The sequence below is a fragment of the Euleptes europaea genome, chromosome 16 (genome assembly GCF_029931775.1).
Source record: "Euleptes europaea isolate rEulEur1 chromosome 16, rEulEur1.hap1, whole genome shotgun sequence".
NCBI classification, from domain to species: Eukaryota; Metazoa; Chordata; class Lepidosauria; order Squamata; family Sphaerodactylidae; genus Euleptes; species Euleptes europaea.
In genome coordinates, this window is record NC_079327.1 from 2,038,870 (window position 1) to 2,181,192 (window position 142,323).

General features: G+C 48.7%; 3 protein-coding genes across 3 annotated transcripts; 1 reads left to right on the top strand and 2 right to left on the bottom strand.

The window, feature by feature from the left end:
• The first annotated feature begins 948 nt into the window (after window positions 1-948).
• On the top strand, window positions 949-30,108 carry SUGT1 (SGT1 homolog, MIS12 kinetochore complex assembly cochaperone). Its single transcript, XM_056862122.1, has 13 exons — window positions 949-974; window positions 1,085-1,130; window positions 5,395-5,485; window positions 6,172-6,241; window positions 7,089-7,159; window positions 9,142-9,195; window positions 12,279-12,298; window positions 12,917-12,939; window positions 14,250-14,346; window positions 15,988-16,095; window positions 25,502-25,592; window positions 27,032-27,210; window positions 29,992-30,108. The coding sequence occupies exons 1-13, from the start codon at window positions 949-951 to the stop codon at window positions 30,091-30,093; spliced, it is 978 nt and encodes a 325-aa protein (XP_056718100.1). The 3' UTR covers window positions 30,094-30,108.
• A 9,132-nt stretch (window positions 30,109-39,240) lies between these two features.
• Window positions 39,241-55,238, bottom strand: CNMD (chondromodulin). Its single transcript, XM_056861984.1, has 7 exons — window positions 55,164-55,238; window positions 52,970-53,110; window positions 50,631-50,771; window positions 49,680-49,793; window positions 43,674-43,827; window positions 41,851-42,059; window positions 39,241-39,462 (listed from the first exon to the last, which is right to left on the bottom strand). The coding sequence occupies exons 1-7, from the start codon at window positions 55,236-55,238 to the stop codon at window positions 39,244-39,246; spliced, it is 1,053 nt and encodes a 350-aa protein (XP_056717962.1). The 3' UTR covers window positions 39,241-39,243.
• A 21,423-nt stretch (window positions 55,239-76,661) lies between these two features.
• Window positions 76,662-85,175, bottom strand: PCDH8 (protocadherin 8). The gene is made up of 3 exons (XM_056861993.1): window positions 82,665-85,175; window positions 81,482-81,689; window positions 76,662-77,035 (listed from the first exon to the last, which is right to left on the bottom strand). Exons 1-3 carry the CDS (start codon window positions 85,173-85,175, stop codon window positions 76,662-76,664), a joined length of 3,093 nt encoding a protein of 1,030 aa, XP_056717971.1.
• Window positions 85,176-142,323: the final 57,148 nt, after the last annotated feature.

Here is a 142,323-nt window from a genome sequence, read left to right on the forward strand (position 1 = left end):
GAGATCAGCTCCGTTCCTGGAGATATCCAGGCCCCACCTGGAGGTTGGGGCAAGAACAAAACAGTGCAGGCAATAATATCAAAAAACATATATTCATGAAATAGTGCAAACATGAACAAACCACAAGCGTAGACACGAATAACTATATATACAGAGCTATTCACAATGTGACAGCAGTATTCAATAAAGCACAATGGCTGTCTCCAATGAATTTAGGACAGTCCAGTGCCTGTAGTTGCAAAAGACGACTGCTGAGATGAGAATGACTAGCTATACATACTTACCTTAAATCTTGTACAATAAGTCGGCATGGTAATTTACACGAATCTTTTTCACGCATGTTAACTTTTTAGGCTGATGAAGCCAAATATATGGTGAAAGTGCTACAAATATCCGGGATAGCGTTCCCTCTTGTCACCTTTTTGGAGCAGCAAGAGGTGTTCCAGCAGACGTTGACTTTTGCAACTATGGGCACTGGACTGTCCTAAATTCGTTGGAGACAGCCATTGTGCTTTATTGAATACTGCTGTCACATTATGAATAGCTCTGTATATATAGTTATTGGTGTCTACACTTGTGGTTTGTTCATGTTTGCACAGTTTCATGAATATATGCTTTTTGATGATATTATTGCCTGCACTGTTTTGTTCTTGCCACTACTAATTAACAGTGATATTGAGTTTTTCTGTGGTTGGCCCACCTGGAGGCTGGCAACCCCAGGGGGAAAAAATCTCAAGGTCTTCCCAGGGGCGGGGCCACAGATGTGACGAGGCCTAGAGCGGCGCCCTAGGGCGGAAGGAGAGCCTTCCGCGCGTGTGACGCTCTAGGCGGCGGGGAGGAGTTCCTCTCCGTGGCTTTGACTTCCGTCGCGGGGTCCGACGTCACGGAGCCGCGACGAAGGGCGCCCGGCGGCTCTCTGGAAGCTTCTGGCGCGGGGCCTGCGGGGCCATGGCGGAGGGAGCGCCGCTGCTGCGGTGAGAGACCCCCCCCTCCTCTGCCCGCCGCGATCCCTCCCCTGCCGACCCCCCCTCAGCCTCCCGGCCTCACTCTGCCCCTCTTTCTCTCTCTCTCCCCCCCCCCGCAGGCTGTCTGAAGGCGACGTCGACCGGGACCCCGCGGCGGCCTTGCAGGTGAGGGGACGGGGCGCGCCAACTGCTGGGGGGGGCTAGGGATGCCAACCTCCAGGCGGGACCTGGAGAGCGCCTGGAACGCCGTTTGATTTTGAGAGCGGTTCCCCTGGTGACGGGGTTACTAGCCGGTGGGGGGGGGAGCGGAGGGGGGATGCCAACCTCCAGGTGGGGCCTGGAGAGCCCTTGGAACCACAACCCATCTCCAGGCTGCAGAGGTCAGCTCCCCTGGAGAAGATGGATGCTTAGTGAGTGAGTTGTAGAAACAAGTTTATTAACTTTTCTATTATTACTATCGATAACTTTCAAAACTGTTTAGGCACTTCTGCGGAAGTCAGGTGATGGGTCACTTTTTAAGGTGGGTGGAAGGTCAAAAGAGTATGTTTGCTTTGTTGAAGTTTATAACTTTGTATAATTATAATGTTTTTTTGTTATTACTGTATTTGTTTGTTTTGTTTCATATTATAAAAAAATTATATATAAAAAAGAGAAGATGGATGCTTTGGAGGGCGGACTCTGTGGCATGGTACCCCGCTGAGGTCCCTGTCCTCCCCAGGCTCCCTCCCCAAATCTCCAGGGGTTTCCCAGCCTGCATCTGGCAACCCTACTGCCCCCCCTTCCCTGCCAGTGGCCGCAGAGGGGGGGACCCGGCAAACTTAAATAATCAGTTCCCCTGGAGAAAATGGCCACTTTGGCATTTGGACTCTTTGGCATTGAAGTCCCTCCCCAGATCCCTGCCTTCTTTGGGCTCCGCCACCCAAAATCTCCAGGTATTTCTCAACCCGGAGCTGGCAGCCCTATGGCGAGGGGGGACCTGGCAGCCCTTTCTCCAGACAACAGAGATCAGTTCCCCTGGAGAAAATGGCTGCTCTCAAGGGTGGAGCATTGTACCCCACTGAGGTCCCTGTCCTCCCCAGACTCCACCCCCAACTCTCCAGAAGTTGGCCAACATCTGCCCACCATACCCCCCATTCCCTGCCAGTGGCCAGGGGGACATGACAACCCTAACTGATCTCCCGTATTACAGAGATCAGTTCCCCTGGAGAAGATGGATGCTTTGGAGGGTGGACTCTGGCATGGGACCCCAGACTCCACCCCCAAATTTCCAGAAGTTTCTCAGCCTTAATCTGGCAAATCTACACCCCCCCAATTCCCTGCCACTGGCCAGGGGGGACCTGGTAATCCTAGGCCTGGAGACCGCCTGGAATTACACCTGATCTCTGGACAACAGAGATCAGTTCCCCTGGAGAAAATGACTACTTTGGAAGGTGGACTGTATGGCATTGGAGCCCATTGAAGCCCCTCCTCAGGCTCCACCCCCCCCCCAGGGCTCCAGGAATTTCACAACACAGAGTTTGCACCCCTACCTGGAGAAAATGATACCCTTGGAGCATGGACTGTATGGTATGCCGTAGATTCTGGGTGCAATCCCTCCACGTTTTCCCCCTTGCCCGGGGAACTGATCCCTGTTGATTCTCTCCATGGTTTCTCCCCAAGCTTCCAGGAATTTCCAGGCTGGAGTTAGTAACCTGGAGAGGGAGGACTCAGCGGCTCTTTCCATTCCAGTTTCTACAGATCTGAAATTCAAGTAGTCTTCTTTAGGGGAAATGTAAAACAAGCCATGTCTGGGTCAAGTGTTCAAGCCACTGCTTGAAGACTGCCGGAAAGGGAGCTCACCACCTCCTTAGGCAGCTGATCCCATGGCTGCACTACTCTCACTGTAAAAATTTTTTTCCTAATATCCAGCCGGTACCTTTCTGGCCATATTTATACCCATTATTGCAAGTCTTACCTTCTGCTGCCAACAGGAACACCTCCCTGCCCTCCTCTAAGTGACACCCCTTCAAATACTCAAAGAGAGCAGTCATGCCCCTTCCCCCCACCCCAACTTCCTCTTCTCCACAGTAAACATTTCCAGGTCCCTCAGCCTTTCCTCGCAGGGCTTGGTCTCCAGACCCTTGATCCTCCTCGTCGCTCTCCTCTACACCTGCTCCATTCTGTCCACACCCTTTTTGAATTGAGGCCTCCAGAACTGCACACAATACTCCAGGTGCAGCCCAACCAATGCAGTGTACAGTGGAACTATGACATCTTGCGATTTGGATGTTAAGCCTCTGTTGATGCACCACAAGATTGCATTAGCTTTTTTGTCGCTGCACCACACAGGCTGCTCATATTTAACTTATGGTCCACCCGTACCCCAAGTTCTTGTTCACACACACACACTGCTACTCAGAAGTGTATCCCCCATCCAATATACGTGTTCCTTATTTTTGCTACCCAGATGTAGAACTCTGCACTTACCCTTGTTGAATTGCCTCTTGTTCATGTCCGCCGACTTTTCCAGTGTGTTCAGATCTCGTTGAAATCTCTTTATCTTCTGGTGTGTTCACTGCTCCTCCCAGTTTGTTGCCATCTTCAGATTTAATGAGTTGTTCCTTCACCCCCTCATCCAGATAATTTATAAATATATAGAAAAGTACTGGGCCCAGAACCGAGCCCTGTGGCACCCCACTGGCCACCTACCTCCAATCAGATGAAATTCCACTGACAACTACTCTTCTGTATAAGGTAGCTTCTTAGGCTCAGCTGGAGCATCCCTTGTAGAGAAATAGGAGGGTTTGCCTTGGGCACAGCAACCTGTCTGCATTGGTTAGAGCTAGGGTAAGACATGCTAAGGAGCTGGATTTTTAGTGGCGTATTAGCTTGGTATCTCACAGTCTTTCTTGTGAGTACTCAGGTGAATGTTTTCTAGCCTTAGTAAAATAGTTCTTTCAAGCACAATGGCAGAATATTGAAGGGGGGGGGGGGGTCCCAAGCAGGTGGGTGTGGTAGGGCATTTCTATGTCAGTTTTCTCTCTTGAGCTGGTGGAAATTGTTTATTGCACTAGTGAAATTTATTTAGCCATTTCTACTGCTCCCTAAACTTTTATCTTTCCATCGGTCTGAATTCTTCCTCTTGCTGACTTCTTAATTCTGACATTTTTAAAAGGAAGTGTGTGAATTTCTGTAGCTCTAATTTGCTGTTGGTTTTCAGTAATACCGTAGTGATGATTCGGTGTATATTTTCATGGGTTAAAATACTTATCCAATGTCTTAAACAGGCTGAGAAGGCCTATTAGGGCATAAATCTTGCTCTGTTTACATTATGTACCATGTGTTTCTTCTCGCTGTTTTTGATTTGTTGGTGTTGGTTGTTCCGCGGCTAAATTGATGTGATTTCCTGCCTTTGCACACTTATGTGTACTCTCTTTGATAGTGTTTTGCACCAAGGAGTCTGGGGCAGTGGAGATATGAGTCCCTCGGGTGTCAGTACGTCACATTGATTTGTCTGTCGAGGCTTGGTGTAGATGGGGTGTGTGTGTTTCTGTAGCCGCTGCTGTGTATATCAGTGTTGTTACGTTAGCTGTGCAGAAACTGACCTTGGATATTGTAGCCCAGGGGTCCCCAGCCTTTTCGATGCAGGGAAGAAGTGGAGTGATTTTTTAAAAATACATTGGGAAAAGAGGAGTGAGGGAGAATAAAACCAATACTGCGGTGGCAGCTGCCATTGAAACTGTATTATTTTAATCTGCACAACCAGTTAGAGCTCTGGTGGTCAGTCGGGGGCACCTGCTGGGCGACAGCACCATCCACTTTCTAAAAAAGGCTTGGTGGGCACCAGGAAAGGTGTTGGTGAGTGCCACGGTGCCCATGGTTGCCACGTTGGGGAGCCCCTGTTGTTGCCTTATCATGGTTACTTCGATGAGTTATTTTCTTTCCCGCTATAGCAGGAAGTGTTTATTGACTATGACATACCTATGAAGGATGGGATAACAGCCTACCTCACAGGGTTGTTGGGAGGATGAATTGGAGAAGCCACTTTGGGGAGAAAAGTGGGGGTATGGATGAAATGAAGAAATACATTTTGAGTTCAGTAGAAATTTTCTCTGTGTATTTGAAGCTAACATTGTGAGAAATCAGAATGGCTGTTTGGGCAGTAATACATACTCCATGACAACTGGCAAATGAGTTATTTCCTCAGAACAGCACTTCCACTTCTTTCTGACTAGAGCTTCTAGACGCTAAATCTTTGTTAGCTGTGAGGCTTTTTTATCTTTGTTATAAGCAGCAATTCTCTGAGCCAAAGAGTTTTGCTGCTGGCGTAATTCATCTCAAAGCGGAATTGTGGTAATTGATTCAGTTTGATGTGTCAAGCAAGACTTTTCACTGTGGGCTATAGATGAATTTGTAGAAAATGTCAAGTTAATTTTTTTTTCACTTGCAGAAGTTGACGGAGGCCCTAGAAGAGCAGCCAGATAACGCGGGGTATTACTGTCAGCGAGCTTATGCTCACATTCTTCTTCAGAATTACCATGGTAACATTTATTCTAAAAACGCTAAAATACCTTTGGTGGCTTTTTAAAAACGCCGATAACCTGGGCATCCCTCGTCTGTTATTGCTTTTCTGTCACATGCGGGCTTTGAATTGTGTCAACCTTTATGTTGAGATAAACTATCCATTTGGCCAATTAAATAATTTGAACGCGAAGACAAAACAAATAGTTGTGCATAAAAGTACACTTGACTATATCAAGGAGCAGTATTTCAGTTTTACAATAGCAGTCAAGAACACTACAGTGTGGTGTAGTGGTTAAGAGTGGTGGTTTGGAGTGGTGGACTCTGATCTGGAGAACCGGGTTTGATTCCCCACTCCTCCACATGAGCGGCGGTGGCTAATCTGGTGAACTGGATTTGTTTCCCTGCTCCTACACATGAAGCCAGTTGGGTGAACTTGAGCTAGTCACACTCTCTCAGCCTCACCTACCTCTTGTGCGGAAGGGAAGGTGATTGTAGGTCAGTTTGATTCTCCCTTAAGTGGTAGAGAAAGTCAGCATATAAAACCAACTCTTTCTCCTCCCCCCCCCCCCCCGTGCTTGTGGGCCTTTAAAGACAAATGGTGCAAAAGAGTCAGCCAAGACAGAGTTCATGTTTCTGTTGAAATAGTGGGAAATGGGCAACAGAATGGAGTTCTGGAAAGATTAATGTTCGTTTTTTCTTGCAGATGCCATTACGGATGCAAAGAAGTCCCTGGCGCTCGACCCCAGGAATGCCACAGCCTTTCTCAGACAAGGGTAGGTGTCTGTTGGAATATCAGCAAATGCAGTTGGTTTCAGAGGTTTTCTGGATATAGTGAATACTAGCCTGCACCTTATTCTCACAACACATAGTTAAATTGTGGAACTCCCTGCCCCAGGATGTGGTGATGGCTGCCAACTTGGAAGGCTTTAAGAGAAGAGTGGACATGTTCATGGAGGAGCAATCCATGGCTACTAGTAAAAATGGATAGTAGTCATGATGCATACCTATTCTCTCCAGGATTAGAGGAGCATGCCTATTATATCAGGTGCTGTAGAACACAGGCAGGATGCTGCTGCTGCAGTGGTCTTGCTTGTGGGCTTCCTAGAGGCATCTGGTTGAGCACTGTGTGAACAGACTGCTGGACTCAATGGGCCTTGGTCTGATCCAGCAGGGCTTTTCTTATGTTCACCTGTGAATGATTTGGGTTTTAGTGCAGCACAATTTGTGTGTGTATGTGTCTATATATATATTTGTTCTTCCTACTATAAGTCTGAAATTAAGTAGAATTGCACTTTTTTCACTATCAAAGGTTTTGGTGCTAATAGGAACAAACTGTAGATTAGTTGCTGCGTAGTGTTGTTGAACTGGTATTCGATACACCTAACTTAGCAAGGTGTGTGGATTCTTTCGAAGGGGTCCTATGTAAATGCCGCAGATGGGATGGAACACCGTTTAACAGGTGTTTGCATGCTTTTGGGGGAGGGGATGTCATTTCCTTCCTGTAATGACCCCTTGTTTGTGAAGACCACCCGTGGTGATTTGGGTGCCACATGATTGTCATGGATAGCCTGGGTGTGGCAGGATGCGGAATGGTCACGCTGTCCTTCGTGTACCCATTAGGATAGGTGAATACCACTTGAAGAGCTATGGTGCTGCGATGAACACTTTCAGTGAAGGACAGAATCTGGATAGTAAGTATGATTTTGCATGCTGAGTTTAAAATGTAAATGAGCCGTATGTTCGACACTGGAAAGGGCCTTAATCCCAACTGCTGAGTGGCTGGACGGCTGAAATTGTACTCATAGCATTGTAGAGTTGGAAGGAGCCGTACAGGCAACCTCCCTGCTCAATGCAGGATGACCCCAAAGCATCTCTGACAAGTGTTTGTCCAGACACTGCTTGAAGACTGCCAGTGAGGGGGAGCTCACCACCTCTCTAGGGAGTCTAGAAATATGTAATAGTCAGTGAACAACTCTCACTGTAAATGAATTTTTCCTAACATCTAGCCCACAGTTTAAACCCATTATTGCAAGTCCCATCCTCTGCTGCCAACAGGAACAGCTCCCTGCCTTCCTCTAAGTGACAGCCCTTCAAATACTTTAGGAGAGCTATCATGTCCCCCCTCAACCTCCTCCAGACTAAACATTCCCAACAGCATTTCCTCGTAGGGCTTGGTCTCCAGTCCCCTGATTGCTCCCCCCATCCCTGGTTGGCCACTGTGTGAACAGGCTGCTGTACTTGATGGGCCTGGGTCTGATCCAGCAGGGCTTTTCTTATTTTCTTATACCTATTCTCTCCAGTCTCAGAGGAGCATGCCTATTATCTTAGGTGCTATGGAACGCAGGCAGGACAATGCTGCGGCAGTCGTCTTGTGTGTGGGCTTCCTAGAGGCACCTGGTTGGCCACTGGGTGAACAGACTGCTGGACTTGAGGGGACTGGGTCTGATCTAACAGGGCCTTTCTTCTGTTCTTATGTCCCCTGCATGGTCTGTTGGCAGAAGGGCTTGCAGCTGCGTTTCATGCCAGTCCTGAGGGTCTCCTGCAGGGTTGTTACGGGGAAGGGAAGGAAGAGGGGAAGTGTTTGTGCCTTTCTGAGCTTCTTGGAGGGAGGCGGGTGTTTGGAGCTGGCTTCAGAGGATGGCTTGGCGGCCCCCTCCTGTGCTCTGGGGCACCACCAGCCAGCAAAAGCCTCCAGCCGTAGACGTGGAGCAGGCCAGAGGCTGGAGCAAGTCAGTCCTTGTTGGCCTAGCAGCTGGCTCCCTTTGGCAGGGAAGCGCCTCAGTGGTCCTGCCTCGAGAAGCGGCGCAGTTGTGCTGTTGCTGAGGGTGCGAAGGAATCCCACGTGAGGGCTGGATGTGTTAAGAACTCTACGCTGATTCATTAATGCAAAACGTATTGTTCAAGGAATGTTACTGATTAACTCAAATGAGTCTAGAAATATGTAATAGTCAGTGAACAGAAAAACTGCGTATGGTTGAAGTAATGTTGCTGAATAACTCAAATGAGTTTAGAAGTATATAATAGTCAGTGAACAGATAAAACTAAGAATTTATGCATGGTGGATATTTCATTTAAAAATATAAACAAGTATGGTCACATGAACTAAGAAGATGATCTAATTGTACAACCATGTTAGAAATAGTAAGGGCGAATAACTAATTTATCTTCTCTGTTCTTTAAAGCTATATTTTTGTGATTAAATACTGATAAAGCAAGAAGGTAGAATAGAGTAGCTACATTTTGAGTAAGATTTGATAAGATTACGTAAGATTAAGACTTAAGATGTAATAGTCAGTGTTGTCCTGTGTTTGTATGGTGTTTATGATGTGTAATGTTTGGGAAATTTTAAAAAATTACCAAAAAAGGGGGGGGGCTGGATGTGCTACAGCAGGTTGGTGCGGTTGGTGGAGCCTGTACAGGAAGAGTTTAGACCCCCAGCCAAGGCTTAGTCTAGAGCAGGGGTGTTAAACATACGGCTCGCAGGCCAGTTCCGGCCCCTTGAGAGCTCTTCTGTGTCCCTCGAGCCAACCAAAGCCACCGCCCCTCCAGTCACGATCTGGGCTGGCGAGGCATGGCCCGACCGAGTGACATTTATGTCATATTCGACCCTCGTAACAAATGGAAATCTTTCTGGGTGTCCTGATGCTACTTGCATTTTGTATTTATCTTCTAGATGCAGGCGAGATGTTTACTGTCTGGATTAAAAGATGCGAAGAAGCCCTTAACAGTAAGCAGTGCTTTGTTGCGTTTGCTGTTCCGTTTAAGAGTGGGGTTGTGAGTGGCTCTTTAAGAAACTGTAATTTTCCTAGCAGTGCAAAGAGAAACTTAAGAAAAAGTGGTGATATTTGAGGCAATGTATCTAGGAAGATCCCCAAGGTTCCGAAGCCAATTGAAACCCATCGTTAAAACAAAAGAAACATGTTTGGCAGAATATAGGATTATGGTCCTTTAAAATGGCTGTACTGTTTTGCCTCTTTTCTCTTCTCAGTGGTGCCTGTTGACTTGTTCTCCCTCCCTCTACTCGTTTACAACTTTATGTATTATCCTTGCTTGGGATGCATTAATCGAACACATCTGCTTTTTTATTATGGTTATTTAGTTTACTGTCGTTATGTTTACTGGCTTTAATATATATTATGGCTTTTATTATGGTTTTAATGTTGTCGCCCGTCCTAGCCCAGCTTCGGCTGTGGAGGGCCAAATAGTAATTTGAAGTATAAAATAAAAAATAAATATTATTGGGAATTAATTTTCTGCATTCCATTACTACTTAATAATTTAGGGCTTGGCACCAAATTTAGACGCTTACCGTGTGATGCAAGAATTTTTTCCTTTTACCCTCTCCCTCGGTCCTTGATGTAAATGGAAAATCTCTGCTAGCCTACTCACCAAAGCTCAGCTTAGAGATGGGATAAGCAGAACAGACCATTCATTCCTACACCACCCTCAAACATCACATTGAACATGTACCAGTAAAACATGCAGGTTTATTAAGCTTACAAGAGCTATATAAGGTAAGAGAACAAAAACCACAACAACAATACTTTGGTAAATATACAAGACAGAAAATAATAGACCCACATAAAATTGACACACTAGCAGACAGACATCAGAGCTCTCTGGGTCATCCCAAGGAGAGAATGGCAAGAACTGAGAAGCCTGATCTCTTTCCCTAGAATGACAAAATACAGGGATTTTGAGAGGCTTTTTTATAGGTTAAACCATGGGAGAAAGAGTTTTACAACAGCCCTCCTTTCAAGCTTTCCCGGAGATGGGCTTGCCATATTTTTGCTTTGAAGCTTTCTGTTCCCAGAATTTCTGACAAATGTTTGCCTGTGAAGTCTTGTGTATTTTAACACTTTCCCCCAATCTAGCAGATAGATTGCTGCCGGACCAAATGTCTGTTCTCTCCTTAAACAATTACAAGCATCCTGGTGTTCTTTCTTTTAGGTAAACTAGCTCCTAGCCTGCAATTTCCTCTAAGATCAGAGGCCCTAATTGGAAACTGGGGTCAGCTAAAAAGTCAGGTCTTCTAAGCTAGAGATTACTAAAATTGGTTCTTATTAACCCAAACTAAATAATATAAAAGAATTCAAAGAGTTCCTGCCACACCGTGATAGGTTATCTTCCTTGTTGCTTAAGTGACTGCGCAGAATTTGGGGGGTTGTATACCTTTTCTTAAAAGTAGTGTAATGTTGGGCATAGTCATTCTGTGAAGTGGCTAGTTGGATGGGATGCCAAATATTTTAATAGTGTATGAATAATTCAAAGTCCGTGGTTTGCTACTACCACTGTTTCACTCCACGTTTAGGTTGAAAGAGTCTTTTTGCAGAGCAGTGGAAAGAGCAGGCTCTTAGCAGAAATTGGACTCTTTATCTTTTGCCATATTTCAGATTTTGCAAAAACACTTAACACTTGAGTATTTTGGGACAAAATAATTTACTTTTGCACCTGAGTGTAATTTTGAAACCGTTGAAGGTATTCTTGTAATAAAAAAAAACATGGGATTTAATTTTCAGGTATTAATACTTGACTGGGGGGAGGGGTCATCCTACCACCTAGATCAGTGGTTCCCAAACATTTCGGGCCACTGCCCCCTTGGTTCAACCCCAGTACCCCCTACCCTATAAAAAGCATTGTTCAAAATAGGGGCTTTGTATGACTCACTAAAAAAGATAATAAACAATGAAATTTCAAAACAGTAATAATTAATTGCACATCTATTCAAAATCAAATTAAAACTTTTTAGTTGAAATTTGTTCAGCAAAACTGATGAACTTGATCCAGTGGTACCAGCTTTTCAAAGTCTGGGGGTGAAATCCTGATGGTTTCCCCCAAATTTGCCAGCATGGTGCCATAGCTTGATCTATTGTAAATTAATGAACAACACAGTTGAAGGGGCCCACCTCTAGCGCCCCCACTGCTGCCCCCTTGCCTGTTAGTGCCCCCCTAGGTAATCCCCTAGGGGGTGGTACTGCCCACTTTGGGAACCACTGACCTAGAGCATGTGATGATTTCAGTGAAGTTTTCTTCTGACTCCATAGAATCGTAGAGTTGGGACAGGGTCATTGAGTCCAACCCCCTGCACAATGCAGGAAATTCACAACTACCTCCCCCCACCCCAGTGACCCCTACTCCATGCCCAGAAGATAGCAAAAACAAACAAACAAAAAAAACCCCTTTCCAGGATCTGTGATTACTTAGATCAGAGGTTCCCCAACTGTGCTCCAAGGACCACTTGGTGCTCCGCGAAGCATCTCCTAGTGCTCCATGAAGAGATTGGAAAGAAAAGTACTACTGTCATTCGGTTTAGTAAATAGGTGCTAGGTGAAAATTAGTGCTCCGTGATGAAATTTCTCTCCTGAAACGTGCTCCATGACTCAAAAAATTTGGGAACCTCTAACTTAGATCTTTATGTTTTCTTCTGTGTGACCCAGGTAAATGTGTTGCCCGGGGCTTTCAGGCGGAGAATATCTGTAAAAATTGGCTCTTAGCACACACAAAACACAAGTGTCCCTATTCCCATGTTGTTTTTGGCTTGGATCCCCCAGAACCTGTTTGCCCGCCTAAAATCCTGTTCTTGGGGGGACAGCCCCCCCCCCCGGGAACAGGGTTTGGGGGAATTATGTTAAACTGCTGCAGGAGGGGGCTGATGAGAAAGTCGTGATCTGCAGGTGGAGATCCTCGTGCCCAAGGAAAAACTTGCAGCAAATCCAAACCTTTGTGAGGATCATTAAGAAGTTTTAAGAAGTGTTTTGATTCTTTTCGATGTGCTGTTTTCTGAAAATGCCATTTCCTTTTGCTTTACAGCGAACTCCCAGGCTGAAGTGGTAAGGTTCTTCCTAATTCACATACTCTCACTTTCTGAAGCATAACACTTTCTCTGAAGTGGATGACAGCTTTTTCTTCCATCTACATAAGAGTGACATTTTAGTCTAAAGTACAGTGAATCTCTTTTTCCTCTGGGGAATCTGTTGTCTTTTGTGTTAGCCATCCTGGGCAGAGCTCTTCCGGTCTCAGCCTACTGATTTCGCGGAGCTTAAAGCAGAGTAACTCTGCAAAAGATTGCACTGTTAAATTTACTATGTCAATCTGGAAAGGGTTTGTAGCCCAAGGACAAGTGTTTCAAAATAATTGTGGCCACAGGATAAGTAGGGTGCTGTTGGATGCACCAGCCGGTCTGTCCTGCGGCAGCTGAGGAATTCGGACTGTGCCTGAAATGAATTCCTGTTGCGTTGCAGTTGCCCCCCCAGTTCACTTTTTAAAATGTGACACATTTGGGGTTTTCATTTGTTTCATTGACATGAATAGTCAGAGATAACCACCAATATGTCCTCCACAGTTCTTTTGTGCAGTCAAAATGACACTTGGTTTGAAAACACTGTTGAATTAATCTAACTCCTGAATCTCTTTCCATTCCATCGGAGGACTCTCAGGTTTTGCAGCAGCCATCACAGCCTCCTAAGATCAAGTAAGAGGTTTCTTTTGCTTATTCTCTGTCGTATTTGTATAGTATAGAGAGCCAGCGTGGTGTAGTGGTTAAGAGTGGTGTTTTGGAATGGTGGACTCTAATCTGGAGAACCGGGTTTGATTGCCACTCCTCCACATGAGCAGCAGACGCTAATCTGGTGAAGTGGCCTAGTAACAGCTCTCTCAGCCCCACCTACCTCACAGGATGTCTGTTGTGGGGAAGGGAAGGTGATTGTAAGCCGGTTTGATTCTTCCTTAAGTGGTAGAGAAAGTCGGCATATAAAAACCAACTCTTCTTTTTCTTCTTCTAGTCTTCCTAAGAGTGCAAAGTGCTCCACATATTGTTCTGGTTATGTTTGTAATAAACCTGCAAGGTGGTCAGTGCAGTTCTCCAGATTACAAATTAGGGGTTGAGGCTGTGTGTGTGTGTGTGTGTGTGTGTGTGTCCCGAACTTTGGTTTTATTTATGTTGTTTTTGTTTGTTCCCATTGTGTGCGCATTTAAAAGGTACAACACACAATAAAATAAACTACTTGGTTCATTTTACTTGCTGAGTTACTGAGACGTGTAAAAATATTGAGCTGCTCCCAGATGAATGTTTAAATGGCGCCAGGACTTGTGCTCTTGGGTTGCCATTTTCCTACCTCTCCTCTCCCATAGTAGCCCATGGGCTGCCCTGGGGGGTGGGGGTGGGGCAGGAAAGCCCTGCTCCCCAGGTTGAAGTCCTTGCACCTGTGGAAATGTTAGTGTGGCTACACGCCATTTTACACACATGATCACATTCTGTGTGAGCAGAGTGCTGGACTTGATGGACCTTGGTCTGACCCAGCAGGGCCTTTCTTATCTTCTTATGTTCATAAAGGCGCTGGGAGGGAGGCTTGTCTTTGTGTAGCTTCCCTCCTCCCCCAGTTTAAGGCCGCGATCCAGCTTGCTTTTCCCCTGGAGAGCTGGCTGGGTCCCTGGTGCTTCCCCATTTCTCTGCCCAAACTGTGCTTCTGGAGACAACCCCCCCCCCAGCTGTTTGTGGCAGGGTGAGATCCCAAGTGATGGGCAAACATCTGCTGTCGTCTCACCGATAAACTCACCTCAGCATTCCTTGGGCACCCTGGTTGGGTCCAATCTGCACTTAATGTTTCCGTGTTTGCAAATCCACATCTTTAAAAGTAAAGACCATTAAAATTTGCAAATCGCGGTCAGGATTCTGGTTCCCTTGGGGAGAGAGGAACTATTAGGAAACGTCTCATGAAGCAACTCAAGGCTGTAAAGCTGAAATAAATCAAATGCTTAATGTAAGGCTTGTATTCTTTTCAGGCACGACTGGTACCAAACAGAATCTCACGTAATAGTTACGATTATGGTCAAGAATGCAAAGGAGGATGGTGTAAATATACAGTTTTCAGAGAAGGAGGTAAGAGTTGGATCAGGCTGATTGAGAGCCAGCACCCTGGATTCTAAGCCTGCTTTCCTGGGAATAAATCCTTTATTGAATCAAAAATATGCTTAGGATTGCTGCCCAAGAACAAAAGAGCAGCAACTTCCTTGATGTGGGCAGTAGTGGAGCAAGGAGGGGGAAAATGAGGGTTTACTGGATGGTAGTACAAATATTTTCTGATATGTGTGTGTGTGTGTGTGTGTGTGTGTGTGTGTTTTGTCTGTGCCAGAGTGATTGCTGAATCTTTTGAAAGATGTCCTAGCTCTAATTATTAGCATCTGTCACTGTTTGATAGTTACCTTGGGTTGGATCCAAAGAGCCGCCAGTAGAGCTCTGTTGGCACAGGGAGCCCTTCCTGCATCACGCCATCTTCAACCCATCCAGAAAGCTTCTCCTGGCAGTCAGAGGCCCTTTGGGAATGCTTGGGTGGCGGCTCTTCTGGGAATTTGCCAGTCCCTCCTTGCTTGAGGAGAAGCGGGCCTCGGGACCCAGCCCCATTTGAATAAATTTGTTTGAGAACTTGGAATCTGATTTTTCATTTACCTGACTTCCTGTTTATATCCACTCATCTTTCTGGGTAGAATCATAGAGTTGGAAGGGGCCGTAAAGGCCATCTAATCCAACCCCCTGCTCAATGCAGGATCAGCCTAGAGCATCCCTGACAAGTGCTTGTCCAGCCTCTGTTTAAAGACTGCCAGTGTAGGGGAGCTCACCACCTCCCTCGGAAGCTGATTACACTGTTGAACAACTGTTACTGTAAAAAACGTTTTCCTAATATCCAACCGGTACTTTTCCGCCTGCAATTTAAACCCATTATTGCGAGTCCCATCCTCTGCTGCCAACAGGAACAGCTCCCTGCCCTCCTCCAAGTGACAGCCCTTCAAATACTTCAAGAGAGCAATCCTGTTCCCCCTCAGCCTCCTCCAGACTGAACATTCCCAACTCCCTCAGCCTTTCCTCCTAGGGCTTGGTCTCCAGGCCCCTGATCATCCTTGTCGCTCTCCTCTGCACCTGCTCCATTCTGTCCACATGTGATGCATAAAGCAAGAAAATGAAGCCTACGAGTAGGATTTCAGAAATAAATGTACAGCTTGATTCAGGTCCAGGAGCACCTTAGAGACCTACAAGGTATTCGGGGTATATGTGTTTGCGAGTCAAAACTCACGGGTATCTGACCAAGGGAGTTTTGACTCTCGAAAGCTCATAACCCCAGAAACCTTAGTGGTCCTTAAGATGCTACCGGACTCGAATCCAGCTCTGCAGACCAATGTAGCTACCCTCTGAAACTATAAATAAATGCAATTACATGTGGGAATGGGGGGTCACTCTGTAGTTACGCAATTCTTTACTTAAAGAATGAACATCGGGCTGACTTAGCAATGCTTTTCTTGGTGGCTAAGAGCATTCACCCTGTGCTTATTTTTTTTAGCACATCTTGAATTAGCTGTTGAATAATGCAGCATAAGAGGTGTCATTTGAAATCCATGTCTTGGGCTAACATTGCATTAGGAGTTCCCAGTGAAGTTCTGTGGACTTCGTTTTCCCTGTGAGACAAAGCTGAAAACACGCACAAAGCTTTTGTTTTTTTGACTTCCGGTATATTTTATCTCCCAACAGCTAAACGCCTTGGTGAGGGTTTCCTCAGAGGAAGATTACAGATTCAAGCTTCATCTTCTACACCCCATAGTTCCAGAGCAAAGTACATTCAGAGTGCTTTCGACAAAGGTGAATTTTTAAAGAGCAAATTCAAGAGTTTGTGTTTTTTAATTCAAGGTGGCTAACAAAAGTAATATTTAAAAAAAACAACAACATAGCATGAAGTATGCAAGGCCAGTAGAGAGGGCTGGGGCTATGTTGCCTTCTTCTGCCCGTGGTTTCTCTTCTGCAGCCGGAAGGGCAGAGTGTCACCTGGTCCCAGAATGCCTTGCGGTTTGGGGTGGGTGGCTCAGTGGAAGAGGCTGTGGCTCAGTGTAAGAGCCTCTACGTACAGGAAGTTCCAGGTTCAATCCCCGGCATCCCCAGTTAAACGGACCAGGCAGTAGGTGATGTGAACGATCTTGGCCTGAGTGGCACCTGGAGAGCCGCTGCCAGTCTGAGTAGACAACACTGATCGTGTTGGATTAATGGTCTGATTCAGGATAAGGCAGCCTCATGTGCGTTCTTGGGCTTCTTCTGCTTCTTTCTGGTGCTAGATCATGCCTTATAACAAGGAATAATGACCAGCTTGTTATAAACTCAGAACTGCTTTTATCCTCCACCCACGGTGCCTTTCTTTCATTCCCTAGTTGTGTTTTGTTTTTATCATGCTTGCTAATACCAGAAAGCTATGTCTCAGCTGGTGCTTGGCTGGAGCACATGTTATTCCAGACCTCTTTGAACAAAACCAATTTTTTCCCGATTAAAACTTAGCAAATGCAGTGTGTTGCTTTTTGTTCTTGTGGGGAAGAAAGGACTGGCTGTTTGCAACGGATTCTCACTAGGGAGATTAGTAGTTCTCTGTGCTCAGATGCCTCCGGACGTCTCTTGCCTGGAAAACCCTACGGGGTTGCCATAAGTTAGCTGTGATTTGACAGCCCTTTACGCACACACAATACGAACTGATACAGAAGAGGGAATATGAGGGGGAGAACAGTGGCAGATACGCTCTTACAGGGCAAGGAGTAGAAAGGTAACATTTTGGGTGGTTTCTGTGACAGAATCACATGAACACATGAAGTTGCCTTCTACTGAATCAGACCCTGGGTCCATCAAAGTCAGTATTGTCTACTCTGACCGGCAGCAGCTTTCCAGGGTCTCAGGTTAGAGGTCTTTCCCAACACCTACCTGCCCAGTCCCTTTAACTGGAGATGCCAGGGATTGAACCTGGGACCTTCTGCATGCCAAGCAGATGCTCTACCACTGAGCCACAGCCCCTCTCCTCTTCTGACACTAGAAGTCTTGTATCTACTGAAAAATACAAGTCTCATTTATATCGCCATTGAATAAGTATCAGTGGAATGATCTCGCCCCAAAGGTGTAACGTTCTGCCAGATGCAATACAAATTCACTCAGTGGCGAACGTCACACAGATGAGCCCCTTTTGCCCGATGAAGCTGGCCATAGATCCTGGCATGGTAGAAGTCTTGGCTTTGCTGCCTTTTAGAAACCACGTCCAAATTAAGGTATTCCCCCCCCCCAGGGTCTTGCGGTGATCCAAGTTCCGCCTTACTTCCACCAGAGGGCGCTGTAATACAATCTCTGCGACCGACATTCAATTTGATACGGACCGGCCTCAAAATAGAAATGCATTCGGTTTGGTCTGTAGTTTAAGCTTTGAACTGTTACCGCTGTGCTGGCGCGATTGTTCTTCATTTACAAGCTGCTTGTTTTAAGATTATTACAATTTATGAAACAAATTCAATGGTCTGTAATTATATCATTATCGTAATGTATGCATGAATGTTAACAAAGGAACAAAAGTAGGGCTCGACAAGCCTTAGAGGCAGTGGAAATTGAGGTCGCTTTGTAAATTATGCGTCCTCAAAAAGTAACATGGTTGTTGGGGGTTTTTTTTTCACCCCCTGCCGCTTTGACTTTAGACAAAAGTGCTGATAAGCTGTGAAATGTAGGTCAGAATTTAATACTCTTGACTTTGCAAAGGGCATTTAGTGAAGTCGCAAAAGCGACACTTTCTGGAGCGATCGAGTCCCATAAGCCACTGTGGTGTAGTGGTTAAGAGCGGTGGTTTGGAGCAGTGGACTCTGATCTGGAGAATTGGGTTTGATTCCCCCACTCCTCCTCATGAACGGCACTCTAATCTGGTGAACTGGGTTGGTTTCCCCACTCCTACACATAAGGCCAGCTTGGGCTAGTCACAGTTCTTTCAGCCCCACCTACCTCACAGGGTGTCTTGTGGGGAGGGGAAGGGAAAGTGATTGTAAGCCAGTTTGAGTCTCCCTTAAGTGGTAGAGAAAGTCGGCATATAAAAACCAACTCTTCTTCTAATTGAGAAACTTTAAGATGACCTACTTTCCATTTTTGATAACTGAACAAGTACTTCAATGTAAATTGTTGCGAGCCAGTGTGATATAGTGGAAACAGTGACTCTGGGTGACCTGGGTACGAAGCTCGCTGGCTGCCCTTGGGCCTGTCACAAACTCTCAGCCTGGCCTACCTCACAGGGCTGCTGTTGTGGGAAAATGGAGCAGGGGAGAACGAACTGGGGAGAAAAGTGGGATATAAATAAATGTGAATGTATGCATTGGTCTACGAAAGAGAGGTCAAATTATATTTTGAGGTTTGGATAGGGCAGGGGTCTCAAAACTGCGGCTCCAGAGCCGCATGCGGCTCTTTGGCTCGTTGAGTGCGGCTCTCCGAACTTGGTTCGGAGCCCCTGCTCTTGCACCCGCTCACACCGGCAGCCGGGCTGCGGAGCCGGCGCGCCTGAGAGAGAGAGCGGGTGAGCGGGCGCGCTGTCTTCCCCCACACACACACACACCATGGAGAATTGGTGGGTCCCCCTTTCCCTTGCCCTCAATGGTTGGGAGGCTAAAGCCTCCCCTCTAGCCGCGCAATTGCTGGGCGGGCGGCTCGGCGGTTCCTGGGCCACCCCCCCGCCTATCAGCTGTTGGGCGGGGCGGGCTTCCTTTGGTAGACCTGGCCTCCAGCTGAGTCCCATTGGGAGTCCATGTCTACCCACTGGCTTTCTTGGCAGTAGACCTGGACTCCGAGGGGAAAAAGTCCCCCATCAGAAGCCATAGAATTGGCTTCTATGGGCCTCCGGAGGCCAGGTCTACTGCCAAGAAAGCCAATGGGTAGACCTGGCCTCCCAATGGGACTCAGCCGGAGGCCAGGTCTACCAATAGGCTTTTATGGCGGTAGACCAGGCCTCCAGACGAGGGCTCCGGACGGGGAGGGGGAAATGGCAGGGAATTACAATTTAATTTTTATCAATAAATAAGATCACTATTAAGTATGATATCAAGTTTTATTCAGTGTACCTATAGTTTAATTAAGACTTAAAACTTCAATTTATTAAGTTTTATTAAGTTTATTAAGTTAATAAACAGTGTACCTACCTATATAGTTTAAGTTTAAGAAATTTGGCTCTCAAAAGAAATCTCAATCGTTGTAGTGTTGATATTTGGCTCTTTTGACAAATGAGTTTGCCGACCCCTGGATAGAGAAAAAATCTTGGTTTTCTGCAGAAGTGTTTAGTTTTTGAGTTCCAGAGGGAGGGGTGTTTACAGTTAAGGCTTCTCATTGGAAGTAATGGTTGCCTATTAGAGCGAAATGTAATGAAACCGATAAATGGTGTATGTTGCATAGGCCATGGTAGTCAGGACCATAGCTGTTTCCTTCATGAAGTCTTGTTTGTGGGCTTCCTGGAGGGACCTGATTGGCCACTGTGTGAACAGACTGCTGGACTCGATGGGCCTGGGTCTGATCCGGCAGGCCCTTTCTCAGGTTCTTATGGATACTAGTCATGATGCATAGCTGTTCTCTCCAGGATCAGAAGAGCTTGCCTATTATCATAGGTGCTGTGGAACACAGGCAGGATAATACTGCTGCAGTTGTCTTGTTTGTGGGCTTCCTGGAGGCACCTGGTTGGCCACTGTGTGAACAGACCTCTGGACTTGAGGGGCCTGAGTCTGATCCAGCAGGGCTTTTCTGATGTTCTTATGAAGTTAAAGCAGATGAGCTGCTGATGGAATTCCTTTTGGATCTCGCAGGCTGCTTACATAGTTTCTGGCTGCTCCTTGGTCTTTTCCGGGGAAGGAGGGAGGGGTCACTTGCCGAAGCATTTTGCTAGGAGCCATCTAGGAGTATCTGTTGTTTGTTCCGGGACGAGCAGCTCAGTTCCGGCATCGCTCCAAACTATGGCTTGTGCTTAGCAAGGGGCCAGTGTGGTATACTGTCAGGCTAGGACCTGGGAGACCCAGGTTCGAATCTCCACTCTACTGGCTGCCCTTGAGCAAATCACACCCTTGCCCAACCCTACTTCGCAAGGTTGTTGTTAGGGTAAAACGGAGGAGAGGAGAATGATTTAAGCTGCTTTGGGTACCTATTGGGGGGGTGAAAGGTGGGATATAAATGAAGTAAATAAATATATATAATCATAGTTGAGAGCTAGGCCATAGTTGGAGCGTGAACAGGTCGACTACGGCGCAGAACTGGCTGCCAAAATGGATTTGTTTCCTTCCTGTTCCGTCCTGTCTTTTCCAGAACGCAGCGGCTTTCCTGAGGCAGCGCGGCATCTAGAAGTGGTTCAATCCAGCTGTACAGTTAAGATTCCTTAAACAGGTTTGACACAATATCTGGCAGGGCCAGCCCAGGGTGTTTTGGTGCCCCCCCCCCCATCTAACACATACATCCAAACAAAATTAAACATCAGCAGCTCACTCCAAGGGTTGCAATGCCTGGCATGCTTGTGTGTGTGTGTGTGTGTGTTTTAGAAGTGCCGTCAAGTCGCAGCCGACTTATGGCGACCCCTTTTTGGGGTTTTCATGGCAAGAGACTAACAGAGGTGGTTTGCCAGTGCCTTCCTCTGCACAGCAACCCTGGTATTCCTTGGTGATCTCCCATCCAGATACTAACCAGGGCTGACCCTGCCTAGCTTCTGAGATCTGACGAGATCAGGCGAGCCTGGGCCATCCAGGTCAGGGCCCTGGCATGCTTACCTGGGAGTAAATGCCATTGAGCCAGCATGGTGAAGTGGTTAAGAGGGGCCGACTAATCTGGAGAACCAGGTTTGATTCCTCACTCCTCCACCTGAGCGGCGGACTCTAATCTGGTGAACCAGGTTGGTTTCCCCAACCCTCCACATGAAGCCTGCTGGGTGACCTTGAGCTAGTCACAGTTCTCTCCGAACTCTCTCAGCCCCATCCACCTCACAAGGTGTCTGTTGTGGGGAGAGGAAGGGAAGGCAATTGTACGCTGGTTTGATTCTCCTTAAAAGGTAGAGAAAGTCGGCATATGAAAACCAACTCTTCTTCGTCTTCATTGAACACAGTGGGACTTTAGCGTAGGCACAGTGGACGTGCATAGGAAGGCTGCTGGCTCAGCTTCCCCTTTGCCCTGGATCCCTGGGGCTGCCTGTGCCCCTCTAACTCCCCCCTCTGGCACCCTAGAACCCCACGGTTCAATAATTTAGTTTACAACAATTGTAATTAACAATTAACAATTGCAATTAAACCAATTGTTGTTTACAACAATTTAGCTTCTTACGCACACCCCAGGTTCCCAAAACCTCAGCATTCACTATGGGCCAGGTTTCTGCTATAGTTGGTCCATCCCTCTCATATAATCATAGATTTGGAAGGGACCACCAGGGTCATCTAGTCCAACTCCCTGCAAAAGGCAGGAATTTCACTACTACTTCCCCCCAAAAAACCCCAGTGACCCCTACTCCATGCCCAGAAGATGGGCAAAAATAATCCTCCCAGATCCCTAGCCAGTCTTGCCTGAAGGAAATTGCTTCCTGACCCCAGAGTGGCCATTGGCATTTCCCTGGGCATGCAAGAAAGGGCCACGAGAGCCAAGCACTGGCGCAACCTTTCCTGCCCTCCCTCTCATGATCTGCCCAAGTTCACAGAATCAGCCTTGCTGACAGGTGGCCATCTAGCCTTTGCTTAGAAACCTCCAAAGGAGGAGAGCCCGCCTCCTCCCGAGGAAGCCTGTTCTCTGAGGAACCTCTCTGTCAGAAGGTTCTTCCTAATGTTTAGCTGGAAACTCTTTTAATTTAATTTCTACCCGTTGGTCCTGCTCCGACCTTCTGGGGCGACAGAATACTCTGCTCCATCCTCTATACTTGAAGATGGTTATCATATCACCTCTCAGTCGTCTCCTCTCCAGGCTCCATCTCCATCTTGGAACATACAACCTCCCAACCCCCACCATTTTGTAACTGATTAAAGGACAAGCAATACCATTATCTGCTGATCTGTTCATTCCCCCAGGCTGGAGTTTAAGGGTGTGTGTGTGTGTGGGGGGGGGGAAACTATTAGTTTTTGCTTCGCTTGGGAAACTGGAACAGATGTTAATTCCAGCAGTGCAGCCGTGTGCCGCATGTATGTCTGTGGCAATGAAAATAAAGAGGAGCGTAGTTGTCCTTTGCAGAGTAGCACGTTTTTATTCTGTCCTCTGCTTCCTTGGACCTAAGAGCCCTCTCTGTCACTGCATCTGACAAAACGGGCCATGGCCCACAGAAGCTGGAATAAATTTTGCCTCTCTTTAAAGCGTCACCAGACTCTCAAACAGATGCACCCTCGGCCGCTCCCTGGTTTTGCTCGCTAAGCAGAAACTGGCCTGTCAATGCCCGGCCAGGCAAGAACAGGCTTAAATCTTGAACTGAACCGGCTGGCCTGACAAAAGGCGAAAGTAAAACACCATTTGGTGTTTGACTTCAAAGCTCAAAGCTGAGCGTCTTACGTTCACCCTGCTTAGTTGAATTTCCAGAGCAGGCGTCCTGATCGAGGTCAGCGTGGTATTTGAGCAACTCGCTATAAGACATTCCTAGACTGGCATTCACAGAGGTGCCCTTGTTCTCGGGGCCGCTGGGTTCCCCAGGTTCCCCTGGCTTTGAGCAACACCGTGCATTCACTCTTGTCAGAATGCATTAATCTGAGCACAATATCGAGCAGGCTGCATTTCACAGCGGCACAGCACTCTGTCATTCCTCATCTCGGACACGAATGTTTCACTCTTCGTTTTGCTTCAGCTTGAAGCGCAGATATAGATTTGCTCTTTGGGCCATTTAGCGAAAAGATGGTTCTCGCTGGATGCTCTTCTCTGGCTGATTACAAAACCACAAAAATAAAATTAAACCAAGATGGTAGAAGAAGAAGAAGAGTTGGTTTTTATATGCTGACTTTCTCCACCACTTAAGGAAGAATCAAACCGGCTTACAATCACCTTCCCTTCCCCTCCCCACAACAGACACCCTGTGGGATAGGTAGGGCTGAGAGAGCTCTAAGAGAGCTGTGACTAGTCCAAGGTCACCCAGCTGGCTTCGTGTGTAGGAGTGGGGAAACCAACCCGGTTCTCCAGATTAGCCTCCGCTGCTCATGTGGAGGAGTGGGGGAATCAAACTTGGCTCTCCAGATCAGAGTCCACTGCTCTAAACCAACACTCTTAAACACTACACCACAATGCCCTTTCTGTAGGCAGAGAAACAAACGGGTAGGTGACTCTGTGCTATGTAAGCGTGATGGCCCTTAGTCACTTTGCCAAGGAAATTCTTCTGCTGGAGAGATATCAGATCAGGAGAGTTTGGTTCCTAAGTTTTCTCACTTAATAACAGGCTGAATAAGGGCATCAAACGACTGTTTTGACTCTTAACTAGTTTAGCATTTAAAAAAAAAGCAATTTATTATATTTCCATAGAACAAACAAAAGTTTGAACTGAAAGGACACTTTCTTTTTAGATCTCTGTGCAAATCTATATGACAGCCCTTCAAGTACTTGAAGATGGTTACCTGAATATGGTTACTCGGCTGTCTTGTAGAGGATGGGTGCTGAGTTGTTTTCTGTTGCCCCAGAAGGTCGGACCAGAACCAACGGGTTGAAATTAAATCAAAAGAGTTTCCGTCTAGACATTAGGAAGAATTTTCTAACAGTTACAGCGGTTCCTCAGTGGAACAGGCTTCCTCTGGAGGTGGTGAGCTCTCCTTCCCTGGAGGTTTTTAAGCAGAGGCTAGATGGCCATCTGTCAGCCATGCTGACTCTGTGCCCTTATGCAGATGATGAGAGGGAGGGTACCTTGGCCATCTGGGCATGGAGTAGGGGTCACTGGGGGTGTGCGGGGGGGGGGAGGTAGTTGTGAATGTCCTGCATTGTGCAGGGGATTGGACTAGATGGTGGTCCCTTCCAACTCTATGATTCTATGAAGTCCCTTCAGGCTCCCTATTGGAGGGCCCCCACACACACACCCCGGTGGGTGGGTGTATGTGGGAAAGAAAGGCTGCCTCTTTGGAGCTGCCAGCCATTCTCTGTGTATAGACAACCTTTTGTGCAAAATTTACTTGGAGTGTGTGTGTGTGTGTGTGTGTGTGTGTTGCTTGATGAATTGAAGTGTGCCTCATAATCTTGCCCAAAGGACTGTGGAGCTGAATCTTCAAGTGAGCCGCATGGTCCTAATCCCAGCTGTTTCGGCTTACACGTCGGCCTGGCCCAAGTCCTCTCGTTGCTGCATGCCTTGTGCCATGTGGAGCCTCAGTCCAAAGTTGGCTCTCCCCCCGCTTAGGATGGCTCATCGGGCATCAGCTGCAGCCCCAGGGTCTTTTTCATCATGGCTCTGGCTGCTTGTTTGCCAGGACTTTTGAGGGGGATTGAATGACAGGCATCTTGTAAGGGGAGGAGGCAGGGAAAGACCTGGGGTTTGCTCTTTTGTTAAGTCGCTTCTGACTCATGGCAACCCTGTGAGTCAATGTCCTCCAAAACGTCCTCCCTTTGACAGCCTTGCTCAGGTCTTGCAAATTGAGGGCTGTGACTTCCTTTATTGAGTCCATCCATCTCTTGTTGGGTCTTCCTCTTTTCCTGCTGCCTTCATCTTTTCCTAGCTTGGTTGTCTTTTCTAGTGACTCTTCTCTTCTCATCATGTGACCAAAGTACGATAGCCTCTGTTTAGTCATTTTAGCTTCTAGGGTCAGTTCAGGCTTGATTTGATCTATAACCCACTGTTTTTTTTTTTTTTTTTTGGCAGTCCATGGTATCCGTAACACTCTCTTCCAACACCACATTTCAAAGGAAACTATTTTCTTCCTATCAGCTTTCTTCAATTTTCTTCAATTGCTATTTTACCTTTGGTTTTAACAGTATTTTTTTTTTAAAAAAACTGTGATTGTAAGCTGTGTTGAACCATGAGGAAAGGCAAGATGTGAATGTTTTAATAAATAAATCAAGTGCAGCTGCTTCTTAGTCATGAGGCAAACCTCTTGGGCACAGGCACTGTATAAATATTGTGGGCAGTCCCTGAAGTAGCTGCTGCGTTCCAGAGATCATCCATCGAAACTGCAGCAGCCAGTTCAAAGGCAGACGAAGACACTTCGTGCCAGGTGTCCAATGAGCATGCAATTCCTTTTTATTTTCCCTCACAAACTAAGCCTAAAGGTGTGGCATCTTGCACTAAAACCGTGTCATTCTGTGTTCGCAGATTGAGATAAAGCTGAAGAAGCCGGAGGCTCTGCGATGGGAGAAACTGGAGGGAAGCGGAGGTTCTCCAAAGCTAAAACATTTCCCCCCAGGTCTGTGTATTTGTGCTTGATCATCCACATTGTGTTGCTAGCCCTTGTTTAGCATGGTTGCTCCTGGGATCATAATTATGAAGGCTCGCGTGGCTTCATTGTCCATTAACATATTCAGCTGCTCATATGTCCCTTGCTTGGTGCGGTAGGGGTTCGACTCAGTGGCAGAAGAGAATTAGAATAATAGAATCATAGAGTTGGAAGGGACCACAGGGTCATCTAGTCCAACCCCCGGCACAATGCAGGAAATTCACAACTACCTCCTCCACCACACACCCCCAGTGATCCCTACTCCATGCCCAGAAGATGGCCAAGATACCCTCTCTCTCATGAGCTGCCTAAGGTCATAGAATCAGCATTGCTGACAGATGGCCATCTAGCCTCTGCTTAAAAGCCTCCAGGGAAGGAGAGCTCACCACCTCCCGAGGAAGCCTGTTCCACTGAAGAACCGCTCTAACTGTTAGAAAAACTGGACTCTTTCGGGTTGTACAGAATGCATTTTGCATTCTGCGTTGCATTTTATGCTGTTTGCTGCTCCCTCCCCCTTTCTCTCACATAAAGAATCTTGAGAATCTCAGGATGATAACAGGTAAAAGGAAAGAAAATGCAGACCTTGAGTAGCATGTACTCTTTTGGGTGTTGTTCTCAGAGAACATCTCTGAACCGTTTGAGGCATATTACGGTCTCCGGCTTTGGCACTAGCACTTTGGCACTGTAAGCCTAAAATGGGGTGTCAACTGTAATCTCAATCAGTGTCTTCCACCTCTCATGCTTCAGATGTATATTACAACACAATTCTTCTTTCTGCTTCTGGGTTCAGCTTCTCTAGATCCAATTTTTTTTCATGGGTGTGTCTTGGTTCCTGCGATGTAGTGCTGTATAGAATCATAGAGTTGTAAGGGACCCCCTGGATCATCTAGTCCAACCCCCTGCACAATGCAGGAAATACACAACTATCTCCCACACACACACATACCAGTGACCCCTGGTCCATGCCCAGAAGATGGCCAAGATGCCCTCCCTCTCATCATCTGCCCAAGGTCATAGAATCAGCGTTCCTTACAGATGGCCATCTAGCCTCTGCTTAAAAACCTCCAGGGAAGGAGAGCTCACCACCTCCCAAGGAAGGCTGTTCCACTGAGGAACCGCACAAACTGAAAATTCTTCCTAATGGAGAATTTCTTCCTAATGGAGAATTTCTTCCTAATGGAGAATTCTTCCTAACGGAGGCATAAAGAATGTTGTCATTGTCTGGCTAGTTAAACTGTGCTCTTCACCTACTTAACCCCTTTCCTATTTTCTTCTTAATACCACAGTGTGTCTGTTCTGTCTTGTGACGCCTGAGACGTTTGGCAAAAGTCGCTGCACAAAGAACCGATTGCTCGTCTCCTTGGTTTGGGGTGGGGTGTTTCATATAGCCTTTTATTTTACAATTCCAGATTCCATGGTCTATCCGTCATCCTCCCATTATACGAAAAATTGGGACAAACTGGTGGGTGAGATCAAAGAAGAGGAGAAGAACGAGAAGCTGGAGGGCGACGCGGCTTTAAACAAACTTTTCCAGCAGATCTACTCCGACGGTACCGATGAAGTCAGGCGCGCCATGAATAAATCTTTTGTAAGATATCAGCCTTGTTTCGACCACTGTTGACTGCACCTAATACTTTTGACCCCAAATCTGTTTAAGCTCCATTCATGGTTCTTTGGGTCCAACCGTATACCTTGCTTCAGAGTATCTGTTTCTAAATGCCATTTCAACATCCATTCCCTTCTTGCAGGCAGCGTAGGGAGAAGGAATGAGTGGAGTTCAGTGGTGGCTACTTAAGAGAACAGCAGAACATGTGTTTCCCAGCCCTCTCCTCTTACTCATTTTTGTTCAAAGAGAAGGTTTACTTTAAAGTCTGCTGCGCACAACTCAGTGGGTTGGATTCAGTGATCTGTTAGCGGATGCAGAAGTTTGCTGTGTTCCCCTCCTTCCAGTAATCCCTTCTGCCCATGGGAGAGTCGGTTTTTGTTCTACTAGCAGCTTTTGACACCCTAGACCAGGGGTCCTCAAACTTTTTAAACAGGGGGCCAGTTCACTGTCCCTCAAACACTGTTGGGGGCCGCCCGCCCCCCACCCACCCAAACGGGAAGGCAGCCAGGCGCCCAGGCAAAGAAAAGTTAACTTGCAGCAGGAGGACGTGCTGCCCCTCCCCCAGGTGCCTCTCCATGGCTGACACTCCCCCCTTCGCTGGGCTGAGAGACACCCCCCGCCGCCGCCACCGTGCGCCCTCCTTTCCCGCCTCCTGGAGTGGGAGGCGGACTGGGCTGGCCCCCTGCTTGGCAAAGAGCGCCGGAGGGGGAAGGGCACGGGAGGAGGCTGGAGGGAGATGGGGGTCTCTCAGCCCTCCCCTCCCTGGAGGCGCTGCCACCCAAGCCCCCCGGTGGGGGCCCCGGCACTCGCTCGCCTCGCTCTGCTTGCAGGCAGACGGGGATGTTCTTCTTCCAGCCCGGCATGGCTCCTTCAGGGATGCAGCGGCTGCTGCGGCAGGAGGAGCAGCGGCGGCGAGGGGCACATTGCAGTCCGAGGCGGCGCCTCCCGTCCCCCGAGCCACGCGCGCGCCTGGGGAAAGGAAGGCGGCGGCAGCTCTTCAGGGCAACTGCGGTGGGGAAGGCGCAGAGGCGGCGGCGGCTCCCGGGTCAGCGCAGGTGTCGCCGCTCCGCTGCTGCCACCAACGCTTTATATGGCCAACAGCCACCTTAGTTTGGGGAAGGGACGGGCGCAGCGGCGGCGGCTCCAGAGGGAGGAGGGGGCCGGGTTCAGGACCCTGACGGGCCGGATCCGGCCCGCGGGCCGTAGTTTGAGGACCCCTGCCCTAGACCATCAGTGGCTAGGAACCTTTTTGGCAGAACATATGCAAACGGTCTTCACTGGAGAGGCAGAATTTTCAGTATGGAATCAGAAACATATTTTTTTCTTCAGAGCTCTGCCCTCTCTCCCGCGCTCTTGTTTTAATGCGAACTCCCTGCATGGATAACATAAGAAAGGCCATGCTGGATAGACCCAGGCCCATCAAGTCCAGCAGTCTGTTCACACCGTGGCCAACCAGGTGCCTCTAGGAAGCCCACAAGCAAAACCACTGCAGCAGCAGCATCCTGCCTGTGTTCCATAGCACCTGATATGATAGGCATGCTCTTCTGATCCTGGAGAGAATAGGTATTCATCATGACTAGTATCCATTTTGACTAGTAGCCATGGATAGCCCTCTCCTCTATGAACATATCCACTCCCGTCTTAAAGGCTTCCAAGTTGGCAGCCATCACCACATCCTGGGGCAGGGAGTTCCACCGTTTATGCGTTGTGTGCAGAAATGCCATCAGTATGCTGAGGACACCAAACTTTTATCTGAGCCTCTGGAAGCAGCCAGTCTTGCTCCTGAGTCTGTGCCTTACGAGGGTAAACAAGCTGAAACTGAATCCACACACAGTGGTGATGCAGGAGCTGTTATTTTATCCAGAAATTGTCTTCCCTGCTAGATCTCTAGCCATACCAATCCACGCTTCTGTCGCATCTAGACTGTATGTGTGTTTAAACTGCCGTCAAGTGGCAACCAACTTATGGCGACCCCAACCTCTGACTCCCGGTGCTGGGAAGCAGCATAAGGGGAAGGCCTCTCGGCCTTTGTGCCCTGTTGTTGGCCCTCCAGACGAACTGGTCGGTCATTGTGTGAGGCAGGATGCTGGACTAGATGGACCCTCACTGGTCTGATCCAGCCTGGCTCTTCTTATGTTTTATGAAGGCCTTGGCCTCTAGGCCCCGTTCTTGGCCCTCCAAAGGAACTGGTTGGCCACTGTGTGAAACAGGATGCCAGCGTGGTGTAGTGGTTAAGAGTGGTGGACTCGAATCTGGAGAACTGGGTTTGATTCCCCACTCCTACACATGAAGCCAGCTGGGTGACCTTGGGCTAGTCACAGTTCTCTTTGAGCTCTCTCGGCCTAACCTACCTCACAAGGTGTCTGTTGTGGGGAGGGGAAGGGGAGGAGATTGTAAGCCGGTTTGATTCTTCTTAAAAGGTAGAGAAAATCGGCATACAAAAACCAACTCTTCTTCTGGACTAGACGGACCACTGGTCTGATCCAGCGGAGCTCTTTTGATGTCTTATGAAGGCCTTGGCCTCTGTGCCCTGTTGTTGGACCTCCAGAGGAACTGGTTGGCCACTGTGTGAGACAGGATGCAGGACGAGATGGACCACTGGTCAGATCCAGCAGAACTCTTCTGATGTTCCTTTTTGTTCGTTGATGGGTTGGATTGTCTTCTATGCACTCTTGGTTTGGGTGTTGTAAGGCTCCTTGAGCTGTTGGGAGGGTCAGGTTGAATTTTAATAAATAGATCTCTTTCTTTTCTCAATGTTTGCAGATGGAGTCAGGTGGGACCGTTTTGAGCACAAACTGGTCAGATGTGGGCAAGAGGAAAGTGGAGGTCAACCCACCGGAGGACATGGAGTGGAAGAAATTCTGACCTGCTCCTGTGCCACGTATCCGTTGAGTGTGAACTGAACTTCCTTGGAGCTGAAGCACTGAATGTTTTTGGGTGGGAAGGGGAGAGGATTATTGCCGTCTTCACATACTTTACATGCTTTAGTAATTGCTTAATCTGCAGGTTTAAAAAGGGGTGATCAGGAAGCTGAAGAGCTGAAGAGCTGTCCACAACCGGGGTTTTTTGTGTGTGATGTTCCAAACCCCAGGTCCTAACACACTATTTTTTTCCCTACTGGGCTGGTTAGTTCTTATTCGAGGGGCTCAACAAACCCTTCAGTGAACTAATTAGGATCCTTGCCTTATTAATCGCACACAGTGTCTGTTAAATTATTCGCTCTGGTTGTGGGGCTCAATGCACTTCTGAGCTGCAGTGTGGAGATTTGTTTTAATTCTGTGTACAAATAAAACTGTAAAGAGAGAGCTTTGGTCCTAAACGTCAGCCTCATTCTGCTCCTGTCAAAAAAAAGACAGTTTTGGGAAGCGCGCAGCCGTTTCCAGAATTGCCCTTCCTGTGGGTGTGGCTTTTGCATGGTGAAAAAGAGAGCACGTTTTTATTCTCGGTATAACTTTCAGCTTCTGTGAAAGTATTTTCTGTCAAAACACAAAACGGATTGAGAATGCGGCATGAGAAAAGAAGGCCGCTCAAAATAAATACAGCGGAATCTTTGCAGACGTACCTTGGTTTTTCCTAAATTGCGCCAACTTGATCCAGCATCTCTCAGAGGACCCTCACATTGAATAAAAGTTATTTTCTTTAACAGGTTTTGTCTATTTTTGGAAATAATTAGCAGACTTCTACTAACTTGGCTGCATTTTTCTAATGGTCTGCACGTACGTGGCTGATCTAAAGCGGAGTTATATCCTTTGCAGACGATGGGTGTCACTCCGTTTCAGAGGGCACTGTCAGTTTTAGGGGTAACCAACAAATTCGTAGAAATCAACCTATCTGATTTTATGTATTTATTTTGTTTTGTACCCCTGCCTCACTTCGAGGCTGGGCTCAGGGAGGCTCACAACAATGTGATCAATATAATAAATACTATAAAATTACAATAAAAGAATAATTCTGGTCTCAGTAGAAAGGGAGTTCCGCCAGGGCCGAAAAAGCCATTGAAGGGCTGTCACATAGAGCAGGGTGCCGAGTTGTTTTCTGTTGCCCCAGAAGGTTGGACCAGAACCAACGGGTTGAAATTAAATCCAAAGAGTTTCCGTCTAGACATTAGGAAGAATCTTATAACAGAGCGGTTCCTCAGTGGAACAGGCTTCCTCGGGAGGAGGTAAGCTCTCCTTCCCTGGAGGTTTTTAAGAAGAGGCTAGATGGCCATCTGTCAGCAGTGCTGATCCTATGACTTTAGACAGTTCATGAGAGGGAAAGTACTCTGCCCCCTTTATTGTAGGAACAAGATGAGTGCCTGCCATGCAGACCATGTATCTATTCTAGGGGTCCCCATACTTTTTAAGCCTGTGGGCACCTTTGGGATTCTGACACGGGGTGGTGGATGCAACCACAAAATGGCTGCCACAAGAGGAGGAGGCGCACACATAGAGAAAGCCTAAGCACAAGGAAGAAGAGGGATCCAGGGCAATATCAGAGCGAACCTTGGATTCAGGAGCGGCTTCTTCTCAGCCTCTGGAACCGGAGAAGGAGGGCATCATCGTGAGACTGCAGCTGCTGCCATAGTTGTTGTAGGCCTATGAGACACATGTCAACTTTGACCTGGAACCTACCTGGCTGCAGATCCATAATCGTCTCTCCATTCTGCAAGGTATGCGGGTGACATAAAAATGGATACGGGAGCTGCGGCATGGAGTGTGGTAGCGGTGACTGGGGCTTGAGAGGCCGTCTCGGAACCAATCGGTCCTGGGACCGGCAAGGTCCCCCATTCCAGGTTGAGTTCGCCCTCAGAGGATAGTGGCAGAGACCGTGGCTGAGGGGGTGGTGTCTTAAGGTGGAGGAATGATCTTCTGCAACTCCGGTGATGGTTGCGGTTCTGGATCCAGTGTCCAATGCTGTTTTGGATCTGCAGTGTGCTTCTTACGTTTAGCCAAAGGCCTTTTATGCATGGGTTGGATCTCCCTGGTTGGACCTGGGTTCATTGCACATTAATGTAACCTGATTTGGGGGACACTATGCATTGGCTTGAATGATCAGGGACTATGTGTGCTATTCGAGCCATGTGTACAGAAAAGCAGTCTCCCAAGCTCAAATCAAGTCCCACCTCTTTAAATGCTGCTCTGTAATTGGCTTACCGTGAGAGAAGATTTCCTTCCCCCCACCCAAACCCAACTGCGGCATAAAAAAGCATTTTAAGAACAAAAAACGGAGCAATCTGAAGGGGGGAAGAGCTCCGAGGAAGCAAAAAGCACTTGAATCCCCTCCTCTTTACACTCTGCTTCGTGATTGGCTGTGAGAGAAGCCAATCTTCTGTGTTTCCCCCTAATGCAGCATGCACGTTCTGTGACTCCGGAATGAGCCAGGACGAACGGTTGAATTCGGGCCAGAAGAGGAATGGGAAAAGCCGGATTCATTTTGCGTCGAAATAGCGTTGAGCTTCCAAGGAACGAGATAGCGTGCATACTGAAAAATTTGATCCTGGCTGAAAGAGGGAATAAAGGAGGTTAAAGCGACCGTGCATGAATGACCTTAGTCTTTGAGCTCTTGGAAGGCAGCTCCGACGAACAGCCGTGAACCAAGAGTGATCGTGACCGGCGCACTGATGGGGCTGGGATCTTTGGACTGATGGAACCAACCATATTGAAGCCAATGGGAAGGACTTAGAAGGGTGTTCGGCAACCAATACTGATTTTGACAAGAGCATTGGACAAGAGGAGAGCCTTCTCCCAAAGCTGTGATGCCCCCCAAGCCTTTTTAGTGAGTGTGTGGAACTGAGGGGCCGTGGCTCAGTGGCGGAGCCTCTGCTTGGCATGCAGAAGGTCCCAGGTTCAATCCCTGGCATCTCCAGCTAAAGGGACTAAGCATGTAGGTGATGTGACGGACCTCTCTGCCTGAGACCCTGGAGAGCCGCTGCTGGTCTGAGTAGACAATACTGACTCTGATGGACCCTCAAGGGTCTGATTCTGTAGAAGGCAACTTCATGTGAGTGGGGCTCTGGCCTAGCAAAGCTTTTGATCGGCTGTGCAGATTTTTTAAAAAATTGCTACGGGAGCCGCTGCCCCCACAGCACAAGGACCTTGTATCATGCTGGCCTTGGTGACTTCAAGCAAAAAATAATAATGCTTAAAGGCAGAAAATAGTTTATTTTAGGAAATAACTCTGGGCAGAGGAAAAAGCTCTGTGTACTATCAGCGCTGAACATATGGGGCAGAGTTACAAAGACTCAGACTCACCATGTCTGGTTTTTCATCATACTGATAGCAAGGGAAAAAATCCCATTGACTGGCCCATGGAAACTGCGAAGACAGCCATGACAGGCGAGGATAAGGAAGTGACAGGAAATAATCAGATCAGATCACAACTAGTGTGTCGCTAGCGTGGTTTCCATCTTTTCAATTAAGGCACAAAAATAGCAGCTTAATAAGTAAGATTGACATTATCCGCCCTAACAACTACGTGAGAAGAAATAAAAAATATATATAAAGAGACAGCAGTGGATAACAGCTTTAAAAGAAAACTGGGATGGCCTTTGGGGAAAACTGTTGCCAGAGGGGTGGGGGAATAGAAAAATATTTCCGTCGTTGCAGTTCCTTCATGTCCCAATCATATGTTAAGGACATTCTTTATCAAAGTTATTAAATGCTTTTTGGAAAGGCTCCAGATGGGTGCCCGTGGAAGCCCCCAGCAGACATTAATGAACACTTCCAGCACCCTGGAGACCTGCAAATTTGTGGCCGCGTCGTCTTTTGGGCTCTTTGTTGCATTGGAAATGTGGTGAGGATAAAGGTGATTCTGCACCTCTATGATCGAGCTGCTGAAGAAACTCATGCGTACTGGACAGAGATTTCCAAGGTAACCAGAATTTGGATGAATTATTTGAACGAATTATCGCTTTACTCTGCACTGGTTAGACCTCACCTAGAGTATTGTGTTCAGTCTTGGGCACCACAATTTAAGAAGGATGTAGACAAGCTGGAACGTGTCCAGAGGAGAGCAACAAAGATGGTGAGGGGTCTGAGACCAAGTCCTATGAGGAAAGGCTGGAGGAGCTGGGCATGTTTAGCTTGCAGAGGAGAAGACTGAGAGGTGATATGATAACCATCTTCAAGTACTTGAAGGACTGTCATGTGGAGGAGGGTGCCGAGTTGTTTTCTGTTACCCCAGAAGGTCAGACCAGAACCAACAGGTTGAAATTAAATCAGAAGTGGAATTAAATCAGGCATGAAGGGCTACAACCCCAAAGGGAGAAGGACACAGAAACCCTGCCCCGAAGGATGCTAGTGGGAGCTTAAGCTAAGCATACGATCCCATCAAGGTGCTGGTTTTGACCTTTAAAGCATTACATGGTCTGGGACCTTTGTACCTGCAGGACCGCCTCTTCCGCCCCCAGAGAACACTATGCTCTGTAAATAACAACCTCCTGGCTGTCCCCAACCCAAAGAGTTGTTTTCTGTTGCCCCATAAAGTTGGACCAGAACCAACTTGTTGAAATTAAATCAAAAGAGTTTCTGTCTTGACATTAGGAAGAATTTTCTAACAGAGTGGTTCCTCAGTGGAACAGGCTTCCTCGAGAGGTGATGAGCTCTCCTTCCCTGGAGGTTTTTAAGCAGAGGCTAGATTGCCATCTGTCAGCAATGCTGAATCTATGATCTCGGGCAGTTCATGGGAGGGGGGGCATCTTGGCCACCTTCTGGGCATGGAGTAGGGGTCACTGGGGGAAGGTAGTTGTGGGTTTCCTTCATTGTGCCGGGGGTTGGACTTGATGACCCTGGTGGTCCCTTCCAATTCTATGATTCTATGAACACAAGTTTAACCTTGGTGGAAATCACATACTATTGTTCCCTTTAAAAGTTAAACTGCTGCAGCTGGAAGCGAGCATGCGTTGTAGGTTTCACGATTGTGGAAAAATTAATGAAGTAAAGGTTTACTATAATGCTCATGTACTCTTTAGCATCTGGTGGTCTTCCAGATCAAATTAAGTTAGGGGTGTATTAGCAACTTGTCAGGTTTTCTACAGCAAGCTGCAACAGCTTCTGTTTTTGTCTCGGAAAACAACCCCATAGAGAAAAAACAAACCCAAGCCTGTAACGAGTTCCCGGCTTCAATTAAATGTGTTTTCACCATTTAGCTTAAGGCAAAGAATTGCCTTGATGCACACACAACCCTCCTGGAGACACTGCGTGTTGCTTATATGATGGTTCTGCCACAAGGGGAAACTTGTTCTCATTCTGCTCTGCCTTCTATTTTTCTACAAACTCGATCTGATATTTCGGACAAGCAGTCAATTGTAGGTGTCTTGCTCAATGGCACTATGATTAGGGTTGCCAGCTCTGGGTTGGGAAATACCTGGTGATTTTGGGGATGGAGCCTAAGGAGGGTGTGAATTTGGGAGGGGAGGGACTCCAATGGAGTAGAGGCAACCTTCCAAAGCGGCCATTTTCTCCAGGAGAACTGATCATGGTTACCTAGAGCTCAGTTGTAATAGCGGGCGATCTCCAGACCCCACCTGGAGGTTGGCAACCCTAAGTATGAACTATCCATGTCACATCTCAATCAGTCTTTTTTAAAATCCAGAGGAGGGCAACCAAGATGGTGAGGGGTCTTGGAGACCCAAGTTCTATGAGGAAAGGTTGAAGGAGCTGGGTATGTTTAGCCTGCAGAGAAGAAGACTGAGAGGGGATATGGTAACCATCTTCAAGTACTTGAAGGGCTGTCATATAGAGGAGGGTGCCGAGTTGTTTTCTATTGCCCCAGAAGGTCGGACCAGAACCAACGGGTTAAAATTAAATCAAAAGAGTTTCCATCTAGACATTAGGAAGAATTTTCTAACAGAGTGGTTCCTCAGTGGAAAAGGCTTCCTCGGGAGGTGGTGAGCTCTCCTTCCCTGGAGGTTTTTAAGCAGAGGCTAGATGGCCATCTGTCAGCAATGCTGATTCTGTGATTTTAGGTAGAAGTTGGCCGAGAGAGGGAGGGCATCTTGGCCATCTTCTGGGCATGGAGTAGGGGGTCACTGGGGTGTGTGTGCGGGAGGTAGTTGTGAATTTCCTGCATTGTGCAGGGGGTTGGACTAGATGACCCTGTTGGTCCCTTCCAACTCTATGATTCTATGAAAATGTTTTTTTTCCCCCCATTAGAACTAACAAGGCATTTAATCCTGGGGACTTGCTGTCTTTATCCGTTCTTGGAAGCATCTGCATTCGGTGCTAGTGAAAATGATCATGCTATTGAAATCTGAAAGCTGTTCAAATAGGACTTGGCTGGCCTCTCTTGGCAGAGGAAGTGGCAAAGAGAAAATGATTTGATTTCTGTGCTGGCACTGCTTGTATTATTCAGATGAACTTTCCCCAAGTAAGGGATTTTTCTGTTGTGGCCTACTAACACAAAACTGTTTAGCGTGAGTTGCTCATTGTTTAGTGCTAAGAATTACCTCCGTAACAGCATATCAAAATGAACAAATGTGGAATTAGGACATACAATTTTTCTCTGTCCATGAGATGTATATGTGCATAGATGAAACTTATGAATTTCAGGAACCAGAAAAAAAGCAGCAATGTTATATTGTGAGAAGCTACTTCACAGAGCATTTTTCGAGCATTGTACATAGTGTAGGTGGCTCCCCAATTTAACATATTAAAAAAAAGAGTATGAAGCAGAGATGCTGGAGCAAACCCAAATATCTGGCAACTAGTTGTCTTTCAGGATTGTTACCCTGACCTAGGTAGCCCAGGCCAGCCCTATCTCGTCACATCTCAGAAGGTAGCAGGGTCGGCCCTGGTTAGTACTTCAATGAGAAACCACCCAGGGTTTTCTGTACAAAGGCAGGCAATGGCCAACCACCTCTGAATGTCTCTTGCCTTGAAAACTCTATGGGGCCGCCGTAAGTGGTCTGCGACTTGATAGTACTTTCCACCACCATCTGTGTTGTTATACATGATGGGAGAGCCAAGGTGGTATAGTGGTTAAGAGCAGCGGATTCTAATCTGGAGAAACGGGTTTGATTCCCCACTCTTCCACATGAGCAGCGTACTCTAATCTGGTGAACCAGGTTGGTTTGATTCTCCTTAAAAGATAAAGTCGGCATATAAAATCCAACTCTTCTCCTTCTACAACCAGCATAGAATTCCTTACACATGAATACGTGAAGCTGCCTTATACTGAATTGGACTATCGGTCCATCAAGGTCAGTAGCATCTACTCAGAGGGGCAGCGGCTCTCTGGGGTCTCAGGCAGAGAGGCCTTTTACATCACCTACTACTTGATCCTTTTAACTGGAGATGCCGGGGATTGAACCCGGGACCTTTGGCACACAAAGCAGATGCTCTACTGTTAAGCCACAGCCCCTGACTGGTTGAATTCAGTGGTGCATCCATCCAATGAATCATAGATTAGAATCATAGCATTGGAAGGGATCATCAGAATCATCTAGTCCAACCCCCTGCACAATGCGGGAAATTCACAACTACCTCCCCCCCACACACACACCCAGTGACCCCTACTCCATGCCCAGAAGATGGCCAAGGTGCCCTCCCTCTCGTGAACTGCCTAAGGTCATCGAATCAGCATTGCAGAGATGACTTCCCACGATGATAAAACACCCATTTTTAAAACTGACCTTTGTATACTGTCTTTTTGCAAGGAAAAATATCCTTCAGTCTAGTAGTTTATCAGAGTTTGAAGAAGAATTCCTTCCAGAAAATATGATTAGAATTTCATGACTTTTAAGATTATGGTAAAGTCTTATTTCTATTGTGCTGTTTTGTTTTGTTTTTTAAAATGGTCTATTGGTAACCTTTAGCATTGGGAAAGGACAATGCAGGAATCTAAATAGTTCAACCTCTGATGCAGAAACTGTTGGGCTTTTGTGGTCCCTCTGCCTCGTGATTGAATTTTTTCCATGCTGTGAATCCGAACAAGCATGACAACCCCTGCTATTCTTTTTGTAAAAAAATAATTGGAATAAATTATTCCCTACAACTCTTGCCTGACGTCCCAGTTGTGTCTCTTTCCCCACTACCTGCTTGAACAAAACACTAATCTCACCAAAAGGCTTTTGCTATCGAGACAAAGTTTGCGCATTTGCACCGGTGTTTGAAGTGTACCGCTTGCAAAATGTATTCAAAAAGCAGGAATCTTTTTTAGTTATCTGCTTGAAACGTCTTAGCGAGTTCTGAACGCCTTACTGCCCTCTTCCCGTAATTGATCGGGATCTTTTCAAACCACAACAGTTATCCGTCCTAAAGCTTAACGTGAGAGCATGGGTACAGGATTATAATGTACAATTATAATGTACTCTGAGGCTATTCAACTGTTAAGTTACTACTCTCTGCTTAGCAATCTTGTAGGACTGGCGCTTGCTGGCAACGACCTAGAACCAGGGGCGTGGGTTACACTAATGTACTGATTCTCCTGAAGAGCTCTCCAGCTGCGTCATTGAACGGCCGCTGGTTGTCTTCTGTCTTCAGTCCACCTCTGCCCCTCTTGGGGCAACTGCATGGCAAAAATGAGCCCTAATTGGTTCCTAACGGCTTCATGGTGACTGGGGGGGGGGGCGGCGTTCGTCGTGAATAACAACAGAGAGCCGCTTCGCATGGGATTTTATTCATCAAGCGCTCCGTGATTGACAGGCACTGCCAAAAGCAGAGGTCTCTAATTGGACATCTCCCCACGACCATTTCGAAAGGGAAGGTTTTCTAAGGAGAGGCTGCATTTCAATTTCTCGGCAAGCTTTTATCTTGCGAGACTTAATTCCTAAACAAAAGGAAGGAAACCTGTCGGAGACATTTGCGTTTTGTTTTCCTCTTCCAGCAGGGTTGAAGAGGGTACGGCTTGCTCTAAGGGAAATTTCCAAGCTGCACTCTGCTTGTTTGTGTGAAACGAATGAAATATTACCTCGAGGGCTTTCATTTATTTACATCTACAAGGGCTGACATTCCGTTTTTGATACATTAACACACACACACACAAGGAGAGCTATGCAATGATCCTTTGGTGGTGGCCCCAGGCACGAGGGCTCCTTCATACCACCCCCAAGATGCGGGCCACCCACCAGCTGCAGGGCATGATGAGGCGGCATGCGGAGCGGCACCCTTGGTAATTGTAAGGCCAGGGGTAGTAGCCCAGGAGGGGTTCGCAGATCCGCTGGCAGTGAGTGTAGCTCCGCCTGCACTCGATACAGCAGATGCCTTCGTGGTCCAGACGAGGGTCGAAGGTCATCCCTTCCCGTCCTTCTAGCTGCTGAAATTTGAAATACAACAGGTGCCGTTTCAGATGACCCAATATTCACTCTCCCGCTGTTTTTGCAAAAAACCAAAATAATTTTTTTTTTTGCCATCTTCTGGGCATGGACTAGATGGCCCTGGTGGTCCCTTCCAACTCTATGATTCTATGATAATTACATACAACCTTGCTTCCTGACATTTTGTGGTTGGCTCCTCCTCCTGGGGCAGCCATTCTGTTATTGTGCACAAAGCCCTGTGTCAGAATTCCAAAGATGCCCACAGGCTCAAAAAGGTTGGGGACCTCTGCACTAAAGGCACTGTTTGGGATCTAGCGTTGGCTTTCCCCAGTTGACCTGCACAGAGGACTAGAAGAAGAAGAGTTGGTTTTTACATGCCGACTTTCTCTATCACTTAGAATCATAGAGTTTGGAGGGACCACCAGGGTCATCAAGTCCAACCCCCTGCACAATGCAGGAAATGCACAACTACCTCCCCTCCACAGCCCCAGTGACCAGAAGATGGCCAAGATCTCTCATCATCTGCCTAAGGTCACAGAATCAGCATTGCTGACAGATGGCCATCTAACCTCTTCTTAAAAACCTCCAGGGAAGGAGAGCCCACCACCTCCCGAGGAAGCCTGTTCCACTGAGGAACCGCTCTAATTGTTAGAAAATTCTTCCTTATGTCTAGACGGAATCTCTTTTGATTTAATTTCAGCCCGTTGGTTCTGCTCCGACCTTCTTGGGCGACTCAAACCGGCTTAAAATCACCTTCCCTTCCCCATAATAGACACCCTGTGAGGTAGGTGGGGCTGAGAGAATGTGACTTGCCCAAGGTGACCCAACTGGCTTCATGTGGAGGAGTGGGGAAACCAACCCTGTTCACCAGATTAGCATCTGCTGCTCATGTGGAGCAGTGGGGAAGCAAACCCGGTTCTCCAGATCAGACTCCACCGCTCCAAACCACCGCTCTTAACCACTACACCATGCTCGCTCTCTACGCAAAGATCCTCAACTATGTTTAAGTGTGACCCTGCTTTTCTGTTCGGATAGACCAGCATTGCATTGCCCTCTGTGGAGAGAGAAAACCGCCGGGCGTCGTATCGTGCCATCACAAACAGATCGGATTTTCACTTGCTGACTTCCTATTTCTTCATCAATCTTTAGTTATCTGACTGGGATAAATTGCATCTGCTTTCATTAAATTATTATAATGCACCGGCTTTAATCAGATGTATCTTTCTATTAAATTGGAATCGCTTGCATGTCGTTTCATGTGGTGGTAAGGATTGGCGGAGCTCTCTTTTTGACAGCTTCCTGCTGTGGGGGAGGCGGGGAGCCGAGCTAACATTCAACTTCGAAGTCAGTCTGCGACCTGTGAGAATTCACCCTGAGCTCCTGTTGGGCTGAGCACTGGAAGCTTTTCTCCCTCTCCCATAATACTAGAACGTGGGGTCATCTGCTGAAGCTGGAGGGTGAGAGATTAATGCAGGGCCCTGGTCTCACTCGAGAGGCTATTCCACCAGGCGGGGCCTGGGGCCGAAAAAGGAGGCAAATTGGACCACAAACACCCCTTTACTGGGATGGGGTGGGGTAAGCCGCACACCTTCCGCCTGTGTCCTGCGATGTCTTGGCCTTGTTTGAGCTCCTGGGTATCAATCTGTTTCCCGCAGGCACCGACGGACTTTTGCAGCTGCAGCAAAGGGGCTCTGGCCGCTTCTGTTCTCGCTCCCACCCCGTTTATAGCACGAAGGTGCAAGGAAAGAAATCACGAGGCGATGAAAAACCCTCCCCATTATTCACCCGCTGCTGCAAACTCATTTTGTGCCGTGTGTTTAACAGATGCTTTTAAGCCATAGCCCTCTCTCTAGTAAAAGTCTTTGTCCATTATCAGCAGAGGTTCATTCAACAGAAATATGCACGTCCCGCACGTGGGCATAATTTTCTCTGCAAGCTCTTTCAAACGTTGCTCAGTGGAAGAATCTCCCTTCTATCAGGTCTCTGAAGGGCCAGTAGGGTTGGCAGGCCCCTCTTGGCCACCGGCAGGAGGTTTTTGGGGTGGAGCCTGAGGAGGGCGGGGTTGGGGAGGGCCTCAATGACATAGAGTCCAATGGCCAAAGCGGCCGTTTCCTCCAGGCTGGAGATCAGTTGTAATAGCGAGAGATCTCCAGCTAGTACATGGAGGTTGGCAACCCTAAGGGCCAGTTACCTGCATGGCCTTGGCACCGTTCTCCAGAGACGGGCCTGCTTCTTCCCTCTGGGCACCACCATTTTCCCCATGCCAGGAAATGTGGGAACAGCATCGAGAAATGGGGGGAGGAGGGGACACATCCTGGGGGTGGGGTGGACAGCTGACCAGTGACCAGTGGCTGCAGCGACAGGGTCCACTGCTGCCCAGTACTCACGTGGTAAGGGTTGTCCGGATTGAAGGTGGGCCTGACGTCTCTCCCAGAAGGTCTGGTATCGTTCGAGGGGCGTTCCTGCTCCCGAGCCCTCTGCGGTGCCCGGGGCCTGAGGTTGGCTTCCTCGGCAGCCGCTTCAAACTGGTCCAGGTCGAAATTCGACTGAGCCTGGCGTCTCCCCCGGGTGGCTCCTCTCTTTCTTCTCTGCCCAACTGTACAAGCAGACATTGGAATATATAGTTTGGGGATGGGGGTTCTCGCGGAGGGGGTCTAACCTCAACCTCGTAGGCACGTCGGGCTAAGTAAGACATTCCAAGTGAATTCCTTCCTGCGATGCACAGAGGAGCTCATTATGCACAAGTGCATCACGTGCAAGGGGCCCACCCAGCGGGTCAGAGAACCCAGGCCATGTCCCTGTGACTCAGCCACATCCACAAAAAGAAAAGCCAGACAAGAAATCTTCCATGCCTTATGGCCCATCTTGTGAGCTGCAGCACAGAAGAACTGCGGCTTTAGATGGGGGTGGTGTCCTCAGGAGATGTCCGCAGTGACGGGAGGCTCAAGTCATGGAGCGGCCCAAGCTCATAAACAGGTCCCACCTTCCTCATCGCCTCCCCATAAAAGGAAGATGGAGCAAGATCTGGGACAGTGACGGCCAACTCTTCAAGCGTTTCAGATCCAGAACCCATCATTAATTGGGGGTGGGACCTGTATTCTGGTGGGCTGTATTCTGTTGTTTACCCTAAGCGGGGTCGACTCGGCCCTGATTAGGACTTGGATGGGAGACCACCAAAGAAGTCCAGGGTCTCTACACAGAGGTAGGCAATGAATAAAACCACCACTGAATGTCCCTTGCCTTGAAAACTCTACAGGATCTCCATAAGTCGGCTGCGACTTGACAGCACTTTCCTCCACCATTTCCCCTGATCTGGGTGGCCCTGGCTAGCCCAATCTCATCAGATCTTAGAAGCTAAGCGGGGTTGGCCCTGGTTAGTACTTGGGTGGGAGACCACTGAGGAAGTCCAGGGTTGCTACAGAGAGGCAGGCAATGGCAAACCACCTCTGAATGTCTCTTGCCTTGAAAACGCTGCTGGGTCACCACAAGTCGACTGTGACTAGATGGTACTTTCCACCACTAGTATTTTTATGTCCATTCCAAACTGTAAGCTGCTTCGAGTCCTCAGTGTGGGAGAAAAGATGAGTAAAAAATTTTTTTTTTCAAAGTTGGGGGTGACGCTGCTAATTTGGTCACCTTAGGTCCAGGTACGACCTCCCCAGTTGAAGACCGGTGGAGAGAACGGCCTGATTCAAAATAAGGAAATGCATCTCAGTGGCAGAAGGTCCCAGGTTCATTCCCTGGCATCTCCAGTGAAAGGACCGGGTGATATGAAAGACCTCAATTAAGTCTCTGGAGAGCTGCTGCCAGTCAGAGTAGACCATCCTTACCTTGATGGACCAAGGGTCTGATTCAGTATATGGCAGCTTCATGTGTTCATGTGTTCAAGGGTAAAAGGGCCTAGACTTGAGCCCCATTCCAATCACAAACTAAACCAGCTCAGTGCAGTGGTTAAAATGTCAGATTAGGATTTGGGAGACTTGGGTTCAAATCCTTACTCAGCCACGCACCTCAATAGGCGACCCTGGGTCGGTCACTCTCTCTTAACCTACCATGCTTCCTAGGGTTGTTCTGATGGCCACTCTGAACGGCTTGGATGAAGAAAGAGATAAAAACATGTACTAAATGGGAAGGATCCAGCTGTTCCCTACAGTTGCGTTGATATTACAAGAAAGGCATAAAATGAGACACTCTACGGGAGAAAATTTACCTTTGGGGTAGGACGGTCGAAGCCAGAAAATCTGAAGATCCCCACAAAGCTCTAAGATTTTGGGACTCAGGAAATTGTTGTTCTTTATAGGCTGGTCTGCAGCCACCCAAACAAGGGAGTTTTCATCGAATTTAGCCGGCAAAATCTCATCTTCCTGTAGGCAGAGAGTCAAAAAAGCAGGGCTTTGTGTCAGACCTTACATAATCTGCAGCAAGCGACAATGTTATGTGTGAAACGAGGCACTAAAAATAGCCACAGGTTAGGAGGCAGAGAGAAAAAAAAGGATTCCACCTATTCTTCACACAGGGCGATTTTCCATTTCAAGCAACTTTCGATCTTTCCAATTTCAATCCCATGTGGGATTAGCTGGAATTTGGATCTATGAAGCTTAAGGGAACGGTTGTTCCTGATTCCATTAAGAAAAAGGATGCTGCGAGAAAAAGTGTGTGTTTGTGTGTGTGTCTTTAAATGTGCTTGTTGTCTTTGCAAGGGGCTGTAACTATTAACCATTAATGCAGACGTATTTGCACACAAGACACTTGGGTGATGAGATGCACTTTTAAAATTGGGCTGTGCTGCTGTGCTGCAGCTGGAACACTTTGAAGTTGCTTGAGATCGCAGAAGGGATGTGGTGTTGGATCATGGAAAGGGAGGGTGCCATCCTGTAAGGGGCAGGGTTCGGGTGCCGTCAGAACATCCAATTCCGTGGTAAGTCCCAGGGGCGGCAAACACATTAAACCCAACCAAGTATCCTGCACATAGGAACATAAAAAAAACCCTGCTGGATCAGACCCAGGCCCATCAAGTCCAACAGTCTGTTCACATGGTGGCCAACCTGGTGCCTCTAGGAAGCCCACAAACAAGACGACTGCAGAGCATTGTCCTGCCTGTGTTCCACGGCACCTAATATAATAGGCATGCTCTTCGGATCCTGGAGAGAATAGCTATGCATCATGACTTGTGACCATTTTTACTAGAAGCCATGGATAGCTCTATCCTCATAAGAACATATGAAAGGCTCCTCTGATCCTGGAGGAAACAGGTATGCATCAGGACCAGTATCCATAAGAACATAAGAAAGGTCATGCTGGATCAGACCAAGGCCTCTCAAGTCCAGCAGTTTGTTCATCCAGTGGCCAACCAGGTGCCTCTAGGAAGCCTACAAAGAAGATGACTGCAGCAGCATTGTCCTGCCTGTGTTCCACAGCACCTCATACAATAGGCATGCTCCTCCGATCCTGGAGAGAATATGTCTGCATCATGACTAGTATCCATTTTGACTAGTAGCCATGAATAGCCCTTTCCTCCATGAACATGTCCACTCCCCTCTTAAAGACTTCCAAGTTGGCAGCCATCACCACATCCTGTGGCAGGGAGTTTCACCATTTAACTATGTGAAAGTGCAGACCGTAGGGTTAACAGAGTACATCCGTTTTGCTCCTGTCTCCATAAGCTTGGTACTGGAACCTGTTCCCCTATTTCCTTTTGCTTCTAAGTGAGCCATGGCTCACTAGTAAAAATGGATACTAGTCATAATGCATACCTATTTTCTCCAGTCTCAGAGGAGCAGGCCCTATTCTATTAGGTGGTTTAGAACACAAGCAGGATGCTGCTGCTGCAGTCGTCTTGCTTGTGGGCTTCCTAGAGGCACCTGGTTGGCCGCTGTGGGAACAGACTGCTGTACTTGATGGGCCTTGGTCTGATCCAGCAGGGCCTTTCTTATATTGTTATGAGCCAAGAGATCTCCAGCCAACAAAGGCAAAGAGAGAAGGCAGCACCCAATTCTGACATGCAACCTGAAACAGAAAAGGTTATCCAAGGGATTGCCCTAGAAAAAGCCACCCCACCCCCAGTGCCTGGCCTTCTGTAACTGATCATTGTTCCTACAGCCATAGCAGAACCTCTTGCTATGATAAGCATTTCCATCCTGTAAATACAGGAGCCGTGCCCAGATTTGGGCCAGGTCTGCTTACATTTAGGGTTGCCAACTGCCTGGTTGTGGCAGGCAATTGCCCGCCAATCAACTGGGCTGCCCCCTGATCAGCTGATGGTCAGTGGGCGGAAGAAGAAAGGGGGGAGCGACCCCCCGCGTGCTCCCAGGAACACTCCAGCCTCTTGTTCCAAACTGCAAGCCCGATCAGTCCCAATCTGACTCATAGCGTGGAAAGGGAGGCTGGAGCCTTCCTCCTAGCCCTGCTATGCGCACAACCAGAAGTGGAATCGGGAGCGCACAGGAATCCCTCCACCCAGCCCCGCCCATAAGAAACCCCCGCCCAAGGTAAGGTTGAAGGAGCTAGGTATGTTTATCCTGCAGAGAAGACTGAGAGGGGATATGATAACCATCTTCAAGTACTTGAAGGGCTGTCATATAGAGGAGGGTGCCGAGTTGTGTTCTGTTGCCCCTGATGATCGGACCAGAACCAACGGGTTGAAATTAAATCAAAAGAGTTTCGTCTAGACATTAGGAAGAATTTTCTAACAGAGCGGTTCCTCAATGGAACAGGCTTCCTTGGGAGGTGGTGGGCTCTCCTTCCCTGGAGGCTTTTAGGCAGAGGCTGGATGGCCATCTGTCAGCAATGCTGATTCTATGACCTTAAGCAGATGATGAGAGGGAGGGCATCTTGGCCATCTTCTGGGCATGGAGTAGGGGGTCACTGGGGTGTGTGTGTGGGGAGGTAGTTGTGAATTTCCTGCATTGTGCAGGGGGTTGGACTAGATGACTCTGGTGGTCCCTTCCAACTCTATGATTCTATGATCTGGCAGTGGCAACCCCAGCTTACATTCCCAGCTTTGGATCAGTTATCCAGCATTTCCCATTTGTGACGCTTCAGTGGCCTGGCCAAATGCCACCCTTTGCTCCAACCACAACTGCTGCTGAAGACCTGTCTGTCCACCTGCAACCCTCCCCTCTGGGACCTTATATGGAATTATTCCTGGACCATCCCGCTCAGGATGCACACCTGAGCCCCACCTGTGCCTCCCTCCTTTCCAAACCTGTAAAGACATGAATCCTTTGTTTCCTGGGCTGTGCCACGCGGCCAGCCAGAACCACGGATGGACAACTCAGACAATCGAATGCCGCTGCTCAAAACATTACACGTTCCTCATTTCAAAACTTTTCTGGCTAACTAGGCAACTTTTAATGCTGCATTATGGTAATTTTTGCACTTATAGTAAAAAAGAAAAAGCAAGATTATATTGTAAATGTCCTGGTTCACATTTTATCATTGCAAACACTGAATATAAAATGGCCAATTAAACTAGTGTTTGCAGTGAGAAGGAGGGAATTTATCTTGAGCTTGGAAGCAATTCAATGTTTTTGTTTTTCCACTACTAGGCTATTTTTATTCCCAAAAAGCTTTCATGAGTTTTATAATATATATATATATAAAGCAAAGGCCATAGAAACAGAATATAAATGAAGCATTTTTCCACACTATCTAGTGGAGAGCAGAGGAGCCAGTTACAAAAATCAATAACTATACCGTGCGAACAGTCTGGCAAAATAAAATTGATCTATGGCGGTATCAAAATCAATCTCAAAGATTTTACTACAGAGGCCATTCAGAATTTTACCCTCTGAATTTTACCCCAATTTACCAATTCTGCCTCCCTCCTCCAAAGGAACCTCAACCCCCTTGTGTAGAAATAATATTTGGCTTCTTTAAAGTCTCTAGTTCAATCACTACCCTTTTCCAGCAACGCTTTGAAGCTGAGAATGAAAAACCTTTAGGGTACACTTCAAAACGAAGGCTCTTTTTAACTTACACTTCAAACTTTTGGTCAATATAATTGCTTTTACCGAGCAAGACTTTTAATCAGAGATACCGTATTAACTCAACACTGGCAGTGGAAGCTGTTCCCAAACCAAATCTTTTGCAACATCCTAAAATGCATCTCCAGAGTAATAAAGCCAAACCCCATATTCTGGGGAAGGAGTCCCTGAAATTTAAACCACCTCTAATGGATGTTTATTCAGCGTATTCTGAAGCAACCCCTAATGAAGACTCCCTGCATTTCCCTCGCAGGCAGTAAACAACAATTGCTTTTCCATCATCTGCACGGCAGCTTTCAAGACATTTCCTATTTTCCATCAGGCAAACGCAGTCAATTCCATCACTCTCACACACCTAATGTTTAAAAAGCTTTCTCATTTCCGCAGGTTTCCACCCCGCCCCCGCCCCCATAGCTTCCTGAAAGCTTGATGTCCTGGATTGGTCATAACGCTGCCATGTAAAACCAGTTCAGAATAGCTGATAGTTTGGAATTCAAAATGCCAACTTCTTTTTCCATCCTCTCACACAATTATAGAACTTGCGCGCTGCCGATTCCAGATGGTTAAAGGAAGGCACTTCCTTTACATAATGCATGACTGGTTGAAGCAGCGATATATGGTTATGGATCCTAGCGTAGATGCTTTCTAAAAAGGATGAGATAAATTTGAGGAAGGTAGTGAATGTCCCTTGGTAGAGGCCGGATCCAGGAGAGAGTTTGTGGGAAGAGGTGAGTGTAATGGACTCTTCCCTTACTCTTACACAATCAGCCTGCATCTTCTCCTGAAAAACCTCTTTGAGGGTAAGGAAAGCCTCATCAGCAAAATGTGCCACAGGAATGGAGATGAATTGACTACAGGGAATCAGGGCAAATCTTGTCCTTCCTCCTCTGATGGGACAAGCGGCCAGTGGGAGGAGGAGTTGGCCCAGTACTTCTCATCTTGGAGGTGCGTCCTGCCCCTCAGAGAGCACTTTGGAGACAAACGGTAGGCTGCTGGAGGAACGGAGAGGCAGGGAAAGACCTCCTCTGGTAACTCCATCCACAAGTCTCTTGCCTAGAGCATTGTGTTAAGTTTTGGGTGCCACAATTTAAGAAGGATGTAGACAAGCTGGAACATGTGTCCAGAGGAGGGCAACAAAGATGGTGAGGGGTCTGGAGACCAAGTCCTATGAGGAAAGGTTGAGGGAGCTGGGTATGTTTAGCCTGGAGAGGAGATGACTGAGAGGTGATATGATAACCATCTTCAAGTACTTGAAGGACTGTCATAGAGAGGAGGGTGTTGAGTTGTTTTCTGTTGCCCCAGAAGGTCGGACCGGAACCAACAGGTTGAAATTGAATCAAAAGAGTTTCTGGCTAAAATTAGGAATAACTTCCTGACTGTTAGAGCGGTTCCTCAGTAGAACAGACTTCCTCGGGAGGTGGTGGGCTCTCCTTCTCTGAAGGTTTTTAAGCAGAGGCTAGATGGCTATCTGACAGCAAGGCTGATTCTGTGAACTTAGGCAGATCATGAGAGGGAGGGCGGGAAGGGTTGCATCAATATTTTGGCTCTCGTGGCCCTTTCTTACATGCCCAGGGAAACGCCACTTTGGGGTCAGAAAGCAATTTTCCTCCAGGCCAATTTGGTCAGGGATCCTGGAGAGTATTTTTTGCCATCTTCTGGGCATAGAGCAGGAATCACTGGGGGTGTGATGGAGTGAGGAAGTTGTGAATTTCCAGCACTGTGCAGGGGGTCCCTTCCAACCCCATGATTCTATGATTCTTCTATGACTCTATGTGTATCTGAAGAAGTGAGAGATGACTCACGGAAGCCACTTCCCACTAGGATTAACAGGAGTGTCTATATAGTTCACAGAGATTTGGGTGAAACAAATGTATATGTAAAATACAGAGTTTTAAATGAAACAAAATATAACATAACCCCTCCCCCAGACTAAACACCCCTACAATGTCTAAAATTTAAAAAATTAACAAATAACCCAAAAAAGCAGAAAAAATTATAAGCATCATAAGCCACGCAGGAGGCCAGGGTTCCCACAGAAGAATCAGCCCGAGGCTAGATCCAAGCTTTCCCATTGGACTCAGTCCCAGAGCTCTGCATCAAATGGAGCTTCCAAAATTAGAGGCAGTGTACCTTAGACTGTGGGATCTTCTTACACCCTTTCTTTCCCTTGTTAACCTACCAAGCTTTTCATATTTTAAAAACACCTAAGCATCATTTCATTGACTACCTACCAGGTCAAAGGAGAGGGTCTCTTTGGCCATGGCGTTGACTTCAGGGACCCGAGTTTTAGCTTGAGCTTTAATGAAGCATTTCTCTCCACCAGCAAAACGGATCCCGGTGATGCCCTGGGAAGACACAGCTCGGTTAGATCGAGGGCTCTGCGGTGTCACCCGCCCGCTGGAAAACAAACCGCCTCTGCACAGAAGTACTTTGTAGGTGGGCTTCAAACACAGGCCGGGTTCTGTCGTGGAAACCAGCGCTTGCAAACGTGCCAAAATAAAACTACGGTGTCATGGGTGCGTTTTGAAATCAACAGTCTGGTGAAATACCCGTTGCCATTTTTCTCCCATTCAAGGTCTACCTATGAAGCAGTACAGCCTGTATCACCCGTTTCATTTTACTTTGTGTTAAGGAAAGTGGTAGGGTTGCCGACCTGCAGGTGGTGACTGGAGATCTCCCAGAATTACAGCTGATCTCCAGATGGCAGAGATCAGTTCCCCTGGAGAAAATGGCTGCTTTGGAGGGTGGACTCCACGGCAATATACCCCACTGAGGTCCCACCCCTCCCCAAAACCTGCCCTCCCCATGGTCTACCCCCAAATTTCCAGGATTTTTCCAACCTGGAGCTGGCAATTCTAGAAAAAGGCTTTTTTTTGTACACGCAAGGTATGGCATCCAGCAAAAGAGAAGAGGGAAATGCAACACCTGAAACACAATCCTGACCTTCAGTAGTGGCAAACAATAGGGTTACTAACCCCAAGTTGGGGCCTGGAGTTCTCCTTGAACTAGATAGCCAAGACCTTGACACCAGGGCATACCTGCAAGGTGAGGTGTGTGTGTGTTAAGTGCCGTCAAGTCGCTTCCGACTCATGGCGACCCTATGAATCAATGTCCTCCAAAATGTCCTATCTTTGACACAAGGTGAGGTGGGGGGGGGGAAGAGCTTAAGCCCCCTTACTTACTATCTGAAAATCATGGACTTCAATCGCCTCTTCACTTCCACTTCCGGTTTTAAAAATCTCCAGATTGTTCCCAGCGTCAATTTCCATCGATGCCTCTTGCACTTTCCCGTTAATACTCATTGTGTAGTGAACGTTGTAGAGCTGGAGTCAGAAGCGACATCTTTTAGATAATAATTGCGGAGGTGAATTCTGTCATCAAAGTGGCACGGGCTGGCTTAACATTTTACTGGGAAGCAATCCTCAGGGGAGCTGTGGGAAAGCCCTCTGTACATGGAACGGCTCCATTCCATCCTCACAATAACCTCGTGAGGTTAGTTAGGGTAAGAAATTGTGATTAACCATCCGGGAAACGTCACAGCTAGGAAGGGGCCTGTGCTCTCATCTCTGTGCCCCAGATCTCAGACCTGGTCTTCAACGTGGTAACAACCCCGCAACTATTAAAAAAGGAAACGAACGCCAGGAGGGCACGAAAGACCGCAATTCTGAGGGAGGTTCCAGAGGGCAGCTGTGTCAGTCTGCAGTGGAAGAACCGGATTCAAGTCCAGTAGCATCTTAGAGACCAACAAGATTTTTGGAGTACGAGCTTTTAAGAGTCAAAGCTAAAACCTTGCTGTTCTCTGAGGTGCTACTGGACTTGAATCAAGCAATTCTGAGGGAAAGCGTGTTTGCAGAAGTCCTCCTTCTGGGATCTAGGACCAGTTTTAGAGTATTGTGCTTTGAATGCAATAATTAATCAATCAGTCATAGCAGCAGAATTAAAATATGGATGGTTCTGTTTACAACCACCTTAAAAGTAAAGGTAGTCCCCTGTGCAAGCATCGGGTCATTCCTGAATCATGGGGTGACGTCACATCCCGACGTTTACTAGGCAGACTTTTTTTTTGCAGGGTGGTTTGCCATTGCCTTCCCCCAGTCGTCTACGCTTTACCTCCAGCAAGCTGGGTACTCCTTTTACCGACCTCAGAAGGATGGAAGGCTGAGTCGACCTTGAGCCGGCTACCTGAAACCGACTTCCGTTGGGATCGAACTCAGGTTGCGAGCAGAGCTTGGACTGCAGTACTACAGTTTACCACTCTGCACCATGGGGCTCTATAACCACCTTATGTGTGTAAAGTGCCGTCAAGTCGCAGACGACTTATGGCAACCCCCTTTTGGGGTTTTCATGGCAAGAGACTAACAGAGGTGGTTTGCCAGTGCCTTCCTCTGCACAGCAACCCTGGACTTCCTTGGTGGTCTCCCATCCAAATACTAACCAGGGCCGACCCTGCTTAGCTTCTGAGATCTGACAAGATCAGGCTAGCCTGGGCCATCCAGGTCACCTTACTAGGTTAAATATGTCACTGAGTATTTCTGCATTATAAACAATCTCAAGCTATGGGGCTTACAATGGTTGCAGTATTATCCAAATTCCTCCAGATATCCCGCTCTCTGGAGGGAGGACGGGCCAGGGAGGGTTGTGGGCACACTTGCAGGGTTTATGAAATTCTCCGCTCAATGACTAGAAGTACCTACAGTGCTCTTGAGCTCTGGCTCCGAAAGCACAGGAGAGGAGAAACGTCCGTGTTGGAACGAGAGGAAAATAAAATGCCTGAAGAACTTGGCAAAAGCCCCAAGAAGAAATCTGAAGCGTGCTTGTGTTCCTTGTCGAAGGTTTTCTGGCTCAAGTAGAAATGAAACCCGACAGGGAAAGAAGCAGCTCTGTCTTCACAGTGGAAACATTTCAGCTGGCAGTTATTGGGACTGCAACTTAAGGCCTCAACGGCTCGGTTTTAGAGTAGTCCTTCAAATGTGAACAGAAAATAATTAAGACGATGCCTAATATTTGGTACACCTAGGCGGTGGGTTCAGAGTATGCAAGCTCTCAAGTTAACAATGAATGTTTTGCCAAGCGGATTGAATGAGACCTGGCAGATGCTCAATGCCGGGGCAACAAAACCCTCTTGACTAGGGTTGCCAACCTCCAGGTACTAGCTGGAGATCTCCTGCTATTACAACTGATCTCCAGCCGATAGAGATCAGTTCACCTGGAGAAAATGGCCGCTTTGGCCATTGGACTCCATGGCATTGGAGTCCCTCCCCAAACCCTCCCCTCCTCAGGCTCCGCCCCAAAAACCTCCCACCGGTGGCAAAGAGGGACCTGGCAACCCTAAACGCATCTTTTGCTACTCCAGGCATTTCCAGACCTGGAGTTGGCAACCCTGACTCTAGTCTGGGCAACTGGAGAAGGCTTTTTGGGACTCCGCTGGGGGGTTTCATAGATTGTAGTGTCACCTGAAGGGCTGGGGCGGCCTTGGGCCCACCCAAATGAAACCCCGACTCAGCCCCCCCCCAACATTTACCTCTTTGTCATTCGCCTTCCAGTAGTAAAAGGCTCCTATGGCCCCGAGGAGGAGCAGGAGAGCTCCGCTGATGAGCGCCATGGCCCCGATCCTCAGCAGCCGCCCTGTGCTAGAGGGTTTCGCCATCACAGCCGAATAAGCCTGGAACAGGAGAGACCAGAGGTGCTGGAAACGAGGGGTCAAGGGCCACGGCCACCAGTTTGGGGGGGAGATCCCCATACTTTCCATGGGACAGACTTTCTTGCCTCACATCACACAGCTTGGCACTAAAGTCTCGATCCAGAAGAGATCCCAACGCCCTGCCCCACATTCACATCCCAACGCCCCCTCTTCTGTGGGTACACAAGCGGGCAGGAGCAACATGAAAGGGGGCTTATCCTTGGACCCATAAGGACAAAAAGAGGTCAACCTTCCCCCAACCCAGATTTCTTACAAGGGGGATTCTTCGCTTCTTGGCACCCTCCAGGTCAGGGGTCCCCCAACCTTTTTGAGCCTATGACCACTGTTGGAGTTCTGACGTGGGGTGGGGGGTGTCGGCGCAACCGCAAAATGGCTGCTGCGGGAGGCAGAGCGAACCACATCGAGGAGTTCGCATCCAGCCTTGGGTTCAAATCCAGCACTAAAGCTCCAAGGCCTTTTGGAGCATAGGTCTGGAGGCTTCTCCAGGGAAGGCGGACAGTGTATCGGTGACAGCTGGGAGACCTTGGGCCAGTCATACACTGTCAGCCCGTCCTACCTCACAGAGCTGTTGTGAGGATAAAATGGAGGAGGAGGAGGAGGAGGAGGAGGAGGTAAGCCACTTAGAGTCTCCATAGGGGGGAAAAGGCAGGGTATAAATGTGAAATAAATAAATAAGACTACTTAAGCCTACAGTTTCTTTCTGCATGACATCTCCGTGGCCCCACAGCAGCACACACCTGTCCTCTTTATGTTGGATGGAGTTCACATTTTTTTCTAACTACTCAGCCAGGGTTGCCAACTCTGGCTTTGGAAATTCCTGGAGCTTTGGGAGGCGGGGCCTGGGGAGGGCGGGTTTGGGGAAAGGAGGGACCTCATCAGGGTGTGACGCCGCAGAGCCCCACCCTCCAAAGCAGCCGTCTCCTCCAGGGGAGGCTCATCATCTCGGTTGTCTGGAGATCAGCTGCAAGAGCAGGAGAGTGCCAGCTGCCAACTGGAGATGAGCAGTTCTCGCCCAGACATCAATTATTGGGGGCTAACAGAAAAGCAACTTTAGGGGAGGGGGTCCTGAAAGGGAAAGTGGAGAGGGAGGGAGGGAGGAAGAACCCCCCCCCACTCTAGTGACCGAAGAGGGGGTCTTTGGTCCCCTCCCCCACTGCTGCCCTACTCCAAATGGCCCCCTTCAACCTCTCCTTTCCGGCAGGTTTCAGGCATGTGGGGAGGTGGGACGCTGCCCCCACCCCAGACAGGGCCGATGCTGTTCAGTGAGTAGCCAGGGCTGATCCTCCAGCCACGCTGGCTTGGACGGCTGAGGAGGAGGGCCCTGATGACCCAGCAGAGGCTCAGCTGGCACTCTGCACGTGCCTGGAGGAACTCTTTTAAAGGCCATTTATGCCCGGGAGGTTTTGCCTTGGATTTGCTGCTCTCTAGAGGCCCATTTTCCCCGTCCTAATTCTCAAAACTCAACAATAAGCCCCCAGGCAGAGTTTTGAGAAACCGAGTGGAGGGAAATGGGCATGTAGAGAACAGCAAATCCAAGGCAAAACCTCCCGGGCATAAACGGCAGGAGCCTTTTGGAACAACAGCTCCTCCTGTCAAAAGCGAAACGCGCTCTGCACATGCTTGGAGCCACCGGGTTTCCTTTTTGTTTTCCCAGACAGAAGTTGCTGCGTGGGGTGGAAGCAAAACCTGTTAATTCAGGGCAGATTATTCCCAATCCCTCCGCTTCAAAGCAGGAGCTGCGACTTAAAGGGACAGATAAATGGAGGGGGGGAGCAGCCCCTCTTCTCCCCCAGCGGTGTGTGTTGGAGGAGGGAGGGAAGGAGGGGGCGATCTCCGACGGAGAGGGCCGGGGCTGAAGGTCTGCCCCCCTCCCCTCGACCCCTGGGACGGACCCTCGGGGAAAGGCGTCGCGGGGCTTCGTGCACCGCGGGGCTGCTGCTTGCGGGGCGTCCTCGGGGGGGACAGGCGAGCCGGGCGGCCGGGGGAGGGCGGGGGCTGCCGGGCGGGTACTCACGGGGGGCGTCGGGCACCGCTCCGGCTCCTCCGGCCCCGCCGCGGCCAGGGGCGCCTTCTCCAGCCCGCCGGACATCGCCGCTGCCCGCCCGGCCGCCCTGCGGCCCCGACGGGGCGGGAGGCGCAGGAGGCAGCGGCAGGGGCGGGCGGAGAGGGGGCGGCCCTCCGGCGGGGGGGGGGGACACAAGGAGCCCTTTCACAGCGGCAGGGGGGGGGGCTTTGCGGCTCTTTTGGGGAGCCAGGACGCGGCGGAGCCGGGGAGGGGTCTCGCCTCGGGTATAGGCCGGCCACCACGTCCCCCCCGAAGTAGGGGGCTTGACAAAAAGAAGGGAGGGGTCGTGGCTCAGCGGTAGAGCATCTGCTTGGCAAGCAGAAGGTCCCCGGTACGATCCCCGGCATCGCCAGTCAAGTAGGTGGTGTGAAAGACCCGAGACCCTGGAGAGCCGCTGCCGGTCCGGGTAGACAAGGCTGACTCTGATGGACCCGGGGTCTCATTCGGTAGAAGGCAGCTCCGTGTGTTCAATGTGCTCTTCACACTTTTATACGGAACTGTGGCTCAGTGGTGGAGCATCTGCTTGGCAGGCAGAAGGTCCCCGGTTCCATCCCCGGCATCTCCAGTTAAAGGGACCGGGCAGGTAGGTGATGTGAAAGACCTTTCTCTGCCTGAGACCCTGGAGAGCCGCTGCCGGTCTGAGTAGACAAGACTGACTCTGATGGACCCGGGGTCTGATTCAGTAGAAGGCAGCTCCATGTGTGTTTCACAAGTTCACAAGGTTGGAAGAGAGCACAAGCGCCATCCAGTCCAACCCCCTGCCATGCAGGATCCCACAATCAAAGCGCTCCCGACAGATGGCCATCCAGGCTCTGCTTGAAGACCTCCAAAGAGGGGGACTCCACCACCCTCCGAGGCAGCGCATTCCACCATCAAACAGCCTTCACCATGTTCCTGTGTGGGCTGTGGCTCAGTGGTAGAGCATCTGCTTGGCATGCAGAAGGCCCCAGGTTCAATCCCTGGCATCTCCAGTTAAAGGGACCAGGCAAGTAGGTGATGTGAAAGACCTCTGCCTGAGACCCTAGAGCAGTGATGGCGAACCTTTTAGAGACCGAGTGCCCAAACTGCAACCAAAAACCCACTTATTTATCGCCGAGTGCCAATGCGGCAATTTAACCTGAATACCACCCCCAGAGGGGGCCCAGAGGGAGAGGCTAGGGTTGCCAAGTTCCTCTTCGCCATGAGTGGGAGGTTTTTGGGGTGGCGCCTGAGGAGGGCGGGGTTTGGGGAAGGACTTCAGTGCCATAGAGTCCAATTGCCAAAGTGGCAATTTTTTCCAGGGGAACTGATCTCTATTGGTTGGGGATCACCTGTAATAGCAGATCTCCAGCTAGTACCTGGAGATCGGCAACTAGTTCCTTAGTGTTTTCTCTCTACATATCAAGACACATGGAAAGGTGTTTGGAGGATGGCTTGTGGGCACTTCAAAGGTGGAATAGGACTGCACACCCCTCCACCCGCACAGACCCAGAGGGCACCAGAGAAGCTGTTGGAGGGAAAGAAGGAAGGAAGGAAGGAAAGAAGGGAAGGGAGGGGGAAAGGGAAGGGAGGGAGGGAGGGAGGGAGAGAAAGAAAGAGAGAGAGAAAGAGAGAAAGAGAGAAAGAAAGAAAGAAAGAAAGAAAGAGAGAAAGAAAGAAAGAAAGAAAGAAAGAAAGAAAGAAAGAAAGGGAGAAAGAAATGGAGAAAGAAATGGAGCAAGGGAGAGAAAGAAAAGGACAGAGGGAGACAGAAAAAGAAAGAGGCCATTTATGCATGGGAGGTTTTGACTTGGATTTGCCACTCGGTGGGGCGCTGCGACAGGCTTGTGAGAGGCGAGCAGGGTGGGGCAGAGGGCGCCTCCTTCGCACCCACCGACCAGCCATGCCCCTCCGCCCGCACAGGTCCAGAGGGCCCCGGAGAAGCCGCCGGCCATGCCGAGTGTGGGCGCTCGGCTTCTGTCCCACGCTCTCCCATTCGCCTGGCTGGCCGTGCACGCTCCAGCGGCGGCAATGGCGGCAGCTTCTGGGGGAGAGTCCGGGGGCCACCGCCAATGATGTCGGAGGTTCCCCACCCCTGGGCTACAGCCTCTCCCATCCGGGGCGGAGAAGAGCCGGAAAGGCCAGCGGCTTGGAGGAACCGCGCGTGCCGGCAGAAAGGGCTACGCGTGCCGGAAGTGGCACGCGTGCCATAGGTTCGCCAACACGGCCCTAGAGAGCCTCCTTCTCCTTATCATCATCTTCTTCTTCCTCTTCCTCCTCCTTCTCTTCCTCTTCCTCCTTGTAATTCCCACATTTAAAAATATGTTTACTGCAGTTGAAAAAAAACCAACAGCCGCAGCTCAGCCAGGAGGTTTGCAAAGACCTTTTCTTCTTATTTAGCTGACTGGTCGTTTTCTCCGTACACATTCAAGCGTTTGTCTTTTCTACTATCTTCAGGGCCAGCAGTTTAGATCGAAAATCAACTCCCCCCCGCCCAACGAGACTAACTGCGGGCCTCAACGTCTTGTGAACGCAGCCGTTTCCTCTTTGCTCTTTTTTCGTCTAAAGGCCGGCTGGCTCGGCTGTCCATTTCTGTCACCGGCAATCAAATCCCCCCCCCCACAAATCTTAACAAGCACAGATGTTGAGGGAAACAAAGGCAATCACAGTTCATTAGATCAAAACCAGGCGCTCCCTGGACACACAGAGAGAGACAGACTTTGGCTGCCCTTCCCTAATGATAAGTCTTCTGCAATTCTTCATTAGCCAGCAATTTACTGTTTCCAGAATGTGACGGGTTCTGACAAGTGTGGGAGGGCACTGGAGGCCTTTGATTCGGCCTTTGTGTGTGCGTGAGTGCTCTGTTGACTCTACAACAATGTAGGCAGCAGTGCAAAATGTGGCCCTCAGCACAGACACCAGCTTCCGGGGCTGTTTAGCTTGGAAAGAAGGCGGCTAAGGGGAGATATGATAGAGGTCTATAAAATTATGCCTGGTTTGGAGAGAGTGGACAGGGAGAAGATTTTCTCCCTCTCTCATAACACCAGAACGCGAGGTCATCTGCTGAAGCTGGAGGGTGAGAGATTCAAAACAGATAAAAGGAAGTATTTCTTCACGCAACTAATAGTTCAGTTGTGGAACTCCCTGCCCCAGGACGTGGTGATGGCTGCCAACTTGGAAGGCTTTGAGAGGGGAGTGGACATGTTCATGGAGGATAAAGTTATCCATAGCTACTAGTCCAAATGGATACTAGTCATGATGCATCCCTATTCTCTCCATAATCAGAGGTGCATGCTGAATATATTAGGTGCGGTGGAACACAGGCAGGATGGAGCTGCTGCAGGTGTCTTGCTTATGGGCTTCCTGGAGGCACCTGGTTGGCCCCTGTGTGAACAGACTGCTGGACTTGATGGACCGTGGTCTGATCCGGCATGGCTTGGCTTAGGTTCTTATGTTCTTACGAGGGTCACCGTTTCCCTTTTACCTCCCTTCCCTATTAAGGCTCTAATATTGTTTTAGATTGTAAACTACTACTACCTATTAAGGTTCCAGCTCAGACGGCTGCAGGGATAAGCCTGGAAATGTGACTTCCACATAAGGTGGCCAACCTCCAGGTGGTGGCTGGAGCTCTCCCACTATTACAACTGATCTCCAGGCAGCAGAGATCAGTTCCCCTGGAGAAAATGGCCGCTTTGGCAATTGGACTCTATGGTGTTGAAGCCCCTCCCCTCCCCAAACCCCACCCTCCTCAGGCTCCATCCCCCAAATCTCCAGGTATTTCCCAGTCCAGAGCTGGCAACCCCCACCTGGGGAATTGCAGAAGTGACATGGCGTTGGAATAAGATCAGGGCCCTGCTGGTCCTCTGGGTTACTGTTTTATACAAGAAATCAGAAGGAGATTGAGACTCCTTCTGCTGGAGTCGCTTCCGACTCATGGCGACCCTATGAATCAAAATCCACCAAAACGTCCTATCTTTGACAGCCTTGCTCAGGTCTTGCAGGCTGAGGGCTGTGGCTTCCTTGATTGAGTCCATCCATCTCTTGTTGGGTCTGCCTCTTTTCCTGCTGCCTTCCACTTTTCCTAGCATGATTGTCTTTTCCGGTGACTCTTGTCTTCCCATATTGTGACCAAAGTACGACAGCCTCAGTTTAGTCATTTTAGCATCTAGGGTCAGTTCAGGCTTGATTTGATCTAGAAACCACTGATTTGTCTTTTTGGGGGTCCATGGTATATGTAAAACTCTCCTCCAACACCACATTTCAAAGGAATTCCCCACTCTGCTACATGAGTGGCAGAGGGTAATCTGGTGAACTGCTTTTGTTTCCCCACTCCTACACATGAAGCCAGCTGGGTGACCTTGGGCCAGTCATACTCTCTCAGCCCCACCTACTGTACCTCACAGGGTGTCTTTTGTGGGGAGGGGAAGGGAAGGTGGTTGTAATCCAGTTTGAGTCTCCCTTAAGTGGTAGAGAAAGTTGGCATATAAAAACCAACTCCTCCTCCTCCTCCTCCTCCTCCTCCTCCTCCTCCTCCTCCTCCTCCTCCTCCTCCTCTTCTTCTTCTTCTTCTTCTTCTTCTTCTTCTTCTTCTTCTTCTTCTTCTTCTTCCCCATTTTTCATCCTATATCTCAATCACATCCCTCTTCGGTATCTTGCTATTGTTTACCTTTTCAAAGCCTTTATATCTTCATAGTGATGTATTGCCGTGTTTCCAAGATAAGGGGGGATCTCAAAAAGATTAATGGCTTCAATCAAAGGCATGACCGGGGTCTGTCTTTGATAGATTATAAATCCAGCCCCTCATATATTCAAGGATGAAGACTTTTCCGCCCCAAGAGCTCTTAAAACTCACTTGCACCTGGCTGGCAGTGTTGCGTAGGGTGGAGCCTACTGGCTGTTTGGCATGCAGGAAAGGCTGGAGTAAATTTTAAGGGGGAGGGGCTGTGGCTCAGTGGTAGAGCCTTTGCTTTGCATGCAGAAGGTCCCAGGTTCAATCCTCGGCAGCTCCAGTTAAAGGGACTAGACAAGTAAGTGACGTGAAAGACCCCTGCCTGAGACCCTGGAGAGCCGCTGCTGGTCTGAGTAGACAATGCCAACTTTGATGGACTGAGGGTCTGATCTAGTATAAGGCAGCTTCATGTGTGTTCATGTGTTCCTTCCATTCGCAGAATTCCAAAGCTGGGTTTGGTAGGGCAATGGCAGAGCAATCCCGTTCGGAGACTAGGGTTACCAACCTCCAGGGCATGGGTGGCGATCTCCTGGGATTACAACTGATCTCCAGGCAATAGAGATCAGTTCGCCTGGAGAAAATGGCCACTTTGGAAGGTGGACTCTATGGCATTGTACCCCATTGAAACCCCTCCCCAAACACCACCCTCCTCAGGCTCTAAACCCAAAATTTCCAGGTATTTTTCAACCCAGAGCTGGCAACCCTTCAGTCCAGTCTGAGCTCCTTGATTTACACCCTGACCTGGATTGTCCAGGCTGGCATGATCCTGCCAGATCTCAGAAGCTAAGCAGAGTCAAACCTGGCAAGTATTTGGATGGGAGACCACCAAGGAAATCCAGGGTCTCTTTGCAGAGGCAGACAATGGCAAACCACCTCTGAACATCTCTTGCCTCGAAAACACCACCAGGGGTTGCCATAAGCCAGCTGTGACTTGATGGCAAAAAGAAAAAGAAAGACTGGTGTAAGAAGGAGAAGAAGAGTTGGTTTCTATATGCCGACTTTCTCTACCACTTAAGAGAGACTCAGACCGGCTTACAATCACCTTCCCCTCCCCTCCCCACAACAGACACCCTGTGAGGTAGGTGAGGCTGAGAGAGCTCTTTAATAGAACTGTGACTAGCCCAAGGTCACCCAGCTGGCTTTGTGTGTAGGAGTGGGGAAACCAACCCAGTTCACCAGATTAGCCTCCACCATTCATGTGGAGGAGTGGGGAATCAAACCTGGTTCTCCAGATCAGAGTCCACCGCTCCAAACTACCGCTTTTAATCACTACACCACCGTGGCTCTAAGGCCTTTTATGCATTCTCAGTTTCCTTGTGTCGAACTTCCTGTTTCTTCTGTGCTCCCCCCACACCCCAGTTATGCATGCATTTTGGTCTCCCTGATAGTTGATTTGACATCACACAGGTTTAAATGAAATGCTTCTCCTCGGCCTTTTATGCACAGGTTGTTTCTGTTGGATATGCTGCTCTCTTGATGCACAGTATTTGTAGTCAAATTCTCAAATCACTCTGCACAGGGGCTCCCCCCCACCCGCAAATGACTCTGCATAGGATTGCACTCTACGAATGTAGGGTCAGTGGTCACTTTCAGGTGAAAAGGGTTGGAGGTGGGCAGCTTGCAACCCTGCCCACTACTTCGTTTTCCCGGAAACCTTACTTCAAGATTCAGAGTCAGACCAGGGGAAGAAATCTTGGGAAATGATGTATGTATGTGTGTGTGGGTGGGTGGGTTGGTGGGGGAGATTTGTCGGGGAGAATGCCCCCTATGCAAGTCACCCAGCAAGCTACCACAAGCAGAGTGGGAATTTGAACCTGGTTCTCCCAGATCCTAGTCTCACACTCGTAGCTGCTACACTACACTGTTTCTCCTGAGATGTTTCTCAATAAACATCAACATTAAACGATTGCAAAACGTTTCCAGTATCAATCGGAGGCAAAACAGTGCAGACAAGAGAAAACGTTTCATGAAGCGTTGCAAACAATTGGTGCGGAAACAGCCATTGTTTGGTTTTTCCTTACAGCACCTCTTTCAACATGCTACAGTGCAGGTCCGGAGGTTATTAACAATGAGAAAGGAGCTTCCTTCCAAGCAAAGAGCTTAATCTTCTGTATCTAAACTTTATTTTCAGACCCCCCAACCCAATGAATGTGGCCATCATCTCCGGAAGACAGCGATGTCTCAGCAGAAGGCCCCAGAGTGGTTTCCACTCCCCCTGAGTTCACGCAGACAAAGGCTGGATCCGGGCTGTCATAGTGACTGAGCGCCTGATCCCACACCAATCTGTTTGCATTCCTCAGCAAATAAGAAAACAGCTTTATCTCCTCGAGCTGCAGCTAATTTGGAGGTTTTGTGAGCTGACATGCGGCTTGATTAAAATGACCCCGGGCGAACAATTCCTTTTTTGACAACTCGATGATCAAAGCGGTCTGGTCCTTCTGGAGCTCAGTCTCCTCCCCACGTCTGTTGGAGAAAGGGAAGAAGCCCCGTCCTTTCTGTCCCTTCATGACATAGTTGAAATATTTTTTTCCATGTTTCTCCCCTCCACGTTCTGAGGCTGTGCAGAGAAGCCCAGGTTTTATGCCCGCTGGAAAGAGGCAGAGGAAATAATGGATGTCTCTACTCGAGGCCTGTAACAAGACCCACGGCTGCCCGCTCTTTCTGCCGGTGCCCTAGATAATTGTGCCCTTTTCCTACTCTTGGCAAACAAACTGTTCTCTCTTCCTCCTCCCCCTTAACTCTAGTTGTTGTTGTTTTTAAAAAATGGTCTGAATAATATCAGTCTTCTCTCTGATGCTCAGCTCGGCTTGGCCTGTACCCCCAGCAGGAGGCAACAGAAGGCTGGCGCAGGGTTGCCAACCCCCAGGTGGTGCCTTGAGATCTCCTGGGATTATAGCTGACCTCCAGATGATGGAAATTGGTTCCTCTGGAGAAAATGGCTGCGTTGAAGGGTGGACTCTGCTATTATGGTTGCCAACTCCCAGGTGGTGGCTGGAGATATCTTGCTATTACAACCAATCTCCAGGCGACAGAGATCAGCTCCCCTGGAGAAAATGGCTGCTTTGGAAGGTGGACTCTATGGCATGATGCCCCACTGAAGCCCCTCCCCAACCCCACCGTCCTCAGGCTCCACTCCAAAATCCCCCCAAAAGGTGGACTCTATGTAGGGTTGCCAACCTCCAAGTGGTGACTGGAGATCTCCTGCTATTACAACTGATCTCCAGCCGATAGAGACCAGTTCACCTGGAGAAAATGGCCGCTTTGGCAATTGGACAGTGTCCCTCCCCTCCCCAAACCCTGCTCTCCTCAGGCTCCGCCCCAAAAACCTCCTGTTGGTGTCAAAGAGGGACCTGGCAACCCTAACTCTATGGCATTATACCCCATTGAAGTCCTTCCCCTCCCCAAACTCCTCCCTCCTTAGGCTCTACCCCCAAAATATCAAGGTATTTCCCAACCTGGAGCTGCTAACTCTACTCTCGAAAGCTTATACCCCCTAAATCTTATTGGTCTCTACGGTGCTCCAGGACTTGAATCCAGCTGTTCTACTGCAGATTGACATAGCTGCCCTCAGAAATCTTCTCTGTACCATAAGGTTCCACTCTGTGTCACTTTAGAGACGTTGTTGTCCTTGGCAAACCAAGCTCATACTGCCATGTTGGTTCCAATGAATAAGCTACACTGAGTAGGGACCGTTACAGGCCCCAGTCCAGTCAATGATAGGTTTAATCAATAACACACCACAGGGCATTCCTAGGGAATGTCTTTTTCTCTCCTTCATGTGAACTTGCCGTCTGCACTGGCTGATTCCTGGCTCAATGTCATTTGACTACACAGATCAGGAACGTGCGTTTTGAATTTGATAGAGCTCTTTACAACATAATTACTTTCCCTAGAGGGCTTACTTATTAATTTTAATTATGTATCTTTTAATTATGTACTGGAGTCACTACGCAGGCAAATTCTGCAGCTTCCATGCATCGCAAAACAACCTGTGGCGTCTTAATGGTTTTGCGAGAAGGCCCCGTCTCGTCCCGCCACGCTTCCTGTCATTGAAGCCAACTCATCTATCGTTTTATAGCGAGCCGGATGAAAAGGCTGAGGATAAATCACAGTGCAAGAATGACCCTCTTCCAAGCCTATTGACTTCAATTGACTTAGAAGGGGTAACTCTGGTTAGAACTACACCATCTGTTACACCAGACAAAGATTGTGTGTGTGTGTGTTAAGTGACTTCAAGTTGCTTCCAACTCATGGCGACCCTATGAATCAATGTCCTCCAAAATGTCCTATCTTTAACAGCCTTGCTCAGGTCTTGCAAATGGAGAACCATGGCTTTCTTGATTGAGTCAATCCATCTCTTGTTGGGTCTGCCTCTTCTCCTGCTGCCTTTCACTTTTCCTAGCATGATTGTCTTTTCCAGTGACTCTTGTCTTCTCATGATGTCACCAAAGTATGACAGCCTCAGTTTAGTCATTTTAGCTTCTAGGGTCAGTTCAGGCTTGATGTGATCTATAACCCACTGATTTGTTTTTTGGCAGTCCACGGTATCCGTAACACTCTCCTCCAACACCACATTTCAAAGGAATCTACTTTCTTCCTACCAGCTTTCTTCATTCAGCTTTCACACCCATACATAGTAATAGGGAATATGATGGCATAAGGATTATGCCCCTTAAAAAAGATTCTCAAATTGCTTAATAGAACTAAGCATTTTGAACTAATAATAATAGAACTAAGCATTTTGAACAAGTCCTCTTATGGATTGAGAGCTGGCTGAAAAATAGGAAGCGGAGAGTAGGAATCAATGGTCAGCTCTCACAGTGGGCCGGGGTCCCTCAGGGATCTGTGTTGGGACCAGTGCTTTTCAACCTGTTCATCAATGACCTGGAGTTGGGGTTAAACAGTGAAGTAGCCAAGTTTGCAGATGACACCAAATTATTTAGGGTGGTTAAAACAAAATCGGACTGTGAAGAGCTTCAGAAGGATCTCTACATACTGGAAGAATGGGCATTAAAATGGGAAATGAGATTCAATGTGAGTGTAAAGTGATGCATGTTGGAGCAAAAAAATCCCAACTTTACATATACACTAATGGGATTTGTGCTGGCAGCAACAGACCAAGAAAGGGATCTTGGGGTGGTAGTGGATAGCTCAATGAAGATGTCAACCCAGTGTGCGGCTGCAGTAAAAAAGGCAAATTCCATGCTGGCCATAATTAGACGAGGAATAGAGAATAAAACTGCTGATATCATACTGCCCTTGTACAAATCTGTGGTGAGACCACACTTGGAATACTGTGTACAGTTCTGGTCACCACACCTAAAAAAGGATATTACAGAGCTTGAGAAGTTGCAGAAATGAGCAACCAAAATGATTAGGGGACTAGAGAAACTGTTCTATGGGGAGCGGTTAAGACGCTTAGGGCTGTTTAGCTTGGAAAGAAGGCGGCTAAGGGGAGACATGATAGAGGTCTATAAAATTATGCATGGTTTGGAGAGTTTTTCTCCCTGTCCCATAATCAGTGCAGGATTTATGTATAAGCTAAACAAGCTATAGCTTAAGTCCCCACTCTCTTGGGCCCCCCAATTTTTTTTAAAGAAAAACAACAACTGGATGTACATTTCCAAAATATACGATAAAAAACAAATAAAATAAAACCTACATACAGCAATAGTGTTTGCATTATTAAGTTTGTTATGAATAAAAAATCATTTTAAGTTAGAGCTTAATAATTATGTCACTATTAATATACTTCTTAATTGTATTTCAGTTCAACAATTACTTTGATTAAATACATATGTTGTTATGTGCAAATGGCTTTAGATACCTATTAGGTCCATAAATTACCATATAGCATATATTCAACACAAAAAACAGCGACAATTTGTCGTTGACAAAGGACAGCTGGACATATAAAGGGACCCATTACCTTCAATAGCTTAGGGCCTCATCAAACCTAAATCCGGTCCTGCCCATACTGTAATACTAGAAAACGGGGTCATCTGCTGAAGCTGGAGGGTGAGAGATTCAAAACAGATAAAAGGAAGTATTTTTTCACACAATGCATAGTTAAATTGTGGAACTCCCTGCCCCAGGATGTGGTGATGGCTGCCAACTTGGAGGGCTTTAAGAGGGGAGTGGACATATTCATGGAGGAGAGAGGTATTCATGGCTATTAGTTTGGATACTAGTCATGCTGCATACCTGTTCTCTCTAGTATCAGAGGAGCACGCCTATTGTTTTGGGTGCTGTGGAACACAGGCAGGATGGTGCTGCTGCAGTCATCTTGTTTGGGGGCTTCCTAGAGGCACCTGGTTGGCCAGTGTGTGATCAGACTGCTGGACTTGATGGGCCTGGGTCTGATCCAGCAGGGCCTTTCTTATGTTCTTATCTCATCACGCTGCCTTCAACTGAGTCAGACCATTGGTCAAGTTCAGTCCAGTCTACTCTGACTGACAGAGGCTCTCAGGTAGAGATCTTTCACATCACCTCCAGCCTTGTCCTTTTAACCAGAGAGGCTGAGGACTGAACCTAAGACCTTCTGCATGTCAAGGAGACGCTCTGCCACTGAGCCCCAACCCAACCCAATGAAGCATGCAAAATGCTTCAGATACGTTGTAATCCTTACCTGCAAGGTAAGTAAGCATCACTATGGGGGAGGCAGCTAGAAGATCATATTACCTGAGGCCCTAAGTTCATTGCAGAAATGGAGTGGAAACTGAGCCAGGTCAAACCATAGCTCAGTGCTAAGCTACACCACCATTACTTCCTTGCTTTAAAATTTTATTGGACTTAACGCCAAGACAAATAAAATGGATATTTATTATAAGCCAAACAATAATTGTACTAAGAGTACTATAGATGCATCCATATATCCTGTACAGAGTTATTGTGAAACTCTGTAGTAGCAGAAAGTTTCGTTAAGTCACAGAGGACGTATGGCAATCCCTCATGGGGTTTTCAAGGCAAGAGACTAACAGAGGTGGTTTGCCATTGCTTGCCTCTGCATAGCAACTATGGACTTCCTTGTTGGTCTCCCATCCAAGTACTAACCTGAGCTAACCCTGCTTAGCGTCTGAGATCTGACGAAACTGGGCTAGCCTAGGCCATCCAGGTCAGGGCTTGTCAAACTGTGCAGATAGTTTTGGGACCGGCTGATTTGCCTCACAGCACGCTTTTGTTTGCTGATGCAGTAGGTTTGGGGGGAGAGCCGTGAGCTTATTGGCCATGTAGTAATACTTATTTTCCTTATTTAGGTATTTTGATCCAGCCAGCATGGTGTAGTAGTGAAGAGTGGTGGACTCTAATCTGGAGAACCGGATTTGATCTCCTCCACATAAGCTGCAGACTCTAACCTGGTGAACTGGGTTGATTTCCCCACTTCTCCACATGAAGCCTGCTGGATGACCTTGGGCCAGTCACAGTTCTCTCTGAGCTCTCTCAGCCCCACCTACCTCACAAGGTGCCTGTTGTGGGGAAGGGAAGATGATTGTAAGCCGGTTTGATTCTCTTTAAAAGGTAGAGAAAATTGGGGTATAAAAACCAACTCTTCTCCTCCTCCTCCTCCTCCTCCACTGGGAACTCAAGATGGCTTACAAGGAAATACAACTGGTTTCAAGTCCAGTAGCACATTAGGACCAATCTGATTCAGCTGGTGAAGAGATGCTCCAAGCTCCCGCTCCAGCCTGCAATTTAGTTGTGTTTTAAGTGTTGTGCCCCACCTCAGTGAACTCAGTAGTAAAAAAAGTGATTTAAGATAGGTGAGGCTGAGGAAGAATTGCCTCATGAAGTTGCCTCATGAATTCACGGCTGTTGGTGTAAAAATTGGGACAAGGGATGTTTTGGCTTGCTGCTCATAGTTTTAGTGAAGGGGGCAGGGCGGAAGGGGTGGTCAGAAAGGGGGAATGGGTACAAAAAAGGAAACAAAACGTGGCATCTTGGGTCTCTTGGGCATCACGAGGTACTTCTGCTTGTGCTGCTCTCCTCAGCCATCTATTTGTTGTTAAATCAATTCATCTATTAAATTACATTTTGTAAAAACTCAGTGGATGAACCCTTTACATTCTAGAGGGTATATTCGGTTGAGAATCAGCAGGGTGTAGTAGTCAGAATGCTGGAGTGGTGTGGGGAAGAGACCTGGATTCAAATCCCTGCCTGGTCTAACCTACCTCATAGGGTTTTGTGAGGCTTAAAAGGAAAAAGGGATGACCACGTATGCTGCGCTGAGCTCTTTGGGGAAAGAGTAAGACAAAAATGTAATAAATGAAATATAATTTCTGAGGTCCCTAAAGAAAGAGGTCAGTGTGAGACAGGGTTGCCCAGCCTTCAGGAGGTAGCTAGAGATCTCCTTGGATTATAACTGATCTCCAGGAGACAGAGATCTGTTCACCTGCAGAAGGTGGCTGCTTTGGAAGGTGGACTCTGTAGCATTATACTCCATTGAAGTCCCTCCCCTCCCCAAACCCCACCCTCCTCAGACTCCACCCCCAAAATCTCCAGGTATTTCCCAACCCAGACCTGAGAACCCTAGTGTGAGATAAGTTGATAATGAAATAACACACATACAGAGAACATTCTTAGAAACATAGAAAAACAGTGAAGCGGGTTGTGCTGTTCAGATGACAGGCTCTTAGAATGTATCACTTACTGAGAAGTGAAGTTATCTTATTCAGCCAGTCATCAAGTAAGCAGGACTCAACAACTTTACCTACTTTTAAAAAGCAAGTCTTTTTATTGATATACTTCTAGTAAAATATGTGTAAATGCAGATTATCAAGTCTTTAACACTTCTATAAAAACTCTTGTCAAAGTACAATGTATGTATTTATAATGTCTGAAGTAAAAGCAAGCAAGTCTTACATACTATTAAGTTTCAAAATCCAACTTCTAAAATATAACAGTCAAATTATTCTGATTCAGTTCAAAGTATCTAATTCATAAAGTCTAGAGTAATATATTTAAGCCATATATACCAGTCAGCCTTTTCTTGAGAGCCTTTGGCAGGTTCTGATTCTCTAGGCTTACTGTGGCTGTATTTATACTGCTTCAGACTCATTAAGGGTGTTAATGTTACCATCAGGAGAGATACCTTTCTCCCCACTTTCAGATAACATGAGCAGTGCAATAATGTTTTAGTTGCAGCTGTTCAGGTTATTATATTCTCCCCATGACCAAATATGGGCTTCCTTTCCTTTCAATCATTTCTGAGCTCCATGATCACACCATATACTCAATTTTCATACCATTCTCATCGTCAGTACAATACGCATTAAATGAGACTATTTAGAAATCTAGAATACAATATATAACTATATAAATCATAAAACACAATTATTGCTTACATTGTAACATTTAACCATCTGGTCAGTAGGAAACATAGACCTCAGCAAGATTTTAGAAAGCAAGAATCTTACTGCACTTTTAGCCTTGAGGTTTTTTAGTAGACCTTCTCAAGGACAGCAGGACTTTTCTGCTCTTGAGATATGAGCAGCTGAATCAGAAAGGGTAATTTTAGATACACCTTTCTGGCAGATAGTGAAGAATAACTTTGTTCTTCTCCCTTCAAGGACAAGACCAGGGCAAGATAGCTAGCTCTTGAAAGAATTCAGACCTTGAGAGAATTCAGTCACCCTGTTCTAAGGACATTTGCATTTTGCAAGCTGTTGCCAGGCTTTTCATTACACAAACCTCTACAGTTTGTGGTTCAGTTTTATATGTTGTGTTCAAGTTCTACATGGAATTAATTCTGCACATGTACACAAAATACCATAATTATGTCAGAGACCATGACAACTGAGTTGGAAGTAGAGTTGCCAGGTCCCTCTTTGCCACAGGCAGGAGATTTCTGGGCGGAGCCTGAGGAGGGCGGGATTTGGAGAGGGGAGGGACTCCAATGCCATAGAGTCCAATTGCCAATGCAGCCATCTTCTCCAGGGGAACTGATCTCTATCAGCTGGAGATCAGTTGTAATAGCAGGACATCTCCAGCCCTCACCTGGAGGTTGGCAACCCTAGTTGGAAGGGACCTCCAAGATCATCTGGTCCAACCCCCTGAACAATGCAGGAAATTAACACCTACCTCTCCCCCCCCTCCCCCGCAGTGACTTCTGGTCTGTGCCCAGAGGAAGGCAAAAAAACCTCCAGGACACCTGGCCAATCTGGCCCAGAGGAAATTTCCTTCTTGGTTTGGATGGTCCACGTTTCATTTGTTCCTTTCTCCCAGCATTTGGAAAATGGGTTCCTGAATGACACACCAGAGCCTAAAGCCATTAAAAAAGAGAAAGACGTCCACCTGTGTTGTGGCCGACCTCACTTTCCTAGCCAGATGGTCTCCGCTTTCTGCTTCAGCTGCCTGGAGCTCTTATTGTTAGGGAGAAAGCCATCAGCTAATAGCGCTAATATATCGACTCGGCTTCATCAACACAAAAGAACAAACAGAAATCGCGCTAGTTAAAGGAACAGCATATTTCAAATCTTCATGGATTTTTAAAAGAACATTTTGCTTGCAAGATAAACTACAGCTTTTGGCTCTAACTGCAGAATGACTGTCAGGTTTTGGCATTGACACTGAAGTCTCTGTGTGCGTTCACACGCACGGACACACCCCAGGGAGGGAAAAGGGGCACCTTCTCTGTTTGCCCTTGAAGACTTTGGCCAAGGTTAGACAGGGTCACAAACTGCAAGCGCTTCACTGCCATCTGCTGGGCGACTTTCTTTAAACACTTTGAGGGGAGAACGTGTCCTCTTGGGATGAGGGCTCCATCCTCTCGGTCCCCGGACCCCCTTCCAATAGGGCTGTCGTTCTTTTCTGATTGGTTCACAAAACAATTTTATCCATTTGCTTGTAGGAGCAGGTCTGTTTGGGTGCTTCGGAAACCAGGCCAAGAACTCTTTTGCTACAGCTCCAAGAGTGACCCATAAACCGGGCAGATGTATTAACAGTCATAGGTAGGGTTGCCAGCTCCAGGTTGGGAAATACCTGGAGATTTTTGGGGTGGAGACTGGAAAGGGCGGGGTTTGGGGAGGGGAGGGACTCCAATGCCCTAGAGTCCAATGGCCAAAGCGGCCATTTTCTCCAGGGGAATTGATCTCTATCAGCTGGAGATCAGTTGTAATAGCAGGAGATCTCCAGCCACTGTCTGGAGGTTTGGTAAACAAAGGTTAGCGTGCTGTAGGATACTCAGCAAACTAGAAACAGCACTTCACAAAGCTAGACACAATGATTATAAAGTAGTGGTATTTAATAACATATCCACTGCTGATAGTATGGAGGCAAAAACATGTGTTGTTTTTAATTATTGGTAATCGTTTCGCATACATTACCAATCTAGAGGTATCGTCTTGCTTTTGTCAACGTTTGGACTGCTATTATCTGGCTTTTGTCAACGTTTGGACTGCTATAATCTCCACTTGAATTTTTGTTCCTTGCATGTTTGGGTGACGCAACCTGATTTACGTTTGCTTTTTGGAAACCGAAAGGAGCTCGGACTTCCTCACTACGGTTTCTTCACTACGGCTTTCTTGTATCTTGGACTGTTCGATTACTCCCGGTGGGGACTTATTAAGTTTTGGCTGTAAAACCTTTATTTTACTTTGTTGTATTCTTGCTGATGAGATTATAATTACTTGTGAAAATTTCCTGTAGCAGTACAATCTCTTTGTGTACGAGCCTGCGTGCTGTTGTTGTTGCAACTACGTTATTTCAGCATAGGTTTTTCTGTTATTCTAGAACCTCCAGGTACTAGCTGGAGATCTCCTACTATTACAACTGATCTCCAGCTGACAGATGAGTTCACTTGGAGAAAATGGCCGCTTTGGCAATTGGACTCTACGCCCTCCTCAGGCTCAGCCCCAAAAACCTCCCATTGATGGCGAAGAGGGACCTGGAAACCCTACCTGGAGATCATTTGCAATTCCAGGAGATTTCTAGGTCCCACTGGGAGACTGACAACCCTAGCCATAGGATGCATGCCTTCTCCGGCCTAACGTAACCTTTTTGATTAATATGCGTGTTATCTTTTAATGGCAGCCCAGCCGGTCAGGATTCGGCTTAGCCGCAGAATATGCATCTGTTTCAGGGTCTCTCTGAACGAGCGGTTAACAAAAAGAGAGAGAAAGAGGAAGATTCCTTGACGCTCCTGTTTATTATCGCCGCTTCCAGTCCGGCTTCATTCACGCCTCCCATTTTGCTTTTCGGGGATTAAACATTACTAGAGGAACTGCTGCTAATAGCCTTTTTCTGTGCACCCAGGGCATTTGTGAGGGAAAGGATTATAATAAATTAAATGCTTAAACCAGCCCTGTGCAAGTATTATTATTTTTTTGGTGTGTGCCTTGCATCAAAATGTTTGCGCTAGCTGTTTAAACATTCAATTTATTATAATGGGGAAATATCATTGTAAAATAAGCATGTTAATTAAACTCGGGCTTAGCATCCGGGAGACAGCCAACATGGACACAGTATAATGAATAGAGACAGGTACAGTCTGCCGCCTCCCCCTTTTTCTCATTAAGAAAATGAACATTTACATCTCGAAACCCTGCAGCTATTAGTTATTTTTAATGAACAATGTTGCTGTTTCAAAGCCGAAGCCCTTGGTACGATACAGCTGAGATATTGCTAGGTCAGGGAAGAACTTCTGCTAATTAAATTGCGAAGAAGTTCCTCGCCGCAGATAATTGATTAAAGTCGTTATGTAGATAATCAGCTTTGCAGCTAAGTAAATAACATAAAAAAGTAACCTCCGATATCAAAGGGTCATGTGGAGGTGATAAAGAGTAAGCAAAGGATGAAAGAAGAGAGGTATCTGGTGTGTGTGTGTGTTAGAAATAGAGAAAGAAGGATGTTCCTTACACACACACATGCCCAAGCTAGGGTTGCCAACCTCCAGGTAGTTAGTGCAAGAATATGCTGAGATATCTGCAAAAACAGTTTGTATTGGAAAACCAAACAAACAATAACAGCAAAGTGCTCTATACAGAAGTGACAAATCACTTCATGTGCTATGTACATAAATTGCCATAAGCATCTACAGCAATCTAGGCATATATTTTTCGTATCCTAAATGCAGGTAGATGTTCAACGGATGTTCATATTACTGAAGAACAAGATGGAATGCTGGGATACGATCGTTTCGGAGTCTTCTTCAGTCCCACATATTTCACCATAAGTGTATGTGTTCACTTCAATGAAGATTAAGAAGTTCCTCATATGGATACATGGCCTTGCTATATTCAATTTTCATAAAGATCTGTAATACAGTAGTCTTAAGAATTTAAAAGCAGACCAGGTGCACAGCTTCTTACAAAGACTGTAACAGGTTCCTCAAGGGAGGAAGGCAGCTGCTACACTTTGTATCCCTTGAGGAACCTGTTACAGTCTTTGTAAGAAGCTGTGCACCTGGTCTGCTTTAAAATTCTTAAGACTACTGTATTACAGATCTTTATTTCACTTATGGTGAAATATGTGGGACTGAAGAAGACTCCGAAACGATCGTATCCCAGCATTCCATCTTGTTCTTCAGTAATATGAACATCCGTTGAACATCTACCTGCATTTAGGATACGAAAAATATATGCCTAGATTGCTGTATATGCTTATGGCAATTTATGTACATAGCACTTCACTGATGTGAATTGTCACTTCTGTATAGAGCACCCTGCTGTTATTGTTTGTTTGGTTTTCCAATACAAACTGTTTTTGCAGATATCTCAGCATATTCTTGTACTAATTTCCTAACCTATTGGTAACAGAGATGTTTGTTTTTGTTGGTAACCTCCAGGTAGTAGCTAAAGATCTCCTGCTATTACAACTGATCTCCATCTGATAGAGATCAGTTCCCCTGGAGAAAATGGCCGCTTTGGCAATTAGACTCTATGGCATTAAAGTCCCTCCCCTCCTCAAACCCCACGCTCCTCAGGCTCTGCCCTAAAAACCTCCTGCCGGTAGCGAAGAGGTATCTGGCAACCCTATCCATGCAGCCCACAAAACGACCTCCCTCCGTAAACTGATAAGTCTTTGAGATGCCCCATGATTCCCTTTTGGCTTCCCCATGCCAGGGGCCCTGGCTGCAATGTTTGCCCTACACACAGGGGGGAAAACAAAGTGACCACCACTCTGACTCCTGCAAGCCAAAGCATGGCTTCCCAGGGCTGAATGCTGTCTAAAAATTAAGTTGCTCCTGGCAGGCAGCGTGCAAATAAAAGTTTCCCCATGGCCAGCGCGGATCTTCGCTCTCTTTCTTCTATGTGGCCATCTGCTCTGTTCCTAGTTTGGCTCCTAGGGCAATAAGGCGTCTCAGCCCCCTCCCTCTCCCAGTGCCGTTTCCTTCTTTTTCCTGGTAACCAACAGCAGGAAGAGCCAATTTCATTTCCCTTATGGCTAGGGTTGCCAACCTCCAGGTGGTGGCTGGAGATCTCATGCTATTACAACTGATCTCCAGGCGGCAGAGATCAGCTCACCCAGAGAAAACGGCCACTTTAGAAGTTGGGCTCTATGGCGTTATACACCACTGAAGTCCCTCCCCTCCCTAAATCCCATCCTCCTTGGGCTACACCCCCAAAATCTCCAGGTATTTCCCAACCTGGAGCTGGCAACCCTACCTAAGAGTGGATATTACACCCTTTCTTGCAGGCTCTCATGACTCTGGATCTCATCCGAACTCCAGATGGGATTTGGACCACGGACAAGCAACTGGTGGCCAAGGGGCAACGCGAGGCGCTCGGGTGGGTTTTGTCCGTCCCCATGCAACCTGTTCCCATAGAGATTCTTGAATGCCCTGCCAAGCTGAGTACCAAAGAAGAAGGCCCAAGGGATGGAGGGGGACATTCTTTGACCACCTACCTGTGCTGATCAGATTCAGAAAGACCAAGCCTGCCTCAGTTTCTCTTCTGCTGTAGGGTTTCCAACCTCCAGATGGGGCCTGGAGATCACCTGGAATTACAACTGATCCCCAGATGACAGAGAAGAAGGTTTTCATATGCTGATTTTCTCCACGTTTTTAAAGGAGACTCAGACCGTCTTACAATCTTCTTCTCTTCCTCTCCACGCAACAGACATGCCTGTGAGGTAGGTGAGGCTGAGAGAGTTCTGACAGAACTGTGACCTGCCCAAGGTCACCCAGCTGGCTTCCTGTGGAGGAGTGGGGAATCAAACCCAGTTCTCCAGATTACAGTCCACCGCTCTTAACCACCACACCACGCTGGCTCTCAGTTCCCATGGAGAAAATGGCTGCCTTGAAAGGTGGACATGTTCATGGAGGAGAGGGGTATTCATGGCTACTAGTCAAAATGGATACTAGTCATGATGCATACCTATTCTCTCCAGTCTCAGAGGAGCATGCCTATTATATCAGGTATTGTGGAATGTAAACAGGACAATGCTGCTGCAGTCGTCTTGTTTGTGGGCTTCCTAGAGGCACGTGGTGGTTGGCCACTGTGTGAACAGACTGCTGGACTTGAGGGGCCTGGGTCCGATCCAGCAGGGCCTTTCTGATGTTCTTATGACTGTGGACCCAGCCTGCATTAACTGCAACTGCGTAAATAGGTCTAAGATTTGCCTTGCACAATGTACCAAATGGCCGGGAGAAGCGTTTGGAAGCAGAGCAGTTGCATCAAAACACTGCCAAACCTCGGTATTTGCTGGGTTTTGCAACCGGTCGTCTGTCGCTTTACCTTCTAAACAAACATGTCTCGAGAGCCCCTCCAAACACACAAGACGTCCTTTATTAGGGTGTATATAAGTGACACAGAATCATTAAATCACGTTGCGTTTGAAACGGATCATGGACTCTAAAAACACAAGCTGCACTTGGCCAGGCAGGCCTTCCAATATGCTAACCTGTCATTAAACAAACTTGCCATTCAACTGTGAAAAAGAAAGTTCCTTTATTTATAGTCCGCCTTTCTCCTCTCTTGCTTGTGGGATCCCAAAAGAATTAAGAGTTCTTTTTCCTTTTGTGTGAGTTCTTTTTCCAGACTGTTGCTTTGGTAGGAATGACTGGTTTTGTTCCCCAGGTTTTCTCATATAAAAATAGAATGAAATTTCCCTTATGTACAAACTTTACATTACACGATATACAGATTTTTTTAAAAAACAAAACCTACATAAGAAGGTGGCTCATGAGTGAAACGAAAGAGCAACACTGGGGAAAAAAATTTAAATACTGCACATTTCATAAAAATTACATTAACTACAAAGAGGTTTTTTTTGTTTTGTTTGCAAATACCAAACAGTACCAACTTAATTGGAAATCTTTCCCAATGCACGCATTTATATGCACACACACACATCACATACATGTATACACACACACACAAATAAATGTGTGCATGCATATGTATATTAAGGCACATTTTTTAAAATCCCTCTGTACAGTACTGGACCTGCTCAATAATTTAAGAACTCTTGGGAACGGCCCAGTGAGCCGTGCGCGTTGTGAAGGGGGGCCATGCTGGAGTGGGAAGTGGAGGAGGCAGAAACAGAGTTTCACTTTTATAAAGAGCGGTGACAGGCTACCACTTCCCCCAGACCCTTGGAAACTCGAAGGAGATGGCTGTGGCCACTGAGCTCCCGAGGAGGTACTTTGCACATGCCCAGAAGTCTTGTCCTGACCAACCAGCCTGCAATGCAGAAAAGAACAGCCCAGGCAGATGTGTGACTTTGGAAAATCTGAGTCCTGGGGCCCGATGCCATCTTCCGAAACGACGGCAGCGGTCTGATGCTTGCGAGCGTCAGCTTGAGATAAACGCCCGAGCGGCTGTTTAAACTTTCTGAGTGGCGTCAGACGCAGGGCCTAAATAGCGCACCGGAGAAGCCTGGAACAAGGGCACGGAGATCTCCTGGAGGTCGGGCAGCCGCCCCGGGTGAGGAGGGGACCGCAGGGTGATTGTCCTCTCAAAGTCCCTGTGCAGGACTTTCTCGTAGACGCTCTGCAGCCCCATGGTCTTGGGCAGCTGCGCCTGGTAGAAGTGGTCCCGGCGGAGGGAGTCCCTGGGCAGAGAGGTGCTCTTGCTGAAGGTGGAGAGCTGGGCCTTGGGGTGAGGCGAGGCGTGGGGGTTGGAGCGGCCGCAGGAGGGGCTCCAGCAGCGGTCCGAATGGCCCAGGATCTTGCACTCGGCGGTGCACGCCCACAGCCCTGGAAAGAGGCAAGCGACAAAACGGAGGGAGAATTACGGCTCTGCTGAGCAGGTTTACAAAGGAGAGCGGCAAAACAGGGGCGTGTCTGGGGAAGGGAGTGTTCATACTGCTAAGGGACAAACTCCATGGTGTGTTGGGGAGCCGTGACTTTAAAGCTCTCTATGACGCACCCCCCCTTCCAAACACTTCAATATCCCACTCGCTCAGCCCAGCCGTATATGCTGAGGGAAAAGTGTTGGCCTGAGTGTATTTGGGAGGAGATTATTTTCCTTCTCCTCCAGTCCCACACCAGTATTGACCTCCGAGAGAAATAGGACACAAGAGGCTTTTTAACTTATACAGACAAAACAGGGAAGTTTATTGAACAGAACTCACAGAGATTGGTTTTCAAGGGAAAGGCAGAAATTGGAGGGGAAACTCAAAGTCATTTATCTACAGTAGTAGAAAAGGGCAAGAGTCCAGTAGCACCTTAAAGACTAACAAAAATATTTTCTGATAGGGTATGAGCTTTCGTGTGCCACAGCTCACTTCTTCAGGTAGCTCATACCCTGCCAGAAATTTTGTTAGTCTTTAAGGTGCTACTGGACTCCTGCTCTTTTCTACTGCTAGTTCACAGCAGGTAGCCGTGTTAGTCTGTAGCCGTGAGCCACAGGCTCACGAAAGCTCACACCCTACTAGAAAATATTTTTGTAAGTCTTTAAGGTGCTACTGGACTCTGGCCCTTTTCTACTACTGCAGACAGACTAACACGGCGACCCACTGTGAGATTTATCTACATAAGATTACTTCAGAGAGATAGCTTAGATGTTTTCTTCACTCAAGTTCCTTCAGTTCTTAGTTTCATGCTTACTCAGATTCAGACTCTCAGACTCTGTCCCCAGCTGAGCTCACAGGAGCGAAGGAAGTCTGAGTCCCTTTCCCTCCTCAGAGAACTTGCAGAAGTTTGGGGAAATATCCAAAATCCCTCTTCCAGTTCTCTCTCTGATTGCCCCCCTCAGTGGCTGTCATCCTCCACACCTCCCTGCTACCGGATTAGCTCTACCCCAGAGACTAATTCCCCTTTGTGACCTAAGAATGGGCCCTGTCTCTAACCCCATTCTCATTCCTGTCACTACCACAGGTTGTGTGTTTCAATAGCTTTGGCTTTCACAGAACCCCTCAGGTTCACAGAGTACAGTCTGGCTTCCGCTCAGTCTCGCTACCATCACAGCCTCTTCTCAGGCTGGGTCCCCAAGCTTCGACTACTTTCACAGCCTTCTATCCAGGCTGGGTCCCCAAGCTTCGAATGCTTTCTGTCTTTTAGAGCTCAGGGTGTCATCAGCTCTCTCTGGCTCTGCCCACTCTTGCTCTGTCAGCTCTTGCTGCAGATTGAACCCCTTATCCGTCACACTCTCCCCCTCCGATTTGGATTAAACGGCCATTGAGCTTGCAGTCTTTGGAGCAGACCGGTGACATTTACTCCTGGTCAGAACTTAGGGTTGCTGACCTCCAGGTAGTAGCTGGAGATCTCCTGCTATTACAACTGATCTCCAGCCGATAGAGATCAGTTCACCTGGAGAAAATGGCCGCTTTGGCCATTGGACTCTATGGCATTGAAGTCCCTCCCCAAACCCCGCCCTCCTCAAGCTCCACCCCAAAAAACCTCCCACCGGTAGTGAAGAGGGACCTGGCAATCTTATCAGAACTGCATCTGGAATGGGAATGGGCAGCCAGAGCAGGGCCGCTCTTTCTTGCATCTCAGAGCTTTTCAGTGCTTTTCCACATGAACACATGGAGCTGCCTTCTACTGAATCAGACGCCCCTTGGTCCATCAAAGTCAGTATAGTCTACTCAGACTGGCAGTGGCTCTCCAGGGTCTCAGGCAGAGGTCTTTCGCATCACCTACTTGCCTGGTCGTTTTATCTGGAGATGCCGGAGATTGAACCTGGGACCTTCTGCATGCCAAGCAGGTGCTCTACCACTGAGCCACGGCCCCTCCCAAGCAGAACCCTTCTACACCCTTTGAAGCCTACAGACAGAAGGCTGAAACTCCTCTTAGGATAGCTGTGCTGCCGCATAACGCCATCCCCTAATTTTGCACAGAAGATATTTGCGAAGATCCTGAAAATCCAGGCCAAACTCCATTGCCCGGTCAGCCCTCAACTGCCATCTGGTGGGGAGTCTGGCGAATGCCCACGGCACAGCAATCCTTCTTAAGCATCCAATCACACTTAAATGCTCCCAGGATCTACGCAGACCTCCCAAAGAACACGCACGGGTCAGTTGGGGAACCCAGGTCAGCCCCACTAGCTGTTCCTTTTTGCTGGGCTCTACTTCCTTCCTGTATTGTGTTAGCTTAGACAGAAGAAGGAGAGTTGGTTTTTTATGTGCCGACTTTCTCTACCACTTTAGGAAGAATCAAAGTGGCTTACAATCACCTTCCCTTCCCCTCCCCACAACAGACACCCTGTGAGGTAGGTGGGGCTGAGACAGTGTGACTCGCCCAAGGTCACCCAGCTGGCTTTGTGTGTAGGACTGGGGAAACAAATCCAGTTCACCAGATTAGTCTCTGCTAATGGAGGAGTGAGGAGTGAGGAATCAAACCTAGTTCTCCAGATCAGAGTCCACCGCTCCAAACCACCGCTCTTAACCACCACACCAGAGATACATCCACGTGAACCACTGCTTTTCCATTTTGCAAGATCCTAAAATAATACTGTATACAAAGAGGGGGCACGCAGCCTGGAATTCTATCTGCACAAATCCAAAAAGGTGTTTACTATAAAGATGCACGAAAGAGCTTGAAAAGATTTTTAAGTGGAAGGATGTATCCCTGGCAAGCGACCGAGATCAAGTTAATTCATGCAGCAGTATTCCCCATTACTAAATAGGAGTGCAAAAATTGAGCAACGAAGAAAGCTGACAGGAAGAGAGTAGATTCCTTTGAAATGTGATGTTGGAGGAGGATGTTGATTGATGAGTCGGAAGCGACTTGACAACGCTTAACACACAAACATGAATATGCCGTTGTACTCTGACTTCTTCCAAAGACAAAGGGATCGAGGTTGGGCTTCATTGAACACATGAAGCTGCCTTATACTGAATCAGACCCTTGGTCCATCAACGTCAGTATTGTCTACTCAGACCGGCAGCGGCTCTCCAGGGTCTCAGGCAGAGGTCTTTCACATCACCTACTTGCCTGGTCCCTTTAACTGGAGATGCCAGGGATTGAACCTGGGACCTTCAGCATGCAAAGCAGAGGCTCTACCGCTGAGCCCCTCCCCTCCCCATTGTACAGGTATGCAGGGGCAGAGAATGGGATCAAAGAGACGTACAGGAGGTGGTAAGCTCTCCTTCCCTGGAGGTTTTTAAGAAGAGGTTACATGGCCATCTGTCAGCAATGCTGATTTTGTGACCTTAGGCAGATGATGAGAGGGAGGGCATCTTGGCCATCTTCTGGTCACTAGGGGTGTGGAGGGGGAGGTAGTTGTGAATTTCCTGCATTGTGCAGGGGGTTGGACTTGATGGCCCTGGTGGTCCCTTCCAACTCTATGAGTCTATGATTCTAGGGGACTCTGCAGAGGTGATCTGCCCACTTTAGCATAAACCTACCCTTGTACCACAGGTTGCATCACTCTGGCTTTTAAGGCAGATCATGAGAGGGAGGGCACCTTGGCCATCTTCTGGGCATGGAGTAGGGGTCACTGGGTGTGTGTGTGTGTGGGGGGAGGTAGTCTGGAATTTCCTGCATTGTGCAAGGGGTTGGACTAGAGGACCCTGGTGGTACCTTCCAACTCTATGATTCTATGAGGAGTGTTATCAATATCAACAACCACTTTTGTGTTCCACCCATCCTCTAAGGAGCTTAGGATGGCATACATATATTCCCCACCACCACCACCCATGTATCCTCACAACATCCCTGCAAGGTGGCATCTAGCCTAAGGTCACCTATTTTGTCTCGTAGCTTTGAAACCCAGACTCTCTGGCCCAAGCCTAGACTGTCCAATCCACTGGAGTGGCTCAAGAGGGTGGAGTTTCAGAGGGTGGCCATCGTTTGTCTGCAGGAGAAGAGCCAGGTTCAATCCCAGGAGCACCCGAGAGACCAACAAAACATTGGTCCATCCAAGTCAGTATTGTCTACTCAGACCGGACAACTTGCCTAGTTCCTTTAACTGGAGATGCCGGGGGATTGAACCTGGGGCCTCTTGCATGTCAAGCAGATGCTCTGTCACTGAGCCACAGCCCTTTCCCATAACACATGAAGCTGACTTCTACTGAATCAGGCTGTTGGTCCATCAAAGTCAGTATTGTCTACTCCAACCAGGAGCAGCTCTCCAAGGTCTCAGGCTGAGGTCTTTCACATCACCTACTTGCCTAGTCCCTTTAACTGGAGATGCTGGGGATTGGACCTGGGACCTTCTGCATGCCAAGCAGATGCTCTACCACTGAGCCACGGCCTTACCATTCTGCATGTGAGAGATGAGGTCCTTCTTTAGGGCGTCTCCGCTGATATCTGAGTCGCTGTCATTGAAGTCGCTGTCCCCTTTCCCACTGTCCTTTCCACTGAACTCTGCCTCTCGGCCCGAGATGGTGTTGAAAGAATGACCCTTCCAGATGGGGGCTGGGGGGGCTCCTGGCTCTTTACTGTAACTGGGAGTAGAGGCATAGGACTGAAGGCAGAAAGAGGGGGGCAGGGTGTGGATTCCCAGGGTTCAGGATGTGGGGGGGGGGAGAGAGAAAGAAAGAAAGAAGCAATGTTAATTAAAGCGGTGTCCAGTTCAGCCGAAAGGCTGCGATTTTAAAAAGCAGGTTCATCCCCCAAATACCAGCCCTTCAAAGCAAAGCTCCTCGTAGTAAAATTGATTGATTGAGATTTAAATTAACGAGGCTATGACTTCTTTATCGTGTGTATAAATTTTCTTTTACGTGCCGGTGACTACTTTTTCTGGCTGGCTGATCTGGAATCGTAATAAAATTGATCGATGGAGCGGAAGCAAAGATTTCCAACCTGCCAAGTAGTTTGGTTTCACTGGACTGGGCCACCCTAACCACAACAAACTTTAAAGCCAAGCATGGCAGCATAATTTTTAACAGGGCCTTTGTAATAAAAATACCCCTCGATAAAGGAAAAGGCACGGTTGCCCTCTTCCCGGGTCTCTGGAGACGCAGGGAGAAGAAAAAGAGTTGGTTTTTATATGCCGACTTTCTCTACCTTTTAAGGAGAATGAAACCAGCTTACAATTGCCTTCCCTTCCTCTCTACCCAATAGGCACCTTGTGGGGTAGGTAGGGCTGAGTTTGGAGAGAACTGTGACTAGCCCAAGGTCACCCAGCAGGTGGAGTGGGGAATCAAACCCGGTTCTCCAGATTAGAGTCCATCACTCCTAAAATAAAGAAGAAAAGTTGTTTTTTCTACCCTGCTTTTCTCTACTGAAAGGAGTCCTGAAGTAGCTTACAATCACCTCCCCCCCATAACAAGTCCCTTAGAGGCAGATGGGGCTGAGAGAGTTCAGAAGGAACTGTGACTAGCCTAAGGTCAGCCAGCTGGCTTCATGTGGAGGAGGGGGGAATGGAACCCGGTTCTCCAGACTAGAGTCCACCACTCCTAACCACAATGCCACGCAGGCCCCAGGGGGGAAACGGTACCTCTGTGTTGGGCTCCCGGAGCCTGCTCTGGCTGTAGTAGAGGCTGGTGGCGCTCTCTCGGCTGTTCTCGGAGGCCGGGGTGTCTTCGCTGGCTGGGGAGCGCTGGGGGCTCTCAAAGGAAGCCTTGCTGGGGAAGGAGGAGTGCACCTGGAAGGCGCTGGCCGGGGGGCTGGCGGGGGGCAGGCCCCCCTGGCCTTCGGGCGGGCCCTTCTGCAGGGGGAAGCTGTCCAGGGGCTCCTGCAGGGCCCCCTCCTTCTCCTTCCTTCGCCGGTTGCAGGTGGTGGCGATGGTGACAATGGCCGCCAGCAGCAGGGTGCAGCTGCCGGCCAGGACGACGATGACGATCAGGGGGACGTCCCACTGCACCGCCTTGCCCCCTGCCCAGGGGCCGGCCCGGGAGGCCGCGTCCCGCTGGCCGGAGGGGGGCGCCTCGGCCGTCACCACGAAGCTGACGGTGGCGGTGGCGGCCAGGGGCGGCTGCCCGCCGTCGGTCACCACCACCAGCGCCCGGTAGACGTGGCCCAGCTGCTCCTCGGAGAGGCGGCCGGCCAGGAAGACCTCGCCCGTTTTCTGGTCGACGGCGAAGAGGTCCAGGGTCCGTGGCTGCGGCAGGCGGGGGTCGTCCAGGAGGGCGAAGCTCAGCTGGGCGTTGACCCCCTCGTCGGCGTCCTTGGCTTTGAGCTGCACCACCAGGGAGTCGCGGGGGGCCTTGCTGGACACCCCCACCTCCAGGGAGCCGTTGGCGAGCGGCGGCTGGGTGATGGCGGGGGCGTTGTCGTTCTGGTCCACCAGGCGCACGGTGAGCACGGCGGTGGCGGAGAGGGGCGGGGAGCCGCCGTCGGTGGCCTGGACGGTGAGCTCCAGCTGCCGCAGGCTCTCGTAGTCGAAGGCGCGGGCGGCGTAGACGGCCCCGGTGGCGGGGTCCACGGAGACGTAGGTGGCCAGGGGGGCGTCGAGGAGGCGCCCGTCGAGCAGGCGGTAGGTGAGGCGCGCGTTGGCGCCCAGGTCCGGGTCGTGGGCGCTGAGGGCGGCCAGGTAGGCGCCGGGGGGGTTGTTCTCGGGCAGGGCCACCTGGGCGCGGGGGCGGGCGAAGCGGGGGGCGTTGTCGTTCTCGTCGAGGAGGCGGACGGTGAGGGGGCGTCGGGTGCGGGCGGGGGGCGCGCCCAGGTCCTCGGCCAGCAGGGTGAGGTTGTACTCGGGGACGCGCTCGCGGTCCAGGGGCCCGGCGGTGAGCAGGGCGTAGCTGGCCCCGTAGGCGCGCTGCAGGGCGAAGGGGGGCGGCGCGGCGCCGTCGGGGGGCAGCAGGGCCACGCGCACCTGCCCGTTGGCGCCGGCGTCGGCGTCGGAGGCGCGCACCAGGGCCACCAGGCTGCCGGGCGGCGCGGCCTCGCTGACGGCGGCCGGCCCGTCGGGGCCCTGCGGGGCGGCCAGGGCGCTGACGGCCAGGGCGGGCGCGTTGTCGTTCACGTCGAGCAGGCGGACGAGCACCTTGCAGCTGGCGGCCAGCGGGCTGGCGCCGCCGTCGCGGGCCGTCACGTCCAGCTCCCAGGCGCGCTGCGCCTCGTAGTCGAGGGGGGCGCGCAGGCTGAGGCGGCCGCTGCGCGCGTCCAGGGCGAAGCGGGCGCGCGCCTCGGCCGGCACCTGCCCGCCCCACGAGTAGAGCAGCTGCCCGTTGGCGCCCTCGTCGGGGTCGGCGGCGTCGAGGGTGAGCAGCGGCCAGCCGGGCGGCGCGTCCTCGGGCAGCTCGACGGTGCGCAGCGCGCCGCCGGGGAAGGCGGGCGCGTGGTCGTTGGCGTCCAGCACGCGCACGCGCAGGGCGGCCGTGCCCGAGCGCGCCGGGCTGCCGCCGTCCTTGGCCACCAGCTGGAGGCGGAAGGCGGCCTGCGCCTCGCGGTCCAGCGCGGCCAGCAGCACCAGCTCGGCGCCCTTGCGCCCGTCGGCGCGCCGCTGCGCCTCCAGGCCGAAGTGCGCGTTGGGCGAGAGGGCGAAGCTCTGCACGCCGTGCGCGCCGGCGTCCGGGTCGTGGGGCAGCGGCAGCGGCAGGCGCGTGCCCGGCGCCGCCGCCTCCGACACCTCCAGCGCCAGCAGCGCCGACGGGAAGGCGGGCGCGTGGTCGTTCACGTCGCGCACCTCCAGCTCCACGCGCACCAGCGCCGCCGCCCCGCCGCCGCCGCCGCCGCCCAGGCTCACCACGTCGAAGGCCAGCACGCACGCCTCCTCCGACGGCGCGCACAGCGCCTCCCGGTCCAGCCGCGCCGCGCCCACGCTCAGCTGCCCGTCCCGCGCCCGCACCGACACCCGCGAGCCGTTGCCCGACGCCTGCTCCAGCAGCCGGAAGCGCCGCGCCTCGCCCGCCGCCGCCGTCGGGGGCAGGTCGTCGGCCAGCGTGCCGATCACCGTGCCCGGCGGCTCCTCCTCGTCGGTGGCGTAGCGCAGGGTCGTGCCCGCCGCGGCGCCCAGCAGCAGCCAGGCCGCCCACGGCAGGCGCAGCCCGCCCCGCCGAGGGGCCATCGCCCCGACGCCGCCGACGCCGCTCTCTCCCGCTCCCCTGCCCGGACGCGCTCCGGGGCGGAGGCCAGGGGCCGGCGAGCGCTGCCCGGGCGGGCGGGCGGGCGGGCGGGCGGAGGGGCTGGCCCTGGGCGCGCGGCGGGACCCTCCGCCGCTCGGCTCGGTGCAGTCGCGAAGCCGGACCCGCTCCTCCGGAGGAGCTTTAAGAGGGGCGGGGATGCAGATCCGCCCCCGCCCATCAGCCAATGGCAGGGCCGCGGCCCCCCCACCCCCCGACGCCTTGGGGTGCCAAAAGAGAGGCCGGCTTGACAGGCGGCGCGCGAGGGGAGGGGGCGCGGGAGGCGCTCGTGGGATGGACCCGCCGACCGACGGAGCCCCCGCGCCGCCCCGGCTGGCTCAGGCTTCTCCCTGCTTCCTCGCCGGTAGCGGAGAGGCGGGTCAGAAGCGGGGGTCGGGTCAACCCGGGAGACCCCCGTGCTGCGGTGCCAATGCTATCCTTTAGGCTCCCGAGGCACGGAAGAGATCCACAGTCCGGATTGCGCGCCGCGTCTCTCAGATCTCGGGAAGGGGGTGTCGCTGCCCCCCCCGCAGCCCCCCGCTCTTCCTCTTGGCCGAGGGGAGGGCTGGAGACCCTTCGCCCTCTCCGGCTGCCCTCCCCGACGTGACTTTGGCGCCTGCCGGAGGGCGGCTGGCTCGGCTTTTGGACAGCTCCCGAGCCCAGGGGGGCAATTCTCCCCCCACCCCCAGAAGCTCCGGGAGGGACCGACGGCCGCCTGCTTGGTCCAGGCTGACCAGCCCAAAGGGGGGGGGGTGCGGCTTCGGTCCCCGGGAACGGACTGAACCTCCAGCGACAGTGGACGGTCCGGTGGCGAAGCCCCCCCCCCCCCAGGGAGACGCTCCCGCCGCGCTCCCGCCTGCCCGAATCACAGCGGGGGGCTGAAACCTGGCACGGACCGGCGGGGGTCGGATGAGGGGGGGGGCGAGCCATCTGTCTTCGGGAAGGCAGGAGAGCCCCCCCATCGCCCTCCCGAAGCGCAGCGACCGGGCTGTCGGACAGATTGGAGCGGCCAGGGGGGAGCTGGGGAGAGCCCCCTGCCCCAACCTGAGCTGCACCGCAAGGGGGGGGGCTAAGCCAGAGAAAAGGAAGGTCGTGGCCAAGGGAAGGGTGCCGGGAGACAGGCAGGCAAGCTGGAGGGGCTGCAGCATTGGGGATGGGCAGGGGGGGATTTGTGCATGCACACCCCCCACTCAGGGAGTGCTAGCTAACCCAGGATTTCCATCTTTTTGTTTTTCGAAAGGCTGGTCCGCTGTCATTTTGTGGAGATGGGGTGGGTGGGGGCTAGAATAAAAAGCACCCCCTCTCCTCCTGGAGCTGCATGCCTGGGGTTGGAAAGAACAGGGAAGCATGAAAGCTCTCCCCCAGACTCCAGAAGAGTTGGAAGCAAGAATGGAGAAGCCCCCAGGGCAAGGAGCCTCCCCTTGTGCCCCCATCTATTGGCAATTCCCTGACTGGTATTAAATTGTCTATTGGGACTTTAGAGTATCTCTTTGTGTTTTGAATCTGGCCAGCCACCTGGACCACAGGCCTCCTCAGAAGTAAGCCTCTCTCCTCCTTCTTCCCAGGTAAGGGAGGATTCCTTAGTCGCCTTGTGAGATGGTCAAGCTCCCCCTGTCAGGTGGGAGGGCATTCACTGGGCAGAAACCCCACACTGCCCTGGCATGCCCTGGACGGGAATGCCCACCTCATTTATTTATTTCCTTCATTTATAGAAGAAGAAGAAGAGTTGGTTTTTATATGCTGACTTTCTCTACCACTTAAGAAAGAATCAAACCTGCTTACGTACAATCACCTTCCCTTCCTCTCCCACAACAGACATCCTGTGAGGTGGGTGGGGTGGAGAGAATGTGACTAGCCCAAGGTGACCCAGCTGGCTTCATGTGTAGGAGTGGAGAATCAAACCCAGTTCTCCAGATTAGAGTCCACCGCTCCTAACCACTACTCTTAACCACTACACTGTCCTTCCTTTCCCCCAATGGGGGCCATAGCAGCTCACGTAGTTCTCCTCACCTTCATTTTATCCCCACAACGACCCTGTGAGATAGGCTTGGCTGAGAGGTGACCTGCCCAAGGTCACCCCCCCAAGCTTCCTAGTTTGGATGCTATGGTCTACCAAAGTTTGCATTTTCTGTGAGTGGCAGCAGCTCTCCAGGGTATCAGGCATTGGTCTTTCACAGCCCTTCAAGTACTTGAAGATGGTTATTATATCCCCTCTCAGTCTTCTCCTTTTCAGGCTAATTGATCCTGTCCACTCAAGGTGTCCAGGACTGAACCTGGGACGTCCTGCATGCAAGTAGATGCTCTTCCTCTGAGCCCTGGATTGCATTCCACTCCTCCTTTCAAAGAATCATGGGAAAGGATTTTTAAAAATTATCTGACTATAGATGAGCAAAATCTGGGAAGGCCTACCTGTTACCAGCATTCACTAGTCTGCATAGCTAGTGAATGGCCTCCATACTTTTCTTGGTGACATGGGAGGGGCTCAGTGGTAGAGAATCTGCTTGGCATGCAGAAGGTCCCAGGTTCATAGAATCATAGAGTTGGAAGGGATCACCAGGGTCATCTAGTCCAACCCCCTGCACAATGCAGGAAATTCACAACGACCTCCCCCCCCACACACCCTGTGACCAGAAGATGGCCAAGATGCCCTCCCTCTCATTATCAGTCCCAAGCATCTCCAGTTAGAAGGACCAGGCAGTAGGTGATGTGAAAGACCTCTACCTGAGACCCTGGAGATCCTCCACCAGTCTGAGTAGACCATACTGACTTTGATGGACCAAGGGTCTGATTCAGTATGAGGCAGCTTCATGAGTTCAATGTAACAATACATAGAATCATAGAATCAGAGTTGGAAGGGACTACCAGGGTCATTTAGTCCAACCCCCTGCACAAAGCAGGAAATTCACTACTACCTCCCCACCCAATGACCCCCTATACCATACCCAGAAGATGGGGGTGGGGGAGAACCCTCCAGGATCCCTGGGCAATCTGGACTGGCGGGAAATTGCTTCCAACCCAAACATGCTTAATCAGCCTGATTTGTAAATGTTATTTAAAAAGCCAAGAGGCAACAAGGCACAGAGGAGAAACCAGCCAGTTGGGGCAGAGCATCAGGTCTGGAAGTACTTGGTCCCAACACATGAATATATGAAGCTGCCTTCTACTGAATCAGACCCTCGGTTCATCAAAGTCAGTACTGTCTAGTCCGACCGGCGGTGGCTCTCCAGGGTCTCAGGCAGAGGTCTTTCACATCACCTACTTGCCTGGTCCCTTTAACTGGAGATGCCAGGGATTGAACCTGGGACCTTCTTCATGCCAAGCAGATGCTTTACCAATGAGCCATGGCCCCTCTCCAAGGCTCTCCGGGGTCTCAGACTGAGGACTTTCACATCACCTCCTTGCCTAGTCCCTTTAACTGGAGATGCCAGGGATTGAACCTGGGACCTTCTGCATGGCAAGTAGATGCTCTACCACTGAGCCCCGGCCCCTCCCAACCCTGTTGTAGCCTGTGGGTTGTGCAGTTGCCGGCTTTGTCACGGATGTGTATCGGCACTGACCGGCGTCACCCACAGAGGCGTTTGTCAAGAAGGCCTGGAGATCTTTGCTGTGAAGATTCTCATCAGCTGCACAACAGCCGATCTTCCTCGCTGGGCAGATTGGCAGCCAGTCTCGAGGCGTCTTTACTTCCCAATTAAGTCCCGGAGTTTGACGGGGATTTAGTTCCCAGGAAGTGAGCAGCCGTCTATTTTTTGCAGAGTTGGTATGCAGGACTAGATAAGACTGAATAAGCAAGGGCAATCAATCAATTTAAATGCAGCGGAACCCCCCTGAGAGGCTGGCAAATTAAACCTGAACAGATTGGAATGTCCTTAGTCATGTTGGGAGTTCTTGGGGGTGCGCGCGCATGAGTGGAAGACAGGGCTAAATTGGCTCAATTCTGGTAAAGCCTGCTTTAGAAAAATTGCAGTCCACACATTCTTTCCTCCAGAGCATTTTGGTTAAAAAAAGGACTAATGGTGCTAAGAAGATTTCCCCATCTTCTAAGGAGATTCCCCCACCCCCAGCCAACTGTCTTCAGTGGACAAAGGGCTGTAGCTCAGTTGAGGAGTCTCAAATACAGTCTCTCTGGTTTAACCGTTTCGTGGATTGGATGGTGTGTCTTGTTAATGGGGGGGGGGAGGGTTTGGTGGGTGTCCAGCTAGAAAGAAGGTTCAAGGGTGCCTGTACCCGCAGAGCCTGGTTTTAGGGTGGCCAACCTCCAGGAGATTGAGACTGGGAAGGGCAGCCATGAAGGAGCTGGAAAATATTCTGAAGTGTAAGGATGTGTCACTGGCCACCAAGGTCAAGTTAATTCAGGCCATTGTATCCCCTATTACTATGTATGGGTGTGAAAGCCGGACAATGAAGAAAGCTGACAGGAAGAAAGTGAAATGTGGTGTTGGAGGAGAGTGTTACGGATACCCTGGACCGCCAAAAAAAAAAAACAAATCAGTGGGTTATAGATCAAATCAAGCCTGAACTGACCCTAAACGCTAAAATGACTAAACGGAGGCTGTCGTACTTTGGTCACATTATGAGAAGACAAGAGTCACTGGAAAAGACAATAATGCTGGGAAATGTTGAAGACCGCAGGAAAAGAGGAAGACCCAGCAAGAGATAGATTGACTCTATAAAGGAAGCCACAGCCCTCAGTTTGCAAGACCTGAGCAAGGCTGTTAAGGATAGGATGTTTTGGAGGACGTTGATTCAGAGGGTCACCATGAGTCAGAAGCGTCTTGACAGCACTTAACACACACAAACCCACACCCACAACCTCCAGGTGGAACCTGGAGATCTCCCAGTATTGCAACTTATCTCCTGGCTACAGATCTCAGTCCCCCTGGAAAAAAGGGCATCTTTGGCAGGTGGCTTCTATGGCACTAGGCCCTGGGGAGGTTCTTCCCCTCCCCAACCTCCCCTCCCCTGGCTCCACCCTCAAGTCTCCTGGAATCCCCCAACCTGGAGGCACCAATCCTATTTATCTCACGGTGGGGCTTACACCCAAGTAAGGGTACACAGCATCATGCTCTAGACTGGGGCCCCCCAACCGATTTCAGCCTGTGGGCACCTTTGGAATTCAGACACAGGCTGGGGTGGGGGGTGGGGGGGTTCCCTCGCCCCCCTGCACCAGCCCGTCGGGGGCCCCGGAGAGCCTCCGCGGCCGCACGCGAGGGAGAGGCGTCGGTTCCCGCGACGGCACGCGAGTGGAGCGCGCTGGCGGGGCTGCCGCAGCCCGGCCTCTGCCCCGCCGAGGGAGGGACGGTGGGGAGGGGGAGAGGGAGGCTCTGGCCCCCACAAAGGCCTTTGTGCGCCCCCGACGGGACGGGCCGAGCCGGGCGGCTTAGCGGCCCCCGGAGGCGCTCCAATGGGCGGCCCTGAATGGCGCCTTTGTGCTCCCTCGCGTGCAGCCCCCCCCCCGGCCGTCACGTGAGGGATTAGGGACCCCCCCCCGGCGTCGGGGGCCGAGGGGCGGACAATGGGGCCGCCGCAGCTGGAGCGGAGCCGTCGGCGTTCTCAGGCCGCTTAATGGGATTAGCCCCGCCGCGGCCGCCCGGCCCCGGGGTGTAATGGCGCTTTAATGAGGATTAGATGGAGGGGCGAGGGGGACGCCCCCCGACGCCCCCCGCTCACCTCGGGCGAGGGAACAGGCACTGCGGGCGGGCGGGGTGGCGCCGACGGTTGCCAGCCTCCCGGGAGCAGTTGGATAGGCAGATCCAAGCCCGGCTCCCCTTCCAGACCTGCCACGCTTTCGGGGTCTGAGCACCCGGGAGTAGGGGTGCCAGCCTCCAGGTGGGACCTGGTGACCACCCCCCCTCACAGGAATTACAGCTCATCTCCAGACTACAGAGATCAGTTTCCCCCCCGGAGAAAATGGATGCTTTGGAGGGTGGACTCAACACCATTGTACCCCGCTGAGGTCCCTGTCCTCCCCAGGCCCCATCCCCAAATCTCCATGAGTTTCCCAGCCTGCATCTGGCAACCTTACTGCCCCCCCCCCCCCATTCCCAGTCAGTGGCGGGGTGGTGGTGGAAGACGTGGCAACCCTGAGCGATCTCCAGGAAACCATGATCAGTTCCCCAGAGAAGATGGCTGCTTTAGGGTGGTCTCTGTGGCATTATACCCCGCTGAGGTCCCTGTCCTCCCTAGGCCCCATCCCCAAACCTCCAGGAGTTTCCCAGCCTGCATCTGGCAACCCTACCCACCCCATCCCTCGCCAGTGGCCAAGGACGACCTGGTAACCCTAGGCCTGGGGTCTGCTTGGAATTACACCTGAACTCCAGACTATAAAGATCAGTTTCTCTGGAGAAGATGGATGTTTTGGAGGGTGGATTCTGTGGCATTGTATATATATATTGGGTACCCAGCTTCTGTTTTTAGGTTGGGTCTTATCCCCCTCTTTTTTCTTTCACACAGTGGCCAGCCAGTTCCTCTGGAGGGCCCAACAACAGAGCACAGAGGCCGAGGCCTTCATAAGAACGTAGGAAGAGCCCTTCTGGATCAGAGCAGCTGACCATCTAGTCCAGCATCCTGTCTGACATAGTGGCCAACCAGTTCCTCTGGAGGGCCGACAATAGGGCATAATGGCTGAGGCCTTCATAAGAACGTAGGAAGAGCCCTGCTGGATCAGACCAGTGAGGGTCCATCTAGTCCAGCGTCCTGCCTCACACAATGGCCAACCAGTTCCTCTGGAGGTCCAGCAACAGGGCACAGAGGCCCGCTCCAGTGGGACCAAGAGCTGGAACCTGAAATGGACCATGCAGATGAAGCACTTAGAGATGGGAAGATGTGCCTGGCTAGCAGGGGCTGGAATCACTAGCCAATTCCCAGAGGCTGCCAGTAGGTAGAAGCCCTGAGTGAACCTTGCTGCTTTCTCACCACTCACTTCTATAAGAAGAAAAATAAAAAAATACTTGCCTCAGGGATCCTGTTGTGGTTAGGACCAGGGCTACCTCGCTGGGAGGCCTGAGCACCATTATCAGGGGTGCTTCCAGGACTGGCTGAAGGGCAGGGGCTGTGGCTCAGTGGTAGAACATCTGCTTGACATGCAGAATGTTTCAGGTTCAATCCCCGGCATCTCCAGTTAAAGGGACCAGGCAAGTAGGTGAAGTGAAAGACCTCCGCCTGAGACCCTGGAGAGCCCCTGCTGGTCTGAGTAGACGAGGGGTGGGGAACCTTTTTCCTGCCAAGGGCCATTTGCACATTTATGACATCATTCAGGGGCCACACCAGGTGTAGATCTCCCGTGGTGGAGGGAAGAGGCTAGGGTTGCCAGGTCTCCAGCCACCACCTGGAGGTTGGCAACCCCAGGGGAGGCCACACAGAGAAGGCCTGCAGGGTGCCCCCACTCCCCCCTCCCAGGCGGAAGGGCAGCCAGCAGTGGGCCTGAGCAAACGAGGTGCCAGGGGGGCGCAGCCCACAGTCGATCGGCAAGGGAGGAAGGAAAACAGAGAAAGAGGAAAAGGGAGGGAGGGAGAGAAAGGGAGAAAGAAATGGAGAGAGAGGGAGAAAGAAAGAAAAGGACAGAGGGAGACAAAGAAAGAGAAAAAGAGGGAGAAAGAGAGGGAGAGAAAGGAGAAAGAGTGACAGAAAAAGAGGAAGAAAAGAGAGAAAAGCCTTCCCCAACACACACACACACACTGGCCCCACGCGACCGGGCCCCAGCCTCCCCTGCCCCCCACACCCGGCGGCTCACAGAGCCCCGCACGACCGGGCCCCAGTCTCCATGCCCTCTCTTCCCCAGTCCACAAAAGGGCCCCCCTGAAGCCCGATCGGCTCCTGCATATGCTCTGCCACCGGGAGCCGCCAGCCTCTTTCCCCCTCCCTCTCGCTGCTCAACAGCCGACAGTCGGCGAGAGGAGGTCCAAAAGGCGCTGCAGCGCCGCTGTAAGCCGTGGCGCCAGGAACACCCTCTGGGAGGGCCACCCTCCGCCCCACCTCTGCAGCAGGGCCCTGGAGCTCCCGAGGGCCACAAAAAATGTCCTCGGGGGCCGCATACGGCCCTCGGGCCTGAGGTTCCCCACCCCTGGAGTAGACAATGCTGACTTTGATGGACCCACGGTCTGATTCAGTAGAAGGCAGCTTCACGTGTTCATGATTCCAGTGACCGAGGTCCTTTCAAGCTTTCCTCCCACACATTCCAACCAGTCATCCGGGTGGGCATTTGGCTGAGAAAAATCACACTGTTTTTGATATGGTTTATAGTTGGCTTCGGCTGATTTTGGGTCGAAAACCATAATCACGGGTTCATTTTTGATCAGCTGTGCCAATCAAATCGCTGTGGGTTTTCTTGGCAGTTCCATCCCCCCCCCCAAGAAATCTCTGGCCTTCTGCCATGCAAATCAGAAGTCACCGATGCTCTTGATTTCGCAGAGAGGAGGGGGCGAGGGCTGTGGAATGCCTCTCTCTCGCCTCCCTTTCATCCTCTTGACAAGCTGCTTTCCTCTCAGCCGAGCCGAGGACTCTTTCTTCCTCCACACCTCGCATGGGTCTGGGGGCTTTCAATAATCTACAAAAACAAAAGCGCCCCGTATGCTTCAGGGGGTGGAACAATGGCTCTTGTTTAATCGGCTCGGTCCCCAAGCAAGGATGCGGGTTTTAACCTGTCAAGGGCGACACGGCGGAGGCTGATCAAAAGCCCTCGGAAAACAAAAGGCTGGAACTAACTCGAGGGACTGGTTTTTTTGTTTTTGCATGTGAAAGTTGTCTACTGTATAATGCCCCGTGACTCTGCTTGCAAATTTTGCAGAAGTGAACTTGAGACGGGGTGTGTGTGTGTAAATTAGGGCTCGTAGAACAGACTCTTCCGCCACATCCAGCGTGGCGTATTTGGAGGCTGTTCTGTTTGGTTGATGGAGAGAACAAGGGATGGTTTGGTATTGGAAACACAAATCAGAAACATCGGTGGGTTGCACTTCCCGCGTCAAGCTCCGAGGGGCCTGATTTCTAGCTCCTGTTGACTAGGTAGAAGTTGGGGGCTTTCCTTCAAGAGACGAAAAACAGAATGAGATACAAGAAGAAGGTGGCTAACCACCTTCACACAAATTGCTGTACGTCATGGAGTCAAGGGAAGGGGCTGAGCTGCTATCTGTAGGCTTGCCAATCTCCAGGTGGGACCTGGAGATCTCCCACGATTACAATTGATCTCCAGATGACCAAGATCAGTTCCCCAGAGCCAGTGTGGTGTGGTGGTTAGGAGCGGCAGATTCTAATCTGGAGAACCGGGTTTGATTCCCCACTCCTCCACATGAGTGGCAGATTCTAATTTGGTCTGGTTGGTTTCCCCACTCCTCCACATGAAGCTTGGTGACCTTGGGCTAGTCACACTTCTCTCCAAACTCTCTCAGCCCCACCTACCTCACAAGGTGCCCATTGTGGTGGGGAAGGGAAGGTGGTTGTAAGCCGGTTTGATTCTCCTTAAAAAAGGTAGAGACAGTTGTCCTGGTCTCCATTTTAAATGGTCTGCGTATATGGCATTTGGATAAGCTTCAACATGCTTGTTTTATTACCGGTTGTTTGGAAATTGTCGCCAAGTTGCAGCCATCCTATGGTAACCCTGTAGGGCAGGGGTGCCGAACTAGATTGTTACAAGGGCTGGATATGATGTCTGGATAAAGGTCACTTGGTTGGGCTGGGTCATGCCACGCCAGCCCAGATCGAGAGTAGGAGTGGCGGCTGCTGCCTTGCGGGTTGGATAAGAGCTCTCAGGGGGCTGGATCTGGCCCGTTTGACACCTTTGCTGTAGGGTTTTCAAGGCAAGAGACATTCAGAGGCGGTTTGCAATTGCCTGACTCTGCGTAGCAATCCTGGACTTCCTTGCTGATCTCCCATCCAAGAACTGACCCTGCTGACCCTGCTTAGTTTCTGGGGTCTGATGAGATTGGGCTAGCCTGGGCCATCTGGGTCAGGACTGTTTTATTACTACCCTGCTGCATTTTTATTTTGAGATCTAATAATAGTTTTAAAGGTGAGTGGGGGAAGGAGGGATGGGATCTTTGGGCAACCAATTGAGGCCAAGGGCCTAAGGCAGCCCCTGAACCCAGGACCCAATGGCAAGACGAAGCTGGAAGCAGAAGCAACTGCCCTATGAGGAGTGGTTAAAGCGCTTAGGGCTGTTTAGCCTGGAAAGAAGGTGGTTAAGGGGAGGCATGATAGAGGTCTATAAAATTATGAATGGTTTGGAGAAAGTGGACAGGGAGAAAGCTTTTCTCCCTCTCTCATAATAGCAGAACATGGGGTCATCTGCTGAAGCTGGAGGGTGAGAGATTCAGAACTGATAAAAGGAAATATTTCTTCACACAAAGCATATGTCAGGTTTCAGCAAACTGCATAGTTAAATGGTGGAACTCCCTGTCCCAGGATGTGGTGATGGCTGCCAACTTGGTAGGCTTTAAGAGGGGAGTGGACGTGTTCATGGAAGATAGGGCTACCCTTGGCTACTAGTCAAAACTGATACTAGTCATGATGCATACCTATTCTCTCAAGGTCCAGAGGACCATGCCTGTTATATGAAGTGCTGTGGAACATAGGGAGGTTAATGCTGCTGCAGTTGTCTTGTTTGTGGGCTTCCTCGAGGCACCTGGTTGGCCGCTGTGCGAACAGACTGCTGGACTTGATGGGCCTGGGTCTGATCCAGCAGGGCTTTTCTGATGTTCTTATGTTCACTCCTTGGAAGGAAGCCCAAACTCTGCAGCAATCTGTGACTCTCCTGCCACAGACGTCTAGGCAGCAGCAACAGCAGCCAGATTCGTATCATCATCATCATCATCATCACCACCACCACCAATGACAACAAAGCAATAACAGTAATAACAGCAACTTGTTCCTGGGGAGCCTGAGAACAGCCAGGAGAGTCTCCTCATCAGCCAGAGGCAATCTGCCGAAGCCGAGGCACTCCCCCAGAGGCAGGATGAGGGAGAGAACAGAACGAAGCCCAGAGAGGGAAGGCGGGAGTGACCCCCCCTCAGCAGCATGAAAGGAAATCCATGAGTGCCTGAGGTGGTCTTTGCTGTGGAGAAAGGGCTCCGAACGGAAGGAAGAAGGGGAAACTCAAAAGCAAAGTAGGGCAGGTTGTGGGCGGATGCGGGAGGGAGGGAGACAGGGACACCCAACCCGGTGTGAAAAAGTTGGGGGAAGTCTTAGCAGAAAACTATGAAACGGTATTCTCTTAACTGCATTCTGAGGACAAGCCCACACACAGAAGCAAAGGTCTGTCATCAACTTGGAAACACATGGTTTAAGAAGAAGAAGAGCTGGTTTTTATATCCCGATTTTCTCTACTTTTAATGAGTCTCAAACCGGCTTACAATTGTCTTCCCTTCCCCTCCCCACAACAGGCACCTTGTGAGGCTGAGAGAGTGGGGAATCGAACCTGGTTCTCCAGATTAGAGTCCACCGCTCTTAACTGCTACTAGATGCTTCTACAGCATCCAGGAAAGACACTCGTCTTTGCCTGCGGAACAAATTATGGCCCCCTTAGCTTTTTTCAAATCCACGGAGATCCTCCCGGAACAGACGCAGATGGCTTAGATATTTATAGGTCAAAAGTGGCACCTTCAATTAAGCCTGATAACATGCTGGTAACTGGCTCATCTATTTTCGAAGAGGTGTAATTTGATCGTGACAACCCGCACCTGTCAGCCATCAGATCTGAACCAGCTGAAAATCCTGGACCGTTTTCAAGAGCCATTCCGGGCGGAGGGCAGGGCCTCAGAGTCGACCCTGGAGGTCCCCTGAGCATGGAAGAGAGTGGCCAGAGATCTATTCCAGCAGCAGACGCAGCTCATGAACAAACCGAAGTTGGCCAAAGGCACCTGACCACATGACGCTGCCTTCTACTGAGTCAGACCCTTGATCCATCAAGGTCAGTATTGTCTACTCAGACTGGCAGCAGCTCTCCAGGATGATAGAGCGGTTCCTCAGTGGAACAGGCTTCCTCGGGAGGTGGTGAGCTCTCCTTCCCTGGAAGTTTTTAAGCAGAGGCTAGATGGCCATCTGTCAGCAGTGCTGATTCTATTACCTTAGGCAGTTCATGAGAGGGAGGGCAACTTGGCCATCTTCTGGGCATGGAGTAGGGGGTCACTTGGGGTGTGGGGGAGAGGTAGTTGTGAATTTCCTGCATTGTGCAGGGGGTTGGACTAGATGACCCTGGTGGTCCCTTCCAACTCTATGATTCTATGACTCACAGAGGTCTTTCACATCGCCTGCTCCCTTAACCTTTTATGGACAATGCCAGGGATTTAACCTGGGACCTTCTGCTTGCCAAGCAGATTCTCTTCCTCTGCGTCCTGGCCCCTCCTTCCCACTTTTTTGCAAGTTTCAGAATACAAATTAAAATTAGGAAGCCTAACTCAGTGAGCCCTGTTGGGTAATCGCTATTAGCAGCCAAGAGACTTGGGGTTTTATCGGCCCATGTAAAGTAAGACAAACTTCTTGTCAGATCTGAAGAACAGTTTTGCAGAATGCCATAAGAGATACTAATCGGCAAAAACAGGTTGTCGTTTAGCATTAGGAGTATACCGTATTAAACTGCTTGAAGTAAGCATAACCCTCCTCTAAATGTGTGATCTGCGTGAGCCAGACGGCCTCATTATGAAGACTCCGGGGTGCTTGTGGTTGCTGTACACCGGAGGCCCTGGGTGCCGGCGATGGCTCTCCAATGTGTCTCTTCCTGGTGGGACAAGTCTGAGTTTGCCCGGCTCTCTGTTCCACATGGTGGGAGGGGAACAAAGTATTATCTGAGGGAGGGGGCCATGGCTCGGTGGTAGAGCATCTGCATGGCATGCAGAAGGTCCCAGGTTCAGTCCCAGGCATCTCCAGTTAAAGGGACTAGGCAGGTAGCTGATGTGAAAGACCTCAGCCTGAGACCCTGGAGAGCTGCTGCTGGTCTGAGTAGACAACACTGACTTTGATGGACCTTGATGGTCTGATTCAGTAGAAGGCGGCTTCATGTGACCATGTGAAACTGCAAATTGAAAACGAGCTATTTCAGGGGTCCCCAACGTGGTACCCGTAGGGCCCACTAGCACCTTTCTTGGTGCCTACTGAGTGTTTTTAGGGTGCAGGCGAAGTGGAGCTCTTGCCCAGCAGGGCTTCAGATTTACCACTGGAGATCCGATTGGCTATGCAGATTAAAACAAATTGCTTCAGTGGCAGCTGCCACCACAGCATTGGTTTTATTCTCTCCCACTCCTCTTTCCCAGTGAATTTTTTAATCACTCCCCTTCTTCCTTGCAGTTGGGCTTTCTCTATGCGTGTGGCTTTGCCTCCCGTGACAGCCGTTTTGTGGCTGGCTCCGCCTCCTGCAGCAGCCATTTTGTGGTTGTGCCCACCACCCTGTGCTGGAATTCCAAAGATGCCCACAGGCTTAGAAAGGTTGGGGACCCCCAGCTCAACCCTCCCCCCATTTAACCTTAATCACTGGCCATTTATGCATGGTTGTTTCACTTGCCGTCACCCCTCGAACGTCTTTGGGTCTTTGTGTTGATTATGCATGCCATTTCCGACCGTCAGAGGTTGCCTTGCTCTCCCCACACGTTTCTGTATGTTTCCCCCCGCGTTTTCTGGATGCTGGCTAAACACAAATCCAGAAAACGTGGGCGAAATGCGCAGAAACACGAGGGGAGATCGAGGCAACCTCTGATGGTTGGAAAATGCATGCATAATCAAGGCAAAGCCCCCAAGTAGTCAGTGGGGTGACTGCGAGGAAACAGCCATGCATAAATGGCCATAGACAGGAAGCCAGTGATGATGCAGGAACATGTTCACATTGGCATGGGGAATGGGGCTCAGAAACAGGGACCGGCCATAAATACTCATAGAATCATAGAGTTGGAAGGGACCACCAGGGTCATCTAGTCCAACCCCCTGCATAATGCAGGAAATTCACAATTACCTCCCCCACACACTCCGTGACCCCTACTCCATGCCCAGAAGATGGCCAAGTTGCTCTCCCTCTCATGATCTGCCTAAGGTCAAAGAATCAGCCTTGCTGACAGATGGCCATCTAGCCTCTGCTAAAAAACCTCCAGGGAAGGAGCGCTTACCACCTCCCGAGGAAGCCTGTTCCACTGAGGAACCACTCTGACTGTTAGAAAATTGTTCCTAATGTCTAGATAGAAACTCTTTTGATTTAATTTCAACCCGTGGGTTCTGGTCCGACCTTCTGGGGCAACAGAAAACAACTCGGCACCCTCCTCTATATGACAGCCCTTCAAGTACTTCATGATGATTTTCATGGGTTTGTCAAAAGGTGGAGGAAGTCAGAATTAGCACATCTGATTGGCACAAGAGAGACCACTAGGTGGACTGAAGGCATACCTCTTTTCCAATTGCAGAAAAGGAGAGCGATTGGAGGAGGGACAGAGGATTGATTGGTGTGAAGGAACCCGATTGTCCAGTTGGGCTGAGAGCTGGTGTGAAATAACCTGGCAGGGAGCCATACCAACCAAGTGGAAGCATTTCGGTCTTGAAAACAATTAAATAATAAACCTGACTTCCTGGTTAAGAAAACCTGCACGTTCTGTTTTGGGGGTGATTCTAATAGGCATGTTTTACCCAACATGAATGCCTTGGTATTTCTGCCCAAATTGCCAATTTTTAGATAAGAAGATAAATAGATATATAGTTATATCATTTGATTTACAAGAGAAAGTATAATAATCCATTGATGGAAGCTGAAAGATTAGAGACTGGAAAACGGCAGCATTAAAGTCCCTAACCTGGATGGCCCAGGATAGCCCAATCATTGTCAGATCTCAGAAGCTAAGCAGATTTGGCCCTGGTTAGTATTTGGATGGGAGACCACCAAGGAAGTCCAAGGTCACTCTGCAGAGGTAGGCAATGGCAAAACATCTCTGAATGTCTCTTGCCTTGGAAACCCCATGAAGGGTCACCAAAAGTCAGATGCGACTTGAACATTATCTAATATCCTGTAGGGAGCAGCTTGTTGAAATGGGTGCCCTGGGACCTCTTCAGTTCTTCTCTCCAGCAGCAATCTCTTCAGCTTTCCATGTGTGTGATTACTTTTGGAGTGTCCCAGAATGCCGGGCTTAGCTTGTTTCTTTGTTGGCACGGGAAGTTCCTTTCCTTCTCGTTTCCATTCCGCTGCCTGCCCCACTTACAGAGTTTACACTGGGAAGAGCTGGAGAGCGTGACCTCTCTTCGGATGTCCTTGGGGCACTCACATCTGTCTCCCAAGCTGGACGTCTCCAGAGAGCCACAGAAGCAGAGAAGGGTAAAGTTGTCTTCCTCACGTCCTATATGAGATATGCTTATGGAATTCCCAAGGCAGATTCTGAGCTGGAGGGGGCACAGGCTGGTATCTCTCACTGTAGCATCTCACACTAATGAGGGGCTTCTTATGTGCACCGACAAACTCTGTTACCCTAAGTAGGCAGTCTCCACTTTAGTTGGGGGAATTAGCTGGCAATGAGGAGTGAGAGAGGGTAACTGGGATCGATAACTTATGTATACCAGGGTAGTCTTGGGTGAAAACTCTCAACTAAGCAGGCAGTTGTATGATTAAAATTGTTTTTATTAAAGAATAAAAATAGTAAAATATATTTTACTAGAAATATATTTTACAAGAAATATATTTTAAGCAATGAACATAAGCTCACAAAACATACAAGAGCTGACTAAGAGAAAAGGGAGGAAGTTGAAGAGGGTTTCAGGGATGGGTGATAGTTACCAGTCTTGAAGGGACGTCCAGAGAAAGCAGCGCTGAAGAGGAAAATGACCAATGTTTCCAGGAGCAAAAGGAAGAGCCCCCACACAAGTGGGGGTGCGTGCATGTATCCAGAACACACACACACAATGAATGGCCAAAGGACCAATGTTTATACCCCAAAATGGGTCCTGAGGTGGTATGAGGTATGCTGGCAGGAAATCCAGAGACAAAGAACTGATTGCTTTTCCGGGGTTCCAACAATAAGATAGGGGAGGCCTGAGCTATTCTCTTGAACACGGATTGATTGCTGGGATAGATTCAGATAAGGTAAGTAGTGGTCTGCTCAGAGCGCTGATTAAATCACCTTAGGGTGACACAATGGGGATTAGCTGGCCCCATTGTCCAGCCAGGTACACCTTAAGGGTCAACCTCCTTCCTGCCCAGCAGCCAACCTCCTTCCTGCCCAAACTTGACACATAAGATAGATCCCAAAACCATCGGAGAGGCATCCATTTTGAGGGGAGCAGTGCCTTGCTCTGATGCCAGTCTTTGGCCCCCGTGCCTTCGTGGCACCCCTTAGCAGGAGGGGTCCGACTGCTTACACATTCTTGCTCTTCATATTCACTATTGTTGTTTTGCATGTATGTACAGTAATGGACACATTTCCAGATAAGCCCCTACACACTAATAACCCTCCAGTGGAGTGATCCACTGGCAATGAATGATCCAATAGTTCATCAACCTGTACTGTAGACACGAGACTACTGTTAGGGCAGAATATGGAGAAACAACAGTTTCCAATTGGCAAAGGTGTCAGACAAGGATCTATTTTATCTCCCTACCCCCAACAATGCCACCTTAGCGGCTGGTGGGGAAAAAGGATGCTCCCGTGAGACATGCTTCCATGCTTTATGTTTTGGGGTTGTTTGGAGCTTCCCTTTAAGGTTTCAGATATTTTGGTAAACCTGGGGAGGGGGGTCCACTGCGTTTGGAGAAAAATCTCCCTTCTGTCAACGTGGCCCTGATCTGCAGATTTAAGTATCAATAGACGAGGTCATGGTAACTATTAGATACACTGTTGATTGAGAAGGTGATAACCAACTCTTTCTTTTGACGAAACTACCTGTCATGGCTCTTTGTGCTTAACCCCTGAGCATTCACAGAGCGTTAATTCAACATTCACAAAGCAAAATGGAAAATCCTTACATGAATACTTGGGCTAAGTTGTCCTATCTTCAAACTTCGGCCATTTATGCAGGGGTATTTAGCTTGTGATCCCTGCTGGACTGCTTTGAGGCTTCCTTTGCATTATTCATGAGTTTACCAACCTTTAGAAGTCACTTCACTCCCACCTCGTTCTTTCCGCGCAGTTCTAGTATGCTGTTTTATAACAAATTTAAATTCTGCTTCGAGGAAAGAGCGAGATTAATCCTCGCCATTTCCATGCATAGTCCTAACTTGGTGTTTCTCTCCCCATGCCCATTCTGGCTTCTCCCTCCCACGTCTGTTCCTCCCATCCAACCCCTTTTCTCAAAGTGAAGCACAAAAGAGGGAGCAAAACCTTCATGAAATGGTGCAGGAAGACACCAACTGAAGAGAGGCTGGAAGGCAGCTCCTGGAAGGGAGCTGTTGAAGAAAGGAGGGGAGGAATACCCAGCTTTGCAAAAGCACACACACAGACAGGGAGCAGTCCCTTGAAGAGCTGACCCACCCCCTCCAAGTAAACTACAACAATGCTGTGTTTTCGGGGGGGGGACTCAGAAGCTCCATGATTCACTGGGGATAATTAATCACAAGGTACTCCTGGAATTTCTTCAGGGTGGGGGGAGAAAGCCCTCATGCATACGATGTTTGAGAATTCGGATCAGAAAACTGTGCAGCAAACCAAACACAAACTTCCCCTGCGTAAATGACCTTCATGTTTGTTTGACCTTCTTACATTCTGCTATTTCTGCAATTTTTATCATCTCGGTCAGTTGTGAACTGCTGGGAGAGCCCTCCAGGCTAGACAGGGCACCAGTTTTAGAAAGAAAGTAAATGGTAAAGAAATGTATGCTGTTCTCCCAGTGGTTGCCCAGGTGGTCCAGGTAGCGCAAAGCAGAGCCGGCTGGCTAAGCCACAATTTAACTATGCATTGTGTGAAAAAATACTTCCTTTTATCGGTTTTGAATCTCTCACCCTCCAGCTTCAACAGATGACCTCGCGTTCTGGTGTTATGAGAGAGGGAGAAAAGCTTCTCCCTGTCCACTCTCTCCAAACCAAGTGTAATTTTATAGACCTCTATCATGTCTCCCCTTAGCATTTTAACCGCTCCCCGTAGGACAGTTGCTCTAGTCCCCTAATCATTTTGGTTGCTCTTTTCTTTGTCTTCCGCAAAACCTCTTCTCCTCCCTACCCTGCTAACAGAGCAGAAAAGTACCTTGAAGTCCTAGATTGATTTAGGGCTCTTTCTTCCCGTTATGTACCTCTGTTTGATTCTTAATGACACTTATGCTACAATTAATTAATTAATTCAGATCTTTGGATTAAGTAGCTTGATTGTGGAGGAATGGGGAATCAAACCCGGTTTACAATCACCTTCCCTTCCTCTCCCCACAACAGACACCTTATGAGGCAGGTGAGGCTGAGAGAGTTCGGAGAGATCTGTGACTGGCCCATGGTCACCCAGCAGGCTTCGTGTGGAGGTGTGGTGAACTGAACCTGGTTCTCCAGATTAGAGTCTGCTGCTCTTAACCACTACACCACATTGGCTGTCAGGACTTCCAGAGGGACAAATTGTGCAATTGTAGGGGAGAGATTTGTGTTCTGCACATACACACTTTCCCCTGAAATGGGAATGAAATGGCATCACACATTACAACTGGGTGCCTGTTCCTTTCCCATAGGATCACTGCCCTAAATCTGAGCCAAGCCAGTCTTATACAGAGCTAACCTTCTGCTTTGAGCTGTGCATAAACAAGTTCCCTTGACAGCAACACAACAGCCCTGCACAGTATTGTTATCTGCCCAGCCAACTGCAGCTCACCTGCCCAGTGCTGAAGCTGGCCAGGTTCTTGACTGGCCAGGTTCTTGACTTGAGTCCTTACCAGGAGTGGAAGGAACTCAGCATCTTACCCCTCTGAGGAAGTATTATGCACTTTATTCTGGAAAAGGTTATTCTTTGAAACCTGATATCATGGATGTTGATATAGGATTGCATGCATTGCATCTTTTGAAGAACTGATGAAGAACTGAGCCCTTGTGCTCTGAAATGATCGTATTCTCCTTGACTGTTCATCTTGCAGCATCTGTTTTGTGAAAAGACTAAGATAATTACTTTAAAGGACTTATTTGATACTTACCAGATGGAATTCAAATGAGCTGTGGAAATTTTGTACATCCACTGTTGTACTGAATGTATGTGTTGTTGGTGGTTTCATTACCACATACTGTAAAGTGTATATGTAGCTATAATATATTGGCATTGTTAGCAGCATTGCTCCTGTACTGGTTTTCTCATCCTCCTGATAATAGTACAGAGGTGTCTTTTTTCTCCTTCATCTTCCAGGTGGTGCCTGGAGATCTCCTGCTATTACAATTGATCTCTAGGCCATATAGATCAGTTCCCCTGGGAATCAAATCTGGTTCTCCAGATTAGAGTCTGCTGCTCTTAACCACTACACCATGCTGGGACAAGAGAAGTGATTTCAAAAACAAAACAAAACGCTGGGATTAAGGACTGAGAGAATTAAAAAACAACAACACTGGGGACAGCTCCCACCAAAACAACGTTATTTTAATCAGCACAGCCAACTAGATCTCCAATTGCCAGTCAGAAGCCCTACCAGGCCCCACCCACTTTCTAAAAACACTTGGTGGGCACCAGGAAAGGTGCTGGCAGGTGCCAAGGCACCCACAGGCACAGCGTTGAGGACCCCTGATGTATTCCAAAACTGAGTCTTACGTCAGACTGAATTGGTCCAGATATTATCATTATTAATAATAACAATCTACTTCAGCATTTCAGGTGCAGAGTCAAGCTTGTTCTGCCTACCATCATGTCGCAAAACTTCTCATAGCTAATAGCTCAAATCTCTGACCTTAAAGAAGACCCTTTGGAAACTGGAACATTTTTTACTCAGCAGTATCCGAAGGTCACCTTGGACAGCGTTTGATGACTTTCTTACTCAGCTTTGTGCTTTGAGGACGGAGTTTTGCCTTGCCGGAGGGCAAACCTGAATCTTCACTTTTTGAATATTTTAGAGTTTGTTTTGCTCCTGGGGAAAGCTGTTGTCCCCCCTCCCCTTGCTTTCACTCGGGTTTAAGAACAGATTAAGGTGATTCCTTTAGTGTAGGGTTTTTAGGTAATTCCCTGCTGTGTCAGCCCTGCCTGGAGGCTGACACTACAGGAAGATTCACTGATTTCAAGGACAGAAGAAACCATTAAGCCTGCCTTCTTGGGACCTCTGCCAAGTAATCCTCCCCCCCACCAATTACTCATGATGACCTCTACAGAGAAAATTCCTGATTCCTGTGGAAGGGAAACCATAGGGGGAAATGGAAAACAACAAGCGATACTGGGTGGATTCCCATATGCACGTTCAGGATTCTAGGCCTGTGAAGAAACAAAGCCCTGCAAAACCGACTATAATTTGGTCACTGGCTTGGAGGTGTTAGAGCAGGGCTTTTTTTTTTTAAAAAAAGTTCTTGCTCTTGTGTTATTACCTGCTCTAAGATACAAGAAAGTATTTCTTCACACAACGCATAGTTAAATGGAACTCCCTGCCCCAGGATGTGGTGATGATGGCTGCCAACTTGGAAGGCTTTAAGAGGGGAGTGGACATGTTCAGGGAGGAGAGGGCTATCGATGGTTACTAGTCAAAATGGATACCAGTCATGATGCATACCTATTTTCTTCAGGATCAGAGGAGCATGCTGAATATATTAGGTGCTGGGGAACACAGGCAGGACAATGCTGCAGTTGTCTTATTTGTGGGCTTCCTGGAGGCACCTGGTTGGCCACTGTGTGAACAGACTGCTGGACTTGATGGACCTTGGTCTGATCCAGCAGGGCCTTATGTTCTTAATACAGTAAACACAATTTTAGAGCTTCCTTAGAGAACACTGAAAGAGACTGCTGGTTCTTCTAATAAGCACCATTCCGAAATGCTGCATGTCTGAGCTGATAACACAGGCTACAGGTCTGTGCTTGCTTTCTACAAACTTGCATTATTTTAAGATGCATTACTCGCTTAAAGGAATGCAATATTGAGAAAACCTGGTTGATTACAAGACCACTTGCAAGAGCAGGTTGTGCTGCACTGTGGCTCGCTCCTAAAAGTGTGCCTGACACAATCTGAGCTGTTTGCGGCCCCTGAGCCTGTCTCTTCCCATTTGCATCCCTTTTATCTTAAAATGCCTTTCTTATTCAGAGGCAAAGAGAAAATTACTCATTGCCGAGCGCTGTAGGTGTACATAGCCTTTTACGAACATGGAAAGAGACAGATCGGTGCCTTGAAGAGCTTACAATTGAATTCCAACAAATACAATAAGAAAGGGAACAGGACGAGGGCTAAGACTCGGAGCAGACAAATTAATGCTTATATACAGTTGCATTCATCACGGCATGAAGAAACACATTCGCCTTTGATTCATGTGCTCAAATGTGTCACGTCTATTGCTGAAGTTGACATTCTATTACTTCCTTAGGTAGGAAAAGTGCATAACTTTAATGCTTGGTGTGCCATGAATGATAACACCAATTTAACCTGAAAGATCAGTGGAAAGGAGAAATGTTACTTTCAAGGATAATCTACAGCCATGCTTCTCCAGCAGGGAAGTAGAACTCCCTAGTGCGCTAAGAACGATGTTTCATTTGAATCAGCCCATGCTCGGACGCAGAATCCGTCTTTCGTACCAAGGTTCAGCTCCTGAACATGCAAAATAATAAAGCGGGATGATTCCTGTAGGCATGTGCAAAGTACTTTTCCCTGGGGAAACTACATTTTGCCTTTGACAAATGTATACAAGGACAAATTGTCTCTAAACATACGATAAATGGAGGAGAGGAAGCATGTACACTGTTACTCCTGCAATTAATTCATACTCTTGGGGAAAAGCGCTTCTGTGAATGTACACACCTGTCTAAATCAGGGTATATTATGCAGAAAATGGCCGCTTTGGCAACTGGACTCCATGGCATTGAAGTCCCTCCCCAAACCCCGCCCTCCTCAGGCTCCACCCCAAAAACCTCCTGCCGGTGGTGAAGAAGGACCTGGCAACCCTACCTGTAGGGTTTTCAAGGCAAGAGATGTTTGCAGGTGGCTTGCTGTTGCCTGTGGAAGAATGTTTCAACACTTGATCAGGGAAGGAAGGAGGCTATGAATCTGTGTTAAGTTTGCATTTTAGAAGAGAGGAGAAAAAAAAAATAATCCATACGATTGCAGATTCTCTCTGCCTCTGTTTGTCAGGGATTGTCCTTATTTCCCCCGTGAACGCACATGAAGCTGCCTTATACTGAATCAACCCCTCAGTCCAGCAAGGACAGGATCCTACTCAACCTTTGAAAAAGACTTGGAGATGGGAATGTGAAATTTGTCCTACCCATTAATATATTAGATAAAACAATATATGTAAGTTTTATACAGCACACTGAGGAGGTATCCATAAAATGGCATATGTTTCTAGATCACCGTCTGTGCAAAGAATTTGTGGTGTGTAAATACTTGCCATTTCATATGGAAGTCATCTGGAAATGGAATTGACCATCGTTGTTTGGAACATTCAAGTTACACTTTGCTTTGAAGATGTCCGTTTATGGACTACATATGGACTGTGTATTGGATACCTATCCTATCCTTTGAGGAGTTCCCATCCTTAGATCATATGTGAAGTGTTTGTAAGATTTGGCTTGTATTTTTGGAATCAATACAATTGTAGTGTGTTAATATTATGCTTGGCATCCTGTATTTTTTTTTCTTATTAGGCTATTGTGATTAGTACAGAAGTGTCTGCTTTTTTTTGTAACCTTCAGGTACTAGCTGGAGATCTGCTGCAATTACAATTGATCTCCAGCCGACAGAGATCAGTTCCCCTGGAGAAAATACTTCCACAGGAAATATTTTGGGCACCAAATATTAGGCCAGAGGAAATAACTGGGCTATCTCTTCCACCAAGAATTGGGGCACCTCTAGGGATACCAGCTCCAGGTTGAGAAAAACCTGGAGATTTTTTTGGGGTGGAGCCTGAGGAGGGTGGGGTTTGGGGAGGGTCTTCAATCCCAAAGAGTCCAGTTGCCAAAGCGGCCATTTTCTCCAGGTGAACTGATCTCTATCGGCTGGTGATCAGTTGTAATAACAGGAGATCTCCAGATAGTACCTGGAGGTTGGCAACCTTATTTGTTATTGTTACCATCAAAGTGGGGTGTGTGGAGCCTGGCTGTTTTCTTTTCCGCGTTGGCTATGGGCCCTGTAGGCCCATTTTCAGCGCTATCTGTTCTTATTTTAAATTCTTTTAAACTGAAAATTGTTGTTTTTAATTAATATGGTATGGATTTGAATGTTTTAGTATATGTATGATATATAGGGTTGCCAGGTCACTCCTTGCCATCGGCGGGAGGTTTCCTGGGTGGAGCCTGAGCAGGGCTGGGTTTGGGAGGGAAGGGACTTCAATGCTATGGAGTCCAATTGTCAAAGCGGTCATTTTCTCCAGGTGAACTGATCTCTACAAGGTTTATCTGTTGATTCATTTAATTAGCTTTAATGTTTTTTATCCAGCATCTTTAAAGAAAAATTCATCCCAAACACCACCAAGTACCAGCTGGGAAAATAGGGTGTGTAAGCCTATGTAGGAATAGCCCCGTGGCGCAGAGTGTTAAGCTGCAGTACTGCAGTCAAAAGCTCTGCTCACGACCTGAGTTCGATCCCGATGGAAGTTGGTTTCAGGTATCCGGCTCAAGGTTGACTCAGCCTTCCATCCTTCCGAGGTCGGTAAAATGAGTACCCAGCTTGCTGGTGGTAAAGTATAGATAGGGTTGCCAGGTCCCTCTTCATCACCGGCGGGAGGTTTTTTGGGTGGAGCCTAAAGAGGGTGGGGTTTGGGGAGGGGAGGGACTTCAACGCCATAGAGTCTGGTTGCCAAAGCAGCTATTTTCTCCAGGCGAACTGATTTTGATCTGCTGGAGATCAGTTGTAATAGCAAAAGTCAGCTAGTACCTGGAAGTTGGCAACCCTAAGTATAGACGACTGGGGAAGGCAGTGGCAAACCACCCCATAAACACAGTTTGCCTAGTAAACGTTGGGATGAGATGTCACCCCATGGGCCAGGAATGACCCAGTGCTTGCACAGGGGAGTACTTTTACCTTTACCTGTATCTGTTTTTTCTGCCTTTTTAAAGCCTATGTAGAAGGTTTTCACACAAGGTAAACTGCGTGCTGATCTTCATCTGTAAGGTTTTCTTTTGTCCTCTCTTATTTTATTTTACTGTCATTCCCTTGAGCCCAGAGTTCCTGTCCATGCAGAAGAGCAGACATTCAGTCATTAACTCACTGTTTCTTTACTGGTGGTTTATATCCCACCCAAAGGGCTTGCTTTATAACACCTCTTATTGCTAAGGCCCCTTGTCTGCTCGCATGATTTTCACCTTTTTATTTTTCTTGGCTGGTAGTGATAAGAGAGTTACGCACTCTGTAGTAAAACTTATTCCTTCTGCTCTTAAAATTAGGAACTTGTATATATTATCTAAACTTGCAGGTTGAACATTTTTACACATTTATTTGTTTACTTATTTATTTAACATTTAATAATTTGGGAATAGTTTTTTGATTTGTCCAAGTGCATTGGCCCTTAGGCACTCAGATTTCTATACAGGAACAGTATTTTACTGTTAGAATTTCCCTTTAATTTTCTATTCATATACATTTTGTAAACGGAAAACCACTTCAAGAAAGAATTATTTTAAAGCATGCCCAAGGGAAAAAGGCTGGCGACTGACCAACGGCCAGTGGATTCCTGGCACCAGGTTTTGGCCTGCTTGTATTTTGGATCCTGGCAGTGGGTAGGGTTGCCAACCTCCAGGTGGTGGCTGGAGATCACCCGCTATTACAATTGAACTCCAGGTGACAGAGATCAATTGTAATAGCGTTCACCTGGAGAAAATAACTGCTTTGGAAGGTGGACCCGATGGCATTGAGGTCGCTCCCCGCCCCAAACTCCACTCTTCCTAGGCTCCACCCCCTAAATCTCCAGGTATTTCTAAACCCGGGGCTGGCAACCCTACCATTGGGTCAGTGTTAGGGTTGCCAACCTCCAGGTACTAGTTGAGATTCCTTGCTATTAGAAGTGATCTCCAGCCCATCAAGGACTCCTTCACTCCCATAACCATTGGAACTGTCCATTCTCTTCTCTGATGTGGCCGTTGATCCCTGAGAGGGGCAGAGGCATCTTAGTCTGGTGTCTCATCTTGTGACCATTCCACCTTGAGTGACTCTGCTAGGAGTTTAGCCTCTTGACAGAGTCCAGGCCCCTTACGGCCTCGCTCCCAGCTTCGCTAACACACACAAAAACCCCTCACCGCGTTAAGGTGTGCATCCAAAAAGGGGGCCATGAGATTGAGAGATATTACTCTAAGGGAAAAGCAATTCCACCTAAACATTAGGAAGAACCTCCTGACGGTGAGGGCGGTTCGACGGTGGAATGCGCTGCCTCGGAGGGTGGTGGAGTCCCCGTCTTTGGAGGTCTTCTAGCAGAGGCTGGATGGCCATCTGTCGGGAGCGCTTTGATTGTGGGATCCTGCATGGCAGGGGGTTGGACTGGATGGCCCTTGTGGTCGCTTCCAACCTTGTGTGATTTTGTGATTACAATGAGTGGTCTGTGCTAAGTAAAGGTGAAATAAAGGAGAAAGGAGAACGGAAGACGGTACTCTTTGAACTGCTAGACCTTTGGCAAGTCTTGGGCAGTCTGATAGCAGCAGTTTTATTCTTTATTCCTTATCTAATTATGGCTAGTGTGGAATTTGCCTTTTTCACAGAAGCCACACACTGAGTAGCACTGTGAGGGCTGGGAAGATGACGCAAACAGCGACTGAGCGTCCCATCAGGAAACTATTTTCATTCTGAACTTCATGCAACTCCCATGCGCATTTCCCTCGGTGATGGAAAATGGCACATGTGAAGGGGCCCTGAGGCATTTGTTTATTTCACATTTATTTCAGTTTTACTTTTCTTTATGCTTGGCTGGTTTGCACCCGATGGGCTGCTGGATCCCGTGACCGCCTTTTCCTGTGTGAAGAGCCTTCCTCCAGCTCAACCAACCTCAGATGGAGCAAATCTCCTTCTGCAGGCTCTTCACTCGATAGAATGGAGCCATGGGATGCCTCCCGATACTTCGAAGTCCCCTGGGTTTCAATTGGAGACAGTGAAGCATGTAAGAGTACAAGAAAAGCCTGCGGGATCAGAAGAACAAAAGCCCATATCGTGCAGAATTTTGTCTCCAGCGGCGGCAAGAAAGAGGCTTACAGGAAGACCTCAGGGAGGGTACAGTGTTTGCCTCTGGTAACTGGTGTTCAGGAGAACACTGCCTCTGAACATGGAGGCTCCATTTAGCCATTATGACGAGTAACTATTGCTAGATCAGTTTCTATTAGGGTTGCGAGGTCCCTCTTCGTCACTGGCGGGATGTTTTTGGGGCAGAGCCTGAGAAGGGCGGGGTTTGGGGAGGGGAGGGACTTCAATACCATAGACTCCAATGGCCAAAGTGGCCATTTCTCTATCCGCAGGAGATCAGTTGTAATAGCAGGAGATCTCCAGCTAGTACCTGGAGGTTGGCAACCCTAGTCCCCATGTGCATGTCCAAGACCCTTTTAAAACCATATAAGCCAGAGAACATCACCGCCATTATACAGTGTGTGAAGACCAACACTTGTCAGGGATGCTCTAGGCTAGGGGTGTCAAACTTAATGCCAGCGGGCCGGATCTGGCCCCTTGATAGCTCTTATACAGTATTTGAGCCAGCCGAGGCAGCCATCCCCCCACTATCAACATGGGCCGGCGAGGCATGGTCCGGCCCATCCAAGTGGCATTTAAGTACAATCCGGCCCTCGTAACAATTGAGTTCAACACCCCTGCTCTAGGCTGATCCTGTGTTGAGCAGGGGGTTGGACTAGATGTATGCCCCCTTCCGACTCTGTGACTCTATGATTTGAAAAAGCACTTTCCTTTATCTGTCCTGAATCCACCACCAATCATTTTATCAGATGATAAATTATCAGATATTATAGTGTTATCAGATATTATAGTATTATCAGATGAGGAAAAAGATCTTTTACCTTATACACTTTCTCCTTACCAAGCATAGTTTAAAAAACAGAACAAAACCTCTCTCATGTACCTTCTTAATTTTCTTTTCCCCCAAATTCATAACATGCACATGCATTAGCTTTGTTCACAGCCCCCTTTTTATTGTTTGGTTGCCCATTTCTACACATTTTTTTTTGCAACCTGCCTCTTCCTAGGATACCTTTCTGGCTCAATGACTCTGATGCATCCCAAAAGTCTTTCCCTTAGGCTGGTGTGTGCCAGGGGCTTTAAAAAGTTTTTATAGAGATTTTAATCCCTCGTATTGATTTTATGAGCTATATATTTAAGGTTGTGCCGTAATATTCTTGCGCTTTTAAGATTCTTGGCACATTATTCTGTTTTTATAGAGCTTGTTACCCTCCCAGAACTCTTGTGGTTATAAATCTGTATAAGAGTTAACCAACTATTGCAATAAAAAGTTAATAGTAAAAAAAAAAAATCCATCAATCAATGCTTGCAAACTCTTAGGCTTAGAACTGCCGCCATCACCTGATTTATACTCCTATTTTAAGCACCTTTTCTTGAAAATAAGTGCTGTTTAGGGTTGCCAACAATGAGTGGGAAATTTCTGGAGATTTGGGGGTGGAGCTTGAGAAGGGGAGGGACCTCAGTGGGGTATAATGCCATACAGTCTACCTTCCAAAGCTGCCATCTTCTCTAGTGGAACTGATCTCTGCAGTCTGTAGAAGGGAGGGGCGTGGCTCAGTGGTAGAGCCTCTGCTTGGCATGTAGAAGGTCCCAGGTTCAATCCCCGGCATCTCCAGTTAAAGGGACCAGGCAAGTAGGTGATGTGAAACACCTCTCTGCCTGAGACCCTGGAGAGCCACTGCTGGTCTGAGTAGACAATACTGACTTTGATGGACCAAGGGTCTGATTCAGTAGAAGGCAGCTTCCTGTGACCATATGATCTGTTGTAACTCTGGGAGATCTCCAGCACCACATGGAGGGTGGCAACCCTAGCACTGATTCAGTGCCCTGTACAGCTTCTGACCAACCAAGAGGAATGGACCTCCCCAACCATGAATGGTGATTCACCAGTAGTTTTGCCAGCTCTGGATGGGGAAATACCTGGATATTTGGGGGGTGGGGGTGGAGCCTGAGAAAGGTAGAGTTTAGGGAAGGGAGGGATTTCAGCAGGGTTCAATGCCATAGAGTCCATCTTCCAAAGCAGTCATTTTCTCCAAGGGAACTGATCTATATTGCCTGGAGATCAATTGTAATAGCGGGAGAGCTCCAGGCCCCACCTGGAGGTTGGCAACCCTACTCACCAGTTCTTGATAGCTCTTTAGTCTGTGCTTCTTCTTGGAATGGCCAAAAGAGGCTGATTGTCAAGAGCCTGGCCAGCTTCCGCATGTGGCTGGTGAGCTGCGGTTGGCTGAGCAGATAACAAAATTGTGCAATCCCCCATCCTTAGAGCTGCCAACCTCCAGGTGGTGGCTGGAGATCTCCCGCTATTACAACTGATCTCCAGGTGATAGAAATCAGTTCCCTTCCAGTGGCAAAGAAGGACCTGGCAGCCCTAGCAAATGCAAGCATAATCAAAGCAAAGCCCTGAAGTAGTCAGCGGGCTGACCGTGAGGAAACAGCCATGCATAAATGGCCTTAATGTTTCTTTTTAAAAAATAAAAATAAACAACCAACACCACTGTTGTTTGAACAATGAATAGCATCAATGTTCCTGGAATGGAAATGTTGTAAAATGTTCCAGCGCTTGGAAGGCAGCAGGCTTCGGAGAATAATAGACGGGCCTATACTGTTTGTGTGTGTCTGTGCGTTCACCAGGGAGACAACTTTAGGAAAAAAAGTCACTAGGTCATTTTGATCCTGGTTAACAAGGGTATTCCCATTCAAGGTGATTCAAAGGGAAACCATGCCCCGGAGGACAAAGATGTTCAGCCAGGATTGCTCTGGTGTGACCACATGACTTGCCCGGAGGCGACCATAGAGCTGTTAGCACAGCTGCTCGCTGCGAATGCCAAGAAGCCAGATGAGGCTGGAGAAATATCTTTCACATCTCCGGCTCTGGCCACGCTCCGCTCGGTCTCTGGCTTCGGGAGCTGGAACTCATTACCGGGCATTGACACAAAAGGATTAATAAAGGAGGTGAGGAATCGTCGATCCTCTGGGTAGGAGAGAGAGATGGCTCAGACCTGGCTTCCGATTGTGTCGGTCTCCGGAATCGGTCAGCCAATAATGCTGGGGCCAAAGAGGCGAGCCAGGCAGATGGCTTCCGCGGCCTTTCGTAGCTCCTTCCCCTCAAAATCTGACTTTCCCAAAATGCATCCTACGATGGCCAAAATTAACGGTGCTTTTTAAGACATCCATTTTTTTTCATGTATAGCAGATCCCAGGTAATAGGTTAACAAAGGAATGTAAGACAATCGAAACAGGTAAAACAAGTTTGTTTTAAGCTGCCAGGAGGTTTGGATGGGGGGCAGGATATAAATTTTTAAACCCTGCAAACAAATAAATAAAACATTCATTCGAAGCCCATTTGCTGCCATAGCGACTCGCAGTCATTTGGACAGACCGCACATGATTCTTGTGAAGCACGGCGGGAAGAAATCCAGCAAGTGGAGGCTTTTGGGGAGAGGGCTTGGGCTGAGAAGGGAACTGGTCCGCGTTGGGGCTTACAGGAATATTGAAGCACATGAGAAGAAGAAGAGTCGTTTTTTATATGCCGACTTTCTCGACCACTTAAGGAAGAATCAAACTGGCTTACAATCACCTTCCCTTCCCCTCCCCACAATAGACGCCTTGTGAGGTAGGTGGGGCTGAGAGTGTGTGACTAGCCCAAGGTCACCCAGTTGGCTTCATGTGGAGGAGTGGGGAATTGATCCCGGTTCTCCAGATCAGAGTCCACCCCTCCAAACCTCCACTCTTTACCACTCTCACAAAAAGATAGTCTACATAGAACCAATTTACTTATCCTGGCCAAATGCCGACACGCAATTCTGTGAAATGCAAGCAGAGAACCCTGGGTTAGAATATTTTATGAGGGCAGCCTCAGGGAGCTTTGACTCTAAAGCTTATACCCCCAAAATTTTGCTGCTCTCTAAGGTGCTGACAGCCAGCTTGGTGCAGTGGTTAAGAGCTGCGAACTCTAATCTGGAGAACTGGGTTCGATTCCCTATTCCACCCCATGAAGCCTTGGCCCAGTCACAGTTCTCTGGGAACTCTCTCAGCCCACATCTCTTGCCTTGAAAATCCTTCAGGGTTGCCATAAGTCAGCTGAGACTTGACGGTACTTTCCACCGCCACGAAAAATCTCCAGATATTTCTAGAGCTGGCGACCCCAGGGGGAAGGATGGTTCTCCTGAACTGTTGCTTCCTACCGAGTAGGGTGGCTCAGTGGCAGAGCATCTGCTTTGCATGCAGAAGGTCCCAGGTTCAATTCCCGGCATCTCCATTTAAAAAGATTCAGGAAGGTGATGGGAATCATCTCTGCCTGAGGGCCTGGAGAGCCAATGCCAGTCTGAGTAGACAATGGTCATTTATGCATGGGAGTTTTACCTGGGGCTCAATGCTCTCTCATTCTCCACTTTTCTGTAAAAAAGCTATGCACCAGCACAATCAAGTCCGGGAGCGTGAGTCCCCGCCCCTTGAAAACGCTGCTTAGTAATTGGCGGTAGTGTTTACTGTGAGAAAAATGTCCATTTCTCCTCATGATGCAGTGGTTAAGAGCGGTGGTTTGGAGCGGAGAACTTGAATCTGGAGAACCTGGTTTGATTCAGGGTGTCTGTTATGGGGAGGAGCAGGGAAGGTGATTGTAAGCCGGTTTGATTCTTCCTTAAGTGGTAGAGAAAGTCGGCATATAAAAACCAACTCTTCTCCTCCTCCTCCTCCTCCTTGTCCTGTCTAGTTGTCTAGGACTGTCTCGGTTGTTGCTTGGAGTTACGCGTGAGTTTTCCGGCCATTAGAGCTGACCTTGTGGCCAGCCCACAAATCCCGTTGCTGTTAAATCCCGATCCTTCGATCTCTCCTGAGATCTGCCCGGGTCAAATTCTCCTCATCTCCATGCATAAGTCAAAGCGCGGGACAGGAGAACGAGAGCGAATTACAAAGCAGGTCTGGAGGGTTGTCTTCTACACACTCCATGCCTCACCTTCCGTGGGGGGTCATCTCTTTAAACCACTGCTAAGTGCTTTGAAATTCAGCACCGGGACCTCGAGCAGCACATAGCACAGCATTCTCGCCTAACTGGGTTACGGATCAGGCTGTTCTTACTGCAGGGAAGCAGAACAATGAAGACTGATTTTATGGAGGAAACGGGACAGCACAAAGAACTATTCAGGCAGGAATTTGTTTGTGTGGGCTATAATTCTGGATTTGTTTCCCAGCCTTTGCATTAATTAGCTACCATGTTGAATCTGAAATGCGATAATTAAGCAAATTAAAGCTGCAGCGCAGTTATTAATGAGGCAAAATATGCTAATATGCTTTTGATAAAGAGCTTTTTCTTCTGTTCCACACGAAACTGGCAAACATCTTTTATTTTGAGCCCGACAACTTATCTCAAGTGATTAAAGGAACAGGTTTGACGCTGTCAGCTGCTGAACAAATGCTATAAAATGGGCAACTATCGAAATTAACAATACGCATAAAAACAGCAGAAGGCAGTTGGAAGCAGGCTAATGGCAACAGCGACATAGAGGAAGCACCTTGGTAGGGCCTTCTGACCTGTTCAGACTGCTGCTGCAGATGGTAATGCACAGACACACCAGGGAAAAAAAGAAAAGAAAGTGAACCATTAGTTTTGTCTTAAATAAGGGTTCTACACTGGCCACTGTTTTCTTCAGATACTCTTTCTATGAGGAAGCAAGATTTAAGCTAATTTCTCCTCTCCTTAATCTAACAAAGGTCAGCTCTGAGGAAGGGAGGTTGAGGTTGAGGCTCAGTGGTGGAGCATCTGCTTGGCATGCAGAAGGTCCCCAGGTTCAATCCTCAGCATCTCCAGTTAAAGGGACTGGGCAAGTAGGTGATGTGAAAGACCCCTGCCTGCGACCCTGGAAAGTCACTGCCAGTCTGAGTAGACAATACTGACATTGATGGACCAAGGGTCTGATTCCGTATAAGGCAGCTTCATGTGTTCATTATGGGGAGGCGCTGTGGCTCAGTGGTAGAGTCTCTGCTTGGCATGAAGAAGGCCCCAGGTTCAATCCCCAGCATCTCCAGTTAAAGGGACTAGGCAAGCAGATGGTAATGCACAACCGAGGGTAATGCACAAGGAAAAAAAAAGAAAGAGAACCATTAGTTTTGTCTTAAATAAGAGTTTTACACCGGCCAGTGTATGTATTTCCTATAAAAATCTCATTGAAGTAAATAGAAGCCACTGCTTTTTAATTCTTGGCCCAAACAGCTAAAAGGTGAAGCCCGTTGTGATGAATTCACAGTTTTTGGAGTACAAAGTCCTATGAGGAAAGGTTGAAGGAGCTGGGTATGTTTAGCCTGAAGAGAAGACTGAGAGGGGACATGATAACCATCTTCAAGTACTTGAAGAGCTGTCATGGAGAGGATGGTGCGGAGATGTTTTCTGTTGCCCAAAAAGGTTGGACCAGAAACAACGGGTTGAAATTAAATCAAAAGAGTTTCCGTCTAGACATGAGGAAGAATTTTCTAACAGTTAGAGCGGTTCCTCAGTGGAACAGGCTTCCTCGGGAGGTGGTAAGCTCTCCTTCCCTGGAGATTTTTAAGCAGAGGCCAGATGGCCATCTGTCAGCAATGCTTATTCTATGACTTTAGGCAGTTCATGAGAGGGAGGGCATCTTGGCCATCTTCTGGGCATGGAGTAGGGGGTCACTGGGTGAGTGTGGGGGAGGTAGTTGTGAATTTCCTGCATTGTGCAGGGGGTTGGACTAGATGACCCTGTTGGTCCCATCCAACTCTATGATTCTGTGATTCTAAAGTCACTTGTAATCCATGCAAGTTAGACTTCAAATCGAATGTGGAGACTCTATCAGAGATGTCGGGTGTACTGTTTTGTCATTTCAGTACAGATCATTTTCAGGGATGCTGAGAGCGGTGACGGAAATGCGATTGCCAGGTGAACTGACTTGACTGAGCTCCTTGCTCACACATGAGTTGAGCCACTTCACTGCATCGTCTCTATGCTGTTGTTTGATTTTTGACTGGAATGCAGGGCTGCCAATTCTGTCTTGGGAAATTCATGGAGATGCGGGTATGGAGCCTGGGGAGGGACTTCTGTGGGGTACGATGCAATAGGGCCCACCCTCCAAAGTCTTCATTTTTGCCAGGGGAACTGAACTCCGTATTCTAGAGATGAGCTGTAATTCCGAGGGATCCCCAGGTCTCACCTGGAGGCTGGCATTCCTAGCTGGGCAGGGTTTGGATTGGAGAGAGACCTCAGCATGGTGTACACCCCCGAAGAAGAAGAAGAGGAGGAAGAAGAAGAGTTGGTTTTTATATGCCGACTTTCTCTCACACGTAAGGAAGAATCAAATTGGCTTACAATTACCTTCCCCTCCCCTCCCCACAACAGACACTCTGTGAGGTAGGTGGGGCTGAGTGATAGAGATCAGTTCCCCTGGAGATAATGGCCACTTTGGCCATTGGACTCTATGGCATTGAAATCCCTCCCCTCCCCAAACCCCACCCTCCTCAGGCTCCACCCTTAAATCTCCAGGTATTTCCCAACCCGGACTTCAATGCCATAGTGTCCAATGTACAAAACGGCCATTTTCTCCAGGTGAACTGATCTCTATCAGCTGGAGATCAGTTGTAATAGCGTGAGATCTCCAGATAGTACCTGGAGGTTGGGAACCCTATTTATCGGGCCAGACTCAAGTGTAGCGGGAGCCTTAGCGGCATTTTTAATACAAATGGTGAACCTGTCTGCGCTGTTTTAGCAGCCTGTGTAGGGTGGGGCTTCCCCTGCCATCTTGTGAAAAGAGGGTTTCAGCAACCTGCCCCTCTCTCCAGTCCAGCCCTTCCTCCTACCTGGGATTGGGTCAGCAGCACACGCATCTATGGGCAAGCCTCTGAAGCATTATTACACGGCGCTGCAAGGAAAGAAATTTAAATAGAAATCAATGAATTTTGTAGTAGCTTGACTTCAGAGGAGCCATGCCCCAGGCAAGGAATGTGTGGCCTGAAAACGAAGAGGTTTAATGTTTTATAAAATCTTCGAATGCGACTTAAAAGAAAGATGCTGAATTCCACCCAGTTACAAAAATAAAACATGCACATGATTTATAAAGCCAGTTCTGCTCAACAAAAGCTCAATATTCCAATTTCTGAAACAGATAAACATAGTGAGGAAACAACAATAATGAAGAATGTTGAGGCGGGCGGGGAAATCAATATATCTAATTCTCAATACGGCCCCCATCATGGATACTTAAATACAGAGACTGGGGCCACTGATAGACTTTTCTACATACCTGGAAAAGCCTCAGATTTGTAGAAAAATCTTAAATTAAAAAAACATTTAAATTAAAAAATAATAATAGCAGCACCTGTAGCTTGAAGAAACAAATACCTTCTCAGTGGTGGGAGTAGCGAGAGAACTACAACAATATTGCTGGCTTTGGTTTCTGTCAGTAAAATGGGCAAGGCCCATTGAGGGAGTACTCACCGATGCCAGGCCCAGCGGCAAACCACTGGGTGACTTACTACCATGTTACTTGCAGGACTCACGCGGGCCCAGCTCCTTGCTACTATCCAGCAGTAGCCACTCCATGAAAGCCGGCGGTTAGAGTTTCAGACTAGGATCTAAAAGGCCCAGGTTCAAATCCCTACTCTGCCATGAAAATTCACTGGGTGACCTTGATCCAGTTGCACACTCTCAGCCTAACCTGCCTCACAGGTACGGTTGCCAATTTCCAGGTGACACCTGGAGATCTCCTGCATAGAAAAGAATCATAGAATCATAGAGTTGGAAGGGAACACCATGGTCATCTAGTCCACCCCCCTGCACAATGCAGGAAATTCACAACTCCCTCCCCCCCACACCCCCACTGACCCCTACTCCATGCCCAGAGGATGGCCAAGGTGCCCTCCCTCTCATGAACTGCCTAAGGTCATAGAATCAGCATTGCTGACGGATGGCCATCTAGCCTCTGCTTGAAAACCTCAATGGAAGGAGAGCTTACCACCTCCCGAGGAAGCCTGTTCCACTGAAGAACTGCTCTGTTAGAAAATTCTTCCTAAAGTCTAGACAAAACTCTTTTGATTTAATTTCAACCCGTTGGTTCTGGTCTGATCATCTGGGGCAACAGAAAACAACTTGGCGCCCTCCTCTCTATGACAGCCCTTCAAGTACTTGAAGATGGTTATCCTATCCCCTCTCAGTCTTCTCCTCTCCAGGCTAAACATACCCAACTCCTGCTATTACAGTTGATTTCCAGTGGACCAAGATGTTCCCCTGGAGAAAATGGTTGCTTCATAGGGTGGACTCAGCGGCACTGTACCCCACTGAGGTCCCTTCCCTCCTCGAACTCGGCCCTTCCCGGCTCCACTCCAAAATCTCCAGGAATTTCCCAACAGCCCAGGGACATGGCAGCGGCTGTCTGTCTTCGCCAGGAAACAAAAAAGTGTTTTGGGAGATTTGCGAGGAGGCTCCAACCACCCAAGCATCCGCTCATTTGGGTCATGGGCTTAGGCGAAGTGACATCGCCGTGTCTGATTTACCGGGCTGCTCTGGCCGGGGCTGCACCCAGATGAAGATTTTTAGCTGATGATTTTGACGGCAGCCATTGATTAAAACGTATCTGCTGGCTTGCAGCGCTAGACCAGAATGATCAGAATTAATGTGTGTTACCGAGCATGACATGAAGACTCCATCCTCATAACGTCTCGTCTCTCTGCTAAAGCGGAATTGCAGTGGTAGCCTCAGCACTGCCAAGAAACATTTCCTTCACGGTCATGATCCTGACAGAGCTCTTCCCATCTCAAAGTGCCACAGGGTCCCAGCCAGGCTCTTCAATTGGAGGTAGGGTTGCCAGCCTCCAGGCGGTGGCTGGAGATTTCCCGCTATTACAACCGATCTCCAGGCGACAGAGATCAGCTCCCCTGGAGAAAATGGCTGCTTTGGCAATTAGACTCTATGGCACTGAAGTCCCCCTCCTCCCCAAACCCTCAGGCTCCACCCCCAAAATCTCTAGGTATTTCCCAAACCAGAGCTGGCAACCCTCATTGGAGGGTCACTTCCTGACCTGCTACTGTATGGCTGGCATCCTCCATGTGGAGTCATAGAATCATAGAGTTGGAAGGTACCACCAGGATCATCTAGTCCAACCCCCTGAACCATGCAGGAAATTCATGAGATCAGTTCTGGGTTGGGAAACACCTGGAGATTTGCGGGGTGGAGACTGAGGAGGGTGTGGTTTGGGGAAGGGAGGGACTTTAATGGGGTATAATGCCATAGAGTCCACCATCCAAAGCGGCCATTTCCTCCAGGTGAACCGATCTCTGATGCCTGGAGATCAGTTGTAAACCCAGGAGATCTCCAGCTACCACCTGGAGGTTGGCAACGCTATTGTCACATATGTTTTAATTTGTTAGTCGCCTTGGGACCCTAAGGAGGAGGCTATTAGAGGAATGTAACCATTGCAAGGGAGTATTTTTGTTGGTTTCTGCAATCAAGTCAATGCTGATTTATGGGGACCTCACAGGGTGTTCAAGGTAGGAGATGTTCAGGGGTGTTTTCGCCATTGCCTGCCCCTACATAGCGACCCTGGACTTCCTTGGTGGTCTCTCATCCAAGTACCAACCAGGGCCCACCCTGCTTAGTTTCCAAGATATAATGAGATCAGGCTAGCTTGGGCCATCTAGGTCAAGGCAAGAGATGAACTCAGATGGCTTGCCATCACCTGCCTCTGCACAGTGGCCCTGGACTTCCTTGGTCAAGAGCGGTGGTTTGGAGTGGTGGAGTCTGATCTTGGGAACTGGGTTTGATTCTCCACTCCTCCACATGAGCAGCGGAGGCTAATCTGGTGAACTGGATTTGTTTCCCCACTCCTACACATGAAGCCAGCTGGGTGATCTTGGGCTAGTCACACTCTCTAAGCCCCACCTGCCTCACAGGGTGTCTGTTGTGGGGAGGGGAAGTGAAGTGAAGGTGATTGTAAGCCGGTTTGATTCTTCCTTAAGTGGTAGAGAAAGTTGGCATATCATCATCATCATCATCATCATCATCATCATCAACTCCTCCTCCTCCTCCATTCAAGTACCAACCAGGGCCCACCCTGCTTAGCTTTCGAGCTCTAATGAGATCGGGCCATCCAGGGCAAGGCAAGAGATGAACCGAGGTGGTTTTCCATCATCTGCCTCTGCATAGCAACTCTGGACTTCTGGGTGGTCTCCCGTCTGAGGGCTAACCATGGCCGACCCTGCTTAGTTTCCAAAACTATGATGTACAGGAGTCGCAAACTGTTGATTACCTACACAGAAGCAGGGACTGTGCACAATCCCAATCAGGCTATAGATAGCAAATGACAGCATCAGGAACTTAATTTGGGAGGGAGGGTGGTCGCAAGGGGCAAGGAAGGCCTAAATGGAACCACCTTCCCATTGCTTGGTGCTTTCACCAGATATACCCTTTCAGCCTCAGGATATGCATGTATAGGGGTCATGGCTTAATTGAAGAGCTTCTGCTTGGCATGCAGAAGGTCCCTGGCTCAATCCCTGGAGTCTCCAGTTGAAATGATATGGAAATAGGTGATGTGAAAGACCTCATCCTGAGACCCTGGAGATGTGGATAGTCTGGGTGGACAAAACTGACCCTGATAGACTAATGGTCTGATTCAGTATAAGGCAGCTTTGTGTTTTCACCCTAGGGGAGGGTCCTTGGCTCAGTGGTAGAGCATCAGCTTGGCATGCAGTAAATCCCAGGTTAAATTCCTGGCATCAACAGGTGAAAGTACCAGGTGGTAGATTATGGGAAAGACCTCAGCCTGAGACCCTGGAGAGCTGCTGCCAGTAGGCAATACTGACATTGATGGACTATGGTCTGATTCAGTATAAGAAGAGTTGGTTTTTATACCTTGCTTTTCTCTACCTTTTAAGGAGTCTCAAACTGGCTGACAATTGCCTTCCCTTCCTCTCCCCACAGCCGACACTTGTGAGGTAGGTGAGGCTGAGAGAGTTTGGAGAGATCTGTGACTGGCCCAAGGTCACCCAGCCGGCTGCATTTGGAGGAGTGGGGAAACCAACCCTGTTCACCAGATTAGAGTCCGCCACTCTTAACCACTGCACCACGCTGGCTCTCAAGGCAGCTTCAAGTGTATTCATGTATGTGTAGGATGCTCCTTTTGCGTCTGGGAACAAGATTGCAGAATATCGCCTCTATTCACATATGGCCACAGCAGAAAGCAACAGTTAGACACCAAATTCCACCTTGACTTCACCAGTGTTCAGGACGTCCATCCTGCACTGAGAAGTCGTTCTTTTTTAATTTCTATGTGTCAGTTTATTAGTAGTTGAAAATGTGGGAGATATCTCTCATCACACCCTTTTGTTTTAATCAGTAAACTGTATTGCTTTAAAGCAACAAAATATTTCTCTCTCTCGTTGTTTACGGAGTGGTAATAATTTCCGAAGCCCAAATTGCAACAAGGCGGAATCCAAACATAGACGGCAACCTGTGTTGTTTATCTTGTAAAAGCAAAGCCTGAATATAATGGGATATAAACAAATCCCACATACCTCTGCTGGGACTTTGCTGACGATTAAGCGACTGACAGTAAGCATAAGACTAAAAGAATATTTTAACATCACAGTCAAGGAGACAATTGGCTTTAAAGCAGATGTTGTTAATACTTAAGTCATAGATTGTGAATTTTTTAGAACTGTAGGGTGTTGTTGGAAGGCTGGAATAACGTCACACCCAGGAGCCCGTGTTTTTTCTTCAGTATATGGAACAGATGGTCTCAAGCTAGGGTTGCCAACCTCCAGATGGGGCCTGGAGGTCTCCCCGAATTGCAACGTATCTCCAGATGACAGAGATCAGTTCTCCCTGGAGAAAATGATTACTTTGGAGGGTGGTCTCTATGGCAGGGGCATTGAACTCATTTGTTACGAGGGCCAGATATGACATAAAAGTCATCTGGTTGGGCTGGCCATGCCTCGCCAGCCCAGATTGGAGCGGGGGGTAGGCAGTGGCTGCCTTGGCTGGCTTGCAGGGTGGATAGGAGCTCTTAAGGGGCCGGATCCAGCCCACGGGCCATATGTTTGACACCCCTGGTCTATGGCATTATACCATACTGAGGTCCCTCCCCTCCCCAAACCCAGGCCTTGAACATTTTCCCCTGGAAAGGAACGCCTGGTGGGAGCCGCCACTGCTTTGGGCTCCTCCTCCCTGCCATCCCTGGGTGGAGGTGAGGGGAAGCCGGTGGTGAGTGGTGTGAGAGAGGGGGTGAGCGAGAGAGGGGGCAGGGTCGAGGGGGGAAAGTGCCACCATTGCTGCCACCGCCAGGGCTGGGCAGTTCCCCGGCGGGGGAGTCGACCCGAGTGCCAAAATGCACTGGCGAACTCTCAGAACTGCTGCGAAACTTAAGTATAAATCAGCACAACACAGCAGTTTGATAACCCGGAAGGGTTGTGGAAGGAGGACGGGCGATCATGCACTCGGGAGACGAGCATGCGTGTCGACCTCAGAGATTCGCAACATTCGCGGGAGAAGTGCTGGACAAAATGGCCATGCGTTCTCGGCCCCCGTCTTCTCCAGGCTCTGCTCCCAAATAATCTCCTGGAATCCCTCAATCTGGAGGTGGCAACCCTAAGAAAAGCTTTTGGGCTAACCAGGGAGTTTAGCATTCTAGAGCCTTTCCCTCTCCACGGTCCTAATTTGTGGGTTGGTCCCATCCCTTTGCTGGACAACAAACTGTTCATTCCAAGCCTTGAATGCCTAACCCCCATGACTCTTACGTTGTTGCCACACAACATTGTGTTACTTGATGCTGTTGTGCATCTCTGAAGTATTGGTACCTTTCGTTGCAAAGAGTGTCACCTTCCACCCTCGCTAGCAAAACCTGGCTTCTGCAAATAGCAGTGTCTGTCTGCAAACGGCGCAGTCGGGAAAAGCCGTCACCCATGGCGAGAAAAGCAAACTCCCCGGTCGGTCTGAGGGCTTTCTTTCCCCTCTTCTTTCTTGACGGTTTTTGTCATTTCAAAGCTGTGCCTGGCACAGTGATGCTTATTCAGGGAGACTAAGCAAACAGGCTGGCTTGAGGGGGGCTGCCTTTGGAGGGAGGGGCTCCGCCGTGCCATCTGCCTTCTGGAAAATTCGAGCAAAAGGAAAGGTCATTGGGATAAACCGATTTGCTAAAACAAAACGGTTAACAACTCATGAATAAAACTTCATGGAAAAAAAAATCTTCGAGGAAGGGGTAAACTTTTTTTGTTCGTTAAAGCCGGTCTCCAGACTGATGGCCTTCTGCCCCACCCACCTCCTTTCCAGTTCATTTCCATCATTGTGCGAAAGAATGAAGTTGTTTGTGTGTGTTGGAAGAGAGGAGTTTGCAATCTGGGCCGAAGGAGGGGCCCACCAGATTTCTAATGGCTTTTCAATGATAATGTCGGAAGGCCTTTGTCCCCCAGGCTCCGAGTGGTTTCCACAGCAGCAGCAGAACTGGCAAGACAACCCCCCTCCAGCCCTCGCTGAGACAACCAGTTTTGTCTCTGGCTTGCTTTGGTGGGGCCTGCTTCTCCTCTTCCTCCTCCTTCCTCTCCCCAAGTGCCAGCCAGGCAAATGCAAACATTACAGCTGGTCTCTAGACTACAGAGATCAGTCCCCCTGCAGAAAAAGTCTGCTTTGGAGGATGGACTCTATGGAATTACATTCCTGCTGATGCCTCTCCCTACTAGGGATGCCAGCCTCTAGATGGGACCTGGGGATCCCCTGGAATTACAGCTCATCTCCAGATTACAGGAGATCAATTCCCCTGGAGAAAATGGATGCTTTGAAGGGTGGACTCTATGGCATTGTACCCCACTGAGGTCCCTGTCCTCCCCAGTCTCAGTCCCCAAATCTCCGGGAGTTTCCCAACCTGCATCTGGCAACCCTGCCACCCCCCCATCTGCCTCCAGTGGCCAGGGGGAACCTGGTAACCCTTCTACCCCCCAACCTCCAGGTGGTGGCTAGAGATCTCCTGCTATTACAACTGATCTCCAACCAATAGACAGTAGTTAACCTGGAGAAAATGGCCACTTTGGCAATTGGACTCTATGGCATTGATGTTCCTGCCCTCTTCAACCCCACCCTCCACAGGCTCCGCCCCCAAAATCTCCAGGTTTTTCCCAATCTGGATCTGGCAACCCTACCCCCACAGGCTCCACCCTTGAATCTCCAGGTATTTCTGAACCCAGAGCAGGCAACCCTACTGTTGGCCAAATGAGCTCTTGGCCTGGCATGTGTATCACTCCCAATTTACACAACCAGTTGGACTCCAGGTGACAGAAAGGTGGAGAAAGGTGAACTCTATAGCATGATGCCCCATTGAAGTCCCTCCCCTTCCCAAATCCCACCCTCTTCAGGCTCCGTCCCCCAAATCTCCAGGCATTTCCCAACTCGGAGCTGGCAACCGTAGGCTATGCCCTTATTTACCTGTATGTACACTCTGCAAAAAGTGGAAATACCAAGTGGATTACATGGATGTTGTCATGATCACTGCAGTGATATTAGCCTCAACCACCACCACCACCACAACACAACCCTGTCCTTTTCTGATTCTGGTTTGGACGGCAGTTGCTGGCCAGAGTTTGCTGATTACACTGACGGGGAAAACACAGGGAGGAGTAAATCAGAATTGCTGCGGAAAGTCAAGAGCAAGAAGGAAGGCAGCAGAGGAAGAGGAGGGCGTGTGGGATCCTGCTGCTCATTTCCAGTCGTCCAAAATGTGGTTTGCAGGATCATCAGAACTGAGTGTACAAAAGCTGTGTAAAGGTAAAGGTAGTAGCCTGTGCAAGAACCAGGTCATTCCTGACTAGGGTTGCCCGGGCCCTCTTTGCCACCAGCAAAAGGTTTTGGGGGCAGAGTCTAAGGAGGATAGGGTTCGGGAAGGGGAGGGACTTCAGTGCCATAGAGCCCAATTGCCAATGCAGCCATTTTCTCCAGGTGAGCTGATTTCTATCGGCTGGAGATCAGTTGTAATAGCAGGAGATCTCCAGCTGTTACCTGGAGGTTGGCAACCCTGCTCCTGACCCATGGGTTGATGTCACATCCCGACGTTTACTAGGGAGACTTTGTTTATGGGGTGGCCATTGCCTTCCCCAGTCACACCCGCAAATGCTAAGTCTTATTTTGTTTTTTTAAAGCCCCCCCCCCATTATATCAGCTATTTAATTTATCATCAGCCTCCTGGACAAAAGTGGAATTCTTCTTGTTTACATTCAATTTCCTCGCACATCCCGAGCCCATCTACGTCGCTGGCAGGCGCCCCTCTCCGAGCCTCTATTTTTGGCAGTATGAATTGTTTATGGAGCCTTGCGCTATGAATTTTGCATAATAAAGCTACGGAAAGAATGCGACTGGACTGGGCTTGCTTTTTGGGGGGGTAGGGGAGGAGCGGCTGATGTTTAATTGATTATGAAAATATTAGCGGAGTCAATACCGCCACATTCCAGCAGGAAGAATGCAAGTCCTTCAAAGCACCTCAAGACAAGCGAGGCAGAGAAGCGCCGCGGCCGGCAGACGTTCGCCTGCAACTGGTGTTGAGGCTGATGGATTTATTAAAAAAACCAATTTCATTACCTGATCCGTTTTGGCTTCTCAGAATTAAATTTTATTCCTTGTCCCTCACGAGTGTACATAATGGTAACCTTTGGGGCAATTCAGACAATTGTCCCACTCAGACATTAGAGAAAACCAGTCCTTGTCCTAACTAAAGTTTAGTTTTGAATCCAAACAACTGTGGGGAGAGACCTCAGCAATCCACTGAACGCTGACAGGTGGTAGATTGGTCTAAGCCAGAAGTGGTAGATGGGTTCAGGAAATTGATTTATGCCATCTCTTCTGAGTCCTGCTCAAGGTGGTTTACAATTAAGTTACGCTCAGGAGAGCTGAATATAAAAGTGCTTCCTCAGTAGAGTTGCCAACCTCCAGGTAGTAGCTGGAGATCTCCTGATATTACAATATATCTCCAGCCAATAGAGATCAGTTCTCCTGGAGAAAATGGCTGCATTGGCCACTGGACTCTATGGCATTGAAGACCCTCCCCTCCCCTCCCCAAACCCTCCTCTCCTCAGGCTCTGCCCCAAAAACCTGCTGCCAGTGGGGAAAAGGGACCAGGCAACCCTGTTCCTCAGAGAGCAAAGAAAACAGTCACAACTTGGCATGAGGTAGTGTTGCCACCTCTGGGTTGGGAAATGCCTGGAGAGTTTTGGGGTGGAGACTAAGGAGGGAGGGGTTTGGGTAGGGGAGGGACATCAATGAGTTATAATGCCATAGACTCCACCTTCCAAGGTGGCCAGGGGGAACTGATCTCTATTGCCCGGAGATCAGTTGTAATAGCGGGAGATCTCCAGCTATCATCTGGAGCTTGGCAACCCTAATGAGAGGTGTGGTAGCTAAGGCAAACCTCCAACCAAGCCTTTATGGGTGGGGTTTGGAGGGGGGAGGCACTTCAATGCCATAGAGTCCAATTGCCAAAGCGGCCATCTTCTCCAAGGGAACTAGGGTTGCTAGCTCCAGGTTGGGAAATACCTGGAGATTTTTGGAGCAGAGTATGAGGAGGGCTGGGTTTGGGGAGAGGAGGAACTTCAATGCCATAGAGTCCACCTTCCAAAGCGGCAGGTGAACTGATCTCTATCGGCTGAAGATCAACTGTAATAGCAGGAGATCTCCAGCTAGTACCTGGAGGCTGGCAACCCTACTGCTGGGTGACCTTGGGCCGGTCACACCCTCACAGCCTAACCTACCTCACAGGGTGGATGCGAGAATAAAGTGGAGCAGAGAACAACGTACGCCCCTATGTGGAGAAAGATGGGGGATAAATGAAGAAAATAAATAAATGAATTTGTTTCCTCCCCACTCCTACACATGAAGCCAGCTGGGTGACCTTGGGGAAATCACAGCTCTCTCAGCCCCACCTACTGTACCTCACATGGTGTCTGTTGTGGGGAGGGAAGGGAAGGTGATTCTAAGCCGGTTTGATTCTTCCTTAAGTGGTAGAGAAAGTCGGCATATAAAAACCAACTCTTCTTCTTCTTCTTCCGGTGAATAGCCACTACATGTAAAGACTACATGCATATATCTATATATCTATATCTATATCTATATCTATATCTATATCTATATCTATATCTATATCTATATAGAGATATAGAGATATAGAGATATAGAGATATAGAGATAGATATAGAGATAGATATAGATATAGATATAGATAGATAGATATATAGAGATAGAGATAGAGATAGAGATAGATAGATAGATAGATAGAGATATATAAATTTTATTCAAAATATTTTAAAAACCCAGATCTCTAGTTTCCTCTGATTTTTCCTTAAGTGGGCTGGGAGCGAAGGGCCCTCCTCTATTGTATTTAAAAGCACGCAATGTCATTCTTCCTTGGGGAGGCCATTGTTTCCGACTTTTCTATTTAGAATTAGAAAGAATCAAAGAGCCCGAAAGAGTTGTGGCAAAGCACTTGAGATAAGTGGTTCCTCCCCCTACCCATATTACTTATTTATTAAAACTGGTGGAGCATAACTAAGATGATGAAAAAGGCTGAAGAATGCGGAATACAATGGCCTTCAGATTTAATGGGCGATATGGCTGGAAGCTATTTGTAAATTATTTAAAAATTGATTTTATTCTTGCAATCCCCCTCCAAGGTGTACTTGCCTGCCTTATTATATTTGCCTTGTGTGTTGTTCCAAACCACTTATAGAGAGAAATGAGGGTTTTTTGGGGGGTGTTTTGGGTGGAGTGGTTAAGAGCAGTTAAGAGGTTTGGAGCAGTGGACTCAGATCTCAAGAACCGGGTTTGATTCCCCACTCCTCCACATGAGCGGCGGGGGCTAATCTGGTGAACTGGGTGAGTTTCCCCACTCCTCCACATAAAGCCAGCTAGGTGACCTTGGGCTAGTCACAGCTCTCTCATAGTACACTCCACCTACCTCACATGGTGTCTGTTGTGGGGAGGGGAAGGGAAGGTGATTGTAAGCCTGTTTGATTCTCCCTTAAGTGGTAGAGAAAGTCAGCATATAAAAATAAACTCTTCTTCTTCTTCTTCTTCATACAAAATATATATGGCAAGTACTGCATTTGTTTCTCTCTCTTCTGTTGGCTACAATCAAGTTGTTGACATTTTCCCTTGGTTCTGGATGTTAATGTAAAGATAACAAATAACAACCTTCGTAAAGGAGATGGGTTGAATTCTCCTTTCCCCCTTCCTTACAATAGGGTTGCCAGCTCCAGGTTGGAAAATACCTGGAGATTTTGGGTGTGGAGCCTGAGGAGGGTTGGTTTGGGGAGGGGAGGGACCTCAATGGATTTTAATGCCATAAAGTCCAATTGCCAAAGCAGCCATTTTCTCCAGGGGGACTGATCTCTGTGGCCTGGAGATCAGTTGTAGTTCCAGGAGAGCTCCAGTTTCCACCTGGAGGTTGGCAACCCTGTTTTACAAGCACTTCTTTTCACTGGGTGGCTTGGGTAAGTCCCAAGAACTCTTCCCAGCTTGGATCATGTGCAGCATAATTAGTGTATGTACATAGTACACTCCAAAGGCCAGCCCAAGATGGCGGATGCACTGTTCTTGTGACTTTTACCTACCCATTGTGTACTTTGTATGTGGCAACAATGCTGGCAAGCCCCTCTAGCTAGGCTTTTTTTTTGGTTGCGATGTGCTGGGAATTTCGGAGGAAAAGAACTGGCGGTAATATCAATATAGAATATGAAAGCTGTCTATCTATGACTGGACCCAATTCAAAGTGCTGGTTTACCAGAATCATTTTAGGCTTCTAAATGTTTTATGATGTTTTTATGCTTTGGCTGGATTTTTAACGGTGGGGTTTTTGGCTGTTAATTTTTAGGCTGTTTTACGACTCGATCACATTTGAGTTTATAAGCCACCTGTCTTAAGCAGGTTCTCTGGCACAGAAATTTCCCTAAATAAATAAATAAATAAATAAATGCAAAATATGGAGTTTGATGATTTGGGCCTGTAAACATTGATCATACATAGGGTTACCAGCCTCCAGGTGGGGCCTGGAGAGCTCCTGGAATTACAGCTGCCCTCTGGACAGCAGAGGTCAGTTCCCCTGGAGAAAATGGCTGCTTTGGAGGTTGGGGTCTATGGTATTATACCCACTAAGGTCCCTCCCAGCTGTTAACAATAGGACTTTTGGGAGGACATTGATTCATAGGATCGCCATGAGTGGGAAGCAACTTGACAGACACACAAGGACCCTCACCTCCCCAAACCCCACCCTCCCCAGGTTCCACCCCCAAATCTCCAGAAATTTTCTAACCCAGAAAATTTTCTAAATACATGACATTGTCCCATGCCGTGATCAAATCAACCTTGTGAGATAGGTTGGGCTGGTGGTCCCATGAGCTTCACAATTGAATGGAAGTTTGGACCCAGGTCTCCGCCATCCATGTCTGAACTTTTTCTGCTGTGCTGCTGTGGCCACATTGATGGCTAAGGGTTGCCAGCTTTGGGTTGATAAATATCTGGAGATTTTGGGGGTGGAGCCTGAGGAGGGCGGGGTTTTGGGAGGGGAGGGACTTCAGTGCCATAGAATCCAATCACCAAAGCGGCCATTTTCTCCAGGGGAACTGTTCTCTGATGCCTAGAGATCAGTTGTAATAGCAGGAGATCTCCAGCTACCACCTGGAGGTTGGCAATCCTATTTATGGCTAGCATTTTATCCTGGCACCAAAAACCTGAATGATTTAAATTAATGGATTCCAAAAATCAGGGAAGAGTTCTGAGGTACCTCAGTGACTAAAAAATGTACTGTGACACTGTGAAAAAAGCTTTCCTGGGTAATGACCAGAAACGTTCCTACTTCGTCAGAAGCTTAAATCGTGATAACATTTGTAAGTCTTTTAAGGTGCCACTAGTAGGATTGGCGTCAAAAGACAAACACAGTAGGGTTGCCAGCTCTGGGATGGGAAATAACTGGAGATTTTTGGGGTGGAGCCTGAGAAAGGTGGGTTTGGGGAGAGGAGGGACCTCGTCGGGGCATAATGCCATAGAGTCCACCCTCCAAAGCAGCCATTTTCTCCAGGGAATCTGATCTTGGTCATCTGGAGATCAATTGTAATAGCAGGAGATCTCCAGGTGCCACCTGGAAGTTGGCAACCCTATAGCACACCTATCCTTCTGGAATGTTCCTTTTCAAAAGTTTGGCTTCCTCTTTCATGAGAGTCCTCTATTCCAACCCTAGACACGAGCACACCAAATCAATTTTCTCAAGTTTACCCAGGAGAAATGCAGCTTTAGTACAGTGGAGCAAACACTTGTTTTTTCCCTTTAGAAAACCAATTTTAAAAGTCAATATGGAAATAGGTTATTAATAAACAGTCTCTTGTAACCGAATTTGCTGCAATAGGGGAAAATCTGGGAAGAGGGTAGTAAAACCTTTTCCAAAGAATTATTTTACAACCTCAGGCAATTAAAAATGCATGAACTCGATACATCTCCCCCTTCCCCTAGCCCCAATAATTCTCCCCCTTCCTCTAGCCCCCAATAATTCTCCCCCTTCCCCTAGCCCCAGTAATTCTCAATAGTCCTTGGCCCCCAATGCACATTGCACCGAGCTACACAAAGAAACGGGGAGCAATTTCCACTGTTTCCTTTATGGCAGAATGAACAGGAACAAACCTGACCACCGAGAAACACCTTCCCATCCCTCACTGCATTGTTTATTTGCTTATAAATATTTCCTAGGCTTGAATCTGTGCTCGAGTAGAGCGAGAGCGAGAGAAAGCACGAGAGAGAGAGAGAGAAAGGGAAAGAGAGAGAGGTCAGCAGATAGCAACAGTGTAGTGATCAAAAGCTTTTCAAAGTTCCCGTGACCCATAAGCATGAACTCGTCTTCCACAGCCTGGCGTGGACGGCTCCTGGATTGAGAGGAAAGCTAAATATCAGAAAAATACAGACATCAGAAAGGGATTTTCAAAAGGGGTGTTTTGCTGTGATGAATAAATCATGTCTAGTCGTGTACAACTGGCCAAGCCACAACAACGTGTGATTCAAACAACCTTGCCAACCCGCCGTGGGACCGGGAGATCTCCCAGAATCACAGGGGATCTCCAGACTACAGACATCAGTTCCCCTGGAGAAAATGGCAAAAATGGCATAAATGGCCAATTTCTACTGGATCATCCTTGTGCAGGTGTTTGTCAACCTTCTCCAAACGTTTAGGGAGGCTGCATTCTGGTTCTTCCTCCTCACATATATACCTCTAGGTAAAGGTAAAGGTAGTCCCCTGTGCAAGCACCAGGTCATTCCTGACCCATGGGGTGACGTCACATCCCGACATTTACTAGGCAGACTGTGTTTATGGGGTGATTTGCCAGTGCCTTCCCCAGTCATCTTCCCTTTACCCCCAGCAAGCTGAGTACTCATTTTACCAACCTCGGAAGGCTGGAAGGCTGAGTCCACCTTGAGCCGGCTACCTGAAACCAACTTCCGTCGGGATCAAACTCAGGTCGTGAGCAGAGCTTTGGACTACAGTACTGCAGCTGACCACTCTGCGCCACGGGGCTCTCTTTATACCTCCATATACCTTATAATTTTATTTTTTCGTCTGTTTCCATCAGTTTATTTGCAACGTAGTTAGGCTGACTTGTTTGTGAGTTCCTGTATCGTTTAAAACAAAACACAACATGGGGCTGCATTTGTTTCTTTCCAGTCCTCAGGTAGTAAAGCTGATCGGTGTTTGTTGTAAATCTAATCTGCAATTTGCCAACAAGTCACCAAGTCTTGATGGCAGACCCATCAGGATTGATAAGAAACTCAGTCATGAAATTGTGGGTCTAACGATCATGTGCGATGAGAGCATGTGTCCCTTCAAACTACCCCAGATGGGTGGGCTAAAAATGGTTGAGCAACTGAAGATCAGCTGGACCGTTTTTGTTTTTGTTTTTTGGAGACAAATCAGTTTGGGGGGGATGACAGTTCCATCCAGAACCAAATGTCCCGCCCTGCAGCTGCTTCAAATGGCTTCATTCCAGCGTGGTGTAGTGGTTAAGAGCGGTGGTTTGGAGAGGTGGACTCTAATCTGTAGAATCGGGTTCAATTCCTCACTTCTCCACATGAGAGGTGGACACTAATCGGGAGAAGAAGAAGAAGAGTTGTTTTTTATTTGCTGACTTTCTCTACCATTTAAGGGAGACTCAAACCAGCTTACAATCACCTTCCCTTCCCCTCCCCACAACAGAGACCCTGTGAGGTAGGTGGGGCTGAGAAAGTGTGACTAGCCAAAGGTCACCCAGCTGGCTTCATGTGGAGGAGTGGGGAAACAAATCCACTTCACCAGATTAGCCTCCACCCCTCATGTGGAGGAGCGGGGAATCAAACCCAATTCTCTAGATCAGACTTCACCGCTCCAAACCACTGCTCTTAACCATCTGGGTTGGTTTCCCCGCTCCTGCACACGAAGCCAGCTGGGTGACCTTGGGCTAGCCACAGCTCTTTTAGAGCTCTCTCAGCCCCACCTACCTCACAGGGCGTCTGTTATGGGGAGGGGAAGGGAAGGTGATTGTAAGCCGGTTTGAGTCTCCCTTAAGTGGTAGAGAAAGTCGGCATATAAAAACCAACTCCTCCTCCTCCTCCTCCTCCTCCTCCTCCTCTTCTTCTTCTTCTTCTTCTTCTTCGCAAGAGCAATGAAACATCATCCCTGTACTGGCTCTGAATCCATCCCAGAATCTGTATCAGCTGTTCTTTGTTGCTCTTCTGGAGCATCTACAGATTGCTTGATTTGCTTACAAGAAAATAGACTTACAAATGACGAGGGGGGCGTGTTTTTTTAATGGTAAGACTCATTCCTGTAAGTATAGCCAGACAGGTCAGTCTGACCGAGAATGTTTCACCTGTAGAATATCTGTAGGCAATTATCATTAAGATCTGATTTTTTTTTCTAGAAAAAAGATGCAATCAGATATGTGGTTTGTGGTGACGGATGCTTTCAAGTACCTTTTAAATAGCAGTTTTATGTTTAACGAAAGAAAGACAAAAGCCCTCTCAGAGTTCCTGATTGTTAATTCCCAACATGATAAAAGAGCTAGGCACTTCAGTGAGAGAATCTTAATGAAGTTGTAAACTTGTCACTAATTATGCCCTATTGAAAGATGATGGATGATCAAATAAACCAACTTCCATAGAATCATTATTGCTGGATCTCAGTGGTGCTAGGGGAGCCCCTAGAAAATAACCAGGTTTTGATATCTTTTTGATTTTCTCCAAATGCACCCCCCCCAGCCACATATTCATTCAGAATTTGTTCGTGGCTACGTGGTATGGAAGTTTAATCAAGCGCCATTATCTTCTGGCATGCGGCATTCTGTCCTCCAAAGGTGCATCAAGGTCTTTGTCCATAAGACCCCAAAAATGTAAATAGGGGCCATGTTCCCAAGAGGAGAGTTATGTTAATTGCCCAGCTCTGCATTCTGGAAATTTCATGTCCTTGTGGTTTGTTTAAAGCAGGGTGGATACTGAGGGATTTGCACCATATGTCACTTGAATTCCAAAATTGCTACTTTTTTTGTCAGCTGCGCTCTGCCGTCCGGTATTGATCAGAGATAATATGCTTTGAAAATGAGGGGTGGATACAGTGCCTTTGTACATAATAGATGTTGTCATTCATTTAGAACACTCTGAAAGTAAAGCACGTTTCAATGGGGAGTTAAAGCGCAGATAGGCATTGTTAATGAATTCTCTAATGTTTTCTGGATTCCATAATCTTGAGCCAATCAATAGTTATTATAGCCTAATATAAATAAATGGAGGAACTATTTGTGTGGGAAGGGAAAAGAAGGGGGAGGAGAGCGAGACCTTTGGCTGCATTAACAAAACATTTTGCATGACTAGTGAATGGTTAATCGCGCCCAGCAGCACAAACTTGCACGGCCAAGAGACCGAGGCTTTGAGCGGAAGGAGGACAATCCAGGTCTGTTGTGATTCGAAAGGAAATATGGCGGAAATAAAATATTTACGGTTGGAACCAGTGCAAAATTTCTATTAGAGCTCCAGCGAAAGCAGAAATGCAAGAAAACAGACCACGGAAGCCACTTGTACAAAGTCGAACTTATTGCTTCTCCGCTTTCATTTCTATTTGTGCAAAGGTTTGTGTGCAATTTCTGGGCCCTATAAAATATAGGGAGGAAAGTGCTGGGCGTTGCAGAAGATCTTGCACAAGTGGAACTGTGCAAAGTCCATTTACGGTATGTTTCCACCAAGTCTTAGTCTTTCTTTTGAAACAAAATGCTATTTTTAAAGAAATGCCTGAAATACTGAAAGAAGAAGAAGAGTTGGTTTTTATATGCTGACTTTCTCTGCCACTTAAGGGAGAATCAAACCGGCTTACAATCGCCTTTCCTTCCCCTCCCCACAACAGACACCCTTTGAGGTAGGTGGGGCTTAAAGAGCTCTAACAGAGCTGTAACTTGGCCAAGGTCACCCAACTAGCTTTGTGTGTAGGAGTGGGGAAACAACTCCAACTTTCTCTGCCACTTAAGGGAGAATCAAACCGGCTTACAATCACCTTCCCTTCCCCTCCCCACAACAGATACCCTGTGAGGTGGGTGGGGCTGAGAGAGTGTGACTTCATGTGTAGGAGTGGGGAAACAAACCTGGTTCTCCAGATTAGCCTCCGTTGCTCATGCGGAGGAGCAGGAATCAAACCCGGTTCGCCAGATCAGACTCCACTGCTCCAAACCACCACTCTTATCCACTATACCACGCTGTAGATACTACTAACACCATTTTTAATTATGTGTGCACTTGGTTTGCCAACTACAGGTTGAGAAGTTCCTGGAGATTTGGGGGTGGTGACAGTGGGATGTGATAGGGCTTTTATACATGGCTGTTTCCCTCGTGGTCACCTCTCCAATGACTTCAGGTCATTGATTATGCATGCTGTTTCCGCCTGTTAGAGGTTGCCTCGCGCTCCCCCTGTCTTTCCCAGCGTTTTGCCCACGTTTTCAAATTTGAGATAAAATAGGTCTCTGAAAATGTGAGCAAAATGTGGAGAAACACAGGGGGAGAGCGAGGCGACCTCTGATGGTCAGAAACGGCATGCATAATCACAACAAAGACCCAAAGCCGTCAGAAGGGTGATGGCGAGTGAAACAGCCACGCATAAAAGACCATAGAGTCCAGCCTCCAAAGCAACTACAGAAAAACCATGGGCCCTTGATGATGCCGGGTGGTCCACCTTGAACGAGCACCTGGAATTGAACTTGGAAATAAACTGGCAGCCCATGACATTGTTTTAAAATAGGCCTAATGTGTTCCTGATGGCCAACTCCTAACAACAACCATGCTGCTGCCTTCTAAACCAGCTCGAATACCCAGGTTATCTTCAAGGACAGCCCAACTTAGAGCGCATTACAGTCGTCCGACAGTGAGGTAAAAAAAACTTTGATCATCATGGACAGGTTGGCTGAGTCTAGGAAAGAAGGAAGCTGGCAAACCATATGTAGGAAGAAGAAGAAGAAGAAGAAGAGTTGGTTTTTATATGCCGATTGTCTCTATCTGTTTTAAGGGGAATCAAACCAGCTTACAATCTCCTTCCACTCCCCACAACAGGCATCTTGTTAGGTAGACTGAGAGAGTTTCAAGAGAATTGAGACTAGCCCAAGGTCACCCAGCCAGCTTCATGTGGAGGAGTGGGGAAACCAATTGGGTTCACCAGATTAGAGTCTGCCCCTCATGTGGAGGAGTGGGGAATCAAGCCCGGTTCTCCAGATCAGACTCCACCGCTCTTAACCACTTCACCACGCTGGCTAACTCGTGGCTTCCCCACCAACCTGCTTTTCATATGGGGCAAGGCTCCCCAGCTCTTACCCCGCTCTGCAAATGCCAACTGCACCCCATCCACCACAGATGGATGGGGAGGGGCTGTGGCTCAGCAGAAGTCTGAATTTTGCAACTCGCCAGAAAAGGAATCTTTCAGGGGTTCCCGAGGCTCTGGGGAAACAGTTCCTGCTTCACGGACTAGGAGCCTCTGCCTGGCTGCTCCGTTGGGCCAATCTGTAAATTAACGGATACTTCAAAGATGTTGATAGTCCCAGGGGGTGGCCATGCTGGTCTGCTGTAGAACAGCTAGATTCGAGTCCAGCAGCACCTTAGAGACAGCAAGATTTTTGGGGTATGAGCTTTCAAGAGTCCAAGCTCCCTTTGTCAGATGAAAGCGCATACCCTGGAAATCAATTTGATCTTTAAGATGGTGCTGGACTCCTATCTAGTTGTCCAAACATGTCGTACGTTTTACCACAGCTCTTTCCTTCCAAAGGAATTGAACTTGTAAAACCCCCTACTTCTCAAGGATATCACAAGGTGGGAACAGCAGAGTTTTGTAACGAGTAATGAGACAAAGATGATAGATACACCTGTTTTCATATTTCAAATGGTTTGTTAATAGGGTTGCCAGGTCCCTCTTCGCCAACAGCGGGAGGTATTTGGGGGCGCATCCTGAGGAGAGTGGGGTTTGGGGAGGGGAAAGACTTCAATGCCATGAAGTCCAATTGCCAAAGCAGCCATTTTCTCCAGGGGAACTGATCTCTATCAGCTGGAGGTCAGTTGTAATAGCAGGAGATCTCCAGCTGGTACCTGGAGGCTTTTTGGAAAAAAATAGTACTAATCAATTGTTGATGCAAATTACTACGTAGTACTAAGTGCCTATTTCCTTCAGGTACCTGGAGGCTGGCAACCCTATTTGTTCGTACAAAATAACAGTGCAGTTCTAAAATCCTGAATGCTTCAGTTTTTCTCTTTCGACCGAGTAAGGTGCGAACCCCCCAAGTTCCTGCCGAAGAACTTCTCTGGGCAGCGTCTCCATCTTCCTTTTGAACTGGCAGATGGTTCCAGTCACGGCCTGCTGTTGTTTTCTGCCGAGGAGCTTTACCTTCCTTGAATTCATGAGCGCCTATCAATCAGGGCTCAAATGGCAGGCGATGCGGTGAATCAATAAAATCTCTCCTCTCAGCTGCAGGGTGAGCAAGTAATTCTTCCTGTATCACTGCCTGGTTAAACAGTCATACTCCGGCTAAAAGCCCAGCAAGACATAATGGATTCATGTGGGGCAGGCTCATTGTGCGGGCGTTTACCCTGGAATGGAAAAGCAAAAGAGGTTACTGTTTCACTAAAACAAACCAGACACCGATGCATTGTGCATCGAAACGCATTCACCCATTTCTCTCTGCCTCATTAGAGCAGGGAGGGGCTCTCTTTCTCTGCGCCTTGTGGAGCAATGCCCGGGCATTTGACATATTCATGGCGGACCCTTCTTTGTGGACGGTTCACACATCAGGCCCCAATGGAGCTGTCAGGGGCAGTCCCTTTGCCCAGTTGGGCTATCATTCATTTAACGCCACGGTTTTGTTTCTTCAGCTACATGAAGGCAGACCAATTAGAGGACTTTTTAGCAAGATAATATGAATGAGGCAATAGAAGAAGTCCGCCAAAAGACCACAGGGACTTATTCCCTTGTTTCTTCAAGGTTTGGTCCTCTCCTCACTTGTTTCAAGAGTCTGGGGAGGGGAGCAATGCCTTAAGGTCTATAAAATTATGCATGGGTTTGGAGAGAGTGGACAGGGAGAAGCTTTTCTCCCTCTCTCATAATACTGGAACGCGGGGTCATCTGCTGAAGCTGGAGGGTGAGAGATTCAAAACTGATAAAAGGAAGTATTTTTTCACACAACACATGGTTCAGCTGTGGAACTCCCTGCCCCTGGATGTGGTGATGGCTGCCAACTTGGAAGGCTTTAAGAGGGAAATGGACATATTCATGGAGGAGAGGGGTATTCATGGCTACTAGTAAAAATGGCTACTAGTCATGATGCATACCTATTCTCTCCAGGATCAGAGGAGCATGCCGAATATATTAGGTGTTGTGGAACTCAGGCCAGATGGTGCTGCTGCAGTTGTCTTGTTTGGGGGCTTCCTAGACGCACCTGGTGAACAGACTGCTGGACTTGATGGGCCTTGGTCTGATCCAGCAGGGCTTTTCTGATGTTCTTATAGGTTTTTTATGCATGGCTGTTTCACTCACCGTCACCCCTCCAATGACTTTGGGTCTTTGTTTCGATTATGCAATGTCATTTCCAACAGTCAGAGGTCGCCTTGCTCTCCCCCTGCGTTTCCCCACATTTCCCCCATGTTTTCAAATTCAAGATAAAACAGGTCTTTTGAAATGCAGGCAAAACGTGGGGAAATGCAGGGGGGGAGAGAGGTGACCTCTGACTGTTGGAAACGGCACTGCACAATCGAAACAAAGACCCTAAGTTGTCAGAGGGGTGACGGCGAGTGAAGCAGCCATGAATAAAAGACCATAAACGAATAAGCCCTGATTAAAAAAAATACGAAGTGGAATCTAGCCCAAATAAAAATTGCAACTATTATATTTTGCAGGGGGTGTCCAACCTTTTTGAACCAGTGGGCACCTTTGGAATTTGGACGCAGCAAAACAGCTGCCAGAAAACAGCGGCCACAGGTGGCAGAGCCAGCCGTAAAATGGCTGCCACCATCCCACATTGAAGACCCTTGGACAGTGGAGACAGCTGCTGCCAAAGCAACATGTTAAAACATCTGTTCAGCCAATCAAATCTCCAGTGGCCAAACAGAAGCTTTGCTGGACAAAAGCCCCACCCGGCCATGCCCGTTTTCTAAAAACATTCGGTGGCTGCTATGAATAGGGTGGCCAACTTCCAGGTGGCAGCCAGAGATCTCCTGCTATTACAACTGATCTCCAGGGGACAGAGATCAGTTCCCCTGGAGAAAATGGCCACTTTGGACAGTGGACTCTATGGCATTATGCCCTGCCAAGGTCCTTCCCCTCCCCAAACCCTGCTCTCCTCAGGCTCCACCCTGCTCAGCCTTTGAGATCTGATGAGATCAGGGTAGCCTGGCCCATCCAGGTCAGGGCAAAGACACACAGAGGTGGTTTGCCATTGCCTGCCTTGGCAGACCAACCTTGGACTTCCTTAGTGGTCTCCCATCCAAATTCTAACCAGGGCTGACCCTGCTTATCTGCCGAGATCTGGGGAAACCCAGCTAGCCTGGGCCATCCAGGTCAGAGCTGGATATACTCCTGGAAAAAGAAGACATGTTGCCGGGAGATCAGTGATCAAATCTTCCCAGAGTTTTGAAGAGGAAACTGGCATCTGTGATATGGAAGAGACATGGCGTGTGTATGTGTGTATGTGGGGGAACCTCTAAACAAAATCACCCCTCCAACAGGGCTCTTATTATCCCCTGAATGTGAAAAAGACAGGCAATAAGCTGGCGCATGTCTTTTTCCTTTCCCAAGCTCAAATTGTCAGGAAAGGAAGATATGAAAAATGCCATTTCCCTTTTGCGACTCCGATTCTAGCTTCACAGGACCACAGCAAACCCATTTCGCTCTTGGCAGTTTGGAAAGCTTTTTCATTTACAGAATAAACTGCTTTTCCAGAAACTTGCAGATAAATACAGTCTCCTTAAAGCAAGAAATGAATGTTAAAAATATATATATAAGAAAGACCGAAGCACGGTCAACAATCAAACATCTATTCCAAATGACAGTGAATAGAGCAAAAATAAGGAATTAACCAGCCAAGAGCCAGTGTGGCGTAGTAATTGGATGGCTGGACTAGGATCTGGGAGACTCAGGTCCAAATCCCACCTCGTTTCAATCACACACTCTCTGCCTAACCTATTTCGCAGGGTTGTTATGGGGATAAAACGGAGGAGAGGAGAATGATGTGAGCCCCATTTAAGGCCCCCATTGGAGAGAAAGGTGCGGCATAAATAAATAAAGCAAGAGATAATAAGGAATCCTTTGGCCTGAAAACGAATGGTGAAGGCACCTGGCGGATCTCTCAAGGGAGGGAATTCCAGAAGAGCTGCAAGAGAGAGCTTGAAATGCCATTCCTGCAACATTT

What these genes read in the sequence shown, in the direction of transcription:
- SUGT1 (XM_056862122.1), top strand. Translation starts at nt 949, where the DNA reads ATGGCGGAGGGAGCGCCGCTGCTGCG. An exon ending in ACCCCGCGGCGGCCTTGCAG is followed by an intron (nt 1,131 to 5,394) that starts GTGAGGGGACGG and finishes TTTCACTTGCAG; the next exon opens with AAGTTGACGGAGGCCCTAGA. An exon ending in TCTTCTTCAGAATTACCATG is followed by an intron (nt 5,486 to 6,171) that starts GTAACATTTATT and finishes TTTTTCTTGCAG; the next exon opens with ATGCCATTACGGATGCAAAG.
- CNMD (XM_056861984.1), bottom strand. Translation starts at nt 55,238, where the DNA reads ATGTCCGGCGGGCTGGAGAAGGCGCCCCTGGCCGCGGCGGGGCCGGAG. An exon ending in GGAAGGCGAATGACAAAGAG is followed by an intron (nt 50,772 to 52,969) that starts GTAAATGTTGGG and finishes TTCTGACTCCAG; the next exon opens with CTCTACAACGTTCACTACAC. An exon ending in AAGTCCATGATTTTCAGATA is followed by an intron (nt 49,794 to 50,630) that starts GTAAGTAAGGGG and finishes GTGTCTTCCCAG; the next exon opens with GGCATCACCGGGATCCGTTT.
- PCDH8 (XM_056861993.1), bottom strand. Translation starts at nt 85,175, where the DNA reads ATGGCCCCTCGGCGGGGCGGGCTGCGCCTGCCGTGGGCGGCCTGGCTG. An exon ending in TCCGGGAGCCCAACACAGAG is followed by an intron (nt 81,690 to 82,664) that starts GTACCGTTTCCC and finishes TTCTGCCTTCAG; the next exon opens with TCCTATGCCTCTACTCCCAG. An exon ending in CATCTCTCACATGCAGAATG is followed by an intron (nt 77,036 to 81,481) that starts GTAAGGCCGTGG and finishes GCCTCTTTCCAG; the next exon opens with GGCTGTGGGCGTGCACCGCC.